Source organism: Lepus europaeus, chromosome 6 (assembly GCF_033115175.1).
Source record: "Lepus europaeus isolate LE1 chromosome 6, mLepTim1.pri, whole genome shotgun sequence".
In the NCBI taxonomy this organism is placed as follows: Eukaryota; Metazoa; Chordata; class Mammalia; order Lagomorpha; family Leporidae; genus Lepus; species Lepus europaeus.
Genome location: NC_084832.1, coordinates 5985936 through 6130114, shown reverse-complemented (window position 1 = coordinate 6130114; position 144179 = coordinate 5985936). Strand labels below are relative to the sequence as shown.

General features: G+C 45.0%; 2 protein-coding genes across 2 annotated transcripts; both read right to left on the bottom strand.

Moving 5' to 3' along the window:
- Positions 1-51816: 51816 nt before the first annotated feature.
- Positions 51817-94965, bottom strand: EFNB2 (ephrin B2). Its single transcript, XM_062193952.1, has 5 exons — positions 94778-94965; positions 73167-73450; positions 56986-57078; positions 56105-56218; positions 51817-54783 (listed from the first exon to the last, which is right to left on the bottom strand). Exons 1-5 carry the CDS (start codon positions 94897-94899, stop codon positions 54395-54397), a joined length of 1002 nt encoding a protein of 333 aa, XP_062049936.1. The 5' UTR covers positions 94900-94965; the 3' UTR covers positions 51817-54394.
- Positions 94966-101621: 6656 nt separating this feature from the next.
- ARGLU1 (arginine and glutamate rich 1) lies at positions 101622-133434 on the bottom strand. The gene is made up of 4 exons (XM_062193951.1): positions 132860-133434; positions 119146-119371; positions 116796-116879; positions 101622-102464 (listed from the first exon to the last, which is right to left on the bottom strand). The coding sequence occupies exons 1-4, from the start codon at positions 133204-133206 to the stop codon at positions 102300-102302; spliced, it is 822 nt and encodes a 273-aa protein (XP_062049935.1). The 5' UTR covers positions 133207-133434; the 3' UTR covers positions 101622-102299.
- Between the last annotated feature and the right edge of the window lie 10745 nt (positions 133435-144179).

Below are 144179 nucleotides of genomic sequence, written 5' to 3'. Positions count from 1 at the left end.
AGTGGCAAAGGGTGCAAGGATAAATTTGAGCACTCAGCAATGCCACTCTACAGGTGTGTCTGTCTTCTCTAGTGGGACACTGCTGGCACACTAGATGGCAAGAATTAGGTGGGGGGTGCTGTGGCGTAGCAGGTTAAAGCCCCAGCTTGCAGCACCAGCATCCCATATGGTTGCCGGTTTGAGTCCTCTTCAGATCCAGCTCTCTGCTATGGCCTGGGAAAGCAGTAGAAGATGGGCCCCTGCACCCGCATAGGAGACCCGGAGGAAGCTCCTGGCTCCTGGCTTCGGATCAGCTCAGCTCTGGCCGTTGTGGTCATCTGGGGAGTGAACTAATGGAATGGAAGACCTCTGTCTTTCTCTACCTCTCTCTGTAACTCTGTCTTTCAAATAAATAAAATAAATCTTAAAAAAAAAAAATTCAGGGAAGGTGATTCATTTATAGTCTTAATACAGTTTCCAGTTAAACACATGCTAATCTACCTTAATATTTAGTAAATTCATGAAATTGTGCTTTAAATAAAAACTGTTAGAAACAGCTTCCAATGATACCTATATTCCTTGGTGTTTTTTTATGCACTGTAAATTTAAAAAACAAGCTTAGATGAACAGTTTCTGAACTATAAGAAAGGGAGGCCAGCAGGTTTGATTGCCTCCCATCAAGTAACAGAGCCTTGTCCAGTAAAAGGGTTGAAAAGGTTACAATAGCAAGGGAGCTTTGGAGACAGAGTTACAAGAAAATTCTGAAGCAGACAGTGCTTCTACTTCATAATAACATAGCACTATATGTGCACTAATTTGTATCGACTCAAGAAGAGTGAGCTATAATTTTGGGAGGAACACATGAATAAAAGAGAATTTGGAGCTCTGCCCATGAAGTTTTAACCGGAATATATGTGTTTGCTTGTTTTCATAAAATATTTATTTAAACTGAAAGTTTGAACACTATCAATAATCTGTTTTCTAAAGATTACTTTTCTAGTGACTGCCACTTGTTCAGATGCACATCCGGGTAATTTTATTTCTAATGCTAAAAGCCAGTGTTTCAAGCAACCCACCAGTACTTGCCACTCTTAATGAAAAATGCCTTCTCTATGGTCCATGCTGTGGTGTAGCAGGTAAAGCCACCTCCTGCAGCACTGGCATCCCACATGGATGCAGGTTCGAGATCCAGCTGCTCACTTCTGATCCAGCTCCCTGCTAGTGCGCCTGGAAAAGCAGTGGAAGATGGTCCAAGTCCTTGCGCCCATGTGGGAGACCTGGAAGAGGTTCCTGGCTCCTGGCTTCAGCCTGGCCCAGCCCTGGCCATTGCAGCCAATTGGGGAGTGAACCTGAGAATGGAAGATCTCCTTCCCTCTCTCTCTCCCTCTCTGTGTAACTCTGCCTTCCAAATAAATAAAGTAATTCTTTAAAAAAGGAAAAGAAAAAAGAAAAATGCCTTCTCTGAATTTAAGTAACTTTAGAGTTTGAAATACCTTGATTTAAGATTTTCTGAAATTGGCTCATTTGCTGTGGGAAGGTGGGATGCCTATGAGATAATTGACTTTTATTCACAATGATCCCTGCAGATGAAAGAAGTGTAATTGACGCTCACCTAACTGCTTCTGAAGATAGCTGGAAATGAAGGGGTGACTGAAAGCCGGAGTGCCCAGAGCTGCCCCAGGCCTTGCCGCAGCCACAGCTGGCTCCTCTTAGAAGCAGGCCCACTCCTCAAGCTGTGGCTGGCAAGGCTGCAGCTCGCAGGGGGCACGGCGCTGGGAGGTCTGAGTGTGCTGCTCCCTCCGCAAGCTGGCCGAGGACCCAGGCTGAGCAAATCCGGGAACAATACCCCTGCCGGGAGGCCCAACTGATTTGAAACCGAGTTGGTAAAAAGGTGTGAATGAACGGTCTGGATGTTTTTATGTTGGCTGTCTTAGGACTCAGAGTGGGGGTAGAGGCCAGGACAATATATGGAGTAGGTAGAAAAGAGATAATTAAAACTATTCATTTTGTAAAAAAAAATCTGTTCTGACTTCCCAGCAGGTCTTGAGCTCTTTGTTCCGCTGTGTTTGGAAAGTTCTCTTGAAATGTCATTCAGGAAGGGCCTCTCCAGCAGCCTAGCAGAGGAAGAGAAAGGAGCCAGGGCGTTGGAGGTTTTTTGTTTGTTTTCCTTTTTTTAAAAGAGTGATATTTAATTAGAAGCATCTTCGTGCTTGCTCAATGCTAAGAACATTTACCTGAGTTACGAGTAAATTATCTCCTATAAACAAAAGAAGATTTTAAGAGAGTACTAATTATTTTTTAAAAATATTGGCTCTCTCCTTCTTCACGAACATGTCAAAAATGAGATTGCACCATATGGAAGGCTGATTTGTGCCTAAAATGAAGGCGGGGTAATAATAAAATTAAAGTGCCCACAATTAAAAAAGTACCAGCACTCGTTTGCTGGATACGTCGCTAGATTGAATAAATTGTTGCCGCACTCCACGATTTTGTTCTCAACTGATTGATGTGAACTCTTTTGGTTTGATTTTCTTCCTTTTTATGCCTCTAAATAATCTCCTTGTGCCCTCAAGGTCTCCCGTTGACATCAAAGGGAGGGGGTGTATGCGAGGGGCAGGGTCAGTCCTGCAAAGACCACATTTGTTGGAGCTAATTTCTGGAGAATGCACACGCGGTATGAATATGAGTTTCATGCAAATACCTGACTATCAAGGAGAAATATGACAACCTTTCTATCTCTCAACCGTGAAAGCTAACCCTGCAAGACCGGGCTATTCCAACAGTGTGGGAAGTAATATGAACATATAATCATTTACAATTGTGGGTCATTTTAATTCTCTGAAACCAAGCGAACGCAGAAAAAAGGAATCTTGACAATCCAAAATAATGAGTGGGGTCTTTAGGTGATTAATCAGAATATAGTCAATTTGTCTTCATTCACACTTGCTGAATAGAGAAAGGGGACAGCCGGGGGAGGGACGAGTGAGGAGATAATCTCTTAATAATGAAGTTGAGATGTATTTTTCCAAAGTTTATCTGTGTTCTACACTGTTGCTGAAATATGGATTCAAACTCAAAAGTTAGATAAATAACTCACTTTCAATGTTTTCATTTATGACCATAATTAGACACTGAAATAAATCAAATATCTTGCCTAGGGTTCCTCTGTCTCCCATAGAAAGAACAAAATTTCTATTTCTCAGAGAATGTCACATAATCCATGTATTAATAACGGAGTAAACTGGAATAATTTCCTTTCCTAACATCAATAAGGTTATTTGACTAAGGAATGTGGGATTGCATAAAATGTTATTGATTGCTAGACTCAAAGGTAGGTAAGAAATAGTACTTTCATCCTTTACTTCCTTTTAAGAAACAAATGTTGAAAGATTTTTGAACACAGCCTAAACTTTTGTAAGGCTTTTTTTATTAGAAAATAGTTGCATTGCTATATTTTAAATAACAAAAATTATCATCATTAATTCACATTATAAAATGACGAAATTCTAAACATGTTTGTAGAAATAATTCTACTGGAATTAATGTATATGAATGAAATAAACATATACACACAATTCCATATGCTTCAACTTTGTCTTTGATTATAAAAACAATTCACAATTCTTTGACCACTTTTTCAGATAACCTGACATCTTGAGAACATCGAATTCTTGTGTTAAAAGAACGAACGCTTTTGCGTTTGGCCATAATTTTACACTCCCAGTTTTACACAAGGGAAGCAACTACTCAGCAAGTTCTGCATTACTGTGCATGAGGCATGACAGTCATTCTAAAAAGTGAGCGAGGAGAAAGGAGCGAGGCACTCAGAAAAGAGCAGCCGCATCTCTGCCTCCAAGTCGGTCTTAATTCACAACCTCAATAATCAAATTGCAGAATTCCCACGCTGGAGTACCCAGGATGCACCAGTATATCTGTGATGCCAAAGACCGTGGCTTTGAGGAGAACTATTCTTTGGAGGAGAAATACCCTACACTTGCCTAAAAATAAATTTAGCAACAAGGCATCACCGTAGTTGTGAACGCTCCTAAAGGGAGGGAGTCTAGAATATTAACACCATCTCGCCTGTTCCCGAGATGCATGCAATTACCTCAGAGAGAAGCTGGAATTGCAAGGTCCCGGGGGCTTAGATAATGACATAAAACAAATTGCAACGATCACCTGTGCGCTTTTCCGGGCGACATACTCTCGAACACCTATGGAGGACTTCAAGAATGAAAGAGAGGAATGTTCACTTTATGAAATTGCCATGAGAGTGAGACCTAGAGTTGGAAGACAAGGTTAATTATTGGTTTTTAACCGAAGTATTATTCTAGTTTAATATCAGTGCCTAGCTCTTAAATATTGAAGCAAGTCACATTTTTCAGGGACAATTGCCTTTGAATGAAGAATGACAGGGCTCCAGTCTCTGCTGACCCCTACAACTCCTGCCATGGCAACTTGGTTACTACAGCAACCAAGGAGCACGCACAAACAACAGGATAAGACCGTGAAATCTGATGTCATACTTTCACGTGATATAAATTGCAAATGATATTCTAAAGTGGATTTGTTAAGTGTGATCTAAATTATAAATCGATTCAAGGGAGTACTGGGCTTTCCATGGGACTCAGTGTTTGGGTCCTGTGTTCATGCATTCAGCAATCTCTTGGTCACCTACCATGTGTGGCGCTCAAAGATGGACAAGACACAGTGCCTGAAGCTCTTTTCTCCTGCAAACTCTCACCCACGTCACTGCTTTTCTTAGAAGCTTTGTCACCACAAAAGTAAGGTCAATATTTTAAAATGATTCCGTCTGCTAATCAACAAAAAAATCCATAACCAGTTGTTCTTAAGTATAAAAACTGTACAGATATTTGCTACATCTCCAAGTTCCTTTCTGTGACGCAGGTTAGAGCTCAGTCTCACTTTGCCATCTTAAGAAATTGACTTTAGTATTTCCATGTCTTGGGCCTCATTCTAGAAAATCAGGCTCCTAATTAATTCTGTTGGTGTTTGGGTTCCTGAAGCCTCTGCAGTGACTTTTATCCACATCTCTCTAATATTTCATTGTCATCACACTTTTGAACAAGGAAGTAAGAAAGAAAACGGTCATGGCTTTAGCTCCTGAGTCCTGCCATTCGTCTATAAAATGTTTTTTAGTGTATGTGTTCCAGGGCAAAACATGGAACTTCATCAAGAGTCCTTTAGTAGAACTGGAATGAATGAAGCAATTGTCACCAGTTCTCTGGGTCAAATAATCTCTAGGTCAAAACCAGTACAAAACCAACAGCCCAACCTGGCGACAAATGTCATGGCCATTCTTTAAATTTGCAAACCTCACCAAGGGAAAGCTCTTGGGAAATGAAGAGAGAAACATGACCACATATTAACCACCACTTCTCTTTTTGCTTAGTCCCAGGGTAAACACAGGTAGTTCTAAGCATCACATTTCCCAGCCTGCTCCGCTCTGAGCCCCGCTGTGGACATGGTTATGATTTGATCCCCTTCCACACACCCTCTGAAAGATCTCTAGAGACCAACTGGTTGGCTCTGGCTGGTTTCCAAACCAGGTAACTGAGCAACTCTTGCTTTTCCTTTCAGAGTATGTTGCAAGGATAACCCCCGTGTCACATAGTCAAAGAATATAAAGGCAAGCATATTTGCACTTCATACGAGGTTGCATATAAGAAGCAATGCTACCGTCTGAGGGCTGAGGTCATCCCTTCATTCACTGAGAAAACACTTATTGAGCACTTTTGTCCAAACACTTAGATGCCTTGAGGAAATACAGTCCTTAAATAAGCTCAGTGTGTGGAGGAATCAAAGCCCAGACATGCTAAATAAGCCACAGTGATCAGCACTGCATGTGGAGATGCACAGCCCAATGAGAGGCAGATCTGAAGGCAGTTCAGGCCGGTGCCGTGGCTCAACAGGCTAACCCTCCGCCTAGCGGCGCCGGCACACCGGGTTCTAGTCCCGGTCCGGGCACCGGAGTCTGTCCTGGTTGCCCCTCTTCCAGGCCAGCTGCCTGCTGTGGCCCGGGAGTGCAGTGGAGGATGGCCTAAGTCCTTGGGCCCTGCACCCCATGGGAGACCAGGAGAAGCACCTGACTCCTGCCTTCGGAACAGCGCGGTGCGCCGGCCACAGCGCGCCAGCCGCGGCGGCCATTGGAGGGTGAACCAACAGCAAAAGGAAGACCTTTCTCTCTGTCTCTCTCTCTCACTGTCCACTCTGCCTGTCAAAAAAAAAAAAAAAAAAAAAAAGAAGGCAGTTCAGCTAAGGCCCAATTTCTCCTACAGAGAAAGCAAGAGAAAGTTCCATAGAGAAGGGAGGGCGTAGGCACAGGTGCAAAAGATGGCACAGCACTGTTCAGAGATGCAGGATGCAGCGTAGGATTGGAATTCGGGGTGGCTGCAGTTTGGACTACAGTAGGGAGAGCTACGCATAGTCAGTCTTCAGTCCCCTCAAAAACAAGCAAACAAAAAACAAGGAGCCCTTTGTAATACTCTTTCCGCTACCTCTGGGCAGTGCTGGCCAGGCCAGTAGCAACAGGCCCCAGGAGAGGTCATCTACAGGACTGTATCATTATCTCTTGCTGCAGTACAAACTACCCAGAACCTAGTGCCCTGAACATTAAACATTTACTTCAGGTTTCCATAGGTCAGGAATCTGGGGGAGGATTCCTGTTGATTGCCTCTGACCCAAGGTTGCCTTCAGTCCTGACTGCACTGAAGGGACCCCAGAAAGAAAGGGAAGAAGGAGCTGCCAACTCTCCCCCACGCTGGCCTCCCCAGATGAGTGCACTTGGCTCCCCCTCCCCCAGGTGACTGATCCCATGGGAACAAGACACCTACAAGCCGGAAGGCACCCAAGACAGAAACCACATATTTTTGTAACCTCATCCCAGAAGTGGCATCCCATAACCTGTTGTCTCTTTTATAGAAGTGAGTCTCTGGGCCCAGTCCACGATCAAGGCAAGAGGATTTGTTCCAAAGCTGTGAATGCCCAGAAGGCAGGTGTCGCTGGGGACCACTTCTCGGCTGCCTAGCACAGAAGAGACATGGCCAGCTACAGGAAGCTGCACGAACAAAAGCAGAGGATGGTGGTACTATCCTTCCATTGCATCAATCATTCCAGACACTTACCAGAGCCTAGGCATGCTGTGAAACTCATAGTTTACCTTAATTCCTACATCAGCTACATGTGGTAGAAGGTTTTGTCTCAGAATAAATAAATCTTTCAAAAAGAAAGAAAGAGAAATGTGCTACCTCAGGGCCAGCATTCTGTCGTCATGGGCTAAGTCGCTGCGTGCAACACCAGCATCCTATGTAAGAGTCCAGTAGGAGTCCTGGGTCCTCCACTTCTGATCCAGCTCCCTGTTAATGCAAATAGGAAGGCAGGAAAGCTGCCCCAAGTACTTGGACCCATACAACCCATGGAGTTCCTGGCTCCTGGCTTCTGTCCAGCCCAGTTCCAGTTGTTGAAGCCATTTGGGGAATCAACCAACAGATGGAGGATCTCTTCCCCTCTCTCTCTCTGTAACTCTGCCTTTCAAATAAATAAATAAATCTTTAGAAAAACGAGAGAGAGAAAAAAAGAGAGGGAGAGAGGGAGGAAGGGAGGGAGGAAGGGAGGGAGGAAGGGAGGGAGGGAGGAAGGGAGGGAAGGAGGGAGGGAGGGAGGGAGGGAGGGAGAGAGTTGTTTCCATTTTTCAGTGGAGGGAAGTGGCATTACTTTGCCGGAGGAGAGACAGCCAGAAACTGTTGCGAACACGGTTCAGGCCCTTCTGCAGGTTGCCCTTCCTCAAGGTCCCTTCAGCTAAACACTGCGGGCAGCCTGCAGAATCCTATCTGCTCCTGCTACTCTGGCCCTTCCGAGCCAGGTACAATACACACGATGCTCCAAGGGAGAAACAAAACACGACGAGGGAAAATGTCACCAGGATGTGTGGACAGCTGTGCCATGCTCTCAAGATAAGCGCCTGGTGTGCTGTCTCATTACTGCTGAGAGAGCGCCTGGAGGGGCCCGCGCCCCACTGGATCGCAGACTTGCAGCCTGAACCCCATAACACAGGACCTGGTCCTGACTCAGAACAGCATCCTGTTGACTTGTGCTTGCTCATCCACAACGTGAAGCCGTCCCAGACACCCCCCTTGTATACAGGCCAACTCCTTAAAGAGAGTGCACATAGACACAGAGTTTTCGGCCAAAATTCAACACAAAAACATAAATGTAACACAACACCAGGTAAACACATGGAGAGTCCTCAGAAGGCGGCCCTTGCTCATAAGCTTTAAAAGCAGATCTTAAACAAATTTCAAAAATAAATAAATAAAAGTAGACCTGAAAAAAAAAAGAAAAGAAAGTTGAGAAACCACGAAACCACCTAGGAAGAAAACAGCGCAGCATTAGCTCCACTTGATTGTATGGTTCAAAGACGAAACGTGTTTAAATACGTTCTGTAATAATAGCTTTTGTTTTTATTTATTCCAAGGAATTCAAAGTTCTTTTTGAAATTATTTCATGCCCAAGAGGGAGTGGGAGACGGGTATTATTATCCCTATTTTGGAGGAGGAAATCAACACTTCTCTCATTTTTTTCCCATGCCGGTCGTGCGGGCTCAGAGCAGCCAGGAATGGTGCAGCCCCTCTCGCCCAGGGCTTGTCTGGACAGCTTGGGAGCTGCCCGTGCGGTGGACACTGACCGTGGGAGGCTCGAATCCGTCTGCCGGAGCAGGGCAGCCCTGGTATGCAAGGGCAGGTGTTGCAACTGAGCACGGCAGGCCACGGCCCAGAGAGGCAGGAGTTCTTGCCAGGGCTATTCGCTAAGGTGCGCAAAGGAGAGGCAGTCTCAACGCGACCCTGATGGGTGAGCAGGAGGAACGGAGAGCAGCAAGAGGGAGCAGCCAGTGACATTTGAGGAGCTGCAGCTAAAGACAGGGTCCATGCACAGAGCGCGCGCACTGGCAGTCTCAGGTGCCATCTCGTTCCACTTCAGCACGGCATACAAAGCGCTGCGTTTGTCTCTGCTTCATGATACGCTCTGAATGTATGAGTCCCCCTGACATTCCTGTGCTAAAACTGAATCCCCAGTGTGGGAAGAAGCAGAGAGATCTTCCATCTGCAATGGCCAGGACTGGGACAGGCCGAAGCCAAGAACCCAGCAATCCATCTGGGTTTCACATGTGAGTCTGGGGGCCCAAGCACTTGAGCCATCTTCAGCTGCTGTCCCAGGCATATTTGCAGGGAACTGGATTGGAAATGGAGCAGCCGGGACTCAAACAAGCGCTCACGTGAGACACTGGCGTCACAGGTGGTGGCTTCACCTGCTGAGCCACCAATCCAGCCCCATGAGAGTCCTTATAAAAGGGACTCCAGGGGTGGGCACTGTGGCATAGTAGGTTAGGCTTCTGCCCGCAGCACTGGCATCACATATGAGTATGGGTTCAAGTCCCGGCTGCTCCTCTTCCCATCCAGCTCTCTGCTTATGGCCTAGAAAAGCAGTGGAAGACAGCCCAGGTGTTTGGGTCCCTGTACCCACGGGGGAGACCCTGAAGAAGTTCCTGGCTCCTGGCTTCAGATTGGCCCAGCTCTGGCCATTGCGGCCATTTAGGGAGTGAACTAGCAGATGGAAGACCCCGCTCTCTCTCTCTCCCTCTCTCTGTAATGCTGCCTCTCAAACAAATAAATAAATCTTTAAAAATAAATAAATAAATACATAGGACCCCAGGGACTTCCCTCAACCCTTCCATGGTGTTAGGATACAAGAAGGGACCACCCATAAACCAGGAAGCCCTCACCAGACCCCAAATCTGCTGGTGCGTTGAGCTACTGCCTGCACTCCAGGGCTGCAGACATAAACTTGCCTTGTTTAGCAGACACTGAGCTCACAGTGATTGTTGCCATAGCAGCCCGAGTGAACCATCTGATGGTTCCTGTTGTCTTCTTGTTGAGCTCTTGTGTCTGTAAAACGCTCGCCTATTGGAACTAGATGTTGAAGGTCCCATAACTGGCTGTCTCGGGCAGGCTGCTGGCCATAGAGAAAGTGGAGCCCTCCTCAGCCAGGGCAGTTGCTAGCATTGAAATCCATTGCTCATTTGGCTCCCTGGAGACAGGGGTGCTCCACGGCCTTCCCACCAAGACTTGATTGGCATGCTGTCATCTGTCCTTGTCACCTAGGGAAGCATCAGCAGGGGTCTGCACCTGGGCGGCTCAACCTTCCAACTAACTCTTCGTGTTATTGTTATTATTGGAGATAATCTAGGAGAAAGAACAAATCTGTGAAACATAAAAATTGCTTCTCAACAGAAAGTTGGAAATGAGCATAAACTCTTCTATCACCTGCCCATCTTCAAGTTTAAGTCAGTTTGCTGCATAGAACATCAATGATTGTCTTTTTGAAATTGATCCTTATCATAGACTTAATGAAAAAATTCCGAGTGATAAAATTAAATTTAGTGATATGCAGCTGTGGGGCTTTTTTCCAGTTACTGATCCACTGCATTAAAAAAATCAAATAAAACTAAAAGAACCTAGACAAGATAATAAGGTTTCTGGAAGAACTTAATGAGACTTTTGTACTGACATGTAAAGCTGTCCAAGGAATTTGGTTAATAAGGGGGAAAACACAGTTGAAAGATTCTTTATTGGTTCAAATAATAGTTTAATATTTATGTGTCAGGAAATTATTTTTTTACTTTGAAGAAAATACACCTATTAGGAATTTTATCTGAAGAGGAGGTGGTGCAAGAAAGCTTCCCGTTTTTATATTACAAATTTCTGTTTTAAATTTTCATAAGCATGTGCTTTTTTATATAACCAGAAAAAAGCAATAAAGAAGAAAGCAATTGTATTGTCAACCCTTACTACATAATGTGTGACTTTCTTACTTTTTTTTTAAGGATTGTACTTTGTTTTAATGTTTGTTTATTGCATATACTTGAAAGGCAGAGAAAGAGCGGAGCTTCCATCTGCTGATTCACTCCCCAAAAGCCTACAACAATCAGGGCAGGGCCAGGCTCAGGAACTCCATCTGGGTCTCCCACGTGGGTGGCAGGGACGCAGATACTTATGCCAACACCTGTTGCCTCCCAGGAAGCTAGATTGGAAGCAGAATAGCCTGGCCTGGACCTGGCACTCTGATAAGGGATGCTGGCCTCCCACGAAGGTGCTTAAGCCACTGCAGCACCACACCCACCCCTCTTTCTAGGTTGCTCAAGCACCATGTTCCCAGGTGTCTTGTTCCAAGACGGTTCTTCCTTCCCAGGTGAACATTAACACCCCCTTAGGAACCAAGCTGCCAGCTGGACTGAGGGAAGAGGAGACTGTGTTCTCACAGATGTCAGAAAGCTCTGAAACAGCAAACCAAAGGCATCGTCCTAAACTAGAGAGATATGATGGAGGAGCTGCACCTGCTGAGGTGGGCGGGGCCAGGCCTCTGCAGAGGATGCTCACCTAAGCTCCCTGTGGTTAAAACTCCAATCATTTCCCCTTCCCAGCTGGAAAAAAGCTTTTGCTTAGTAAATGACTCTTTTTTTTTTTTTTGACAGGCAGAGTGGACAGTGAGAGAGAGAGACAGAGAGAAAGGTCTTCCTTTTGCCGCTGGTTCACCCTCCAATGGCCGCCGAGGCGCACCGCGCTGATCCGAAGCCAGGAGACAGGTGCCTCTCCTGGTCTCCCATGGGGTACAGGGCCCAAGGACTTAGGCCATCCTCCACTGCACTCCCTGGCCACAGCAGAGAGCTGGCCTGGAAGTGGGGAACTGGGACAGAATCCGGCGCCCCAACCGGGACTAGAACCCAGTGTGCCGGCGCCGCAGGTGGAGGATTAGCCTATTGAGCCACAGCGCCAGCCAGTAAATGGCTCTTAAACCCTTGGGACCTGCTCCGACTTGTCTTTCTCAGAATTTTTCTAGAGAAAAACAGTATCTGCTTTAACATTAAATGATGTGTCTATTTTGAGATTAACATAGGTCCTTTACATGGGCTTACAACACACAGTGGGACTTTACCATTTCAGTGAGTCTGAGAATGCCAGTCTCAATCCTGGGCAGCTGGGTGGGGTGGGGTGCACAGTGCTTCCTGTTACACAGCTGGTTCCCACCCTCCACCTGCATCCCAGCTCCTTCCTCCTCTTCCTTCCTGACCTCCCTGCAGACTCAAACCCACCTTCACCTTCTTAGGGACCCTTCCCCTGTGCCAGGATCAGGCGCTTTGTCCACTCTACTCCCGACACACCTGCCCTGTGATTTTTTTTTTAAGTCAGCCACTCTACTAGCATTTTTACTTATTCCTCTCTCCAGTCAACAACACACACAACATTCTACTCACCTTTTCTTCCCCCTAACACGATGCTAGCCACAATGCACTTAACACAGAACAAGTGCTCACTAAAGCAATTTCTGGAAAAGCAGGGGGAGTTGGGGAGGGCGTTGTGCCTCAGTCAGTCAAACTGCTGCTTGCACTCCCATCCTAGTGCCACTTAGATTCCCGGCAGCTCCACTTCTGACCCAGCTCCCTGCTAATGCACCTGGGGAGGCAGCAGATGGTGACCCAAGTGTTTGGGCCCCTGCCACCCACTTGGGAGTCACAAATGAAGTTCCTGGCTCCTGGCTTTGTCCTGGTCCAGCCCTGGCTGTTGTGGCCAGGACTGTGTGTCTCTCTTTCTCTCTCCCTCTCTCTGGTGCTCCACCTTTCAAATAAATAAATCAATCTTTTTAAAAAAACCAGGGAGAATGTTTGCCAGGGTTTGGATGTCCATGTCCCCCAATATGTGAAGATCAAGCAAAAAGGCCCCGGAGAGACTGAACACTGAGGCCTTCATCTTGAACCTTCTCCCATCCACTTCCAGAACTGAAGGAGACGACATCTTCGTTTCTTCTAGATTCTCAGTCTCGGATTTTTGTTATAGCAGCCCTAACAGGCTCAGAGGGTTTCTAACGCTAACACTTGTCTCTATCCCCAACTCTGAATCATTCCAAGTCTACCCATCCCGACACAGAAGCAGAAGGAAGGAAGGAAGAGAGGGAGGGTAAGAGGGAAAATAACGCTGATTCCAGAGCATCTTCCTGTGCCTTTTTTAGCTTGCCCAGAGTAAGTGACCACTAGAGTCTAGTTAGTAGCTTGTATGGTGATGCTTCCCACCCTCAATGTATTAGGGTCTCCATCCACAAATTTTTCTTGAACACCCAACATGTTCCAAGAACCATGCTTAGAACAGTAACAATATACATGCTAAGCCCTAGCCTCATAGATCCCACAGTTGGACGGGTGAATAGGTGTGAATCTGTGGCCTCGTGAATATTTTAACGAGCCATGAGAATTGCCATAAATCATAATGTTTACAAAATGCACATAAGAAGAGCTCTTGACTTAGTCTTGGAGGATTAGGTGACCAAGCTAATGTGAAGAATGAAATGAGTTTGGCTGGCCTGACGGTGGGGCTGGGCAGCAGGACGGGGCTTGCAGCGCTCAGAGCAGGAGGAACACTGTGTCACGTGGCTCCTGTGGGCCCTGACACGCACCACAGGGCCAGGGTGTCTGGAGAGCAGGGGCAAGGGGAGGGAGATGAAGCCAGAGAGGAAGCCAGAGGCAGGTGATCAGCTTGGCTGCAGTTCTTAGGAGCCGCAGGGACCACAGAAGGATCTGAGCAGGAGAGATGCGAGCACACTGGTGTCACAACATGAAATGTTCACAAGATGCCCGGTGAGGGGCCTGTGGTAGTTTTCTAGGCAAGAGAGGATGGGACGTGAGTCTTTCAGAAATTAAAATCAGTAGGATTGGCCATGAGTTGGATACACAGAAGCAGAGGAAGAGGGCATGAGGATGGCTGAGGTTTGTGTGGCGTAGGACGAACAATTCATGAGGTTCTAAGTTGGTCTGGATATGTTGAGTGTGAAGGGCCCTCCAGAGCCCAGGCGAAACTGAAGCTCCTTACATCTTCAAGCCCAGGAAGATAGAGGGGCCGAGGCTGTCAACCTGGCTTGGGAAAGCAGACAGGGAAAGAGCTGGAAGGAGAAAAACGAAGCTTTTCCTGCCTCTCCCTGGAGCTGAAGCCCACTGGAGCCTTCTTAGTCTTTTTATTTTTTAAGATTTATTTTATTGATTTGAAAAGCAGAGTTATAAAGACAGAGAGAGAGAGAGATCTTCAATCTGCTGGGTCACTTTCCCAATGGCCACAATGGCAGGGGCTGGGCCAGGCTGAAGCCAAGAGCCAAGAGTTTCATCCAGGTCTTCTACATAGGTAGCAAGAGGCCCAAGCACTTGTGCCAACCTCCACTGCTTTCCCAGTCACATTAACAGAGAGCTGGATTAGAAGTGGAATGGCCAGGATTCAAACTAGCGTCCATATGGAATACTGACATTGCAGGTGACAGCTTCAATCTACTATGCCACAGAGCTGGCCCCCAAACTTTTCTTTATGGGATGAGTGACAAACAAGACTCTTATCAAGTGCGAGATCAAGCGGCTCTGAAAATACACAAAAAGTCACGGCCACAGGGTCTGGAAAAATCCAGCCATTCACTTAGTGAATCATTTGTTTATTTTCATATGCATTGGTCTTCCCGGGTCATTATGTCATATTTTACTTTTCCATGTATCCCTTGTGGTTTGCATGTATGTCTGCTCTCTGAAGGGCAGGGGCATTCGTTTTAATCTACTTACTCTTCACAAGGCCCCCAAAAACTCTTGGCTCATAGGCTCTATAGACCAGCTGAGCAAGCTGCAGTCACCTTAGCTAAGTCAGGAGGCACCCAGCAGTCCTGGGTACGTCGGTAACCTGCCCTAGTCCGCGGGTTTGAACGTGGCTTTTACAGTTCTCAAGGGGAAGCGCTCTCACAGGCTACCATTTATACAGCAACAAGCAGGGCACACCCACCATTGCAGGAGACCAGAGGCAAAGCCGAAATGCCTTCTCCTGGGAGGCTCCTGCACAGGCCAGTGGCTGCCGGAAAATCATGGTGGCCCATCTGTCTGGGTGCTGGCAAGGCGCGGTGAGTCTCTCTCCAAAGCAGACATAAGCCACTGTCTCAGTCTGTTTAGACCACTGTGAACTTAGAGCAGTGATTCCTAGAGGCTGGGCCAGGGATGGGGGAGGGAGGAAGGTTGGATAATGGGTAGCAAACACAGTCAGATTGAAGGACTGAGCTCTCATGTCCACAGCACAGTGGGGCCTGGCTAGTGCACACTAATGTTTCACAGTTTATGAGAGAAGCTCAGGGCAAACATGAAGAAATGAGAGGGAAACACTAATTACCCCAATTTGACCAGCACACACTGTATACATTTATTGAAAGATCATACTGTAGCCCATAAATACATAAAGTTATTAAGTATTATTCAGATGAATTTTGAACTGCTTAAAAAAAACAGAAATGCCAGCTAACCTGATTGGATCTTTATACATTGGATCTGTGTGTCAAATTATCATATTGTAGCTCTAAATATGTGTAATGAAAATAATAATAATAAGTAAATAAAGATAGCGGGGGTTGGGTGGCTTATATACAGCAGAAGTGTTCTTCCTCACAGTCCTGGAGACTGGCAAGTCCAAGCTCAAGGCACCAACAGATTCGTCAGCTGGTGAGGGCGGCCTCTTAGATGATGTCTTCTCACTCGGCCCCAAAGGCCCCACCTCCTGGTGCTGTCACTTGAGGGGCTGAGGTTGCAACACATGGATATGGGGGCACACGCACATGCAGATTGCAGTAGTCCCGCCTTCTGCTCAGACAGACGTCTTGAAGGAAGGTGTGTTTCTTCTGCCATCACAACCGCTGTGCTTGGGTGTTCTGTTTTCCAAAGCATGGAAGGCATGGCCCGTCTGTATCCCTGGATGCTCCTATGAGAAATACTGCAACTGTTTGAAATGATGGCTTTGAAGGAAAGCGTCAGCACAAACAGTGAATTGCACGGGAAGGCTCATGTCCAATGGCTGGTGAAACCAAGAAGAGGTATGTGGCACTCACTGAGAAGCAGGAGCTCTGAGATCCTGCCCACAGCTGTGTCGCCGTCCTCCCATGGCTGTTGGCCATCACACCTTCGCTACCCCCGGGGCTGGGAGGAAAACTCAGATCCCCTGGTGGGGAAGAAGGGGTCGGGAGCAGGGAGGCCATCCTGGGCTCTACAATGTGCTGCAGAGAGCTCTTTATGGCCAACGTGGTGACATCCTCCAATCCCCTAGATGGCTCTCTGCAGTGTGCACTTCCTGCCGGAAACCAGAGCCTGGTGCTACTGTAGACCCTGGGCCTTCTGTTGGCCCCAGACCCCGAGTCTATAGCTGACTCTCTTGTGTCCAGCTTCCTCCACTGTTCCACAGAGATGGGCTGGCTTCACCCAGTCTCCGAGGGTTCCTAGGGAGATAATAGAAGGCTATAAAATTCCTTCCAAGTGTAAAAGCGTTTTGTAGTGTATAATAATTTCAATGGCCATTAGTATTTGTTCAAAGGTGCTTAGGAAATAGTGGTCTACCAAAATTTCTGCACTCGGGATAATTAAGGAACACTTAAGCCGCCTTGCCCTAGGCATTGTTGCAACCCCTGTTAGACGTGCACTGAGCAAGGTTCAACTGACGTTGAGTTTGCTCTGGAAAATGACAGGCTTGTTTTTCAAGGTGTAATGATTTTGTTGCGACAGAGCTGAGTTTTGCAAGGACAACTGGCAGTTCACACCCTTCATCATGGCAATTTCTCTCTCAAGCTGCCTGGTGGTTACAGGCAAAGTCTGTAATGGCCCAGGAATGTTTAATTCTTCTCATATGTGTACTGTTAGTTTTATGCTTTGATTATTTTCTTAATCTACTTTCCAGGCCTACTTATTTTATCAGCTGAAAAGCTGGAAAATATCCTTATGACTAAATACTTTGCTGTTTATTATTTTACTTAGTTTTTTAACCAAACCCTATGATAACATTCTAATTTGATAATTTTCCATTAAACACATTACTAGGAGATGGGAAAATAGAACAATTAAGAAATGTTTTAGCAACTTTTAGTAAAACATCATCTCTGGGCTTGTGAGGCTTCGATAAATCTGTGACAAGTGATTTGTATTAATAAGCCGTAGGTATACATTTTGAGAACAAACCAGAAGTAATGTCACACACATAACGTTCTGGCCTGGTCATGTGAAAATAAAGAATCACAAGCCTGACTCCAGCACTTGTGTGACCATCAGCAAGTCATTTAATCGCCTTGTCTCTCCATAAAATGTATAAAGTGGAAATAACGTTCATCTGTCACAGGGAGGCTAAGAACAGCAAAAGGTACCCCGCGAATGCTGCGAAAAAAAGTATACAGCGAAAGCGTGGGTTTGAAACACGTTTTATGTACAGCAAAGATTGCAATAAAGAAGGAAAAAATTAAAATATTTACTAGTAAAATGTTTCCATTTAAAGAAATTGTATAAAGATAATCACACAAAGTGATATTTAGTAAGCCATTTTTTTCACTAAAGTCGATAGTTCTTTTGTAGATGTGTGTTTCCTTCACATTAAACTACTGTGGTACTCAAGTTTTCAGTTCAATTTGTAGCAAGTAGCTATGAAAGCAGTCGACATCTGTGTTGATATCTGAGAATAAATATTGAGCAGAAACCCAGAAAACAATAAGATTAAGTAATATTTACATAATGACTCTAAATTAACCACACGGACAAATGTCTTGAATTAAAGTAGCAAAAATTTGAAACTACATGTTCAGATGCTCTAGAAAGTTGAACATTTCTGTGTTGCAGATGGGACTTCAACAAACCAAGTTGTTTAAAATAATTAGGAAAGGAAGCAAGTCCTTATTAGCCATGTATATCTATATTTTAACTGTGGTCACAATCCATTTCTCAAGTGGAGTTACTATCCTCACCACAAACACTGATTGTAAGCAGCGTTGAAGCAATGTTATGGTTTAATATAATTGCAAGTGTTATCACGATTTTACATTGCTTTTAGGGGTTGGCATCGCTTCTCTTGCTGCCCTGTTTAAAGTATTCAAATGTATTACCCTGCAAAAGGTGAAACTATGGAGACAATGAGAAGATTGGGGTTTGGGGCAGGGAGCACATGACTCATCGGGGCACGGAAGAATTCCAGGGCAGGGAAACGGTTGTGCACAAAACTGTAATGGTGGACGCACATCGTTATACAACCGTCCAAAGCCTACAAAACAGGCCGAGAGTGAACCCTGGTGTAAACTGTGCACTCTGGATGAGATGACCAGTCACTGTCAGGTCCTCCATTGAAACAAATGTACCACACTGTGGAAGATGTTGGCAAGTGGAAGACTGAGCATCAGCAGGGGCAGGGGAGGGGGAGACCTCTGTTCCTTCTGCAGTTTCACTGTGAACTTGACACTGCCCTAGAAATAACTCTAATTTTAACAATAAGATACTGAGGTCGGGTGATTGGCACAGTATTTGGGACACCAGCACCTTGCACTGAAGTGCTTGGATTCCAGTCTTGGCCCTGCTCCTGATTCTGGCTTCCTGTTGATGGGCAACCTGGGAAGCAGCAGGTGATGGGGTCAAGTAGCTGGGTCCCTGACAGCCGTGTGGGAACCCGGACGGAGTTCCTGGTGCCTGACATGCAACTGGCCCATCCCTAGCCACTGTGGGCACTTGGGCAGTGAGTAGAATGTGGGCAATCTCTCTCTCTCCCTCTCTCTCTCTCTCTCTCTCCCTCTCTCTCTCTTCCTCTTTCTCTCTCTCTTTCTCTCTCTCTGTCTCTCTCTCTCTCTGCCTTCCAAATAAAACAAATGAACAAATTTTTGCAAAATATTGTAATATTGTACAAATATAAAAATCAAAACCTTTTCATCTATATTTGTATTTTATAAACATGAATGTGAATGGTCCGACTGGGAACAGCTGGAAATTTGTTTTTTCTTGTGTCTTTCTCTATTGAATGTTTCCAAGAAGTTCTCTCTTAAAGCCAAATGGCTTGAAACGCTGAGTTTTCCAAGGCTGCTTGTTGTGCTGACCAAACCCTTGGCTTGGTGGGTGTATTCTGCCACATTCCACTTCGGAAGGGTCCCGCAATGGTCCTGTTAATGGAGGGTTCTTTCTTAACCTGCTTCCTTCTTTCACTTCCTTCCGAGTTTCTGTGCACCCTAGCCTTGCATTCTCAGAGGAGAGGCGGGCACGGAGAAAGGACGGACAAAAATGGCTGCTGTGTGTTTGACCCCCACTGAGGGTATTTTTGTTGAAGGAAGGAAAATACAGCCATTTCTTATCTCTTCACACACCCAGCCTTCAACTTCCCATAGGCAAGATCATGGTGAGCAGAAATGAGCCTGTGTGCCCGCGGGCCACCTTGGTTCTCCCTGGGTCGGGGGGGATCACTGCCCTGTCGTCTTCAGCTGGCACGTGGCCTTCTCTCGGAGCCACAGTCTTCACGTGGCCTGTTTGTCTTCCCATAAAGGACACCAATCAGTCCGGAATGGGGCCCACCCTGGTGACCTCCTTCTGACTTGATCACAAAGACCCTCTTTTCAAGTAAGTCGCATTTATAGGCTCAGGTCGCGGACACGTCAGCCCAGGACACGGGCCTGCCCAGGTGATTCCCAGCCACTGGGACAAGTCGGGTGGGAGCAGCGGTGGCAACAAATGTGATGAAAACAAACAGAAACACTCCCCGATGGTGACGTAGATCCGCTCTAGGCTTGTTTATGCCAGAAGTGCTCGTTCTGAGCGAGTTTGGTACGAATCGTGGGAAAGGGAAATGCGTCTCTACATCTGTAATTTTTAAAGGCAAGGATTGATTCTGGTGTGAAGTTTCCCCAGCGTCAGCTACTGTTTGTAGAGGAACTAATCCACAGTCATTCACATTGAAATTTTGGAAAAGTAATGTCAGCCCAAGACACGAACCTTTGTGTGAAATGATGGGTGTTGCGGCTGAAGATGGGGACGTGTTCAGAGTGGACACCTGTCATTCTGCAGTCACGCCCCTTGGGCCGACGTTAATCTGCTGTAACAGAGGTCAGGTTCTCATCGCCCACTTGCCAGCAGTGCTCCGTTGCCTTCCCACAGGGCTCAGGAGCCCCAGGTTCACGAGCAAGTTCAATGAAGTAGGTGAGTGGCTTCAAGTGCGCTCTTTCTACTGCCTCGGGGTACACGTCCTTCCAAAGGCTCTCATCCACGGCATCCGTATTCATTGCTTACAGCTTTGGCTGTATGATTATTTTTAGGATAGGAACGCAGAAAGAAAAAAAGGAGTGCATGAGGCTTAAGATCTTGCCTGTACACCAGTTCGAGTCCTTGCAGCTCCACTTCCAGTCCCGCTCCCTGTTAATGTGCCTGGGAAAGCAGCAGAAGATGGACCAAGTCCGTGGGCCCCTGCATCCACATGGGAGACCCAGATGGAGTTCTAGGTTCCTTGTTTTGCAGCCACTTGGGCAGTAAAACAACAAATGAAAGACCTCTCTGTGTGTGTCTCACTCTCTCTCTCTGTAACACTGCCTTTCAAATAATTAAATAATTTAAAAAAAAAAAAAAAGAGGTTGCCTGCACTCTTTGCCCAGCCCAACAGTCACAGTGCACACACAGAGGCCACCAACACAGAGCCTTGATCTGATGCTCTGGTAGTGCCTTGAAAGTGAAATGTGTCCAATATCAGTTGACTTTTCAGCCCCAATTAACAGGACAATTTAAGGAGAAAACATTTTCTGTTCCTTTAAAAACATTATGTACAAAATTTAGCAGGTTTTAAAAAGGTATAAGAACCTAAAAACCTGAGAACATCGTAATTATCTCTAACGAGCTGGTTTAAGCCTCCATCTCCAAAGGCCCTTGAGCTTAGCAGCCCAATCAAAGTGTGTGGAAGACATTCCCCGGCTGTTATTAGCCGCAATTAAGTCAGCCTGAGTGAAGAACCTTGGCCCAGATCAGATTTTGAAGTTCTGGAATTCTGTGCTGTGTGAGGAGCTCAGGCACACAAGGACCCTCACAATCATGTGATAGCTGGGGGCATAGAAGACCCACACATGTCAGGTGCAAGAGGGTTTGGGGTGTGTGTTATAGGGGTGTAGATAGCAGACCACTGCTTCAAAATTGAAATAGCTCATTACCATAAACACAGGTTTTTTAAAAGATTTATTTATTTATTTGAAAGGCAGAGTTACAGAGAAGGGAGGGTATGTAGGCAGAAACAGAGAGAGACATTTTGCATCTGCTGGTTCACTCCCCAAATGGCTGCAACAGCCAGAGCTGGGTCAATCTGAATCTAGGAGCCAGGCACTTCCTCAGGGTCTCCCACATGGGTGCAGGGGCCTGAGTACTTGGGCCGTCTTCTACTGCTTTCCCAGGTGCATTAGAGGGAGCTGGATTGGAAACAGAACAGCCAGGACTTGAGCCAGCGCCCATACGGGGTGCTGGCACTGCAGGAGGCTTTACTGGCTATACCACAGTGCTGGGCCCCAGGTACGTTTTTAAAAGTTTGGCTTATTTTGTTGTTGTCAGATTTCTCCACCCATGGAGGACACAGGCCAATTAATATGTGAAAGAACAATGGTCCTGCAACAACTTCATTCATTCACTCATGCTTGTGGGTTGACTGATAGAGGGCAGGCTGCCACAACTCAAAGCAGAGAGAAAGGGACAGAAACAGGACCTGGTGTCCAGTGTCCTGGGGATAGCCCCAGGTGGGCACTTGCCTCTCCTGGCCACAGTGCATGCCACAGCCACCCCAGACATGATGGTGCCAGGTAAACCATGATACAGAGCAGAGGTCGGGAGGGCAGGGAGACCCGGATGACCAGCACTGCAGGTGTGCAGAAGGGGGTGCATGGCTTCAGGCAGGCTGTCTGAGACCCCAGGGGACAGCCAGTGCTATCTGTCAGGGTTCGCAGATACCCAGCAGACAGCCGGCCAGCTAAGCAGGCAGGTAGGTACGTACACAGATTCATACATTCTAGGGATCCCATATGTTAGCCAGATCAGCAGTCCTGAAAGCTAGAAGGATCCCTAAGGTATAATCTTGAGACAGAATTCATTTTGGTCCTGGAATCCTCAGCCTTTGCTCTCAGGGCCTTCAGCTGGTTGAGTGTGGCCAGCCCTCTTTATTGACAGTTAGTGAAGATGGTAACCATGCCTACAAAACACTTCACAGCATTGCATTATATTACTATTTGATTAAACCGCTGGGGACAGTAGTCTCGCCACATGGACTCACCGTCACACCAGCAGACGCCAAACAGAGAGCAGGTGCGTTGTGAGGGAACAGCTCAGACAGGGGTCTTGGCTGAAGATCCCAAATCTTTCATTTTAAAGCTAAGGGAGAAGTGAGATGTCCTAGAGAAAGGGAGTATAAATAGAGAATGGGATCTATGATCACATCGTGGGACGTTCTCCCACAGGCAATGTTTGAGCCAAGAATCAGGAGCCGGCTGGTGAGATCGGGACATATTGAAGCGAGAAGGAGGAAGAAAACCAAAGGAGGAGGAATTTTGTGAAGCACGTGTAGGAGTTGTTTCAAGAAGGAGGGAGCGAGCAAGCTTATTAAACAGTGGTGAGAATATAATATAAGGGAGAAATGGCCCCGACCATTGGATTTAGCGACATGGAAGATGGAAAACATTTGAGGAGTTTCAGTTTGAAGGGAAACAAAGAAAGGGAATGTAATTATGGGAGGATAAAAGAGAGAAAGAGAAGAAGAGAAAACAAAGGGGCAGCCGTGCCCTGCCCGGAAGGTTTGAGGGCACACTCTGAAGGAGGCGAGGTCTCAGAGAAAGTGGGAACCCACCGGGGGTTTCATGAGATGTTAACGACCACACACTCTCCCCTCCAAACAGTGGGGCCCCTGGGAAGAATGCTTGCTGTGGACAGATTTGAGTTTTAATTAAATCACTATGGTTACCAGAGGAGTATGATTGCAGGGAGGGTGGAAAGAGTCTGATGCTGGCGCCCTGGAGGACAGAGGGACAGAAACGTGCTGCAGGAAGTAAAATCACCCTGTGTCTGCTGGAATGTAGGAGGCGGGGCTTGTGAGACTGACCACAGAGAGAAGAGGAAAGGCAGAGCCAAGTCCCATCTGTTTATACTTTCCATCAGCTGGGCTGGAAAACAGAAAGAGTGGGTCTTTGGCCTCCTTGGTTGGGGGTGGCTATGGACAGTTGGATGATGGTACTTTGGGAAGCTCCACGCAGAAATCTGAGTTCCAGGAAGGGATCTTGGCTCAAGTCCTCTGCCTGGCCGTGGCGCTGCAATCTGGGCACAACGGCACAACTCACCAGAGCCCTGCGGTATAGACGCCTTTCAGGCCACTTCCAGAGTTGCTGTTTTTGATGGTTTGGTACGCAGACTGTGCGGATGCAAGGTTGGTTCCTGAGGACAGTTTGGCATTTGGTAGAAATGGAAGGGCAGGAAAAATGATTTCAACTGTGCCAACAGCTCACATTTCCAACTTCGCGTAGCTAGCCAAGATGTGACAAGAGCGTCTTTATTACATTGTGTTTCACTCCCTCCTCTGGCTTTCTTGCTGTGAGTCTTAAGTTACTACCTGCAGGGGTTTCAACGGCTACATCTAAGCCAAAAGCTTTGGACACTGCCTTTAATGTGTTGATGTACTGCTAAGCGTCTGCTGTCAGGCCAAGGAAAGTGGATCATCAGGTGACACACTTGTTCTGTGCTGGTCCACTAGGAGCCTTCGATCAGTGGACTAAAAACAAAAGCCCGCGATGTGTAAAGCGCAGTGCCGCTGACTAACCTCAACACAGGGGAAATGTTGGTTTCCAATATGAAAGTGGTGAACAATGCATGAGCTTTTGTTCTTATCCACCTACATCCCTTAGTCTACCCACAAAAGCATATTGAGGGAGCTACATGTGTCTAAGGCAAGCGGGTGTTTTCTTGGCGTGAATTCTAGAATCTTCCTGGCTCAGGTGCTTGGCAGGATGCTGGGAAAGAGACATCATTTACACGTTTGGAAAGATGATGGGTATCAAAGGAATGAATGACTTCTTCACATGGGCCACAGGTAAGTATATCTGACAATGCTTGATGCATTTCCCTCCAGGCCCTAAGAGCAGCATGGATTCGGAGGTGAGTGCTGCAATTTGAGAGCGAAATACTGGCAACCCCGAGTCTCCAGATGGGGTAAAGCTGAGAGTTTGCCAGCCCTAACCATGCACTGAAGGTAAAGTTTCAAGCAGAATGGAAAAAAGGCAGGAGATTCATTCTGGAGGATGAATATGGGTGAGTTCACGGATACTGCTTGGAGGAGAAGTTGAAATGGCAGAGAGAAATGTAACTGCCTGCTTTGAAAATCTTCAGGTGGAGGAGGCAACATGCAGGAGGGATATTTTTACCAAAACACAGAACATCTGCAAATGTAGAGCCTTGATTTATATGTTGGGAAAAAAAACTACAAGAAAGTTCAGAAAATAGCAAAACAAACACCTGTGAGCTACCAGCCAGAGTCAATAAATGCCAGCATTTGCTGATTTTGCATTTTTTTAAAGAAAACATTTTGGATGAAGCGAAACATCCCTTCCTTTTTCCATCTTAAGTCTCATTTCCTACCCTCCAGGGATAACTAGTATAGGAATTTGATGTATGTGCTTCCTGACCATGTTACACGCAAACACACACAAATTATACGCTCCTGCTTTTTGAAGTGTGTATGTATATCTGATTCAGGCCTTGCACTGTACCATATGACTCTGCATCTTATTGTTTGGGGTTCAGTAGTATGTTTTTGACATGTATTCATGATAGTACACATCCATCATTCATTTCAACGACTGTGTACCAAATTTCAACTTTACTACATGAATGTACAAGCTCTAGTTCTCTCATTTTATTTTATTCATTTAAATTCTGTGGTGTCAGTACATGACCACTTTTAAATCCATTCTGAGTGCTGCCATGAATACCTTGTTCATGCCGCCAGGATGCATTTCTCCAGGATATAGGCCTCATAGCAGAAATGTATATCTGCTATTTGACAATCATTGCCAATTTGATCCCTAAAGATATTGAACCAACATATAGTCCCAAAAAAGTACACAGGTATTTTGTTGAAGATTTCTAATAAGTGGAGAGAGTTGGCCCTTGGGTTAGCCAGGCCTCCGGAGTGCCTGATGACTTAGGCCAGCACTTTGAGGAATGATGGGAAAGAGAAGAAAAGCACCAGGGGCTTTGTGGCCGATTGTGGACTGATGACCCCTCCATGGAGCTCTGCTTGTGGTGCCTCACCCTCACCATGGGAGAATTTCCCATCACTGGCCCCCACCCACTTTTGCCATTGAAATATGAGTAGAAAGTGACATGTGTCATTTCTGGGCAGAAGTTTGAAGAGCCAGTCTGTGGCTCACCATGGCTCTCTGTCACTCTCTGTGCAGAAGAAGGACATTTGTCCAACACAGGTCCCCAAGTGAAGGCAGCAGAGGGCAGAGCTTCCGTCAACCCCAAGACAACGCAACGCAAACTGTGCTGTTGGAACCCACTTGTCGCTGTGCTCATTTGCCGTTGCAACAACCCTCACATTCTTGCTGGACTGTCGGACCCTCGCCTGCGAAGGTCCAACACAGTCACGACACGGTCACTGTTCATCGGTTCTCAAGGAACTTTTACTTGTGGGGGCAGAAGGAAAGTGGGGAGAGGAGAAAAGAGGGGAGGGGGCCGCGGCGGTGGCCGCCTGCAGCGGCGGCCGCGCCCCCCGCCCAGATCCGTCTCCTTATGCTGATATCGTCCAATCAGATGAAAGGGCGCATATAGCCTCAGGTCGAAAGTTCATCTGTTTCACCTGGTTCTTCCTAGTTGTTTATGCAGAGTCCGTCCTGCCTCAACTTCATCTGTTTCACCTGGTTCTTCCTAGTTTATGCAAAGTCCATTCTGTTTCATCTGTTTCACCTGGCTGTTTTCGTGGGCCTTGTGGTCGACCGATTGCTGCAAGCTATGTAGAGGAGGAGGTTCTCACAGGTGGCCAGCCTGCGGTGCCCCACACTGGACAGACATGTTCAGGATGAGGAAAAGCGGTATTGACGGCAGCTACCGTAAACCAAATGAACGAGTAAATAAATAACATTGTGCACTAAGGAAAACGTTTTCAGGGCTATGCTGATTGCTGTGGGAAGGCAATACTGAAGTGCTGTTTTGCGATATTTAGCTTCTTTGATCAGAAATTTATAATTTCCATGATTCCCCATATAATCACCATACATAAAAGAGGAATGCAAGAAACGTAACTTTCTAAATGAGGAGAAAAAGAAGAAGTAATTTGCAAACTTGGAAAATGTCTACTCTTACAATTCTTTGTCTTAAAATCTGGGGTCTCAGATCTAGAAAGATGTTTAATACCTCCATCATCCCTGAATGTCACGGCATGTTTTGGTGTGTCTACTTTGGGGAAAGGATTAAAAAAAATGGGATTTTACAATTTTGCATTTTATTTAATATAATTTTAAAAGGATCATGACACCTGGTGAGCTTCTTAAATGTATTGTCAAGGAGCTATGACTACGTGGACATTCTGATGTGTGCACAGGTCTTGGTACTTCTGAACGTGTATGTAGGTATAACATTTTCAGTGGCAACCCATGTTTTTGAAAAAGAATATTTTTAAGGCTAAGTCATTCTTACTTTTAGTTTTTAGTTTTAAAATATGTTGCTTAGTAGGTGTTTAGCATAGCTGTTAAGACACGTGCCCCACAACAAAGTAGCTGGGTTCGACTGCCAGCTCTGGCTCCCGACTCCAGCTTCCAACACAGACTTTAGAAGGCGGCTATTACGGTTCAAACACTTGGATTCCTGCCACCCATGTGAGACACCTGGATTGAGTTGCTGGCTCCAGGCTCCTGGGAGTCCTAGCTCAACCCAGCCTGTTCTGAATATTTTGGAAGTTAACTAGTGAATGGGGGCTCTCTGGCTCTTTGTGTCTGTCTCTGTCTCTTTGTCTCTCAAATCAATACATAAAACTTTCTTAATAACATGCATTTATGAGATGATGGGAATAGTAAATAGTACTAGTAAGAGTATTTTTATTGCCTCTTTTAAAAATTTCATACTTGGCAAAATAGAGTTGAAAAAACCGTAAGAAATGAAAGAGTAAAGAAAGATCAGGATGCGCAGCATGCTCAGAAAATAAGACATCCAAACTGACCAATAACTACTCCATTTGTTCCAACGGGTGAGTTCTGGGACTACAGAGTAGAAGATAAACGAGAGCAAACCTGAGGATGAACCGCTCAGTGCTTTCTGGGAGTTCAATCTGGTGTGCGTTAAGCAGCATGTGTTTGTTAGGCCCTAATAATATGTTAGTCATGGAATATGTGAAAGGAAGTCTCAAAGAAACTTAACCATTGTACCTGTCTTCTCAGACCTGCAAATTGAAGAAGCGCCCACTGGGCAGACGGGCAGGACTGAGAAGAGGCAGGTGGTCCCAGGTGGCCGGACCCCCACTGCCCTCACCTGACAGCCGCAGTGGCCGAGGACAGCCTAGAACTCTGTGGTCTCCAGGTTACACCCGGGTGGCCCAGGGGCTGTACACACTATGCACACCTGCTGTTTTTGGTACTGTTGTGGTTTGCACAGCTTCGAGAATTCAAGGCCATAGGTAATCATTTGAACGTTCCCAGGAGAATGCATATTTCTGGCAGCTTTGTGCTGCCTTTCCCATGGGGCACCGGCAGGCTGGAGTTAGCTGGTGACTCCGGCAGATGGAGGCTGGGCTGCCCCATCCACCACCCGTCCCACTCACACGGTGAACAATGCCTGGGCAGCCGCTCCAGCCCCAGCTGACCCCTCTAGTCGGCCCCAGGGGCCCCCATCTCTGACCATCGGCAGCAGGATATTAGGCAGATGTTATCTGGCGTGGATTGGCTCATCTAAGAAGCAGCAATCTCCTGCCCCCATGACACAAACTGTGGGCTACATGAAAGAGACGCCCACTGGGTGCCTCACATTGGAAGATTTAGTGTCCCAACTGTCAAATGTCACCTCCCCTGCACCTGGTTCCTCCTTCCATTTCTCCCACCTCTGCGCTACAGCCCTCCTGCACTAATCTCTGTTTATGCCTTTCCTTGTCATCCCAAGTTGATGCATGAACTGGCTTCTCTGAGACTGTGACCCTGGCTCCCTGCCTGCCTCTGGCTTTCATCTCTCTGATAAAACAAGCAACCTGCCCGACAGCACCCACCCTGATGTGCCGGCCCCGGCCCTGGGGACCTGCCTGCCATCAGCAGCCTCCTGGCTGCAACCTCATGGGCAGAACCTGGCACAGTCTGCCTTGTGGCTCATTTCATTTCCATCAGCTTATCACAATTTCTTTAGTTATTTACTGGTTTAACTTGTCTATTTTCATTATTTTCAGAACAAGTGCACAAACACTTTTCAAAAGTGATTGAAACCAGAAAAACAGTAACCAACCAGCGAAAGGGGTGGGGATAATGTACCCCTCTCCTGCAAAAGATCTAAGAGGATGCCATAGCAGTTCCAGCCGTGCTTCCAACAGTTCCAGATTCACAGCGACTATGGCAAAAATCAAAAACCAGAAGGTGGAATTGCTGTGAGTTAATTCAAGGTCTATGACTGAATTCTCAAATAAAGGAAGCACATATGCTACCATTTGGAGAAATAAAAATCCTGGTCTTAAATTCTGAGAAAAGACTTAACAAGGAAATAACTTTTACAACAGCGATCTATTTCTAAACCAAGTAGCTTCTTCTTCGACGGGAGACTCTCAGCCAGCAAAACAGAGCCTTTGGATTAAATTTTGAAAGTGCGTTCCCTGTCTGAGACCGAAGGTGCTCTCCAGTGCTACAAACATCAGCATGGCAGCAGTGCCCCCGTGCATGGGAATGGACTCTAATCCCGACCCTGCTCTTGGCTCTGCCGAGATCTGATTTCACTGAGCGAGACTCGTAACTCGCTAACTTTAATTACCACTTAGCACCTGAAAATTGATACTGCAAAGGCCACTGGGGAGAGCTTCCCAAGACTCCTCGAAGGTGACACCATTTTTCTTGACAGGGCTATTGTGTGAAATAAACTCATCATTTCATTACTCCTGGACATCAGATTGTGGGGAGTGCGACTCATTCCCCTCTCGGCTTGTCGGGGCCTGACAGCTCCTTTACATGTTTGCAGAATTCCATTACCTCCAGGAAGCCCTCTGACCTGCCCTTTGCCTGGCTGGCATCTTCCCTCTGGGGGGTAGGGTGGGGAGGGCGCTCACCTTAAACCTCTCCCTTTTAGGGGCCTTTCAAAGCTGTTCTTTTAGAAGTCAAATAAGAGTTGGAGGCCAAGACGTGATGCACGGAGAACTTCTTTTAACTTTCTCCTAAATTATCCAAGCAGAGGCAGTGGGCTGCCTCCAGAAGGGAGCTCGCAATCACAGCTCTGAGCATTTTCCTTGACCCAGGAAGTTAGCAAAATTGGATCGTAAGCAAAAATGCCAGATTTTCACTGGCCTCAAGCACGTGCCGACTTCCTGGCGATGCAAGAAGCACCAGGGCAGGCCCCCCTTAGCAAAGCCAAGACGGGAGCCTGCATTTCCCTGTTCACCGATCTGGGCCCACAGCCTCAGCTGATAACATTGTGAGCACAGTCAGTCACCCCAGGAAGGCAATGCAGGGCCCTGGGTGGCGAGGGCCCCCTTCAATTAGCGCAGAGCTCTGCCGTTTGGCCAGCCTGCCAGTTGGCACACAGGTCGCCCTCAGCTGCCTCCAATGGGTGCCACAGCCAAACACGAGAGACAGAGACAGTAGTTAACACGGGCAAGGAACAAAGGCAAATCAGAGACGGGGGCTGGGAGCTAGGTGGGCTGGTGGCTCCGCTGAGGGACACGTGGAGTATGGTAGGGAGGCTCCGAGGAAGCTTCTGGACCCCATTTTCCTGCAAAGGAAAATGTGTCCCCATCTTGTCTGAAACTCTCACGTTGACACTTTTTTTGTAGTCTGAGATCCAAGACAAGATGCGCCGCAGAGGAAAACGTGCGGGTGAATTGTTAGAAGAGAAATTATCCTAACAACCGCTGCCATGCCTCTTCTCAGCTTCCCTTTTGTGTGTTGCCTGGGAGACACTGCCTCACTCGGCTCCAGTTCCCCATCTTTAGGAAACCACAGCCTGTGCGGCATCGCTTCTGCCGCTTTTTCTTAAGGCGGGTAATCCTCACGACTCCATCAAGAAAAGCGCCGCCTTCCTGCAGGTGTGTGGGCACCGTCCACAGGAGCTCCGGGAAATCCAATCTGGATGCACAGATTTGTCCTTGTCGGTACATGAAAGGCTGCAACTCCTTCACTGAAACCCACCTGCAAGAAGCAGTTCGGTCCCTGGCACCGGCTGGACAGGGCACAGCTGCAACATGAGACACTGTGGCTGCAGAGCCAGTGACCCTGTGGGAGCCAGTGCTGGAAGCCCAGAGAAGCTCACGCACCTGTCACGGCACAGGTAGAGTTCCTGGAACCCTCGGCTCCACCTCTCTCCCCATGACCGTTCTGGGAGGCTGCCGGGGACACGCAAGCCCCTGGGAGAGCGGGGGATGACTGATTAATCATGGGGTGGGGGGGGTTGGCCTGCACTGACTTTGACACCGACCAAAATGACTGCGTGACTGTGGGCCTGCGTCTTGCTCACAGAATTCTAAACTGAGAAACAAAAATTGTAAGAGCGGCGTTGCTTCTCAGGTGAGGGCCAGCTCTTGTGAAGTGGAGGCAAGAGCTCCGGATTCCAGAAACCAAGACAGGTTACTCTTTCTTCTTAACGATTCATTTACTTGTTTAAAAGCAGAGTGATAGGGAGAGAAAGAGATCTTCCACCTTGTGGTTCACTCCCCAAATGGCAGCAGCAGCCAGGGCTGGACCAGGATGAAGTCAGGAACGTGGAACTCCATCCGGGTCTCCTATGTGGGTGGCAGGGGCCCAAGCACGTGGGCCATCTGCTGCTGCTCTCCCGGGCGTATTAGCAGGAAGCTGGCTCGGAAGTGAAGCAGTGGGGACACACACAGGTGTTCTGATCCTGGATGGCAGCGGCGCAAGTCAGGGCTTCACCTGCTGGGCCCCTAGGTTTCTTTTCTCTGTTAGAAACCTTGGATACGTATGAAATAAGCTCCTGCTTGTTTGGTTGAATTTTAGTTTTGTTCTCATTCTTCTGAAGGGAAGAATGACAAGATCTTGCTAGGCCTTGGCAGGAGCCGGGAATTCCCAACGTTCCAGCAGAAAGTAGGATCCTTTTTGAAAAGTGCTTTTTACACCACATCTCCAGGATTAGGAGCTGGTGGTACTGATCGACAATCCTAAAATAAACACCACAAGCCCCCAGGGCTCACCCTGCCCGTGCTAACGCTGTTTATGCCTTCAGGTGATTCAGCCTTGTAAGCCTCATAAGGCAAAAGCCCCGGATTGAGGCAGGGGCAGGACCCTCAGTTTACTCCCTCTGTCTGTGCCCTGCTCATCTTGCTCTAAGTTTTTTGAAGAAGCACAATGAAAACTCATCTCGCTTTGAATATACCAAGACAAAGAACTGGTTAAATGCATTATCTTTTCAAGCATCCTATTTCCATATAAAATATTTTCATGGAAAAAATTCTCACTTCCAGTTATGCCAACTCCTGCTGCAATGTCTCCTGTCCTAATTTGCTGTGCTCTAGCCCCAAATCCTTCACGCATCTCCCAGGCTCCTGGAGACTCTGGTGCTTAGTGAGGACCCACTGCCACTGCCCCACTCCTCCTCCATGTGAGTGCTCTCTCTCTGTGTGGGAGAGACCCTGTTCACCCTTGCTGATATTGCTGCCGTGAGCATTGTAGCAGAGTTTGGTCAACTCCACTTATATCTGAGGGTGTTTCACAAAGTTCATGGAAACTGGAATTTTTTTAAAGATTTATTTATTTACTTGAAAGGCATGGAGAGAGAGGGAGGGAGGGAGAGAGGGAAGGAGGAATGGAGGTGGGGAAAGAGAGAGATTCTGATACTGATTCACTCTCGAAATGGCTCAACAACCAGGGCTGGGCCAGGCCAAAGCCAGGAGACAGGAACCCCACCTTGGTCTCTCACAAGGGTGACAGGGGCCCAAGTACTTGGGCCATCATCTGCTGCCTCCCCCAGGGTGGACCAGGGAGCTGGAGCCGGGAGCTGGACCATGTAATGCTAACATAAGAGTTCATAGGAAAATCAAAACCCTCTTAAAGTTTTCTTGCTTATTTAATCTTGCAGACTTCTTTTTAAAAATGAATTATGAAATAACAAACAGGATGAATTTGCATACAGCACAAACTCAGAAGCGTGCAAAGAATCTCAGAGCATGAGGTCTCACATGGTCCTCACAGCTGCTCCATCAGGGATGCCTCTCATGACAGGAAAAGGAGACAGAGGCGATGGGGGCACAGGAACCTGACTCTGGTCCCCAGGGAGCACACGGCCAGGAGGGGTGACAGCAGACACTCTGACTCCAAATCCCCACTCTGAACCAAACGGTGTTGCAGCCATTTAAAAACTCTGGTACAGGCCAGCGCCACGGCTCAATAGGCTAATCCTCCGCCTTGCAGCACCGGCACACCGGGTTCTAGTCCCAGACGGGGCACCGGATTCTGTCCCGGTTGCTCCTCTTCCAGTCCAGCTCTCTGCTATGGCCCGGGAGTGCAGTGGAGGATGGCCCAAGTGCTTGGGCCCTGCACCGGCATGGGAGACCAGGAGAAGCACCTGGCTCCTGGCTTCGGATCAGCGCGGTGCACCGGCCGCAGCGGCCATTGGAGGGTGAACCAACGGCAAAGGAAGACCTTTCTCTCTGTCTCTCTCTCTCTCTCTCACTATCCACTCTGCCTGTCACAAAAAAAAAAAAAAAAAGAAAAGAAAGGAAAAGAAAAGAAAAACAACAACCTCTGGTACAGCAACAGTCCCCTTGTTGTTCTTGAGAAATAAAATGATGGAGCCTTTGATGCAGCATTTCGACGCCACTGGGGATCCCACAGCCCATACCAGAGGGCCTGCGTTTGAGTTCTGGCTCCACTTCTTTTTTTTTTTTTTTTTTTAATTTTTTTTTTAATTTGACAGAGATATAGACAGTGAGAGAGAGACAGAGAGAAAGGTCTTCCTTTCTTTGGTTCACCCTCCAAATGGCTGCTACGGCCGGTGCTGCGCCGATCCGAAGCCAGAAGCCAGGTGCTTTCTCCTGGTGTCCCATGTGGGTGCAGGAGCCCAAGCACTTGGGCCATCCTCCACTGCCTTCCCGGGCCACAGCAGAGAGCTGGCCTGGAAGAGGGGCAACCAGGACTAGAATCCGGCGCCCAAATGGGATGCCGGCACCGCAAGCGGAGGATTAGCCAAGTGAGCCACGGTGCCGGCCCCCTGGCTCCACTTCTGGTTCCAGCTTCCTGCTAATGTGGACCCTGATGGGCAGCAGGGGATGGCCCGCCTGGAAGACACTGACATCATAATGTTGAGTTCTGGGCTCCTGACTCCCACCCTTGGCTGTTGGGAACATTTGAGGAGTGAACCAGCAAACAGGAGTTCACTCTCTGTCTCTGTCTCTCTTCCTTTCAAAAAACTTAACAAATGAATATTTAAAAAAGAGAAACATAATGTTTTACTCTAGTAAGAGCAGTAGTATATCAACGAATGCTGGTTTTTAGTGAAATCACCCTGTAGAGATCATATCATCCCACGAGAAACCAGGAAATGCCTGTCTTTCTCCAGAAGAACATATAGCATAAAATGTCATTTGGTCACCACTGGAAAATGCAGATGTTTCCAAAACACTTGGCAGTTTTGGCAAAATTGTGTGATGTCATTGTCCTTATCACTGCTTCTAAATAGATCTAGTTACTTAATAAGTTAAGTTAGATGTGTATTACTCAATATGATTATTTTAATATTCTGCTAACTATATTTCAATACATTTAGTTTCCTTTGATAATCATTTCAATGATACCTGGGTGTCAGATATATTTTATATTATGGATTTTAAAACACTTTTCTTAGTGCAGCAGGTGAAGCCACTGTTCATAATGCCAGTGGCCCATATCGGAGCACTGGTTTGAGTCCTGGCTGTTCTGCTTCCAATCCAGCTCCCTGCCAATGCACTTGTGGAAACCAGCAGAGGATGTCCCAAGTAGCTGGACCCTTAGCACCTTGTGGGACCCCTGGATGGAGTTCCAGGTTCCTGACGTCAGCCTAGTCTAGCCCTAGCTGTTATGGCCATTTGGGAAGTGAACCAGCAGATGGAAGATCTCTTTGTTTGAGTCTGTCTCTGTGTCATTCTGGCTCACAAGTAAGTAAATCTTTAAAAAGAAAATAAAATGTTGTTCTTAGAAGGGGTCTTGAGGAAGAAGTCCTCTCATAACCTCTGATGCACACAGAAGCCACTCCCCTCTCAACTTTGATGCAATGTTCTTAAAAATGGATGACTTCCATAAGCTTACCCCAAAAAGTCTGTGAAAGATGGAACTCAAAAGTAAGTCTATTTCAGTGCCGAAAAATGAAATCCATGCATAACTTTTTCATCAGATGCATTTTCCTTGAGTCTTTTGAAGACCCTGAAACTTCTTGAAGGGAAGTTGGCTTGCCACAGGTGAGGCCCACCTTGAGGCCAGGAGGGATGGGCCAGCAGGACCCACATGCCCAGCTGCCTCCACTTGGCCTGGTTTCACCGAGCAGGGCAGCGGCCAGCCTCACTGTTTTACATCCCAGGCTCCTGTCCAACTCCAGACTGTGCCTGTCTCCTTATCTAGTTCTGACTTCTGGTTGCCCCGCCTCTGTCTGACCTCTCTCCCTGGAGGTGCCCTGCCTTGGCACCCAGCTGCCTCCTGCTGTGCATGGCTCCTGACCGAGCCCATCTGTGTCTGCTCCCCCAGTCCCGATCATCAGGGAAACCGTGTCACTCTGCAGAGGAGGGCGTGAGAAGAGGTAGCAACTGGCAAGGAAAGTGCTCACATCCCGTAAGCAATGCCAGATCCCGCTTAGAAGTTGGTGAGAATAAAGATGGAGCTTTTCAGTCCTGTTTTTTCCTTTTTTTCCCCTGTCTGGGTTCAGGAGTTCTTCAATGTCATCCACAAAAACAGCCACAAGTCCCAGGCCCCAAACGCCTGCCATGAGCAGTCATTTCTGAATTACTCAGACTCCTGGAATTTCTAGCTGTAGGCTGGGCTCCTGGGGATGGTTTTCTCCAGCAGCTCTGCCTCCCCTGAAAGCGTCTTTGGCTTCCCCTGGGTCTACAGGAGGGTCCTAGCTGGCTCACAAGGAGGACCCCGTGTTCCTGCTCCCTGACTGTGGCTCCCCTCTTGTTCCTCCCCGAGGCACCCGTGCCCACCCAATGCTCTTCCCAAGGACAGTGTCCCTGGAGCTGCCGCCAATACGCTCGTCCCCGGCACAGTGCAGAGAAGTGCAGTCATTTGTAAACTGGTGAGGATCCCTAAGGCAAACCCCAGGAGGCTGTGGATTCGCTCCTTTGCACTGTGAACACAGTGTTTAGTGGCTGCCTAGGAATGAGAATGGAGAGAGCAAATGTTTCCAGCCTCCGTTATGCTTTTAAAAATAAATACTCATTAACTCTATTCTCTGGAGGCGGTGCCGTGGCTTAACAGGCTAATCCTCCACCTTGCAGCGCCGGCACACCGGGTTCTAGTCCCGGTCGGAGCGCCGGATTCTGTCCCGGTTGCCCCTCTTCCAGGCCAGCTCTCTGCTATGGCCCAGGAAGGCAGTGGAGGATGGCCCAAGTGCTTGGGCTCCTGCACCCGCATGGGAGACCAGGAGAAGCACCTGGCTCCTGGCTTCGAAACAGCGAGATGCGCTGGCCGCAGCGGCCATTGGAGGGTGAACCAACGGCAAAAAGGAAGACCTTTCTCTCTGTCTCTCTCTCTGTCCACTCTGCCTGTCAAAAATTAAAAAAAAACAAAAACAAAAACAAAAAACTCTATACTCACCCATTCGCTCAATGTGCTCTCTGCAAATGCAGCACCAGACTGCATGGCCTGCACGGTTCTCCTGATTCTCCTTTATCAACCGTGTAGCCATCACAGCAGCCTGGGAAAGAGCTGTCAGTTTCCTCACTTTATAGAGGAGGAAACTGAGGCATAGACTCGGAAATCAGAACTCATTTCCGATAAGATTTTAAGAAATAGCACCAGGTGGGTGCCACAATATTTTCTCACTTGTTAACTGCTTTAAGGGCCTTAACCTAATGCCCATGGACATCGGACTCCTTCCGAGAATCAAACAAAATTTCTGCACCAGTGTTTTCCAAACTGAGTTTTGACCCATGTGAAGGTGGAGAAAGCTGTGAAATAAATGTAAGGAAACAGATTGTTGTGTTTTAAAACTGGAATAAAATGAAAAATGGGTGCAAAATATCAAATTTCATAACAGATATAATGATGTCTCATGGAGTTTCCTGTTGTACTCTGTGTGTGTGTGTGTTTGTGCATGTGGCATATGTGTGTGATATGAGTGTATGTGTGTGGTGTGTATGTGCATTGGGGGTGTGGATGTGTAGATGTGTGTGGCATGTGTATGTATGTGTATGCAGTGTGAGTATGTGTGTTGTATGTATATGTCATGTATTTATGCGTGTGTGTGTATACAGGCAGCCGTACAACATGTAGCTGGGTGATGGAACAACTTAGCAAACAACATGCCCAGCCTGCACTGCTCTGGGGCCAGGGCTCAAGGCTCCGGCTCTTGTTGAGTTGATTGGAGTCTGTCTGAGGGTGCTGACATGTTCCCTGTGCTTATCTGAGCACAGCTGTCCCATGGCTTTGGCTCTGCAGCACAGTGACAAGGTCTCCCGTCTCCTTCACAGTGAGCGTAGGGGAGCACACCATTTTGATGGCGTGAGCTAAGTATGGAACCCCAAGAAATGGAGCCCCCCACACAGCACAAGACACTTGGGACACAAATCAGGAAGGAGTTACGGCGTCCTGGTCCTTGGATCACTCCTCCTCCCCTCCGCAGGGGTCGACCCTTGACCCAGAGTAACCCCCTCACTACCTGTGGAGCAGGTGGGGTCCCTGGAAGCAAGGGACCCTCGCCTGCCTTCCCTGAGATGGGAAATCTCTTGGTGACTAAGCCGTCTTCGTCCTTGTATTTTTCATGCTCCTGGATTCAGTTACAGATCACTGAATATTTGCTGAATTTGAGGGCATTTGCTTTGGGGGTGCACAAACATCTTGAAACAAATTGAACAGAAACTTTAATAGTTTCTTCAAGGAGAGATGTATTTGAAATATGTGCATTCGGGATTTGATGAGTGCATCACTGGCCTGGATGGGATGTGAACAAATACAAAGCAGCGCTCAGGAAGACGGGGCGTCTGGCTGTGAACACACATCCCTTCAACATGGTGCTGCAGCCAGCTCTGTGCCCATTGGCACTGCTGTGCTGGGCCCAGCGGCGGCTCGGCCTGCCTCCACCCTTAGCCGTTCTGTGCGAGAGCTTTGGCACTATGTGTTTTTGTTACCTGCATACCAGAACATTTGAAAGTGTGACTCACTGGCAGAAAATGTCCCAGGAGATGGCTGGCTATTGTCGGGTTGGGAGATAGGAAAGTGAGCTCCTTGGCCGCCGGGCTTCTTACTGTTCACAGTTCTCTCTGTAATGCTGCACCCAAACACAATTAGGAACAGGGCAAAATGCTTTCCTTTGCCACATCCCATGTCCACCGAGAAGGTGTGTCTTTACTGATGCCTTTATAATAATAATTGCCAATTAAAAAGATGTTAATTAGTCAACGCATTGTTTGTCATGCTCTTAGAATGAGTCGCACACTGTGACAAATGTTTCATGCCATTGTCTCATTGTATTCCTGGAACACCTTGTGAGGTAGGTCCTACCACCATCCCCATTTTATAGTGAAAAAAATTAAGATTGCAGGGTTTATGAGATGTGCCCATGGTCACAAACAATGAAGCTATGGGTCTGGAATGCAAATCAGGAGCTGTTTAATCCCAAGTCTTTTCTTTTAACCTCTGCAGTGCACCCCTCGGCTGCCAAGTTCCCAGGAGGAACCCATGCACCCAGGACAAAGGCAGAGTCTGGGACATCGAACCCCCACTATTCACGACCTCAGCTCAGGTTTTAACCTGCCTGGACAACAGCCCCTTCGCCCAGTGGTAAGGACGGTTTTCCCCGTGTTGGGAGAATCATGGCCCTTGTGTGGATATAAAAGGGAGAGTCCGCTGAACTCATTAATGAGGGACCTGGTGAGAGGCAGCCACCAGCTTCAAGGAGAATGCAAAGGGAAAGGACACACAAGGTTCTGGACCAGGGGGGTCGGAGCAGGTGCGTAAATGGAAGAAACACAACTTTGTCCGCCCTGGGCATCCACCTCCACTGCACTGAATGCTTTTCATGTCTTTACACAACATTTTGTTTCACTAGCAGTTCTCCGTGAATCATGAAGTTACAAAAGAGTTCAAGGGCATGGAAAAGCAGGAGCCAGGGAGCCTGCCAGGGTGCCTTCTAGATTAGGCCCCTATCTGTCGCTGTGGGTAAAACTGTGTTGGAGCACACCCTGTCCTGTCTGTGCACTGACGGCCTATGGCTGCTCTCCCAACACAACAGGACTGGGGCGTCCTGCCAAGCTGGGGTGGCCAGGAGCCTCCTGTCTGCCCCTTGAAAGTTTGCCACCCCCTCCTCTAGCCAATGCCTCACCTTCCACTGAAGCACAAATTTCCCCATTGCAGCTACAATGCAGCACTTGGTCTGACCCATAAAGCAGGTGACAAGGATTCTGGGAATTTCTTTCAGCGCAATCACCAACTGAGGGAGCTCTGGGTGATTCGTTTGCTAGGACTGACCTGACACAGCAGCAGGTGCCTTAAACAGATTCTTTTTCTCACCATTCCAGAGGCCAGAAGGTGTTAGCAGGTTGATTCCTTCCGCTGTGCGGGGGAGGATCTGTCCCAGGCCTCTCTCCGTGGCTGGCCAGTAGCCAGCTTCTCCCTGTGCACTCGCACTGTCTTCTGTGCAAGCCCACATCCTCATCCCCTCGTCTTGCAGGAACGCTGAGCACACTGGATTAGCTTTCCCTCCATGACTTGTATTTTAATTCCTCTCTGGAAAGATGGAAAGCCATGGGGTGGGGGCACTCGTCCGCCAACATTGGGTCAGGGGAAATTCATGAACCCATTGGATATCCTGTTCAGATGGCCAGACTCTCTTCCAGCCTGTGAGGATGTCGCTACCAGAAGCAGACCTGCCCATCGCCATCCCACTATTTCTGGATCGCAGGGACTCTCTGTGCCGTTACCTGCACTTGCCTACGCCCTGGTCTCCAGCAGCAGTTAGCCTGCACAGAATACAGACACAGGGACAGGCAGCTCCAGGGGGACACCTTCTGTGGATTTGTTTATATTATTGTAACTACCACATATTTCAGTTTATTGTATAAACCAGGAAAAACAAGAGCTTCCCTTTGGTCTGAGTGAGTAGCACTTCAGGGTGAAGTATATATGGGCACTGATTTAACCGAGAAAGGCAGAGCCAACAGGTGCAAAGATTTTTCCTTCTCTACTCTCGAGAAAACTACAAATGGCTTCCCCTTCATTTAGAGACATCTTAAGACGCTGTGTGGATACTGAATGCTGTTAACACATGCAAACATGCCCAGTGGTAAAGGATCGTCTTCCCCCAATGGAAAGAACCATAGCCCTTCTGTAGCTATAAAAGGGAAGACGTGTTTGCATGTCCCCTGAAGAGGTACAGACTAAAAAATTTCAGCAGCATGCAATTGTTTGTGGTAGAGACTAAATCCATCACAAAGTCCCTGGATCAGCTGTCTCCAGTATAGAGACACAGCTTCAAGCTCCTTACTGAGTGCCTGTTACTTCTCAGGGTATTTCCACGGCTCCTCAAGGTAGGGTAAGGGACCTGTTCTTCATTGAAGAAACCAAGGTTCCAGAAGGTTCAGTAGTTTTCTCAAGAACTTGTAGCAGGATGAGGCTTCATGTTGAATTCCTCTCCATGGGAGAAGCCCATCCCGCGTCTCTCATGAGCACCGTGCTAGGATGACGCTATGTACTGAACAGCGCCCCTTTTCCGTATCAGACACCTCACTGCTTGGCAGGAACCGGAAGGCCACCCCTCGCAGATTCTGCACAGCGTGGCGTGCAGGACCGAGGTGGTGGTGAGCCATGCTGCCCTGCCTTCATCCTCTGGATTCCTACGCAGGGGGAGATGCCATTGGCTGGCCCAGCCTGCTCTTCTTGGCAACGTGATCTTTGCTAATGTGTTTTCACAATGTGCTGTAGAAGCCGCCTGTAGCTCAGATCCACAGAGTGCACACCCTGCGTGCTGCTTTCCTGCCTGTGGAAATTGGCACAAAGAAAGGGAGAGAGCCTAAAAGAAAACACACGCTCTCCATTTTCTCTCTTCTTGGTCATCACCACCAGCTATTGATTGCATACATTTGCTGAAATAATTAAAAGCCTCACCCAGTTTCTCAATGCCTTTAAGAAAAAATTGAGAATGTTCATGCTGAGAAAAAAAGAGGAAGGAAGGAAAAGAAAAACAAATTTTGCTTACCCTCGCTGCTCTCGGAACCAGAGCCAGTGCCAAGTTTACATCTGGACAGCAAAGGCATAGTCTGAATGCTACAGGGAAGCTTTCGTTGCCAAAACAAATTTCTGTATTGACTTGCTATGAGCTGACATTTCACTGGGAGTAACAAGAAAAAACAGGGGCTTTGTCTTCAGAAGACCCAAGTTAAGCAAGCCATGTGTTTCCCGAGCAAGATCTTCCAACCTTTAGAAAGAGTCCATTCGATTAGACAGTGGAGAGTTGGGGCGGAGGGACCGAGATACTCAACAGGGAGATTGCAGTGGGTGTGGGTGTGGCTCAGGCCAGTGCACACTTGGCAGCATGGTTGTGGGATGAAGGGCAGTGCAGGGTGGCACCTGGGAAGGAGGAAGAAGGAAGCGGAAGTGCAGAGCAGCCTCACCGTATCTCCAAGGGCTGATCTTTTGCCAGTGTCTTGTTTCAAGTTCTGAACTCTCGGCTCCATCTCTTTTTTCAAACCATCTGTATTATGTGCAGACAAGCAAGGCCCAGACGGGCGCTGGAGAGGCAGAGAGAGAGCGCGCGCAGCTATTTATCTGTAAAGGGAGCTGTCTGAGGAGTAGGCGAGTTGTACACTGGACAAAGTAGACAACCACCTGTGTTGTCTGATCTCAGGAGCTAGAGAGCCAAGCTCCAGACTGAAACTGAAATGCTTGCCCAGGGGGAAAAACACACGTATATGCAAACACCCATCTCCTTATCCTCACTCCTCCTTCGTAGCTGGTAAAGGAAATTATGCTACAGATTCAATTCTTCTACTTGGAGAGACTGAACCCCATTTTTAAGGCATTTTCCCATGAAGAGAGAAAGCTGCAAGTATCTCTTGGTCATTTACATGCCAGCAATCTCCCGTGCTTGCTGCAGAAAGATTCTCAGGTCACGTGCAGCCCTGATGAAGCCAAACCTTTACTCTGGCTTTATTCAGAGAGAGAGAGAGAGAGAAGAGCACTCCCATTCACTGGATCATTCCCCAAATGCCTTCACTAGCCAGGACTGGGCCAAGCCAATGGCGATTGCTGGGAGTTCCATCCAGGTCTCCAACCTGGGTGGCAGACACCCAACCACTTGAGTCAACACCTGCTGCCTCCCAGAGTATGCATTAGTAGATTGCTGAAGTCAGGAGCCAGAGCCAGGTAGTCTGCTGTGGGACGTGGGCATCTCATCCGCTAAACCAAATGCCTACCCCATTAGATGGCATTTCTGTTAGCTCAAGCACCCGCTTATCCTCAAGCACCCGCTGCACTGGAAGCAGAAACATGGGTCTCTGCGTTGGGAGTCCAGACTTTGGACTCAGCCAGCAGACACTAAGTGATGCCGTTAGTGGCGAAAACACCAGTGAAGGAGCTCTTCTGTGCCCAGAGCTATGAGAGCAAAGGCACAAACCCCGGGACAAGTGGGGGTTTCTGGATGTTTATGGCTAGGACTTAGTTCCACCCCCTGAAGGTGGCACCACAGTGTCCACAACTCAACATCTGAGAGCTGGTGCTTCAGCACCAGGGACTCACAGACAGAAAGCTCTCCATGTTCATCCTTTTCATCCTTGTAGGGTTTTTTTTTTTTTAAAGATTTATTTTATTTATTTGAAAGACAGAGTTACAGAGAGAGAGGTTTTCCATCTGCTGGTTCACTCCCTAGATGACCACAATGGCTGGAGCTATGCCGATCCGAAGCCAGGAGCTTTTCCTGGGTCTCCCATGAGGGTGCAGGGGCCCAAGGACTTGGGCCATCTTCCACTGCTTTCCCAGGCCATAACAGAGAGCTGGATCAGAAGAGGAACAGCTGGGACTAGAACCGGTGCCCATATGGGATGCCAGCGCTTCAGGTTAGGGCTTTAACCCATTGAGCCATAGCACCAGCCCTACTCTTGTAGGTTTTTTTTTTTTTTTTTTTTTTGACAGGAAGAGTTATAGACAGTGAGAGAGAGAGACAGAGAGAAAGATCTTCCTTCTGTTGGTTCACTCCCCAAATGGCCACTATGGCTGGAACTGTGCCAACCCGAAGCCAGGAGCCAGGTGTCTCTTCCTGGTCTCCCATGCAGGTGCAGGGCCCCAAGCACCTGGGCCATCCTCCACTGCCCTCCTAGGCCACAGCAGAGAGCTGGACTGGAAGAGGAGCAGCCGGGACTAGAACCAGCGCCCATATGGGATGCTGGCACCGCAGGCAGAGGATTAACCAAGTGAGCCCCAGTGCCGGCCCTTTTGTAGGTTGTAAAGCCCATCACAAAGGGAAACACATAAGCACATTGGAGAAGAGAAGCAATGGAATAGAGCAGAAAGTATCTATTTAAACCATACAAGAAAGAGCAGGGAAGTTGGAAGGCAGTCCAGCTGTAGCTATCAGAATTCTGAACAGCATTCCCTTTCCTGCTAGGGATTTACGTAAGGACCTGCTGGGGAGAGCACCTGGTGATGTGAGGTGTGGGTGAGACAGGTGACCGAGAGCTGGGGTCACCGACAATCCCACAGGCGTGGAGCACAGCAGCCTAGGTGAGCGCCACAGTTACCCTGGGACCCCGGCCACCCAAGTCACCATCACCTTTGGGCTGTGACATCCTCAGCCACCTTTGCTTTCATGCTCCCTCACAGCACTCCCATTAAGGCCGATGCCCTCGCCTCATGGCGAAGGAGGCTGGGAAAAAGAAGGGATCACCTGGTGAGCCCCACTGCCTCTGCCACAAACCACAGATGTTCCTGAGGTGTTGTGTGTGGGAGTTGACAACCCAAATTCTGCTAGTAGGTGATGATTTAAATACCGGTGACTCAGTACATGGCTTAAAAAAGTACCTGAGGGGCCAGCACTGTGGTGTAGTGAGTTAACCTCCACTTGCGAGGCCAGCATCCCAGATGCAGGCACCAGTTCTTGTCCTGGCTGCTCCACTTCTTCTTCTTCTTCTTTTTTTTTTTTGACAGGCAGAGTGGACAGTGAGAGAGAGAGAGACAGAGAGAAAGGTCTTCCTTTACTGTTGGTTCAACCCCCAATGGCCTCTGCGGCCGGCGCACTGCGCTGATCCAAAGCCAGGAGCCAGGTGCTTCCTCCTGGTCTCCCATGCGGGTGCAGGGCCCAGGGACTTGGGCCATCCTTCACTGCATTCCCAGGCCACAGCAGAGAGCTGGACTGGAAGAGGGGCAACTGGGGCAGAATCTGGCACCCTGACCGGGACTAGAACCTGGTGTGCCGGCGCTGCAGGCGGAGGATTAGCCTAGTGAGCTGCAGCGCCGGCCTGCTCCACTTCTGATCCAGCCCTCTACTGGTAGCCTAGGAAGGAGATGGAGGATGGCCTAAGTGCTTGGGCCCCTGCCATTCACATCAGAGACCCAGATGAAACTCCTGGCTTTGGACTGGCCCAGCCCTGGCCATTGTGGCCATTTGGGAAGTGAATCAGGAGATGGAAGATTTTTCTCTCTGTCTCTCCCACTCTCTCTGTAATCCTGACTTTATATATAAGTAAATCTTTTTTAAAGATTTATTTGAAAAGCAGCATTATAGAGAGGCAGAGGCAGAGAGAGAGAGAGAGGTCTTCTATACACTGGTTCACTCTCCAAATGGCTGCAACAGCTGGAGCTGGGCCAGTTTGAAGCTAGGAGCCAGAAGATTCTTCTGGGCCTCCCATGGTGGGTGCAGGGGCCCAGGCACTTGGGCCATCCTCCACTGCTTTCCCAGGCCATAGCAGAGAGCTGGATCAGAAGTGGAGCAGGCAGGTTTTGAACTCGTGCCCATATGGGATAATGGCACTGTTGATAGCAGCTTTACTGGCTACACCACAAAGCCAGCCCCCAAATAAATAAATCCTTAAAAAAAGTAAATCTGAATGTACTGATGAAGAAAGAAGGAAAGCGCTCCAGTATGTATAAGTGGCCAAAAAATGAGAATAAAACTGTATCTGTAATGAGTGATCTCCGTAGCAATCATTTACAAATCCATGCATTTATATGCAAGTGTGTGCATGTAATATGGACAACCTGTTTATGACAGTTGTTTTGAGGTTTGGAGAAAGAGATAGGAACCAGACAGCAGTACAATATCATTATACAATTCACATCCAAGATGAGTTTCATGGAGTAGCTGTTTGAGTCTATCAAGAAATGCTTGATGTTCTCATGATTGATCATTGCCCTGAGGCCACATGGGCAGATTCCTTTTGAGATGCTGAGGTTTTAGGAGTATATGTCCTGAGGTCTGCACGTGCTTCTGCCTAAACCTGTATTTACATAAAACATACAGGCATCTACATCCACACACACACACACCATTATACACACATATGTGCCCATATGCATCTATTTACACACATGCATGCCCATAAACACACATAGCTATACACTCTGTCACACAATATTTACATATATACATTCATAAACACACCAACTTACACAGATTTGTTCATACACACCTACGTTCATGGATACACAGTCATACCCTCTAGCCACCCACATATTTACAGATATAACATACATACACACAAAAATTTACACATATCTGTGGCCACGCACACACTAATTTACACTTATCCACGTCCATACAGTCTGTCCACACCCTATTCGCAAACATCCGTACAACCCAGACACACGCCGCAGGCCCGCGTGTGTGAGACGCTGACTGTTGAGTCTGCACAGGATGTGTGCGGGGGCTCGTTGTTCCTCTTTCACATTTTCTACCTGTGGAGAACTTTTCAAAGCAGGGGCTAGGAAAACAAAACACAGGAAAGGCCAGAAAGGACGCACGCTGCAGACAGAGAGCGTCCCCAGCTTTCTGCCATGGGGCTGATGCACATCGCAGTGTGGGAGAATCAGACACCGACGTCTGAAACCAAGAAACCCTGCAGAAGCTGCTGGTCGCCAGGGCCGGCAGAGTTCTCCTAAAGGGCGTCTGAGGGGCGGTGAAAAGCTGGCCAGCCTCTCCAGGCTGCTGACACGCTGTCGTCATCAGGTACCTGCGTGGCCCGTGACGCTGCCTGCAGAATCCCAATGCTGTATTTCAAACACTTTTCTGGAATCTGTGCTGGAAGTTAGCATAAAGGAGACACTTAACACAATGCACAGGGGATGAGCAGCCGTATGGCTTTAATCCCTTCTCTCCCGAGCCCTGGAGGTGGTGGTGACTCAAGGAGAAAATATGTTCCTCCCGCCTGGCCGGCTGGTCTGTGGGCGGCCAGGGAGGTGTGCCGCCACTGCGGCTGACGCTGGCTGCTGCCCGCGTGGTTCATGGTCAGGATGTGTGGTTTGAGCCTCGCGCTCCTGGTGTTATACACAAGCACTGGTGCTTCCCCCTTCTCAGAAATCCTCTGCCACACAAAGCCCTGTCCCTGTGTGGGAGGGAGCTCGGGAGGCTGTTCTCCCAATGTCTGTCTTCCACTGGTTGACACGATAGCCCCAACTTCCTCTTTGGACACAGTGGGCAGTGCTTCGGCCAGCGGTGGAGGCTTTGTGACAACCCCCAGTGCTAATCCTGCACGCAGTGTGGCTGTCTGACATCAGGGCTCCTGGAAAATGGCTGTTTGCGTCCAGTGCTGACACACAGCCAGCAGCGTGGAGGAATAAGCTTGTCTAAGTACAAGTGCGATTAGCGCCGTCATCGTTTTTATCTGAAATATTTAAGGGCTGCTAGAAGACCCTTATCTTCCCTCCCCATTAACGAGGAAGGAGCTGGGCAGCAGGGGCTGGGTTTCCACAGGAGGAGCCCTCTGCCCGCTCCTGGGGACGCTGGTGCTGCTCCCGGCGAGGAGGTCGCCTTGGCAAAGTTCCCAGATGCTCGCACTTCATTTTTTCCCCTGCTGTTTTCGAGCCCAGTGCTAACTGCTCTTAGCAGACATAAAGCTCTCTGCAATCCCTTGCTCAGAACTAGCTACAGGAAAACTACCAATTATAGCCAAGAAACAGTCTTTCAAATACACACACACATTGTAATGTGGGCTGCAAACCAATTGGAAACGTTCACATTCGCCCTTTAAGGACAGAGGCAGGCACTGAAGGCAAAGTCCTAAGACGCTTGGAAGAACAGGAGAGTTAGACTAAATTTAGCTGTGCAGCCAGCCAGTTGGCATGGATGTAATGAAAGATTGCAAAGGAAAGAAATGCAACCCACGGGAACAGAACACACAGGTGGACGAAAAGAAGGCGGTTGATACACAGAGACATTTTTCAAAGATGCTCAAGGAACACAAACAAAGACTGGTGACTTCTTTCATACACGCATCTGAGACGCCCATTCATCACTCCTGAGAGTGTTTGAGTTGCTGACAGCACCGTGAATTCCCTGATAGGAGGAACCTTGCCTTCATGACATTTAGCAACTGCTGGGCATACAATAAGCATGTAGATGCATGTTGTTTAAGTGAATAAGTCAATGTGCATGTGGCCGTATGCACCCACATGTGGAAATCACCCTATGCTTCTAGACTTGTGGATAAACAGGAGTCTGCTTGGAAGGGCTCATTTTGAGCGTCTTGGACCAGTCTGATGAAAGGTGTGGCTGAGCCTGGCTCTAACCAGCGCTGTTTCTGCCTCTGTTGTCGCTCTCAGCTCACCGGCAGGTGCTCTCTGCCCGTAGTTGCAGATGTGTTGGGATTTAGAAGCTGCACTTCAAAGTGAGTCCCACCTAGTTGGTCTCCGCGGGTCTCTAGAAGAATCCACGTTCCCGAGGCAGCCACAGCGGATGGGCAGCCACACACTTTGCCTTGGGTGCCCTCGGAGCCAGTCGGTCCCGACAGAGGGTGTCAGATTTGGGAAGTCTGTGCTTTCTCTCCGTCAGATTGTACTCACTGACAGAGGGTAAAGGATTCCGAACCACATGGAATGATTCCTCTAAAACATAGGAATCGAAACCAATCCCTCCAGAAATCTCTCACACCTTTCTCAGCATCTTCAGCCCAATGCACATGGCTCAGTTGATGAGGAACTAAGAGACCCAAATGGAAGACACAGCAAGTTGGGAGCTCTTGATCTTCTTCTTTTCAAAAGATTTATTTATTTTATTTCAAAGGCAGAGCAATGTTGGGGGGGCGGGAGACATCTTCATTTGCTAATTGACTCCCCAAATGCTTGTAAAGTCAGGACTAGGTCAGGCCAAAGCCAGGAGCCCGGAACTCCATCCAGGTCTCCCACCTGGGTGGCAGGGACTCAAGTACTTGGGCCATCCTCCACTGCTTTCCCAGGTGCATTAGCCAGAAGCTGTAGAAGAAGCGGAGCAGCCAGGATGAGAATCAGGCACTCCGGTATGGGATGAAGACGTCCCCAGCGGCAGCTTAACCTGGGGCCCTCCTCAGGGAGATTCCTGCACCATTTTTCTTCTTCCCCAGAGCGAGACAGTGATCTCTACAACTGTTTTTGTCTCCTTTTTGACTGCATTAATGGGGCCGCTGTGCAGAGCTGACTACCTGAAGAGGAATCTTGTCATGTTCAGCAAGATTCCAATTGATTTTAAGAAATTTTCTTTGATGATATTTATCTCTCTCACTCTTCTTGGACTTTTTGGGATAAAGAGTCATTATGCCTTTAAACACAGCACACACAAAATTCCCCTTCATTAAGCATGAGTGGCACTTAGGAAACAGCTGTATTATCAGCTAAGAGATGTTTTTCAGTTACACAGTTCTCTGCTACAGATGTTGGAATCGGAGGTCTAAATGCTGAAGGAGTGAGAAGAACGCGTTCCAGATACCAGCCTGAAAGAATCAGACACTAGGTGAACTAATCTCAGGTCTACATGGAGGACAAGGTGAGGCTGGGCTAAGTTAACAGGTGAAAGAGGACACCACACCTACCATGTGGCGGGCAGGGGGTGGCCCGGATGAAATATCTCAGGCAAAGTGTTGGATGTGTCAGGGCTCTGCTTGCGGGGACGCGCAAGGCAGATGGACAGGGGTCACGGCTATAAGCGCAGCAGTCCCACTCCTCAATTGATTCTTTTTTTTTTTTTTAAAGGATTTATTTTATTTATTTGAAAGAGTTACAGAGAGAGGGAGAGAGAGAGAGAGAGAAAGGTCTTCCATCCACTGGTTCACTCCCCAAACAGCTGGTTTACTCCCCAAACAGCCGGAGCTGAGCTAATCCAAAGCCAGGAGTTAGGAAGTTACTTTGTGTCTCCCATGTGGGTGCAGGGGCCCAAGGACTTGGGCCATCCTCTGCTGCTTTCCCTGGAACATCAGCAGTGAGATGGATTAGAAGTAGAGCAGTGGGGACTTGAACCGGAGCCCATATGGGATGCTGGCACTGCAGGCCAGGGCTTTAACCTGCTGTGCCACATCACTGGTCCCCCCCACACCCAATCAATTCTTGCCTACTAAATCTTTTGGGATCTTGGTTCAAGAAAGGAGAGGAGAGGGACAGAATTGGGGGCACCAGGTGGGTTCTCGATGAGCACAGCGGGTGGCCAGATGTAGCAAAACAGGTCATGGGAGGGGGAGAAGGCAGGGAGTCACCCCGGCCGGCTTCCGTCCGAGCTTTGCCTCTGGGACACACCAGCGCACTCTGAGGATTGCGGAGCAATCCTTCTGCACACCTGAGAATGCTGCTGACGTTGCTTCGTGTCCTGCAGAAAGCCCAAGCTGACCTTCAACGTCTTGAAGTCCATCCCTCCCTCTTTCCCAGGGAGACCGCTGAGACCCAGAACATAAAGGAACTGCTGCGAGGCCACAGGGCGTCTCGCGGGCTGCAAGCCCTCTTTCACGCGTTTGACACATTTATCGTCTACAATTGGCGCTAAACTGCTGATATCCTGGGAATTATTTCCCTTCTGGCAGCTGTTTTAAAAAGCATAACTGACTTCGCACAAAGAATTATATATTTTAATTTATTTATTGGAGAGGCAGAGAGAGAGGAAAAGAGACAGAGAAAGCAAGTTCACGCCCCAGTGACAAAGCCAGGAGCTGGGAATACAAGCCAGGTCTCCCACGTTGGCGGCAGGAACCATCACCACTGCCTCCAAGGATCTGCACCGGCAGTAAGCTGGAGTCAGGAGCGAGCTGGGTATTGAATCCAGGTACTCCAGGCCGGGATATAGACCTCTAAACAAGCATCTTAACCACCAGGCCAAGCCCCTGCTGCAAGAAATGTTCTTAAGAGATTCTCTTAATCAATTGTCAAAGTACAAGAATCTTGAGCCAATGCATCTTTATTTTGGAGGCACAGTTTAATCACTGAAAAATAGAAATCATTTGTCTGGTTTGCCATATTTTCTTACATATACATATAGTATTTGAATAATCACTGTTGAGTGATTTCTTTCCTAACAATGAGGAGGAATAAGAGATAGGTTTTGCATTACAACACTGCAATTTTGCCTTCAAGTAAATGTAAGGTGTAAATATCACAAACAAAACCCCAAATCCATTGAAAACAAAATGAAAAGCCGGGGAACACCCAGGGGAGTGTCTTGGTGTTACAGCAGCAACTGTGTCTCCTTTTGAGTCACCTGAAGACCTATTTGTTCCCAGCTAAAAAGTAGGGCAATTCTCCTCTACATGTTACTAAAGTAGTTTTGGGGGCTGGCACTGTGGCATAGTGGGCTCAGCCTCTGACTGTGGCACCAGCATCTCCTATGGGCTCCTCTTCCTATCCAGGTCTTTGCTTTGTCCTGGGAAAGCAGTAGAGGATGGCCCAAGCGCTTGGACCCCTACACCTGCGTGGGTGCACCCAGGAGAGCTCCTGGCTGCTGGTTTCAGATTGGCCCAGCTCTGGCCATTGTGGCCATCTGGTGAGTGAACCAGTGGATGGAAGATCTTTCTTCCTCTCCTTCTGTCTGTAACTCTACCTCTCAAATAAATAAATCAATTTTTTTTTAAGTTTTTTTTTTCTTGCCCTGAAATTTAAATTTTTTTCCTTTACTGATTCTCTTCTGGGTTGGGTCCAGAGGCAGGCAGTGAGCTGGCTGCAGTAAGGGACATTTTATTCATTTATTTCTCTGCTCCCTGTGAACCTTTGTCAGCATGTGAGCAACTGGTTTGCCCAGAAGGGAGCAGACAGCGTGAGAGCTGGAGCACACCTGCTGACGGGTGCGGTGCTGAGCACCTGCCATGCAGCCGTGGCGCAGAACTTCCTAGGAGAATTCTCCCACTTGAGAGGACTAACCCCTGGGCACATCTCCCTCTCTCTTGGCAGAGCTTGGCTTGCTTATTGCGGAAAATGTGGTCTCAAAAACCAGGCAGAGATGGTGACTTTGTGTATTTGGTAGCCTACCTACCTGTCAACAATGGTCACAAAGTGAAAGTTGAAAATGCAAGACTTCGCTGTGTTTGTTCATTTTACCCAGACTAACCACGAGTGCTCCTGATCTGGGTGGGCGGGATCCAGGGTTTGGTTTGGTGATGTGACTGAGAATCCTGCGACTGAGGGGCTGCAGGGTGCAGCAGATACAACCCTGGAGTGGAGGAAATGATTCTAGCAGCAACTTAAACTCTGGGACTCTGGGGAACTTTTTTTTGTATGAAGGCGAGCGTTTACTCAACAAACATCTCCTTAGTACCAGGACTGTGTAAAAGCAAAGCTGCCTAGATCCTTAGTTCCCACACAGTCTTTGATCAAAATCTCCTGAGGAGCTTTTGCAACATGTGGCGCCTTCCTCCTACTGGGAGTGCGATCTTGGGCACGTCAGGAAGGCCTGGAAATTGCAGCTTGCTCCGGCTGCTTCCAGGGCCTTTTCCAACCACATCTCGCCCCTTCTGGTAAGGGAGGGAGAGATCTCTGCACTCAGAGCCCAGGGGGCAGGTGAAGGGCTTCCCCGTGCACAGGATGGAGACCGCCCTTCTTAAAAGGCTCCCAAGATGGGAAAAGGCTTCTTGACCCTCAGGGCACAGCCACCTTCCCCAGGAAGGTGAGCGGTGCAAAGGAAGCTCTGGCTCACCTTAACCTACACTCAAACTGTTCTTTCATCAATGCTGAATTTTTATTAAGCACATTTTTTTCCTCCCCCATGAGATTCCTCTGTGAAGAAAAGTGAAGCAGTTGCTGGATCACTGCTCCGCTCAAAACTCAATCAATCTGGAACTAAGTGTAACGTAAGAGCATGCTGGCCCCGTTCGGCTCTCACGGCTAACTTATAACCGTCTGCACCCGGTGATGCAACTGGATGATTAGGACTTTCCAAACCTATGGTAAAATGTTATTTGGCTAGTGTGAGTTCAGGAGTTTCACTGAGAAACCAAAGGACTCCCGGCTCTTAGCAAAACTGATACTTGATTACCCAGAATGGGAGAATGGGCGCAGAAAGGACCATGGACAGAAGTCTTTGAATCACTGCAGTCTGGAGAATTAAGTGTAGAAGCAAGCAAATCAAAATAAGAAACAAAAAAGAAAGGAAAAGAAAAAAGAAAAAAGAAAAAACCTTGAAAAGGAAAATACTTTGAAGGCGCTTTTTCCATAGGAAAAAAATATTTTATTTTTTTAAGAACAAATTCAATTTGAAACAGACGGGGAATGTGACCTCACGGATGTCGGATTTCATCTTCTGGGGGCTAACTGTGATGTGGAACTAAAGCAGGTTTAAAAACCTAGGACAGGCTATTAAAACAAAACAAAGAAAGGAAAAAAATATTTATAACTCAAGCATAATACTGTGTTACTTACAAATTGGACAACGAAATTTTAAATAAATATTCATGGTACATAATTACGGCACAAATATGCAGCAATTTGGCAACCTTTTATACCATTTTTTTTCCTCATTACAGTGCAAAGGGGAATGACACTGCCGTTAAACAAGCTGTAGCTAAATACATTGCAAAATTCAGATTTTATACAAAACATCTTGCTTAGACTTTATAAAAAACCAACATTGCTCTATGTACACAATCTGGGTAAGAAAAGCCATTTCTGTCTTGTTTTCATGTGTATTTTTTATTAAAAAGGTGAATAAGGCTACTGTAACACCCCAAATTCATATACAGTAAAATCTGAACCTATTTACAGCATCTTCACTTAAACAGGATGGTGCAAATTCCAAAGTCAGGTGACTAGGGATGAAACTACAAGCAAGGCATTTACAGTAACTTTCCAAAGCCGAACCAACTTCAAAGAAGGGACAGTTGGTAGATTGTCATATTCTGCACCAGACACAAAAACAGACGCACAGAACACTTTTCGATTGGTTGCAGGTAACTCTTCATCAACTCATCTGACTTTTCACAGTTTAGCACATGACCAAAACGTAGCCAACCGATGACATGTACGTTTGATTTCATTAAAATCAGACTATTTCCCATGTCCTCCCTCTGGGCCCTCTCCCGCGTCCTAAGAGTAACTTTTGATGGCTTCCAAGGAAATCTTGGTAGGAGTGCAGGGGAAGCAGAGGTGGGGGTGCTGCAAGGACTCACATATGCACTGTGGCTGGTCACCATGGCAACCCTCCGCAGAAACAGGAGATTTTTATATATATAATATATACTGTGGATATATATTATACATATACGTACACACGTATGCCACACACCCACACATACACACACGCACACACTTTGGACCAACATCATTTTCAGGTTCAGGAAATAGAGGGGATAATCATCTCTGCGACGGCTGGAGGTCTGAGAACCTCAAAATGCTGTTGCTACATCTCCACCCCCACCCCCACCCCAGTTCAGAAAGCAAAGCGTTACCATAGTAACAGGACTACGTGAACGATGTCTATTTTGCATAGCACATAAAAAAGTAGGTTTCTTGTTTCCTCTTCCTGTTTCCCAGGAGGGAGCCAGAGCTGAACTTGCGACCAGACCCCGAGCACACGAGCCCCTAAGGCGAGGGCCGGCCCACACCGGGGCCTGCATTTTCTAGTCTAGGTGATGTGAGATGCCTTCTGAGGACTCTTGCTATTTTCGTGTTTGCTCTCGATATTGTTATTTTTGGAGTGATGTTGTTGTTCCCAGAAGTGACTGCCCAATTTTATTATTACCTTTATTTGTTTTCTAAAAGCACTGAGCATTGGGAATCGCCTCATCGCCACAAGCGAATTTCACATCTTCTGGTGTGTACTGTGTGCAATCTTAAAATATATATTAGTAGAAATCTCTCCTCTTCTATCCCTCGTGTTCTGTACACCTACTATAAATACGCCCTGCCCTCCTCCAGGCCTCCTGCGTCCCACCTGGCCAGCGGCACCTGCACAGACCTCACCCGGGCAGCCTCACCTGGACAGCACCCCTGGGCCAGCGAGCGGTGGGGAGGGCGCGGGCCAGGAGGCTCTGACCTGCCTGTGCCACACGAGGCGTCTGTCCTCGAGCCCAGGGGGACGGACTCACGGCCTGGTTGCCCTCCGGCTTCTCCACTTCTAGGTCAGATTTGGCTCTCTGCTGCTCTCCTAAACGCTTTCCCTGTGTTTCATGAAACGTGGTAAGTATAGCAGCTGGGTGTGCTCCGGACAGCTCCGGGGCTGCTTATTGCCAGTACCACAAGGTCCTGCCCGGCCGCCCCGGGGCCCCGCTCCCCTTGGCTCCACGGAGCGCCCAGGGCCCATCTCCCTGCCACGTGGCTCCTTGATAACAGTGAATCCCCCCATGCACCGCGATCCGCTGTGTTAGCCTGACTCCTGCCTGCCTCTTCAAAGACCAAAGTGCTGTGCTACCTAAGTGTGTTTAGCTTCCGAGGCAGCAGCCCTGAGCCGCGGAGCTGGTGGAGGGCGGTGTCGCGGGCGTGGAGTGAGGGCCCCCGCGCTGGCCCGGGCTGGGTGGGGGACAGGATTGCGGGGACAGCCGGGCAGCCTAGCAGCCCGGCCCGTGGGGCCAGTCCTGGGCACGCGCCAACCCCGCAGAGGCCTGAGGGTGTGGAGGTGGCGGGCGGCCCAGCGCTCCGAGGGGCCGCCCCGCACGGCCTCCAGTTTCCAGCCAATGTCTGTGTCCGCTGAGGCCGAAACGCGACTGGGCTCGGTCCGCTGTCCGGCTGGGCAGGCCCCAGCCCCGGGGCGGGGGCCGCAGTCAGTCCCCCAGCGAAGGGGCGCGCTCCGGTGAGGCGCAGGTGCGGCCCGAGGCGCTCAGACCTTGTAGTAAATGTTGGCGGGGCTCTGCGGCGGCATCTCCTGTACGATGTACACCGGGTGCCCGTAGTCCCCGCTGACCTTCTCGTAGTGCGGGCAGAAGACGCTGTCCGCAGTCCTCAGCGGGATGATGATGTCGCTGGGCTCCGAGCCGTTGTTGTTGGCGCCGCGCTTGGGCGTGGCCAGCGTGCTGAGCGACAGCGTGGTCGTGTGCTGCGGCGAGTGCTTGCGGTGTCTCCGCCGGTATTTGAGCAGCAGCACCACCAGGGTGATGATGATGACGATGAAGATGATGCATCCTGACGCGATCCCTGCGAATAAGGCCACTTCGGAACCCAGGATGTTGTTCCCCGAATGTCCGGCGCTGTTGCCGTCTGTGCTAGACCCTGCGTGGGCGGGGAGAAGAGGACAGGGGTGGTCACCACCGGCCCAGGACCCCTGCGAATGCGCGGCCAACGAACACGGCCCAAGACTCAAGCCGGGGTAGGGCAGCTCCATGCACACGTCCGCACTCTGCAGGGACCGGGTTCTGGGTTGGCTGCGCCCCCGCCGCCCCAAACCGCTCCCTTCCCAGCGGTCAAGAGCCCAGGCGGGGGCAGCAGCAGGGTGGGCGGGGGCCAGGCTCACACCATCTCCGGGGGCGCCCAGGGGACCGGGGTCCTGTCCTTCGGCCGTGGGCTCCCAGCAGCGCCGTGGGAAGCAGCGCCCAGCACGCCAGAGAGGCGATGGGCCTGGGGGGATGTTCAGCTCGTAACTCGCGTGTGTTATTTGATTTGCACTTAGAGTATATTTGGAAGGCAGCAGACACTCGCGTGCTGAACAGACTGCCAGCCCAAATGTTAAGCACTAAAAAATTGCCTGGCATCATTATATTACCCATTTATCAGTTTGTCACAGGGATTTGACACATCTTGTCATTGAAAGTTAGAAATAACAACTTCCCTTCTCCACTCTGGGAAAGAGACGGGTGTGGGTGCGGGTGCGAGGCTCACAACTACAACCCAGCACACAGATCCTAGCACAATGCTGACTCCTGTGCGACAGCTACTGCGTAAAAAATTCATTAGCATGGGAACAGATACGCAGCCACTAGGCTCAAGACTGTTAAGAACACGAACTTCCATGACAGCCAATTTTATTGGGCATTCTAAACTTTTGTCAGGGATCCATTTGATATTTTAGTTTGCACAGAGAATTTGAAAAAAAAAAATGTTTGCCACCTGCAAAACATACTGTTCTACAATATTTTACAATGTTACCCTCTAAAATTCAGAAGAGGATCAGTTAGGCTCTTTGTGGATTAGATGTAATTAGATGCGGGATTACAACATTAATTATATATACATTAACATCAGCTCTAAGCTGGTGTTGACAACCAGCCTGATCAAGTGTCGACCAATAAGAACTTGGGTCTGAAGAAGCAGATCTACAAATGGCACTTGTAGCTGATGAATTCTACTCTTTGGAACATAAGACATTCGCAGGAATGAATTACTTTGTTCTCATTGAGTGCAATTAGTAAAAACTCACTGAGAGCAAGGATTACTGGCATCTGTAACAACTAGTTAATCCGACCAGTGCAGAAGTTCTTTGTTCTACCTCTTGAGAAATAACTGGAATGCAATACATGGCAGTGTCTCTTTCTCCTCTCACACATGCACGTGAACGTGTGCACACACACACACACACGAGATCATGTGGCTATACCTGGATTTGGTTTTACAAAGGGACTTGTTGTTGAACTTCTTCCATTTGTACCAGCTTCTAGTTCTGGTCGTCTTGTTGGATCATTATTCCGGGTTGATCCAGCAGAACTCGCATCTATATGGAAAAGCAACGGTTACTACAGCACCGACATCTGATGCTATCTAGCTTTAGGAGCTGTGTATACATCTCAACAAGCATGAATAGCAATGAGCATGAGCTTCTTTATGCAAAGCACTGTGAAATACAAGAATATAATTTTCCTTCTAAGACAAAATGGTTGTACTAGTTATTTCAGAGGTTTAGATTGTGAGGCCATCTGTGGAAACTATAGGGATTCTTGCATTTGGCAGGCAAAGCATTGCAGATGACATTTCAATTTAACTGAGCAAGTTGACTGACTGCTACACCAATTTCTAATTAGAAGAATAACTCCTTCTGCACAATAGGCTATCTACATGTGAAAGGTACAATGAACAAAACTCTTCTGTAGACAAGCTTCAGATAGGAGCAAAACTGCAAAAAATACAGCTTTCAATGTGGCTATTTTGGTTTTGAATCAAAGAAGGGGTTTGCTTTTCAAAAAGCAATATATATACATATATATTATATATATATATACACACATATATATATATATATATATCACATACATGACAGTAGACACTCTACCTGGCTGCCCTCATCTTTTAGAGATCTCCAATAGGAGAAACTTGTTATATAGACTGGAGATGTGTCTGTGGCTGAGGTGCAGACATGGGTTGCTTTCATAAAAACTTAAAAAGAGGAGGGATGAGGGTGGGTGTCATCAACATTGGTGCCACACGAGCTGGGGGGGCTCGGCCAGCTCACAGTGGCTTCACGAAGCAGCAGGTGGTCTTTACCTTGTCCAACTTTCATGAGGATCTTCATGGCTCTTGTCTGGCACACCCCTCCCTCCTGGTTATCCAGGCCCTCCAAAGACCCATTTGATGTAGCTGATTAAAAATAAAATGGACAAAACAAAAAAATAAAGAAAAATCAGGAAATCAATAAGCCAAGTTTACATGAACATGAAATGTCTGAAAACAATTTGAAAAATAAGAATTCACTCTTAGTCACAAGTTTTCTGAAAGTATGGGATGCTAAAAGCCGAAAAGAAAAAGAAAAACAAATAAAGAAAAATGGATACTGGTGGCACTGCTGCCATGTAGGCTCTCTGGGTCTAGATTTAATGAAGCACTCTCTCCTTGCCTTAAAACACTTGACTTTAGTATTTGTGTATAGATAAAAAGGACAGCATTTTCCCAAAAGCCTACTGATTCTCTCAGGTCAAACTTGGAAGAGCCACAGAGTTAGTACAGTAATTTGAAAACGTAGTAATCATCGCGCGGCACCTGCTTCCTCCACTACAGATTTCCTGCTTCAAGAACAATTAGCTCGGTGCTCTGCTTGACAAGCTTCCAAGTTCTGTAAACACTGGAAGAGGAGCCTTCCCACACCCCTTCTGTGCTTTCGCCAGCCTTACAGATACGTAAGGTGCCCATGGCATTCCACGTCATCACACCAGGACTTTCCTTCCCACCATTTCGTGAAACAGAAACAACGCATGTGCTACTGTCGCCAGGGTCAACCTTGGCCACCCCTTCAAGCCGGCTCATGGCTGTAGACAACATGGCTGGAGGGAGGGCTCCCGCGCATGCCCTGCTCTGTCAGGACATGTGGCCGTCCCAGCTGTGAGGTGAGGACTTGTAACCACCACGAGCCCGTGGCCTCGTCGCCACAGCAGTGTGGGGCAAGAGTGGGACAGAACCATTTGACCATCGTCAGTGTTTTTTCACAGCTGCCTCTGCTTTTCCCTAGTTAACCACGTTACCATTCTCTCTCGGAATGGCTTTGTCCCTAAAGCTGCAAGGCATAGGCACGTTAATGAGGAACAGGCTCTAAATTACAATTCAAGTTCCAGGAGAGAAAAGGCGCAGGGAGTGTTAGACATTCTTACTCCTCTAAGGTTCAGGGGGCAAGGAGCAGAAGTGTTTCATATACATTTCTGCAACCTAAATCATTTTCTACTTTGCTTATCAAGGTCGTGTCTACTGACCCTGTTCTCTGGCAGGGCCTGAAAAAGGGACAGACGCTGTGGCAAAAATAAATCCCCAAAACATTCTTTCTACCAAGTTGCTTACCAAACAGTAGGTCAGCAAACAAATTCTGAGAAATACATTAACAAGGAAAAAAGCACTCGATGCACCTATTTACTTATTTCGTGAGTTATCAACTTTTGCTTCTGCTGTCTTTCTTGAAAAACAAAGGCTGTTCTTTGGAGCCTCTCTGCTTACTTGAGCGCTTGGTTCAACGTTCCAGTCCCACAACTGCAGCTCATTGTTCTGCGGTTGCTGACATTCAGTTTTTCCTGGGAATCTGGGCAATAGTTGCCCTAACAATACTTTTTTTGAGGGGTGTGGCAAGAAGTTGACAGGATGTGCTTGTAGATTATTGAGAACATGCTTGCAGTTAAGTAGTAACAAATAAAATCTCTTGTGTGTTTCTGGGACTCTAAAAAAATCTAATTTTGGAAAAAAATTTTTGTTTATTCAAAACGCAGAGTGACAGAGAGGGAGATATACAGAGAGAAAGAGATCTGTCTTCCACTGATTCACTCGCTAAATGGCTACCGTGGCCTGGGCTGGGCCAGGCAGAAGCCAGGAGCCAGGAACTCCATCTGTGTCTCCCATGTGAGTGGCAGGAGATCACGGACTTGGGCCAGCTGCTGCTGCTTTCCCAGGAGCATTAACAAGAAGCTGGATTGAAAGTGGAACAGCCAGGGCTCAAACCAGTGCTCCAGTATGGGGTGGTGGTCTCACAGGCCGGGTCTTCACCCAGCGCTCCCCAACGCCTCCTCCTCCAGAACACATGCCCGAGTCTCAGCGCCCGTTCTTCCCAAGGCTGCAGACAGCGTGGGCTTCCGGGAGCAGATGCTGCTTCTGGACAGTCTCACAGCAGCACTTGGATTTTCAACGAACGTTCAGAGCCTGCGCATTTTCCCTGAGATTGAGATATGACTTCATGTGGCAAAAAGGGGAAACCTGATAGTGTTATTTGGCTGATGGTTTCCAATGTTTAGCTTACTGAATTCAAATGAACTCTGGTGTTTTAAAACTCACACACATATAAGTGCACCTCCATGCAAAAGTGGCCCCAAACCAAAGTTAAATGATAAAACGTTTTCTTACTAAAAATTTCACCACTGATTTGATAAATGGGAAAAAATCTAGAGGCCAGTGTATCAAATGGAAAAAAAAAAAAAAAGAGGAATACAGATTAGTTTATTTTAATCTTAAGGGGGAAAATAAATAAAAATTTCAGACAGGAAAACAAATCCAAAAACATTCCATGAAAACCAGCAAGGCTAAAGCAAGCATGGAGGTGCTGTCTCTTACAAACACAACCTCGACCGCATGTGCAGAGGCAGAAACCACCTGACTTCCTCTTCGTCAAACTGGAAGCACATGAGGTGCATGCAAGTTGAGTGACTTCATCTGGAGGCCAGTGACTTTCCTGAAGACCAATGCTTCTGTGCTGAGCTCCCTAGGCTGACCCCAAACGATGTCCCAACAACTCCAAGATGCAGAGAACTCTAGAAATAGTCGTAATAAATTGCAATCTAAAATTTAACACTCAGAGACCCCGAGGCAGTAGGGAGGAAATTGGGTTGCATAGCAGTGAATCTACTTTGCAACTTCTAAGAGTTGAAACTTTTTTATTCCTTCAGTAACTTCAACACATACTTAAAACGAAGTGCAGAGTGGAGCCGAGGGGGACATCTACAGATCGGAAACACAGGCCCTGGCCTGTCGGGGGAGGGTGTAGGGGCAAGGCAGGGGCTTTGATGGCAGAAGATTCTGAGTTAGTGAGGGAGGTTCTCCTGTCACATCTTGGCTTGGTTGTTTTAAAAAGGGGCTCAAACTTTAACATACTGTTACGTGTCCTGCCATGGGAGGTCCTTGCGAGGAGTTAAGAATGATCTAGGTTGTCACAGAGAGCCCTGTTTGAAGATGATAGCACCGACTGAAACTCCCGAAGGCAGACTCGACAGCAAGCTTAACAACCCGGAAGGACAGACTTCAATGTCCTTTGTGTTTGACAGAAATACGATTTCCTACGGTGAAGACGCACTTCCCTCTTCTCTACCACATCCTCCTCAGGGACTGCAGCTCCAATCCAGAAGTCTCCACACCCCACCTTGAACAATGACACTGCCCAAAATGTCCTATCCTGACCGTGCCTCTTTACTGGCAGTCAACTCTGAAATAAAACCACAAGATTAATATTCCAATTTCTCCTGCAACAGCCCTTCACCCAGAAGCTTTAAAAGGCTTAGCATCTGATTTTGAAAAATAACAAGAAGTTGCTAATGCTTGAGAGTAAAATCTATTTCCTTTTCAGGAGAAAATTTTGCAATTATTTTTATTGTTCATCTGAATGTACTGGGAATTTTTAACTTAGAGAAAGAGTAAAAATAAATTGTTACCTCATTATACTTAGTTTTTCTTTGCATCTCTCCACCAGCATTATCTAATGCAGCCACAATCATAGTATTACTAAATGGATGAAATTGCATTTAATCATTGGGAGACAGAAAAAAACATGGTTATACCTAAGCTTTTAGTGCCCAGACTCTTTTTTTTTTTAAGCCCAGGGAAAAACCAGATTTTATAAAATTAAAAATCATTAGAAAAGTTCCTGCAAGCAGCTGGAAAATAGGTTTAATAAAGATACATGGGCATTTTACGGACTTGCTTTTAAAAGCTTTTGCTTCAGGGGTCTAATTGCATGCAGTGAGTATACAGAAATCACTTTACTGTTCCCCCAGGACCTGATTCCCAGTGGACAGAGGTTGCTGCTCAGCAACAAAAGTACCTGGAGTTGGCACTGGGTGAGGAAGGTTCTGCAGCACGTCGGCAAGGTGCACAGCCAGCACGGGGCTTCCCATTTGCTTGCACCTGCGCATGTCTGCAGCTCTTACCGGGAGCAGAAAAGAGAGAGGAACTGTGATGAGGAGTAGAACGGACTAAAGGGGCCAGAGTATTTCTGGCTGGGTGTTCCAGTGCACCCCCAAGGAGAGGAAGTTAGATTTTAACCTGTCTCCGCTGACTGCTGCTGCTCTGCCCCCCGGGGGCTGGATGCAGACCAGAAGGGGCTGTTTTTCACTTCTGCACTTCGGTGAGACTGCGCTCATCCGACTGAGAAGCAAACTGCTGGATTTGTGCCTACACATGTCTCATTTACCAAGGAATGAGGAATGAAGGTAGCGCCCAAATCCTACAGAATAATAATGTTAGCTATGCAGGGAAAATTTTAGGTTCTTACGGGAAGAGTGAAACACCAGTAATACTATGGAGAACATTTCAAATTATTTTAAAATGGGGCTTACAGGGCGAGGGCCAGGATGGGCCAGGGAACTGACGAAGACTTGAAAACAAATACTTATATCAATTTCACCAAAGCAGCTCACTAAACAGACTGAGGATAAGCAGAGCGGGTCAGGAAAACCACAGACTTGTGAGGATGAAAACTTTGTCCTTATGTGAAGCTCCACCCGAAATAATTCCCTGTCATTTGATCATGTAACCAACAGCGCTTTCTGAAAGCTCTCTGTCACACCACGCTTGCTTTGGGCAGAACCTTCTCACCAGGCCAGCATGTGCCAGCCTGGCTGACACTGGTCAGACTTCGGAAGCTCAAAAAGCACTTCTGAGATGCCTGTCGTCTGGTAACAGAGGAACTAGATACGTACAATCCAGTGAGAAATAGGGAAGGCAGGACCACGACTTAAAGTCAACATGACCCACAAAACTAGATTAAGCTTTCTTCTACCAGGGCGACCAAATCTTGGAATGTCAAAAAACAAAACAAAACAAACAAACAAAAACTCCATCACCACAACCAACAAAAGGAATATATGTAAGTAACAAGGAGGCTGAAAAAAATACAATTACTTAATGTGAACAGGCAACCCAGGAAGGGGTTACTCAACATTCTGACATCAACTTAAATTCAAATGATGCCAGGTCCCAACATGTTCTACAGAAACAGTTCAATTTCTAGAAATCAGTTGCTTAGTGCCTCGACCACCATGGTTGTTCTTTAAGAAATTATCTTAGAAGCAGAAAAGTTCTACATGTGGAAATGGTAATGTTCACTAGATGCCAAAAATAGATGTCTGCTTCTTTAGAGTTATTTAATGAAACTTCTGAAATAGAAACTATAATATGCCAAAAGTTAGAAGAAAACAATTATCTAACTTCTTGTGTGTGTGTGTATTTCCTGTAGTTCTGTATTAGAATGCTACTTCTTTTTTTTCAAAAATCTTAAAATTTATTTTTCAATTTATTTGAAAGGCTGAGGGAGGGAGAGGACACAGACAGGTGAAGAGAGATCATCCATCCATCTACTGGTTCCCTGCCCAAATTCTCGTAATGGCCACGGCTGGCCACCAAATTTGTCTTTTTATGGCCTCGCTGACAGGAAGGAAAATATATGTCACACACACTGATATATTCACCCAAAACTTTTAAGAAGTTTAAAAAAAAAAAAAAACAAAACTCGAAGTAAAAAACCTTCTTCTCTGAGATAGCTCTCACTGACATCTGTTTAGTTTTTATTTTGCATGCAGGGAACAGCTCAAGTACTGTAAAACTATCAGTGCTGTCGGATGTGTGAATTTCTCACTCAAGGAGACAATGTTCCAGTATGATAGGAAGAATCACTTGAATTAAAACCACATTGCTATGGCTGTGTTTTGAAAAATTAAAGCAGCAAGTCATGCATGAAGAAGTAATGACTAGCTTAGCCTGGGTGACTCTACAACGTAGTCAGTTTCTCCCCTCAACAGAACGAGTTGGAAAATGTGAAGTCCAGAACGGGGTCACAATTTAGATCACCCTTCTTGTTTCCAGCATTGAAGTATGAGGAGAGATACCATGATCCAGCATAAACGAATGCCCCTGAGTAAGATGCTATCGCTTTAGTTACTCAGTTTCAAAGGTTTCTCAAGAACAATGATGGGATATTCAGAAACAAGCAGTTTTCCAACCTGAACAGCCTTGTAAGCTGTAGCCGTTTATAGCTTATTTTGTTTGTATGTGCACTTGAAGGATTTTAATAACAAAGATTCCATAGCCGCTTTCACTTAGGAAGTGGGAAATATGAGGATACCATGTAACAGGGCATGCGCAGGAGCCAGCAATTATATGTAACACGGATGTTGAGAGAACAGTCACAATACAAAGCAATCATCATCATATCTGGAACATAAAAATTCTATCACAGCTTATTCATAAACCTTTCTAGCCATTAAACGATCGGTGAAGATGCTAAGGACTATAGATAACCTTCACAACACAGTCCTGAAAAGTTACTGCTATTGAACAAGTGGCAGAGGAAAGGTCACAAAGCCATCTATACATGCATGCCGATGTGTATGTACAAATGCGTGCGACATGTCAAATCGGACAATGCAGTCTTGAAAAGCTACTGGCTACATACACCCAGAGTGAGAAAGTAAGGAGAAAGTAGTGAAGGCGTGTGTACATGTTCCCGTATGTGTGCAAAGGTGTTTGAGCATGTGTGGTGGGGAAGAGCTGAGATGCACTCCGGGCTCAATCCACTGGCAATGAACTACCTGCCCCAACCTACCTTTCTTTCTTTACTAGAGACATGCTTAAACAAACAAGATTACTTATAAATACCCCCCACTCCTGCCCAAATATTGCTTGCAACATCTTGCTGTCTTGAATTTTTAATGAATTCTGTTGAGGAAAAACATCGCTTTCCTAGCTTCAGATTTTACTGCTAAAAGTTATGATTTGTGGAGGTGGCATCCCTCATTACTAAAAACAAATTCAACATGATTTCATGGAAAAAAAAAAAAAGCTTTTCATCTCATAGGCTTCCAGGGAGTTTTCTCATATTGTCACAGTGACTCTGACACAGTTAATATGGTGAGGACCTGATAGGCAATGGTGAAAGAATAATCATTTTATGTAGGGGAGTCAGCCTTAAGATGGGTTAGACTTACTCAGAGAGAGGAATTGTATTTTAAAAATAGGTGGCCAGATGACCACTTTGATAGTACTGAAGTAATGACTAAACTCACATGTTATTTTTTTTTTTTAAAAAAAGAATGATGTAAGAGTTCTAAAGATAAAACATAATTCCCTATTGTCTACATTCGTTTTATTTAAGCATACAGATTTTTAAAAATGAAACTTCACAGTCAAGGGACAGTGATAATATCTAATGAAAATATTCTGACCATGAAAAAGCATGTGTTTTGGTGAACTGTTTATTTCTAGAACATAATCCAGTTGGCCCGTTTAAACCAGAGAAGTCTGAACAATCTTAATCATCAAAATATCCTTGGGAAGGTAACAGGAATGTCTTGCTAATGAAGGGCCAGACTAAAAAGTTCACGGGGGAAGGGCGCATGTCCCACAAAGCTCCAGCTCATCCTGCTGCCACTAATCACAGGCAATGATATTAATGACCCAGTAATTAGGAGAGGAACAGCACTGAAGTGGAAGACATCCATCTGAGGCGGGGCTTCACCAGTGACTGAATTAGTGTCTGCTCACAGTTTGGAATCCAATACTGCACAGGAGAGAATGGCACTCTCCCGGCATTCGAGTTTAGATGGACATGATGTTTACCTGCTTTGACCACTGAGAGACCAGCAGTAACCCCAATGAAGTGCCACTGTCTAAAATTGCCCTACACGGGAACCTTCTCCTGTTCAGGGCACATGTTCTATATACTCTAAGAATCCAGAGCAATTTTCCACATGTTTGCTTCAATAAAAGAATACTTTCATCTACTGATTTAATATCAGGAAAAAACAAAACTAGGCTACTTCAATGCAAAGAGCCACATGTAAAGCACAAACTATCTTTTAGGAACACAGCTTGGATTCTCTATAATGAGATCAGTTACATTTCTGCCCAAGGTTTTGAACATCCATCAGTCCACTGACCCAACCACCCAAGCATTCACCCAACCAAACTGCAGCACTTGTACTTGGTTAAGGAAATCTGAAGTCTCTTCTTGCCTCTATTTGTATATATTTCTGTTTTTGTTTTTTTTTCTTTTTTCTGTATTTTTAATAACTTTCCTACTTAGCAACTTCTTACTGAGAATCTTGAGGTATTTGCTGATGTTATACAAACTCAAAACAGCATAGTCTTACTGAAGAAATGGAAGTGATAAACAGTAGATGTAACAAGAAAAAGAAAACTCAGATCATCTAACAAATTGCTATTACTGACCACCTTCTGCCAATGGGCCTTCTTCCTTTCTATACCCTGTAGTACTTTCTGGTTCAACTTTGAGGTCATGTGATTGCAAGCTAGTTATATGTCACACAATGTATGACAGCTGATGACTTATACTGCATAAGCTTCTTACTCTTTGCTATGAATGCTATTCTCAAAATGTAGATGCTGTAGATGTTGGTAGACTGTCTTTACTATTGCTAAGTATATAATATGCATTTATGTATTCTCTTAACTTTTGCAATGCAGGTGCCATGTATGTTGGGTATATTAGCTTTACTGTTGCTATGTATGCAGTATATATGTAGGCAATCTATCTTTAAAAATAGTAATATGCAATATATATGTGTGTATTCTCTTTACTATCACAATGCAGGTGTGATGTATGTTTGTAGACTATCTTAACTGTTGTTATGCATGCATGACCCAGGAGGAACTGTCATGTACCGACAATGTTGTCTAAAGGGTCTAAAAGCCATGGACCGAGTTTTACCTCTTACATTTCATGGTTATGTGTACTGTATTAACCACTCATGCTAACTTTTGTTTTTTTCACAGCAGTAAAAATTGCTCTCTCACCTGTGTTTCTAGACTTGAAAGTGAGATAAGAGTATGTGAAGGCCATAACACTTTCCTAAGTGATCAAACACCCAGCTTGAGATGCTGGAATTTAGGGGAAAATGTGTGACTCTTAAGAACTATATAAATAAATTTTCTCAAAGTAATCTTTTTTATGCCTGTCTATGCCTCTGGGCTATTTTTTTAAGTGTTTTATTTGGCTTTAAATTTTTATCTTAGTGATGAATATTTAAAGGCTGTTAAGAAAGAACTTGTCCTCTTTTATGCTTGTACTAGGTCTCCAGGATTGTTCAATTATTTATAAATCTAAGTGAACCTTTAAAAAGCTATAAATATAGGGGTTAGAGATATTAAGATGCATTTTATGAAATAATAAAGGCAATTTTATTCTGGGCAATTCCTAAATCATCCTTTTTTTCCTAAGTAATCTCCTTCATTTCTCATCTGCTCTTACATCTACTTTGCGTAGATGGCTTTTCAGCTTTCTCCGTCTTCGGCAATTCCTCCTTAAGAACCAGAGTCATCCTGTTCTTTCCTTGGGTTTTTGGTGAGTAAGGAATGGCACTCCCAGGATTATCTGTCTAGCGTTAGATGGGATAAGCTGTCAGCATTGCCCAAGATGACACTGTTCAATGTGAACAGAGTCTCCATCCTCAATAACCTTATCCTCTTCCAGGCCCCAATGGCCTGGGACAGATATCTCTGTGGTCCTAACTCCATTAGACCCGAGAGCCGTTAAGAAGCTTCTCAGCGTAACCTCAAGTCAGGTGTAAGCTGAGGCTTTATTCCTATCAAATTCAGCAAGGAGCCTTACTGTTACACTCTGGGAAAGCTTCCTAGATAGCCAGGAAAGAGTCCACATTATGTTAAAACAACAGAAACAATGCTTAGAATGATCAATTAATGGACTGATGTACTTTCCCAGCCAGTCTTGGTGACAGGAAAACTCTGACACATTTTCTTCCTTGGGAAGAATATTTATGCTATGTTAGGCTGCTGCTGAAGGTACCAATAAAAACACAGTATTCTGTTGGTATAAAAGGGAACTGAGAAAACGTCCTGGCAAGGCTGGGGAAGTGGGAAAAATGTTTGTATGCATCTGAAAATTCCTCCCCTGTCTCTCTTGGGTCTTATAGAGGATCAGCTAAAACAAGTATGGGCGATTCTAAGAACAAAAAGATCCATAAATGCATGTTTCTTGGTAAAAGCAGCCCAGGGACAAAGGAACCTTTATAACACTCAAAGATGACCAAGAAGGCCGATCTTATAATTAAGTTATGCAGCATCACTGAAACTTGTAAACTCTGGAATTTCATTAAATGACAGGACTTCGAATCAAGGACGGTTGTTGGCCATCTTCTCATTGCCTCCAGCTTACAGCACAGCACAGGTACGTCCCATCTTCCATCTCACAGCCCTCTGTGCTCCAAAGTTAACTTTTAGTGGTCCAGTCTGGTGCAAAGCACGGAAGTGAAGCATGTTATATGCCTCACTCCATTTAAACACCAATCAACTCCATGGCCAGGTGCAATCATCATCCCACAGAGGTTAAGTTACTGCTGATGGAGACTCAGGAGCTCAGAACTGGAGTGCGTGTTTGGCACAGTTAAGACAGGGTTAGGGATGACTCCATCCCGTATTAGAGTCCCTGGGTTTTAGTCTGGCTCTGCTTTTGATTCTTGTAGATTCTATTACAAAAATGACCATGGTGGATAAAAAATAAAAATTTGTGTTTAAATGCTTGAACTTAGCAATTATGTGCAAGGTATCAAACATAAGCTCCCACCTCCAAGTGAAAAAGACAGAAGTAACATGTCCATGTTGTTATATTGCTAAACTTGATCATTTTTAGTGATGGAAATTTGGCTTTTGCTATATTTAGCATATATGAACAGTTCATCTAATAAAGCCTATCATCCATCTGTAGAGGTTATACATTCTTAGATATTCTAAAACTTAACTACACAGAAAGACACGTAAAAAAACCCATAACAATTTTGCTAGGAAAGAGATTCTAATACATTCCATGTATTTTAGTATCATTTGCCATACCTACTCTCCAGAAATAAGTAAATCAAAAAACAGAAAAGAAAAACAGAACAAAAACACATATGCTCAACAAAAATGTAGAATCTATTGTTTTGTTTTGCTTCTTAAAGAATATTGTTTTGTTATATATATGCGAGTATTTTACTTTGTGGTTTTGCTCAGTAGAATTATACGCCCCCAAAAATAGCAAAGCTGTCTGTAAAGTCTTCCAGTTTTACAGGTTCTTATTAAAAAAAACAAAACAAAACAAAAAAAAAACATTTAGACAACTAAATCAACAGGGGAGCCTAAGATATGGTAACTCCTCTAGATTCATGGCTTCTCAAGAGTTTGCTAAGGCATGGAAAGTGAGGGATGCCTCCAAAAATGATCACTATGACCCCACAGGCTGTGCACTGTATAGAACAACTTTAATCAAACAATATTCAGAAATACTATGCCACAAGATCACGTCCTGGCTACAAACCTGGAACAAAATAATGCAAAACCCATAGAATGAAACTGGAAGATGCTCTGTGAATGTAGCTTTCTTCGTTTAATAGCTCTGCTGCGGCCACTAAACTCAAAAAGTATTAATACAACAGCATTCATTTTCCATCTATTCCTAACTCATAGATCTTGGTGGTGTCACTGACGCTAATGTTTGGTAATCAATGCAATGGAGCCTTCAGCACAGAAGCTAAGTGCCAGTGCACCACCTGTTGACCCACCCAGCTCTAGGTTGTCACCACCAAAATGAAACTGTAAATCAAGCACAGAAAGAGCCTCAAAGACAACACTGTGGATGGATGCTGGAGACACAGGGGTGCTTTCCCAACGTTAATTGGAATATCTACCACGTCTAGGACAGGTTTGCCTGGGTCAAATCCTGGCTGCTCCACTTCCAATCCAGCTCTCTGCTACGGCTTGGAAAATCAGTGGAAGATGGCCCAAGACCTTGGGCCCCTGCACCCATGTGGGAGACCCAGAAGAAACTCCAGGCTCTTGGCTTCAGATTGGTTAAGCTCCAGCTGTTGTGGCCATTTGGGGAGTGAACCAGAGGATAACAGACTCCTCTCTCTCTCTCTCTCTCTCATTCTGCCTCTCTGTAACTCTGCCTTTCAAATGAATATAAATCTTAAAAAAAAAAAAAAATTGACAACTTGCCTTGGAGATGGGCAATCTCAGAACAAACAGGTGCTTCATAGACATTTAAGCATTTTTGAAGACATAATAACAATGACCATCAGGTATGCAAAACATTGTCCATGGATTTAAGAGGATCAATGATCTGAATAAAATGCAGAACAGGAGGCTTTCCGACCAAATGATCATTAACATCCTTACCTTCGTTCATGTCAAGATTGGGAGATTTTATTATGCAAATTAGGCCCAAGGCTAATTACTGAAATAGGTCACTTGAAAAAGTCAATTCTAAACATGAAGAAAACCCATTTGTATCATTTTGCCACATGTCAAAGCAAATAATCATCTATGAGAAGGATTAATGAGGTTGCCTATCGTCGTGTCATGTTATTTCCTAAGGGATTTTACTAGCTTCTTGGTAGGTTTAAAAATACACTTGCAATTAAAAATTAATATTTACTTCTAAAACTCAAAAGTATGAAGACCACCTTTCAAGTCAGGTAGCACTGCAAACCAGAATTCACAGCAGACTCTGTCCATTTCTGCTGGAGAAGAACCACACAACACGTGGTCCTTCATTGGATGTGCACGTACAGCCACAACCCGGCTGCAACCAGGAGACTGCGTCATGAGCCAGAACACCACCAACAATGAAATATTCTGGAGATGGAAATCAAAGCTCTGAGAAATGCTGACTTTTTCAATAGCAGTAGAATTAGAAACTAGGACAGGCTTCTGGCCTGATATGTCTGAAACACTGCTCATCTAGGGAATTACCCAACACCATGTGCAGTCTGCTTGGAAGACTCCCCACTGGAGTAGATAGAGAACTACTCCAAACCATCATTCCTCTTCTTCCTTCTCTTGGAAATGAACCAGCACAGAGTAGCAATTAACTTAATAATCAGTTCAGTGGTAAAGGTGCTTATCAACTAGACACTAAGATTCGGAGGTAAGTATTTGTAGTGTACCTCACAGCAACTCAATGTCAATACGATGTACTGTATACAGTAAATCAATGCTTTGAAGTGTCAGAAATACACCTGTGAATCTGAGCGCTTCCCACTATGCTACCTCACACTATTTTGTGAATGTACTGCCTTCCAACATTGTCCTCTCCTCACAATAAGACAGGATAGAGTGTGACACTGTGTATGGGTGTGTGTTTGACTTGGAAATCCGTGACTTTTACAAATCCCTTAATTGTTTTGGTGCCTTGGGATTCGTGAAGAAGTAATGCAAAATCAACATTAATCTTTAAAACTCTTCAAAAATTTGCTCATCTCATTTCCCATTTGCTTTCAAGGGAAATTTGTATGGCTATGAGCTTTGCCACAGGCAGGGTTAAGAATCTGGCTTCTAGAGGTTTCCAATATCTTAAACGCCTTCCTATGCCCATGGTGCGGTGGATTCCCTTCAACTCCCTGGACTTCCTGGCAAACAGCTGAGCCCTGAGCACTTGACCCAGCCCTGGGACAGCCTCCCACCCAGCAGCACTCAAACAGGTCCTTGTTGTTTCAAGCATGAAATCCTCAACTCTATTTGAAGATTCCTTCATCCAGGTTACCATGAGCTTCTGCAGGCAAATCCTAACTCTACACTTGATCTTAGCCAAAAGGCCAAGAAGCGATATGTAAATCCTAAGTCTGAGTTTTGGAGGACAGAGCAGCTCAGTTACCTTCAGTGAGCCCAGTTAATGCTGTACAATAAGCTTCCAAAAAAATAAGGAGAAATGCCATTATGGTATGGATTAATATAGTAATTATAAGTTAAACTGTACTGCTAAACACAGGTCTCTTGTGCAATGACAAAGAGTAGTAATTAAATGCTGACTACATTAGGCAAAGAGATGTTGGTAAATCATTCATTAACCTGAATTTCTTTCATATTATTTCAGAATTAAGGCTAACCCTTCATGTTTGCTGAAATCTCACTTGGATTCCATGGGACTGCAGAATTTACAGTCATCTGGATGAGGTCACCAGTGAAAGAGAGAGCAGACAAGCTGTTTGGGTCTCTTGGCTTCCCTGCGTGCGAGGGCCAACCTGTGGACTGGGGCTGCGCTGCGGCCACAGTTTGGGGAACAACCATTCACCAGCCCCAGACATTCCAACTTCAGTGCACCCACTCTTCAGGCACCCCAGCTTTCTCCTCCTATCCCACCCAGCGGCAATAGCTGTTGTAATTCAGCAGAGGTCACGTTTGGGTCCTATAAATGTCAAACTAATCCTAAGTGTGCATCGAAAAAAATCTTAGTTAAAAAGGCTTTAAAAAGAAAACACTGTTAGGTTTCCAAAAGCTTAAAGTCTTCATTTGTCTTACTTCATAACTTTTATATTTTCAAAGATTGCCGTATTATTTTGTACACTTTACCACCCCATCTGCTGCGTTTCATCTTAGAATGTTTTCATTTTTGTTTTATGATAATTATTCCCTTAAATACATAAGCTACCACTTCTTTCTTATTCTTAGGAAGCTACTCCATAAGTATTAAGTTGGCTTTAAAAGTCAGTTTTCAGGGGCCAGCATTGTGGCACGGTGGGTTACGCTGCTACTTGTGATGCTGGCGTCCCCTATCAGAGCGCCAGTTCAAGTCTGGGCTGCTCTGCCTCCGACGCAGCTCCCTGCTAATGCACCTGGAAAAGCAGCAGAGCATGGCCCAGGTACTCAGGTCCCGGCACCCATGTGGGAAACCTGCATGGAGTTCTGGGTCCCTGGCTTTGGCCTGGACCAGCCCTGATCACTGTGGTCACTTGGGGAGTGAACCAGTGGATGGAAGATTTCTCTCTCCATTTCTCCCTTTTTCTGTCACCCTGCCTTTCAAAATAAATGAAATATTTAATAAAAATAAGTTTTCAGACTCTCTGCTGTTTTACATCAACTGACAATATAGCTAGGTGTCCACAACCACCTTTGTTTTTATTATTAATGTATTTTAAAGTGTTATTACAGAGAACTAGGTAAGTATTCAGTGAATTATTGACTCTGCTTAAAAAAAAGCAGACTGAAAAGGCCAGACTTGCAATCTGATCACTTAGAGGTAGGGGAGCCAGGCCAGCAGACAGCAGTTCCCTAATGAGCTGAAGTCTATGGAAATAAATGGAGAACTCAGGTATGAGTAAAACTGGAAACCAAAGAAATTAAGAAGCAGCTTTCACTACTTGGATGATGCCAACAGCTCTCTCAGTCTCCCAGCCTTCACTCTAACACGGCCCAGGGCCCTGGGAATGATCCTAGCTTGGCACCAACATGTGATTACCACTAGTCGGTATCTATGCTGGGCCTGAGTACCACTGGCCTTCACTGCCCTAACAGTTAGCTTTAAATACTACCCAATGGCTATAGATCATCTGGTCCTGAAACAATGTACCAAATTATTACATGGCTTGGTTGAGGGGAATTCATTGAACAAACCCAAGTTTTATCTTCTTCTAACTCTGGTTTTAACTGATCGCATACAGTGGTGCTTTGCCTGGAACCCCCATCCCTCCAACCCATGGGCTCCGTCTTCTCTGGATTGGTAACTTTACGAGGCAAATGCACCATTACCATCTTACTCATTGTTGAACCCCTGCCACTGAAGCACAGCTTCTGACATAGAATCCACACTCGGTGGGTGGAAGGATGGATGGATGGATGGATGGACGGACGGACAGATGAATGGATGGAGAGAAAAGGCATTGCTCAAGATTCACCTGTCAAAATCTCACCAATGGTCCTTAAAAATGGTTTTGTTGGCAGAGATGCTAAGCATATTCATATAATCCATTAATTTCAATACTATAAGAATTCTAAGAGTTTTTTTTTCCCCCTTTGGGTATTTATATTTAATTAACTGTTAGTACAGGGTCCCCAAATCAACCAAGGTTTCTTTGAACTAAAAAAAAAAAAAAAGGGCAACTGTTCAGCAAAGATTCTTTCCACAATAATTTAAAATAAACAAAAAACATACAAACCTATTTAGCTTTAATGTCTATAAAATAAACAAACAGACTGATACTTACATATAATGTAGTAATCCTTGTTCTTCTGAAATTCTAGACCCCAGAGGTTAGGGCTGAACTCCTGGAACTTGATAGTGAACTTTACATCTTGATCTGGTCTGGCACAGTTGAGGAGAGGGGTGTTTTCCTTCTTAATAGTGCATCTGTCTGCTTGGTCTTTATCAACCATATAAACTTTATAATATTCATACTGGCCAACAGTTTTAGAGTCCACTTTGGGGCATATAATATCCAATTTGTCTCCTATCTGTGGATATAGTACCAGTCCTTGTCCAGGTAGAAATCTAAAAGCATAAAAAGAAAATGCCATTGAGTTGATAAAAATTCACGGTGCCAATGATAGTCACAACTCAAACAGCACCAACATTCCCAACTACAACTGTTCAAGTCCACGCTGCTTTTATTTACCAAAAGTCTCTTGGTTCATGAATGTATTCAGGAATTAGGCTTTTAAGAAAGAAAGAAGCCGCTCTCCTCCCTCTAGGCAATAGGATCAGGCAACCTGCTGACATTTCTTTTCCGCCCCCTCACTTGTAATATTTCAGTACTCCTTTGTGTAACTTTACAATGACTTTTCCTCCATGGTGAGTCAGACCTTCCCACCTGTTTGTTATTTTTTAACCATTGGCAGCTTTAGTTTATTGGGCATGCCACAGAGAGATCTTGTCAATTCCAGGGAACAGGGGATGCACTAATAATATGTTGTTGTCCTGTTAGTTTCCATTTGCTGTGGATGTTAATTAACAGACAAGTTTCATCAAGAATGTTTCGAATTACTTATCATAATTAGTCAGTCACTGATCAAACAATGGGTTTTTTATTACGATGAACAAAAGAAATGTCTTACAAACCCATAAAGGATAACCAGAAATAATTAGTCGTTAATATTGATTCAGCTGCAAACGAAGAGTCCTCTACTTGCAGGGACAACAGCTACTGTCCTTGCTCTACAAGTCTTCCTCTTCCCCCTCCCCTGAGATGTATTTGCTCCAATTAATTCTTAGAAGCAAATCTTTGGAACTGAAGACTACTGATACAATATCCCCTTAAAGCTTACAGCCCAAAGCTTCCCTTCTCCTTTTCTTCCTTGCTGGCCATGCTGCTGAAAGATCTATCTTAATGGGGAGTTTCTCTGAAAAACTGAAACAAGAGCTTCCTAATGAACATCCTTGTAGGAGTGCTAACACTAAGGACACACTCAGAAATCCCAGCTCCTCCGTAAGCAGCCAAGCCTGCAGACTCATTAAAATATTAAAGCCCTAGAACAAAGCACCCCCTCTGAATACTTCCAACCCAAGGCTTTATTTCACCAGGGAAGCCCACCAGCCGTGAGGCCTGCAGGCTCCTAATTCACTCACAGAGAGAAAGACAGGGGGACGGGCACCCCCAATTTCGAATCCATACTGAGGTAAGAGCTTATGGCTTATGCTAATGAATGGGATTAATTTTCTGAAAAGTGCACGAGAGTGGTTATGAAGCAGCACAAAGCATAACAGAAATTATATCATAGATTCATGTTGAAAGCCAATATTCGCTGTGGCTTTGCCACTCTCTGGGGAATGTTATCCAACAACTCCACAGAAAGGGTGTCTCTCCCCAACCCCTTTTTCAAGCAAGATACAACATTCATTCAAAAAGAAGTGGTGAACAGGGGGAATCATCCAGCATAAAATCTTTCTTTGAAGCAGAACTCAAAATGTGTATTTTAAAATAACGACAAACTTGAAACATTCATGTGTGTCCTGTTGATTTCTCTAGAACTTCCGATAAGTGCCAGTCATGGCTTATTCAATGGCAGCTTCTCTGTGACTTTCTGGCCACAGTTTTCTGGAGAGAGACTCCCAAAGTTCACCTGCAGGGATCAGTGACCCTGGTAAGTCCCTGTGGTCGAACACCAGTGGTGAGATGCATGGCACGCACTAACAGCCTGGAGCATCAAGCCGCTCTACTTCCTGACACTTCTGTTTTCTTGTGTCTTATTCCTTGGCCTTTTTAGGAAATCAGTGCATAGACGATCCAGGGGCCAATTCCTGCCCAAACATTTTCCATCCTGCATCTGCTTTACAAGCTGGCACAGAGCAACATGGTAGCACCCATATTGCAAAAAGTGCTCCCAAATTACACCACAAGGCGGGGGCCCGGATGTTTGCACCTCCCTCATCTGTTGGCTCTTTTGGCAAGGCAGCTTTTACTGTCCATCAACCTCCTTGGGGGCTTCCCAGGCTTCAGACTTCAGGATCCTGACCAAGCCAGATGTACCCATTTCCTTGCCCATCCGTCGGGCTCCTCAGAGAAGATGCATCCTAGCCTTTCCCGAGCTGTGTACTTTCTCTTCAGGGCTTACACCCCTCCACAGCACCCACTATGCCTACAAAGCAGCTAACAAAGCTTGCTCTTCCTTTAAAATGCTTCTAAGATCCTATTTCCTTCATAAAGATATTTAAAAGCTTTTAATTTGTTTGAGAGACAGACAAAAAGAAAGATAGGGAGGGAAAAAGAGAGAAAGAGATAGCTCTCCCATCACTGGTTCACTTTCTAAATGCCTGCAATACCCACAGCTGCTTCTATCCAAAGTCTGCTTCTTTATAAAAATCAATACAAATGGATCTAATCCAATCAATACAAATGGGTGATTTACAGGTTTACTTTATATATACATACACACACACACACATATGTGTGCTACATAGTTAGCACACAAGTCACTTTAACTGACGAGATCACCGTTTCCCTGTGGACAGAATGTGGCTGAGCCCAGAGCCACAGTCGCCTGTCTCTCGTCCAGGCCAACAGTGCATGCAGCCTTCACTAAACTGACCACCAGTAATTTGCAACGTATCTCCCTGAGGGCAGAGGGGTTTCCTGTGCGTCTGAGTCAAACCTAAATGCCCAAGGGACTGACACATGATAGATGCTCAATAAATAACGCATTTGTTGGGGGAAAAAAAAAAAAAACTACGAATGAAGCTAACATTTGCACAAATATAAGTCACATTAAGGGTCACCAACTCGGTGACAGGAATTCTGAGAACTACTTAGGGTTGGAGGCCAGGGTGTGTTGGGAGAGCAGAGATGAGGTTTCCAGAGGATACCACCCAGCTTCTGCAGACCAAGCAGCTAAGCAGAGGGAGTGTCTGACTCCTTTGTTTTTAAAGATTTACTTATTTAATTGAAAGGCACAGTTACAGAGAGAAAGAGGGAGGGAGAGAGGAAAGATTGATCTTCCATCCGCAGGTGCACTCCCCAGATGGTTGCAATGGCCAAGGAAGGGCCAGGCTAAAGCCAGGAGTTTCATCAGGGTCTCCCACGTGCATGGTAGGGGCCCAAGAACTTGGGCCAACACCTGCTGCTTTTCCCAGGTCATTAGCAGGGAGATGGGTCAAGAGTGGAGCAGCCAGGCTTCGAACCAATGTACATTTGGAATGCTGGCGTTACAGACCATGACTTTACCCTCCATACCACAACGCTGGCCCCTGACTCTTTCCTTTTTAATGAACTTCTTAGTATCAACAGCCTTCTACGATCTTACCCTGCTTAACATGCAAGGCAATTAAGCACTTGCAGAACCACTAATCACAACACTGCTGCTCTTGAGCAGTCACTGGCTAAGCCCTGATCAAAGCACCTTCCATCACGTTATCTTCATTTAAGCACAACACGCGCACCTCACATGCAAAAAAAAGCTACACTGGGGCCCGATGTCAACAACAGGAAAAGCCCCCTTCCCTGCACACTTTCAGTTCTCACTGCATCACATTAAAGTATAAACCTGGCTTTGTGCAACACATGTTTCTCTAAATCAAGCTTTACATAGATACGGCATGAACTGAAGGAAAATCGAGAAAGCCAATACACAGGCAGGCTGGTGAGTGCCACAGGGAAGCCAGCTGCTTCTGACATGGTCGTCTGAGACCACAGCCCATGGCAGGGCTACCTGGTATCCGTGCCTTGCCCCAGGAGGCCAAGAACCCAAAAGATGGGGAGGAAACAGGCCAACTACACTTTAAGCTGTGTTTTACAAGGAGAGCTACAGATGGTCTCCACACAATTTAGGCAAATAGAAGGTGGTATATGAAAAGTCAATAATACCATTTTTTAAACGAAACACAATGAGTCCCATATGTTATAAACAAGTCAGTAAACAGAGTTCTGTTTTTGAAACCCGGGAGTATATACTTATATTACTACTTTGAGATTGCTTAGAGACTGTAAGTCAGACGGCATAGCATATACATGTCCTGAATATTTTGTAATACTCAATACAGTTACCCTATGTTGACTTTGAAAGTGTTTTAAAAGCACAATAATGATGATAACTGGCTCCTGGTGGATGTCAAACAGATTTCTGGGTGTTGAAGTGATGTTCATCTTGCAACCCAAAAGAGCACAGGACCAGCCTCTGTGCTTACAACCCACATCACACCTGGGAGGTGTTCTTGGTAAACCTCACCCCAACAAAAAACAGAAGTGTTCTTTGGTGAAGTCTGCTGATCTGTAACCCAAAATGAAAAGCAAAGACAAGGCTTCAGGTCCTAGAGAGGAGGGAGAACATAGCCAGCCAGCCATGTCGCTCTCCGGATGGGCTTTTCCAGGTCAGAACCAACACGCTCTGCAGTCTTCTGGGAGGGGGGAGCTCAGCATCCATGACGGCCTCCCGGGCAACGGTGCCTATCCCTGGGAGCCTGGGAAGATGTTATGGAGGGAGAGGGCCACACTGAATAGAAACCGGCAACTCCAGTGGTTTTTCCCAATTAATCATTCTGAAGCAAGACAATAGATGTCATGACTGTGAATCAGATATGCAGACAATAGAATGTGGAAAAAACCAGGCACTCTGCAGCAGGGTTGCCAAAGCTAACATGCCTGCTGTGAAATGATTTGATATTATGATCTATTTTTTACTCTTGGACTACCTATCAAATTTTGTCCATGACTCCAATACTTTCATGTGGAACACTGTGTATAATTCAAATAATCTAAATGAGACATTAGGATTTAGTAATCTAAATTAAATCTCTAATAAATTCGACATTTCGACTTCACAATCCTAACTGTAAAAACCTTTACAGTTATTATGCGAGAAAACATTCTTAATGTTAATAGACTAGAACACAGCAGAGTTAGTGAAGAATTGAGCAGAAAGTTCTCATCCCCACTGGGAGTTCAGGGGCCACACTGTAACGTCAAATCTGTATTATTCCGCCAGTAGGGTGCTACCACTGCTTGCCCGTGCCTGGGAATCTGATGGAGACAGTGGTTGCTGTATCCGTTTCTAAACTTTGCCCAGCATAATAGTAAGACTAGTGGGCAGCCAATCCTGGATATGTTTCGTGATAACTGTTTAGTGACCCCCAAAAGTGCACCCTCCTCTCTCGCCAACAGATGCTGCCCTTTCCTGGCTCCTCTTTTCTGCTTTGCCCACTCCTGTATGCTCCTGACCAACCACATGTGCCCCGGGACACACCCTCCACGACTTCAAGCAGGTTCCTTCAGCTTGGCCAAAACAGGCAGGTTAACACAGAACACCCAAACCCCAGAATACCACTCCCTGCTGCAGTCTGCAAAATACATGGTGAAAGGAAGTGACCTGCTACTTTTCCCAAGGGAAGCAACGGGGGTGGAGGGGGACACAACCAAGAATGTGCCCAAGTCACCACACAAACACGGGCAAGTGAAAATGTCAGTAATCGAATGCAAACGTCAAGCTGATACAGACAGATCAGAACGAAAAGATACAGACCACTGTCTGTATCAACAACCAGTGTCTGTGTCCGAACAAAGACCAGGGTCAGGCAAAGCCCCTCCAGACAGACCCGACGAAGGCGCGTCTCGGAAATGCTGTGTAAGAGCTTCTATTGACAAAGTGTCAGCTCAGGCAGAGCCACTGCTACCCAATACCGCGCAAACAAAACCTGCGTGAGTTAAATATTTACTATTGCTGCATCAGTTGGGCAGGTATCCTGTGCCCGAGACACAGGGCCAGGTTACTCATGGGACAGCACAAGGTGAATTCTGCCATTTGCACTGGCGCACGGGACATGACACTGGGGTGGGGTAGGAGCTGAGTGCGAGACCTGTGCAGGAAGTTCTCTCTCTCTCTCTGCAGCAAACTGCCAAGCAAAGGAAGAACTGAGTGAATACACATTACTTTTCCACAGAGAATTAATTTGCTTTTGCCTTTCATTTCAGAATTAATCCTCAGAGCACAGTCATGCAACACATAATGACGTTTCAGTTCATGATGGGCTGCACGTTTGACAGCGGTCCCACAAGGTCTGATCACATCACTCTGACATTGTAGGCAGCTCAGTGTGTGTGCGTCCACTCTGATGGTCGCACAATGATGAAATCACTGACACATCTCCCAGAATGTGTCCCTGTTGCTGAGTGATGCATGACTGTATACAATAACTAAATAGATGGCTAATCTTAATTGAAAACAGACACATGTAAAAAAATACACGGTGGTATGTCACCCTGCTCGTGTTACTGACAGCAGCAACAGGCCTGTATAGCTTGGTCTCCAACTACAACTGCTTTGGGCTACTAGACGGAGGTCTAGGATAATTTTTTTATTTTTTACCTTTCTTTCAAAATTCTCTGCAATAAGCATTCAAAGCTTGTGAGCAGACTGGAATTTTTTTTAAAAAATGTATAGCTTTAGAAAAAAACTGTACCATTTTCTTGAAGTAGCTCTCATAAGTCAGACTTTAAAAAGAAGCATTTAGGGGCCGGAGCTGTGGCATAGTGGGTTAATCCTCTGCCTGCAGTGCCACTATCCCATATGGGTGCTGGTTCGAGTCCTGGCTGCTCCTCTTCTGATCCAGCTCTCTGCTAAGGCCTGGGAAAGTAACAGAAGATGGCCCAAGTCCTTGGGCCCCTGCACCTGCATGAGAGACCTAGAAGAAGCTCCTGGCTTTTGATCAGCTCAGCTCTGGTTGTTGTGATCATTTGGGGAGTGAACCAGTTGGAGGGAATACCTCTGTCTCTCCCTCTCTCTACCTGTCTCTACCTCTCTCTGTAACTCTGTCTTTCAAATAAATAAAAATAAACTTTTTTTTAACCAAAAAAAGCATTTAAAGTAGTTCAGGACTGTAGACTTTTAAACTTCTTGATGCAATTCCTTAGGAAACAAATAAATGAAATCAGCACAGTCCGACTGGTGGCCTATTTAAGAAATCAATTTCTGCGTATCCCAAAAGCTCTAGTGACATGCAAGTTATTTACTCAAATAATAAAAAAAAAGGGATAAATGTGTTTTTGCTTCACCTCTGAACTACACAAATCTGAGAGCTAATATTTCAAGGAACCTCTATTTCACCTTTGCAGCAGACTCTCCCTAGCAGTTAGCAAACCAAAAGTCATATGAGAATTCCCAAACCAGTATTCTAAGAGCAATTTGAGTTTATAACGTATTGGGAAACATGTACTTTTTCTAGAAAATGCTTATTCTTATTTTAATTAAACACCCCCAGGCATAGGGAAGAAGAGAAGTCAGTGTGAGAGCTGGATACTCCGAGATTCTGCATGAGGACAAGCACTCTGAAAAAAGCAGTCTTGTAATCCGGGTCTTCCCAACCACCACCAGAGTGCTGGCCTGGATAAGCCCAACCCCTGACCCATAGCTCCACTGTGCCCTTCTGACCTTGCCCATCTACATGGAGCCAGAACAGCATTAACAGAGAAACCAAGGTTCCTTCCTGCAGTGTTCTGTGCACTTGGGAGCACAAATACTCCCAAAGACTGACTTTGCATCATGTGAATTTGATGGCACATGTCATAAACAGGCAGAATAGTCAGTGCTACATTGCTACCATTTTAAGGATGGGCTGCTGCTACAGCTTAATAAGGTACTCTTGAAATGCCCCAAACAGAAGAGTTTTGTTTTAATAAGAATAAATAAATAAGCGTAGGGCCCATGAAAGACAGGAGCAATAGCTACCATAAGAAATAATGGGTAAATTTATTTTCCTTTTTTGTGGATAGCACTTTACTGCCCCCTTTTGCACTTTAACATCAGAACAAGTTTCTACACAGGTCTTACTCTGAAACCAGAGAAATCCTGGGGTGTAGCAAGAGGGTGTCAGGTTCATAGAGAATTAGGTTACCAGACACCACTGCTTAGAGTAACAAGTAATTACCATAAAACTTGCAGCAAGTGCACTACCATCTTCTCTGTGGCTTTAGCTGCTCCAAGAAATAAGGCAGTAATTGGAGGCCGACATGGACATTCCCTGCTTTAATTTGAATATATAGGTGTGTTGGAACAATTGCCTGTTTTCACAGGTGCCCCTTTTTCCACACTTTTTCTAAAACAAATACCATCAGCAACATGAACCCCATTTATTCAAGGACAAGCAGAGGGGCCTAAAAGCCAGCCACACAATTGGGGCCCATTATAGTGTTCTAAGTCCAAAAGCCAGGGAGTGGGGGTGTGGGTCTCAAACTTCACACCAATGACAAGCAAAATCTTTTCAAGAAGAAGAAAGATGAGAAGCACAGAAATTCAAAGGCCTGGTGAACCCATGGGTGCACAAACCAGTTTAGCAACTCTTCAAGGTGAGGCCATTGTGTCTCTTCATCTATGCGTGCACACATGTGGGGGGGAAAATGCAATTAACCTAAAGTTTAAAATACGTTTTATTTATCAAATTCTAATCTGCAATGACAGAGCTCTAGGACCCAATTCTTGGCCCAATGACCTCAACTTGCATTGACAGAGTCTGTGTGTGCTGTTGTGTACACTTTCATTTAAACTTAATCCGTTTTCCTCTGTCACTCTACAATTACTGTACCAGTCAAAATAATATTAAATTTCACAGCCTACAGTGCTGCACAATTGAATGAAAACTGACTCCTTTTGATGTTAATCTTGTTTTTTATTTGTGATATAATGCTCAAAACATTGGTAGTCGCTAAAGTAAATTTTATTTTAAAACACTCCAAGATAGTATTTCGTAGTTTACACATTTTTTTCCAGGAAAATAACACAAGTGTTCACTTCATTTTTATCCATGATGATTTTTGCTGTCATAAAAACCTTCCATTCACACAAGGGCATGCCTGTAACAAGCTGAGGATGAAAACATACCTTCTACTTACACGTTAATTATCTACAAGTCAGACTTCAGTGATGCACAGATATCACTGTTTCCTGTTCTTTTTTACAGGTTAACAGAGACTAGTTAAATCTCTGCTGTGAAACTAAGAACATTATCAACAACCTATCACAAAATAAAAGATCTTCATTTGTATAGCATCGATCACACTTCCTCATCCCCCCACCCCCAACAAAAGCCCTCTCAGCAGTGTTGAAGCTGGGCAAGGGGGAATTTGGGGGCTTGAAGAGCAAGGCTGGGACATGCAGTGGGAAAGCGAAGACAGGGAGTGCCCTCACGAATGCTAAGCTCTGTCCTGCTGGTTTGGTGATCAGGCCGGCTCCACTCTGGAAATGAGGATTTCATAACCCCGGAGACGAGAGACACTGACGGCTTCTTTCCCAACAGTAATCTGTCCGCACCTGTACAGTCTTGTTCCAAACCATGCTTTTTGCAAGAGTCTATAAAGGAAGGTGGCACCCATGTTATTTATAGGTGAGGCACCAGAGAGAAAAATGGCTTTCATGGAGAAGGGAGCTCATAGGCCACTGCTAGCTGCTTTTCTGTTGTTTTATACACAAGCGTTTTGTGCATTTAGGCAAGTGGGGAAAATCAGAGATGAAAGGCATATGTAAATCACCTGGGGAATGCTGTGGCATTTTAAAAACCTGAAAAAATGCAAAGAAGCTCTCCTTTAGTGCACAGCTACATCACAACCCAGAGTCAGGGGGCGTGCATCTTGTAGATCAACTCTCCCTGGGCCCTTCATTCCCACCAACACTCCTGTGTTTTTCAATCTTAAAGAATTTTACCCATTCAGAACAAGAGTTCACTCACATTTCATGAAAAGGAGCCGCTCCCCTCTGATGGGGAAAAGAACACTGAGAGCTTGCAGGCAGTAGACTCCACGCCTGCTCTCCTGCTGCTGACCTCTGCTCCCTGGGCCCCCGACTCCCTCTGAAGACGGGGTGCTCACTAGCTGTTTGTGTAATGAAAGAATGAATAAACTGGCAAGTAAAGTATGAGAAGAGATAAAATCTCAGTCCTTGATGTAAGAAGGCCTCTCCCCGCCAGGTAAGCATTGTAAGGCAACACAGTTTAGGAGGTTGGGTGCAACCGCTTCCCCAATGGCTGCCTCCTGGACACTTCCTCCTTGCTGGGCTCAGAGAAGGGTCAGTGCCAGGTCTAACATAGGCAAATGACAGAAGACAAATTCCTGCGCATCTTATGGCTTTGCCACAGACCGAGAAGACACGGGAGAGACAGAGACAAAGTAGGCTACAAAACAGCTTTCTTATGGTTTTCTTATGGTAGCCAACACTCCAACACTAGGCATCTTATAAAAATGTGAACCACATTCCATTGTAACCTTGTGGGCAATATGTTTATTTCCTGCTCGGTCACCACACAGAGCCTGGAATCACTTTGACCAGAACCCTGAAATACCCGGTAGTTGAATGCTCCAAGTTATTCCAGCAGGGGTACAGCTGAACTAAAGACAAGTACCAAGTAGAAGGATGCAGTGGGGCCCCTGTGTTCTCAGAGGAATGACGAGGTGGCAGCTGTGGACTCTGGCCTGAATGTTCTACAGGTGAGCAGCTGATGAGTGTGGTGAGAATGCAAAGAGGTGCCACTCAGTCAGAGAGCCCCAGGCCCACCGGTACTCAGGGACGGGCTTCCTTACACAAACTGCTCCAAACTTGCAGAACATCAAAAGCCAGATGGGCTGTACTGAATGAATCCGCAGGCAAGGAGCCAGAATCCCAGTTTGCTGTAGAAATAGGCCTGGACTTGATTTGAGTCTTCTCAGTTCTGACAAGCTGGAAGCTGGCACAGATCCCAAAATCCAAAATAAAATGGCATTTAATTGTGACTAGACTCTGAAAAAGATGTCATACTCTCTCCTTAGCTCAACATACTCAGCATCTAACCAAATGCAAGTCTCCTCAAAAATCTGACCTCTTTTTCTCCCAGCAAGAAACAATCCAATATTTAAATTCTTAAAAGGAAAATATTAACCGTCAAAGGAATAATACAGCAAATCTGTGAATATTACATGCTGTAATAACTGTCTTCTAAATGGGCGGATCGTTATTCTGCTTCCATTGGATATAACCTTGTTATTTCAAAGATTCAAAGATCCACTTAGAATTTCATGCCCATTGTAAAAAAGTGACTATAAATCAACATGGCAAAGAGAAGAATTATACCCAAACCTTTCTCTTCATCCACCTTGTACACAGTAGTGATTTGAGCAAGCACATGCTTAATTTAGTTATATCATAACTTCATTACTCAGCAGCATAAAAAGGAGAAGTATGGAATTAAGAAGAGGGATCCAGCACCCAGATGTCTGGGTTCAGATCCACTCATTAGCTACATAGGGTTAAGTTCATTAACCAGTTTGTCCTCCATCTCTTCAGTGGTATCACGGGATAGATAAAAGGACCTTCTGGTTACCATGAAACTTCAAGGAGCATTTGTCAAGCAGTTAGAATGGCAGCTGGTACCTAGTGAATGTCATGCGCAATGGCTGTTAGAATGAATGATGTGCACTAGGTAAGCAGATTTCTAAACAAGAAATATCATGTAATATTAATGCAAAAATTCCCTACAGGTGGAATTCATGTATTCCTTCCACTGTACCCTTTATAAGAATACTCAAAATGGACTCCAAGCTCTCAGTGTATTGTTAAATAGCTGAATGGGTACATACAGGAGAGACTGTCTGACTTTGTAGTACACAGGAAATAAAAAGGCACTTAAATAGTGAATATTTGGCACATTAAAAAAAAAGCCTTGAAACAGTGAATATTAATTCAGCAGGTAAACGACATAAAACATAACATCAGAGTTGAAAAGGTGAAAGTGTCATGTTAATGTCTTTATTAACAGGGTATTTTCATTTTTTTTTTCCTTTGGACATGGAAGGCAAATTGAACCAAAGCCAGGTATGCAGTAGATACTCAGTTAATTTTTATTAATAATATCTGACATTTATTAGTTCATTGTGTCAAACACAGAACTAAACTCGTTAAGTACATTTAAGCAATAGCACAATTCTATGGCTATTTTATTCAGTTTTGTTTATTACCACCCCTATATTAGAGATGGAACAATGGAGAGACAGAGGTAATACCACCACAAAGGTGCACAGCCAACAAAAGGCTAACCTGGGATTGGACTCCCACAACCAAATTCCAAAGCATGTGCTCCCGATTAAACTAAAGTAGCTCTTGCCCCACTGTCTTTGCTAAACTGAATTACTCAATCTATCCATTATCACACTCATCTTTAAAAGTAATAGGTACTGATAATCCCCACATTAAAACAGTGGCTGAACTCAGTAGGTCAGTGATCTCACAGGTCTACTTGTTCTGTCTGCCAGATAGATGAAGTAAAGGAGTCTGTTCACAGGTGGGAACTTCAGGGACACATGCTGCCCTGAGCTGAAACAGTATCAGCTTGACTGGCTCACTAGTCATTATTTCAGTTATTTTCTGTGCTTTGCTCAGAGATGTCCTGTCTTTCAAGACTCAGCCTTCTCCTCCCCTGGATGCTCGTCTGAGCCTCTTCAAGATGAGTGCCAGTCTCTCCTGCCCTGCTCCCCAGCACACCAGGCCACAGCCCCCCGGCCAGGCTCCTGAGTATGGAAGGTACCCAAGTTCTGCTTGGGTTTCTGCTCTCCACTAGCCTTAGAGTTCAACTATCTGGAGATAGTGATTGTTGGGCTTTGTACAAGGGTACTTTAAAAAGTGTGCAGAAAAACCAAATTCAAACTTAAGTGTTTTGGAGCAAAAAATATTTGCAATCCATGCACAGCTTTTTCAAAATATACAATCTCCAATGAACCCTTTGAAGATCCCATGTATTATCAAAGCCTACTATCAGGCCTAACAGTAAGTATTATAGAATTAATGAGTGAATGATCCACCATTAGTGGCCTAGATACTTTATTCCTGGCTCCCAAACCAAGAAAAGGACAGGGAGCAGCAAGGCAAGAGGTCCCAAAACAGCTTTTAAAAGTGGGATGATCTTACAGTGTGTTGTTCCAGCACCTGCACTACCTAGGAGCTGTTAGAAATGTAAATTCCCCATCCCTGCCACGGACTTCAGAAATCCCAGAAATTCCTAACTGCACAAGCCCAGCAGGCAATTCTGTGCCCTAAAGTTCAACAGAAGGATAAATCTCTAATGGTAGAGGAGAGGCAGCCGCCAACATGGACTGGGTTGTGTCCCTCGGACTACTGAAATGAAGCAATGTTTGCCCAGGCTTTTCAGGTAGGTCAGCTGGGGGAGACTTGCATAGGCATCAGGTGTCCCACCAGCCCTTTCGAAGGCTGCTTACCTGCCATGTGCCTTCCCAACACAGAAGTAAGACGTGCAATTACATTTCATCCATGTCATAAAGACGGGGCAAGCGCTGTGGCCAAGCAGGCACGGGTAAAGCTGCCGCCCACAGTGCTGGCATCCCTTATGGGCGCTGGTTTGAGTCCAGATGGTTCTACTTCTGATCCAGCTCTCTGCTATGGCCTGGTAAAGCAGTAGACTACGGCCCAAGTCCTTGGGCCCCTGCACCCGCGTGGGAGACCTGGAAGAAGCTCCTGGCTCCTGGCTTTGGATCGCCACAGCTCCGGCCACTGAGGCCATTTGGGGAATGAACCAGCGGATGGAAGACCTCTCTCCCTCCCTCTGACCCTGCCTCTCTGTAGCTCTGCCTTTCAAATAAAAAAAAATTTTTTTAAAAAGACACAACTAGGAGAAATAGGGAACTTCTACTTGAGAGTCCATTATAAGGATGACTCATTATCCCATAGAAAGGGGGAAGGATTCAAGGCCTATGGGAGTTGTTTGTTCTTAACCTAAAATGCATCCAAATATAGTACTGGCAGTTAAGTGAAAAACGACATTTTCTAACTCCATCCTCAGTTAGCCAGATTTTTGAACTTGACTTGACCGTGACTCGTCCCTGCAACCCTCACTCACTGGCGGTTCCAATTCAGGAGGCCAGAGGAAAGGGCAAGGACTGGAATCTGGAAGTTTTTTCAGGTCACAAAACCACATTGTGCCTCAGTTTCATCAGCACTAACAGGAGAGGCTGGAAGAGATAATCTGAAAGACACTCTGTGCTTTGAAGGCCAGCAATCCTGTGATACGCATGTGGGTTAGGTGCCTGCAGAGGGCGTGGACTGGAAACATCAGAGTAGGCAGACATCAGGGAGCTGTGTCCCACACAGCTGCTGTAATCACCTACTTCCCCACAACACAAACACGTTGACCCTACTGGTTTCAAAAATCCAGTAACGCTCACAACTGCTCATACCCTGAGTGACTTGGGAGTGGTGTACGTGAAAGGCACCAATTAAGTCCTCAGTGGCTGTGGGGACTTCACTAGCAAGTACTGAAAGAATGACACAGATATGAGCCACATACTGTAATTAAAACTGGATGCAATTGAATGTAAATCATAATTTAAAGAAACTGCATTCTTTAATCACTTCCTACAGAAAACACAGTCTATCTGTAGCATGGGAGGAAACGATTGTTTCACGTGTGACAGAACCACCAGAGCTCTGAACGTGTGCTCCTCGCTGAGGAGTTAGAATCTACCCATGCTCTCAGAGAATGCACAGAGCAAACTATTAATACTTCTTGACTGCCAATTTCTCCCTCATATTTTGTATAGAGAATTATCAAGGGCAGAAACAGTCTGTTTTGTTTTAATGGAGTTTTGTTTTGTGTTTTGCAATCAGCAAGGATGCACTCACTCATTCACCAGCCACAAAGTGCCTTGGACTAGAATTACATATTTGAATTTATACATGAAAAGGATAATATTTTAATAGTTTAGAGGCACTGCTGATTCTCTGCTGGAACCACAGAAACAGGCTGCCCTGGCATTTTGTGTGCCTGGAAACACATTTCACAATCGATTCCCCACTCTTTGACTAGTTTTCTTATCTATCATACCTCTCAAATACGCTCGTGCAGGTAGCAGGCAAAACTAAATGTTGGATGAGGGTTAGTAAACAAATAGCAGGCCTTTCTTGCATCATTTCTTTAATCACTTTAACCCTGTTCCTAATAGAAAGCTGGAGGCCAGGGCAATTCAGCTTCTTCTTTTGTCACTTGCCTGCCATAAATATGCACCAGTCTCCATCTGAAAAGCTGAAGGGGGCCCGCAAGCTTGCTGGACATTTATCATGTTCTGTTCCCTGTTAACAAGCAAATACTTTAGTTGAATGGGCCATTAGCAATCATTGTCAAATGCAGAATGCAAGGTGCTAGGATGTGACCAGCTTGTAAATTAGGAGATGTCCCTTCTCTTTGATGAATCTGGACAAATGAAATAGATCTTTTGATATAAGTTACTGAGTTATATTAGAAAAGAAGGGGAAACAAGCAGGCACGGGATACCGCAGGTCCCTGTGCAATAATTTCAACATGTTTTAGCCGATAAAAGCTACACAGTAATGACTCCAGTAATTCTCATAGCAATGAGAAAACCAGGCAGCAAATGCAATGTATCTAAAGCCCAAAACAGATGGTCAAGTCGGCTGAGAATTAGGAACACAATCAATGAAATGGGTTTAAAACAGTATATTTAGGATTTAATGGGAATCTTCATCATTCACTTATGGAAGCAGAAGTCTAAAGCCCTCATGTTGTTAAGACAAAAACAGCATTGAAGTCTCCTTTGAAAAACACACCCAAGATCCACTCCATCAAGAGAGACACTTGGGGTGTTTGCAGGCTTCGCTATTTTCCATGTCTGAAGAGTTCAGGCTCTTAAAGAAACGCTAAGGCCTTTCTGTAATTTGCCAAAAAGGAGGCAATAGCGCACATCTTTCCTCTCAGGCTCGACCCAATTGCGGATGTCGCCCTGCGTGTAAGCCAATCATGGGTTCAATGGCTGACTTTGTTTAATGACTAGAATGGGAAGTGTGGAAAGCAAAAAACTAGATTCCGGCTTATTTACAGGGCTGTTGAAGACAGAGAGCAGTAAGACTCAACAGCTTGGAGATGTTTTCAACTTTAGAGCTCGGCAGCACTAACATCTTTATAACCTTCCCATCCACCTCAAAGGCTAAGACTCACATGTAAGGGTAAAATATCTTCTAGATAGAGCTTAGTGGTTTTGGCATATGAGATAGCTACTAATTTGAATCAAAGCTAACTTTCCACCCCCCCTTTTATTTTTCTTTAAACTTTATTATCTATTTTTTCCAGGGTGGGAAGGACAAAACAGTAGATCTCTGTGGCGGAGGGAGAGGGACCCTGAGCAATGTTTACTTTTGCTTCTTGTGATGCAGCAGGGTCTGAAGGATGCTGAAATCAAAGGGTCTCTGTTTTCTTTTCAGATAACCCCAGCGCTACCTATCCCCTCTGGTCTCTGTTCCTTCCCAGCATGTCCCTGCCTGAAGCCCAAATAGATTAAGGCAGGCATCGCGAAGGGCGGTTAATCCTGCAGAAATGGCAGCCGCTGTTAGGCCAGGAGTTAAAAAGGAAAAATCTTCCAGGCCCTGACAACTGCAGTGATCTGAAGTTTTAATCAGCCCCAATCTCAATCTGTGAAAAGGCAGCCAATGAAATCCACCTTTGCCATATTATCCACCACCAATGAGCAAGAACTGAGCAGCTTTTCTTCGCTGCTTTCACCCTCCCAGACCACAAGTGGAGCTTTCAGACTTTCTAATCCCAGTTTCCAAGTCTGCGTGGTTCTCACATAATACCCAACAGCCTGGAGCGAGCGCCTTCGCCTCGACACCCTTTTCAGAGACGTGTCATTTCTAACATCAAGCTAATCTATATGTTGCCATGGCTTCCCCCTTTATCTGCCTTTACATCTTATGAACTGCATGGATTTACCACATTATTTTTATCTGAAAGACAGAAAATGGTGGTTTTATTGCCATACAATCAGATTACTGCTGCTAGTTTCTCTATGCCTTTTTACCATACTTCAATCAAAAGGGATCAGTTTCTTTATGCTCTGCCGTTGATTTACATTACATCTGTAAAGACCTCGTCTGGGTTGTAATCCCCTTATTAACTATGACCAGGGTTGATTTGCCTAAAAATAAAAGCAAATTGTGTCAGACCCTTTCACTTTGTTTTTGATTCGGAACTACAAAATGGATTACTAAAGAAATCTTCAGAGTTCACACGGCTGGTATAGTGCTGAATTTAAAATGAGAATTAAACAAGTTAAACAGGGGAGCCATGTCAACGGTTTACGTTTTCCATCGCGGGAGAAGGGCTGAATTGCTTATGTCTTTGTATTCTTTGGCTTTAGAGAGACAATGAAGCCACAGGAGTTTTTCCAAGCTGTTCGGAACCCGTCCCATTCGCTACCCTGCCTTCTTTGCTCTTCTTATATTCCTTCCCCAGCCCCATTCTAATTCCCCCCTTCTAGGGAAGAGGGGGGCGCTCTTTCCTGAAAGAGCTAATTCCTGAACCCTATAGCTCTGTGGGTCCTGCATATTTTAATCAAAATATTTTAAAGAGTCCAACATTCCTCTCTAAGGTTCTGCTCCGCTACACAAAGGCTGAGCTCATAAGCAAATTATGTAGATGTATAAATAGGTGACCTGAAAAACAGGTTCTTTATGTTGGCAGCAAAGGCAGGCAGAGATGAGGGCCACCACCACCATCATCATCGTCTTTCTTTGAACAGCACTTCTATTTTCCAATTAAATATTTTCAGAGTTTTCATAAGAGTTGAAATATCTTTCCTAAGACATTTTTCTTAAAAAAAAAAAAAAAACACTAGGGTCTACAGTCTGCATTTTCCTGTTCCCTGCCACTCCCATTCCTTTGACGCATGGCTGAAGTCATGCTGGGATCTCAAACCATCTCCCATCAGGTGCACGCGCTCTGAAGCATCGTTCAAAGTTGGGTGCCAAGCTGAAGTTCCTGGGTGCCACCCGAAGTAGCACAGGGGAAGACAAAGCAGCAAGGGTTCAGTTGCTCCGACTGCAACGCCTGTCTGGAGGCAATTACCACGCGGCCCACCAACCCAGGGATTTACCCAGTAAGTGTACAGACAAGAGGTTTTAGGATAATTAATATAAATACACCAATCACTCTTCAGCTGACTCCGTATGGAGGAGCTATTCCCACAGGCAGTTTTTACGTGGTCTCCTGGCGATGGCTAATTCACCTGTCCTCAGACTGTAGCTTAGAGTCAGAAAAGCTTAGGAATGCTGGAGTCATTTGCATTTCTTTGCATCGGGAGGACAAGTGTCAACAGCTACGCTTTGTGAAAGATTTAGAACCAAGTGCTTAACCAATCATCTTAACCTCCAGCTCCAGTTCCTGAGGCTTCAAGCCGTAATTGTGAAGGTTAAGAAGTGCTGTCCTGAGACACATGATTCCCAAATAAATTCTCATCTGAAAAGAAGGCTACCAAGCATGTTGGGAGGTGTTGCTCTGGCCTCGTCTTTGTGCTCCGCCTGGCGCGGCTGTCCTGTGGAACAAGGACAGTCTATTACCTACAGTTTATCATCCTGACAAAATGTGAGGAATGTGGATGCGAAAGCACTAACAATTCCACCCCTGGTGCTTTGTGCTTTTTTCTCTCTATATTAAAAACGACAAGATTAACCCAAACGCAAACTGCGGAGCATAGTTCAAGGGGCTATTCAATCAGTGCTGAATGTGCATTTGTTTACTTACAAAAATAAGAATTTCGGACACAATGGAAGGCAGGCTGGCTTATATATGTTATTGAATGCACTGTTTAAACAGCACTACCCATTGTAGTTTATTTTATCAATCTCTGACAGGTCTGTATTTATTCAGAGCTTGACTGTGGGGAAGCCCCTGCATTGGAGGTTATCTGGATATTATCCAGCCATTCTTTTGCATCAAGCCAATCAATACCAGGAACGCAGTATTATGTAGGGAAAAAATTACATGGGGCAAGCAAAATGCTTTGATAACTAACTAGCATGTGATGCCCAGGGAAGCAGCAGCAACCCTAGATATAGAAATTCATGCGCGACTGCCATTTTCATCGAAGTCAGTGTTAATTCTTTCCAGAATATCACACCACTACAGATTTGCTCACTCTAAAGTGAAGTAATTTTTTTTAAAGAAAGAGTGAACTATTTTATTTTGGCAAAATATGATGCTTGGAAAAATTTGTTCTACTAAAATGTTAATTAGAAATGGAAGCTAGGCTTTGCTGTTCTCTCCTGATTTAAAAAAAAAAAAAATCGTAACTTAACTGATCCAAATGGCTACAACTGACCCAACTGTACCAAAACCTATGAGTGATCTAACAGAGCGGCTGCTCGCGTTTCAGTGCACAGAACTCCTCCGGATTATTCCATAAACTCTTGGGGACGGGGGCAGCAGACGATGTGATTAAAGTAGTTAAGGAGATGCTGAGTTTACAGAGGATTTCTGGACCTTGTATTCAAACAGCTGCTGCATGCTCCCCGTGTGGACCACCTGCTAAAAAAGCTGACCTCCGAATGAAACAAATCTAATTACTGACGGTGGCTTCACTATAAACGAATTGTTCCACAGTTCATATGAACTGATGGAAAAACTTCACTGCATTTGATTACCTTCCTGTCACATCGTGTGTACTGACTGAAACTTTCCCCTGGAAATACACATGCAACTTCCCCAAGTAAAGCCACCCCCTGGCACCAGGGCTTTTTAGTGTGTGGTTCTGTTTTGTTCTGTTTTGCTTCATTCTCAAACCTGGCAAAGGCTCTTTGGTCTCATTCTCCAGGAAGAAATCTTTCTGGTCTCTCAGGCTAGCATTCACTACTCTGCGAAGCAGACCCTCGTCCAGGGCCATGCCGTCCAGGCCTGCAGGCCAGCCATTATGTTACAATGCTAAGGGAAGTTTCACCGTGGAGATCCGGGAGCAATCACACGGTGAGCAGTGAGGGGAGGCGGCCTGCTCCGAAATGCAGGCCCCTAGCAGGTCTCTAATTCGTGGCCTGGCCCGGGAGGAACCTTAATCCTCCGTCCTGGGGAAGTGTCCGTCAGCCCCGCTCCTCCCAGCACCGGACAGAAGGTCTTCCCGTTCACAGCCTGGGTTACAATCTCCATCGTCTACTCTCTCCCCCTCCACGCTCCTCCTGGATACACACGGATCAAGCAGAACGCAGAGATTCCGGCGTCGACCTGGACGCCGCAGGGGTTAACGGGAAGGTCTCCCGAGCAAACTTGAGCTCGGATACTGAGTCCCGACGGCGCAGGGGCGGGGGATCGGCCGCAGGAGCGCGGACGAGTGAAAGTGCGAGGCGGCGGCGGGCGGCCCGGAGGCGGGGCGCGGCCGGCGCGCGTTCCGCGTGGAAGAGTGACCTCTGCAGGCGCCCGCGCTCCGCCGCCCCACCGGGTGCCTCCCGGCCCGGGGGCCGGGGCTTGGTCGGCAGCCACCCCACCTGGCATTACCAAACCCACACCGCCACAGACAGTCGGCTGCCCCTCGAGGCTTCTGGTTCCGAGCAGGGTCTGTCGGCCGGTGCCACCCGCGCCCCGCGAGCGTCCCCGCGGAAAGCCCTCCGCGGCCGGGATGCTTTTGTTCTTTTGCTGGAGGAATCGGAGTTCACAGGTGGACAGGAGGTGCCCATTTGTAGGAGTGGGTGCGGTGTTTGGACTCCGAGGTGATCTCTAAACCAACGCGCCATCTCTGCCCTCCCAAACCCACTCGCAACGCGCTCAACTTCAATCAGGCCACGGACTCGGCCTCGCGGGGGCCAGCCCTCGCTCCGGGAGGCGGCCGCCGCCTGCACACTTTCCCCAGGCGTCTCCGGGCTGGCGGGGAGCGCGAGGTCGTACGCAGCACCGAAGGCGCAGACCAGGGCCACATTATTTAGGCACGCGCTCCGTTTCCTACATTCTGAATGCGCTCCGGCAGCCCGCATAGACGGCACAACGCCCGGCCTGCTCCCGAACGCAGCAAATCGGCTCCCGAGAACCCCTCTCCTTCTCCCACCCAGGCCCCCCACCCCCAAGGCGAAGGCGCGGCGCCCGGCGGGCAGGGCCCCGCGCGTTGGCAGAAGCCGTCCTCGGAATCCAGTGGAGCCCGCAGAGTCCCGGGCGCGGCTTCCGAGGCCGAGGGAGCGAAAGGCCGACACGCCGGGCGCAGGCTCCCTCGCCGCCAGGAACGGGGGCGGCGGGCGGCGACGCCGGGCTCCCTCGCGAGGTGCGCCGCACCGCCCCGGCCGCCCGCCGCGGGGCCCTGCCCGCCGCCCGCGCCTCCGGAGCCCGCGGTGCCCGCGCGGCTGCAGCCCCGGGTCCCCGCACAGCGGCCAGGGTCAGCGATCGCCACCGGACACCGCCCCGGGACGCGACACCCGAGCCCCCGGGGCTGCCTGCGGCCCGGCGCGCTGCGGGGCGAGGGGGAAACCGCAGCGGAGAGGGCGCCCCTTCGAGCCGAGCGAGGGCCACGCGCGGCGGGCGGGCGCCCGGGGACCGAGGCTCCGAGCCGGCGGCCCGACCCCTCCTCCTCCCGCTCGGACGGCGCGGGGCGCGGAGGCCACTTACTTGGAGTTCGAGGAATTCCAATAGATAGGCTCCAAAACTATCGACCTGGAGACCGCAGTTCTGCACAAAACCATCAAAACTCCCCAGCAGTACTTCCACACGCAGTCCCTCCGGACGGCCATGGCCAAGCCGCTGCCGGTCTGCGCGCTCCGGCGGGGGCAGCGCGCAGGCCGGGACCCGCTGCCCAGTCCTCGGGGGCGCACACGCCGCGCGGCCCAGGCCAGGTGCGCTCGCCCTGCGGGGCCCTCAGGGCGCGGGGCGGGAGCGCACGCGCGGGGCGCGGCGGCGCGGCGGGCTCGGGGCTCCGGGGCGCCGCGCCGGACGCAGCTCGGACGGCCGGCTCTCGTGCGGCTCCAGCGTGCCGGGCCAGCCGCGGCGGGTGACGAGGGAGGACGCGGGGCGGCCGCCTCAGACTATAGATCCAGGGGCGCGGGCAGCGGCCCGAGCGCGCGTCGGCGCCTCTCCATGTCCCGTGGCGCGGAGCGGAGAAGGGCGCCTCCTCAGTCCTCGCGGCGCCCGGCCCGCGGAGCAGGTAGGAGCGCGCCGGACCCGCGCGGGCCTTTGTGTGCGGGGAGGGCGCCGGGACCGGCTGCGCGAGCGGCTCCTCGTTCCGGCGGGCGCCGCCGTCCCCGCCGAGGAGAGTCAGCGCGGCCGGCGCGCTGTCAGAGCGCTATAAACGCGGGGCCCCGCCCCGAGCGGCGCCGCCCATTGGCCCGCCGCGCGGCAGCCGCGCGCTGGTTGGGCGCGCGGCCCGTCCGTCCGCCGCCCCCGCCCGACATTGGGCGCCGCGAGGCGGGGCGCCGGCTGACAGGTGAGCCCCGCCCCCGGCCCCGAGCGGGCGGCGTGAGGCGAGCGGCGCGGCGCGGACGCCCGGCGGCGAGGGACGGCGCCGCGGGAGCGCCGAGTGCTGGGCGGGCGGCCGCACTGCGCGGCGCACCTTCCACTCGGGAGAGCGAGGCGCCCGCGGGTGGAGGCGGAGGCTGCGGGTCCTCCGCGGGCCCCCGTCGAGCGGCGCCTCCGCTCCGTGGGTTCAGGTCGCGGTGCCGGAGTCAGCGGCTCCCGCGCTCCCCGCCGCCGGCACGCGCCCTCCCGCGGGGCCGCTTCTCCGGCCGTGGGAGCCCACGCCCGTGCGTGTCGGCGCGCGGAGGGGCCGGCGTTCGTCTCGCCTGAGCCTGGGCGAGCGCGGACGGGCGGCGCGCTCAGCTTCCACGGACCCACAGCGCCCACTAGCGGCCGCCCGCGCCCAGCGAGCGCAGCGCCGCCGGACCCCGCGGGCACCGGCCGAGGCCCGCGGTCAGCGCGCCTCTCCGGCCGGCCCCGCGGAGCTCTGCCGACGCGCGTGTTCCGGCCTCTCGGATGGCGCTGCGCACCGGCGCCGTGCGCTCGCCCCGGGCTCTCCTCGGACTGCCTGCAGTGGCCGCGGAGTGGCCGCGCGCTCGTCGCCGGGACCCGTGCGGTCCGCTCCCGCCGCAGGACGAGCCGCACTCCGCTCCGGGCCTCTGGTTTTTGTTTTTATTAAGCGCAGTGGACGTGCGTTTCGGTCGCAGGTCGGGGTGTGTGACCGAGACGGAGCGGCTGAAGCTGGAAATCGCGCTGCGCAGCGCTGGGCGCGGTGGACACAGCTGCTGGGGAGCCCGCAGCCGGGACGTCGATCCGAGTTCCCGGCGAGGCCGCCGGAAGGGGCCGGCGCCGTCGTTTCTGACTTCGCGGGAGTGGAGCTCTGGTTCCCGGCCTGCTGCCGGCTACTTCAACACACTGGGGCGGCCGGACTGGCAGACAACGTGTATGGCAGCTTTGAATCCGTGCATGTGGGGAACTTTTAAAACGGTCATGAACTTGTGTATTATCAAAAATAAACGATCGTCTTAAAATTTAGCAGCTAAATATGCACCTTTCAATCTCATTTTATGCGCTTTCTGTGGTGCCCCTGTATAGTTAGCCGAATGTTTTCTTAAAAAGAGCTAACATCTTTCAGTGGGGAGGACTTTTCGTATTTTGGCAAGCTTGTTATTGTGGGATTTGTGACCTCTTAACTCACTACATCCTCTCTGCAAGTAAACTAGAGGAAATAAAGGAAATTGGCATTGTCTGAAAATAACCCAGCTTCCAAAAAGACTGTTTACAGAAAATCAGTCTCTCACCCAAAGCGTTTTACCCTGGGAAAAATGTAAATCTACTCTTTAAAATCACAGATTACTAAAGTCTTTAAAACCAGATTACTACTGAATAAAGTGTGAATGTTTATCAACTTTTAGTAACTAGACTCGCTAAGACTAAAAACTGCAATAGCACACAATTTTGAGTTGTAAAATTTCAGTAACTGTCACCGCAAGCCACTTTTATCTACTACTGTGCATGCACCGTGCCAGGCAAAACGGTTTCGTGTTAGCATGTACCAAAGGCCAGGCAGAAATTGTACATCTGCCTAATACTTCCTTGCACTTGCACTTCATTTTACAATTCTTAGTGAAATCTGGTGACTGTGTGATTACCAGGATGTAGAGGGAGCGGAGAAAATTCCAGCACAATGTTTTCGAAGTTGAGGAAGTTCCAAAGTCAAATGAACAAACAATTGGAAATTTCTCTGTTATGAGACAGAGTGAGGCAGCAAGTGTGAAACCCAGTTGGATACTTTCAGTTTTCTAACAGGGCAATCAGTTTTGCCCAAGAAAACGTACCTAGTAATTCTGTCTCTGCCTTTGAATTCATAGCACTTTTTGGTCTGTAGGACTTACAGTGTTTCTTGTAAAGTCTTCCATCAATTGTAAAGACATGCTTCAAGACACATGTACCATACCCTTCATGAAAACAAGCTTCCCTAAATCACAGAAAATGAAGTTCGTGGTAAGTGTTGTCCAAGCTGTGCATGTTCTTGTAATCCTCTCCTGAACCTGTACCCTCTGTACAAGAACTCTGGCAAATCACGTTTTTGGCCCAATGTACCTCCACGAGGATGACTTTCCTGAACGGGAGCAAAATAACAACCCTTTCTGAAAACAACTCTACCATACCCTGCCCCCTGTCCCCCCAATCACAGTCTGCTTCTAAAACTCTGCTTATTCCACACTGACACACCTTCACTTTGAGCCTACTTGTCTCAGGAAAGTACTAAGCTTGGTTAAGACAATCATTTAAGTTCAGTCAACTTACCTTCCGAATCACAAGGCATATTCCTTATGAAAGCAAGACGCCCTATGCAAGGGTCTTTAAAAGAGTTCACAGAAAGTGACTGAAAAATGGCGTGGATCTCAAAACTTTTGCACCAAAATAGATTAATTCCATTTTCCAGGGAACATTTGGAAGTGTTCTTGTATTCTCCCACTACCAGTCAGAACTCAATACCTTTTCTTCTATGGCATCACTAAGGCCACACAGCACAGACGACAAGAACACAAGAAAGGCTTCTAACAGCTAGAGCACCTGGGATGAAACGTCATTTCTATTTGCAGAGGTGTGTTAGACCAGCCAGCATTCCACATCACTCCCAAATGCACTGGGTAGTGTGGTAGACAAAGGAACAGGTGACAGCAAGCTGTGCATTTGGGTCCTATCATTTATTCTAATATTTGAACCTCTCCTAAGAAGAATTCCACTTTTGCACTCATACTATGAAAATAAAGCTAAATTATTCTGGGAAGTCACTGTTGGTAGCCAAAAGGTGATATCATCACCTATTCTGGATCCACAAAACCACTTTTTGCTCCCTCTTTTTCCCACTTTACAAGAAGAGGTTCAAAAGCACTTAGAACCAACTGGAATTACATAATCCTTTAATTCCTTATTTTACCTTTCATGTAACCCATAGCCAAAGCCTGGAGAATGAGAAGGAAGCAATCATCCGAATGTGTAAGAGTAACTTTTTATTCTAACAATCCAGGAAGTGTACCAATCTCAGAAAACAATGATGCAATTAAAAACACACAACTCTGTGTCACAGTGAAACTGCTGGATCACTGTAAAACTTTTATTTTTAGCTTTAGACACAGTATTTTAAAGTATAAACAACTGAACTATTCCAACAGCCTTTGATAACCACTGGGGGGCTCAGGGAAGAGCAACCTTTTCAAATGACCTCCAATGAAGTATTTAACTTATAAACCCAATAATGATTTAGGTTTAAAAGCACCTATCATTCAATGTGCAGGGCATGAATACGGAAGCCTAACAGATATACAAGCAAACATGTTAATACATATTACTTTGTAAAATCTGAGCAAAGTTCCAAAGAAATAGTTTGTGGGGTAGGAGACTGGGTCACCCTCACGCACACACTGTATTTACATTTGAGTCCTCTGTATCCCTTTCCATTATTTCCCAGCTCCACGTACTAAGTGCAGCCACCACAAATGGCAGGAGACATGATCTAACCATCTCGAGCAAGTAACAGCGGATCCAACACAAGTATACTGCAGAGTACTGGCAAATGCAAACTTCCCATATTACTGCACTCTCCACCATGAAACACTAGGTGTTGAAGTAACTTTACATCAAATAAAAATAATGAATTTAAAAGGTGATAGTGAAGGAATCAAGACCACTGTTCAAGGGTAATTCACACTTTAAACATAGGAGCCTACTGCTGGGCTTCTAACCCCATTCTAGACTTCTAGATTGAGGCCCCCGCCCCCCTTTTTTTTTTACCTTACGTACTTTTAATAATTAATACATTTCTAGCATTTGAGTGTTCACAAGGTTCCTGGAGGGAATCAGGGGTCTCAAACTGTTAAGATAACTGTCTTCAGCATTGTTCATAGCCAGTAACGCCAAACGATGGATGGTTTGAGGTGTAAAGCAGAAAACTGACAAAACTGAAACTCTAATAGTAATTAGCTCTAGAGAAATTTTACTTAAGTGGAAAACTAAGGTTATTTAATGTGGGATCTTCAAAAAAATTTATTGAAAAAAAGGCCATGTACTTGAGGATCCCTCAAGTAAATGAGGCACCAGAAATGATACGCAGAGGTCAACTAGTCAGAATTCTGTGCTTTGTGTACATTAGAAAATAAAAAAATACAAAACCACTGAAAATTCTTAAGGTATTGCTTTATCTTGGAAAGATGGCAATACAAAAGCTATGGACACATACTAGCACAATTAAATGACTAGATTGTCAGGACAGTCTAATTTGCTACATCTTCATAAGGGAAACTGAAGTAGTATTCCTTAAACTACAAATCTCTTCTATTTAAAGCACTGAAGAGTTCTCACATCAAGCTAATTTAAAGGTTTAGAGTTTATACAATTGATAATTCTGCAAACTCCACACAATATTAATGGCAATAACTACATTTTAAATACTGTAATAAAAATAAGCAGTTAAGTCTGTAATGCATTAATAGCCTAAAAAACAAATTGTGAATAAAGGCATATTTAATAAATTAGGGAACATCTAAACTGCTACTAGATTGGGTGAAAATTTTAACTTATAATATGTACACAAAGGCAGCAGAAACAAATGAAAAACAAATTACTACATTGTTGCAGCACACAAAAGACTGAGTGTAGATTTTTAACAATTACATCCTCTTTCCAGGAGCCTGGCTGAGAACAGTCAATACCAAGCAGAGGAACAATTTCACTGTCTCCTGTGAGTCTCCAACACCACGCAGATACTGCAGTATGTCATTAAGCAACTTACTGTAATTTCATACCACATGTGGCAGTAAGAAACTTAAAAAAAATTAAAAGGCACGCATAAGCTTATTTCAAATACTTTAAGTCCAGGATTCTTTAGATACAATGTTTAGAATACTTGTATAGCAGAACAATTTTTAAATAAACATTTCCAAAAATCTGAATACAGAACTTAGGAACAATAATCTGTACCAAAAAAATTACAGTAAAAAAGAAATAAAGTGTAAGAATCATGAATTAGAGCTAATCTATATTGAGATAAAAATCCGTAGGCAACCTGTATTCCTTAGGAAAATAAACTGATTTTAGAGTAATAGGTATCATGTTCACTAAAAGTTCTCACTACAGTTCATGCCTATTTAAAAATTTATTTTTAAAGATTAAACTGATCTTATTGTTCCTCACAATTACTCATTGAAGACCTCAAAACTAAAGAAATATTTTTCTTAGCATGCACACACAAAATACTCTACCATTTAGTCATCTCAGTAACTAACATTTTCAGCTTAGAGAACAATCAAACGGTCTCAACATACTGGGGAGTATTTACTCTGATGACATGCTTATGCATCTCAGGCAGCATTTTTATATCCATATCCCTTTTGTGAATAAATGTTTTAACACCAGCAGAATTAAACCTTATGTAAGAATGAGGCAGATTCTAGTGTATAAAATGAAACATTTTCTATAAGATTTCACATGCAAAAAAAAAAAATTCTTATAAAAAAGTTTAAGCATGTTTGCTCCAAAAAATAAATGTATAAGTACACTACACTGAAGATGATTTGATTACCTAAGTCTTTTTTTGAAAGTACAAAGCTATGTTCTTTCTGATGGCCCACTTTGAAAATGATTTAAGATTCTGTAAACTTTAAAAGTATTTTTTCTAGTCTTTAATTTGTGGTGATAAATCCTATATCCTAAAACAGAGGCACAGAGTTTGCAAATTCAAATCTTTCTGGGTGTTAGTCTTTCTTAAAAGTCATACTGATGTCATAACTGCTCTATCAGCAAAAAGCAGATTATCTGTAAAAATAGCCATTAAATATTAATTCATAAGTATATTTAATGTACATATAAACCCTATGTTAAAAGTATAAACGAGAGGAAATATCGCATCATTTTAAGACTTCTAAACTGTTGACCATCAAAAAGTAAACCACCCTCTTTAAGACTTAACAGAACTTTTAAAAAAAATTGCTTGAACATATGAATTTAAGACTTTACTTTATTCAGCAAAATCATTTATTTACACAATGGGGAATGCTGGTTTGATTTTGTCAATGAAATAAAAACAAATTGAACAGAGACAATACTGAAATGTATATATATTTTGTATCAGGGTTGACCAACTATTTCCTTACCTGTATCAGGAACATCAAGAGCAACAGTATCACAAGGACACTGGTTTAACAATACACCACACAGGTCCAGAAATACCCTGGGAATTTTCCAATGCAATTACCAACTTTTTCTTTTTTTATAAATATATAAAAAAACAAAAAGTCAGCAAAACCAGCATTATGATGTAATAAACAGAGTATAACTCTGAAGTCAGAGGGTCAGTAAAAACCTTATCAGACCATCCATAGTACACAAAGTGATCTGCTGTTCTTCAGACCACTAGTAGAATCCAAACTGGTGAAAAATATATCACTTTTTAGAAGATAACAATGATCTGATAAGGATTTGACTTAATGGAAGGAAAAGGGGGGAAAAAAAGGAATTGCAGAGCATAGCCCCTATTAGAACAAGCTAACTTTCCAGATTTTCCAAATTAAAAAAAAAAAAAAAAAAAAAAAAGGAAAAAAAAAAAAAAACCACTTCAACATGAAGCTACCATACAAAGTTTTTCCATTTTCTTCGTAAAAAGTTCAGAGTTTGCAATTTAATCCTGGGTTTTTAATGAGAAGGACAGTTTTGGCCTGGACTTCCCCTTGCCCAGGATAATTTTTTGTTCTTCTTTTTGCTGACGCTGTCGCTCTTGTTCTAGTTTCATCCTTTCCTCATGAATCTTTCTTTGTTCTTCAACAATTCTCAACTGTTCTTCAGCCTGAAAGTTAAAAGTAAAAATTAGAACTTCCTGTGAATTGTTTTAAATTAATATTTCTGGTGTCTGGTGACAACTTAAAATTAATATGAACATATAAGAGTATACTTCATAAGGTGTGGTAGAGGGAAAAGAAATGAAGAAACTAGAAAAGATTTCAATTATTACTACACATTTTGTATTTCATTTTCTCATAAAAATTAAATGAACTGTAGGGAATGAAAATGGGGAACAATTCCTACACATTACCTATCATGATCTATACCTCTAGTATGATTAACAGACTGTCAATCAGAAACCAAGGCACAGATTTACTCACAGTGCATCATCTACCAAACGCTATATAATTAGAAAGACATACCAAGAAACCCTGTAAACCTAATTCTTCAGAGGGAAAAGATGAGGAAACCTTGTGACTGGTGACTATAAAATGCTACTGAATTTCATATACATGTGATTAAGTTCCTAAAGTGCCTTAAACTTCTTCATCTCAAGCAATGAACTCTCTACCCACATTTAGCTACAAAGGATTTTCTCTCTTGTACTAATACAGGCCATTCTCATGAACTCTTGCTTTATCAAATCTTTCCCCGTTCCCAGTGTCCCACGGATACCACATCCTCTTTCTTATTTTCCAACCAGGTATAATTTTATTTCCTCTCCCGGGGATCATTGGACAGTGTGTCCTGACTGTCACATCTGAGGATGGCTCCTATCTAGAAGGTAGGACATCCTACAATGCAAAAGACCCACAACAAAGACTCAGCCCACTTCAAACATTAACAGCCTCCAGGGTTCATAGATCTTGTCATAACCCTAGGATTTTAATTTCAGTTATCATCAAACTGTTTTTCCTCCAATCTTGATTACTGCCATCCTTTTAATGCCTTTGCCTTCCTATTCATATTCAAAGCCCAATTTTAAGCTAGTGCCTTCATCTCCATTTTTCTACTGAAATTTTTTCTAGATGGATACAAATTCAGGAATCTTTCTCCATACGCAAATTCTGTTCAAATGTCTTTTTAGAATTCTTTCTTCCCATATATTCTCTAATATAAAAGTAAACTTCACCTAATCACTCTTTTATTGTTTAAAAAATGACTTATTTACTTGAAAGGTACAATTACATAGAGATAAAGAGGGAGAGAGGCAGAGAGAGATCTTTCAACTACTGATTCACTCCCAAATGGCAGCAATGGCCAGGGCTGTGCTATTCCGAAGCCAGGAGCTTTTTTCTGGGTCCCCACATGGGTGCAGGAGCCTAAAGACTTAGGCCAGCCATTGCTGCTTTCCCAGGCACAGTAGCGAGAGCTGGATCACAGGTGGAGTTGTCAGGGACCCAAATAAGTGCCCATATGGGATGACGGTTGGCCTCACCTGCTATACCACAGCACTGGCCCCTTCTTTTTGTCTGTTAATTTTTAAGTAAAATGCAACACTGGACTATAGTCTTTATAGCAGAGGATGGCAAAGGGAATGAAATCTGGTACGTAACATGTTTAAAATTCACCTTATACGAAGGTGAAGGGGACCTTCAAAAAAACATTTGAAGTGCGTAAGAGAAAAAGGTTAAAAGACAGCAGTGTTGGCCGGCGCCGTGGCTTAACAGGCTAATCCTCCGCCTTGCGGTGCAGGCACACCGGGTTCTAGTCCCGGTTGGGGCGCCGGATTCTATCCCAGTTGCCCCTCTTCCAGGCCAGCTCTCTGCTATGGCCCGGGAAGGCAGTGGAGGATGGCCCAAATCCTTGGGCCCTGCACCCGCATGGGAGACCAGGAGAAGCACCTGGCTCCTGGCTTCAGATCAGCGAGATGCGCCGGCCGCAGCGGCCATTGGAGGGTGAACCAACGGCAAAAAGGAAGACCTTTCTGTCTCTCTCTCACTATCCACTCTGTCAAAAAGGAAAAAAAAAAAGGCCGCAGTGTTGGGTACACTGGAAAGGTGGAAGATGGATGACCAAGCAATTTCACTGTAGTCAGAGATAATGAAGATCAGAATTAAAAGCAGTGGGAACCTAGTGAATAAGCAAGGTAGAAAATCCAACAACTGAAATACAGCCTTGCCCCACCTACAGAACACTGTGGCCAAGGATGTAGTATACATATAACAACGGTCCCATAAAATTACAGGACAAAGTCCTATCACCAAGTGACATCACAGCCTTCATAAAATTGTGCCACAATGCACAGTGTGTGTCTGTGGTGAATGTGGTGCAGAGTTACTGTGTTGTGTCATATAAAAGTATAGCACAAAGAATTATGTACAGTGAATATTACTCGGTAATAATAAATTATGATTTATGTACAATGGCCTTCAGAAAGTTCATAGAAAATGTGTATTATGAAAAATATGCAGGAATTTCAAAATGTTTTGCACCAAAAATAAACAACTTTTAAACCCATTTTTCCCCCATAACTCATCCCTTATTTTTTAAAGATTTATTTGAATGTCAAAGTTGCGGGGAGGGGTGGGGTGGGGGGGAGAGGGGTCCTCCATCCGATGGTTTACTCCCCAACTGGCCACAATGGCCAGAGTTGCACTTATCGGGAGCCAGGAGCCAGGAGCCTCCTCCGGGTTTCCCATGTGGGTGCAGGGGCCCAAGGACTCTGGCCATCCTCCACTGCCTTCCCAGGCCACAGCAGAGAGCTGGATTGGAAGTGGAGCAGCTGGGACTCAAACCAGCACCCACATGGGATGCCGGCACCGCAGGCGGTGGCTTTACCTGCCAAGCCACAGCTCCGGCCCCCCCATAACCTTCTAGAGTACCCTTATCTTTACTGTATTTTTTGGTCACTGTACTTGAGTGAACTCCTTCTAATTTTAAGTAAATATAAAACAGCCTAAGCAAGTCCTTCAAGAAGTATTATAGAAGGAGATATTGTGGTCACTGGAAATGAATGTCCCATGCATGTGATGGACCTGGAAACCTCTGGGGGCAGACACAATGTGGAGGTGGAAGACAAAGACACTGATGATTCTACCCTGTGTTGTTTCTACCTCAATTTTTAACAAAAAAAGTTTAAGGAGTAAAATCTTAATTTTAAAACTAGAAAAAAATTTATGGAATAAGGATTTTAAAAAATCTTTTTGTACAGCTCTATAATGTCTGTGTTTTAAAACTGAATGTTCTTAATAAGAGCCAAAAAAGTTCATAAAATTTTTAAGTTTATAATGTGAAAAAGTTACAGCAAGCAAGGGTTAATTTTATTAATGAAGAAAGTTTTATACATTTAGTATAGTGTAAGTATACGGTGTTTATGAAGTCAACAGTAGAATTCAGTAATGTCCAAGGCCTTGACATTCACTGAATGATTTACTCATAGACCCACAGCAAGGTCCATGCATCTAAGCGCTCTATAAAGGAATACCATTTAAACATCATGTATAGCATATTCTTATCTGTACTTTTTCTGTAGTTAGATACAGAAAAGCCTACCATTGTGTTACAATTGCCTTATCAGCGCAGCATCACAGTGTGCAGGTTTGCAGCCTACCCACCACAGGCCAGCGCTGCGGCACAGCATGTAATACTGCCACCTGCAGTGCCAGCATTCCTTATAAGGGCGCCAGTTCAAATCCCGGCTGCTCCTCTTCCAATCCAGCTCTCTGCTGTGGCATGGGAAAGCAGTGAAAGATGGCCCCAAGTCCTTGGGCCCCTGCACCCACATGGAAGACCCAGAAGCTGCTCCTGGCTCTGAATCAGCTCAGCTCTGGCCATTGGGCCTTTTGGGGGAGTGAACTAGCGGATGGAAGATGTTTCTCTCTCTCCTTCTCTGCCTCTGTAACTCTGCCTTTCAAATAAAATAAAATCTTAGAAAAAAAGTTGTTCATGAAAGATTAAAAAAAAAAAAAAAGGCTATCCCATACGATTGCTCAACAACCAACATCACCTAATGACGCAGTCCTCACAAGGTACCCCCACTGTGATGTGATGCACAACTGTATACCTTATTTGTCTCAAAACTTTTTTCTACACTACATTTACAGCTGACTACTAGATACCCAACTAGGAGACCTAGTGGTTCCTTTACAATGTGACATGTTTAATGCTTACATTTTGACCAAATCCTTAAAATACATAAACACTTTCCACCTCCTCCACTGCCAGCCAAACTCTATACTTTGCCTTCTCTTCTTCTGTCCCATCATAACCAATCACAAAGTTTAATTCTTCTACATTCTCTCCATCTGAAGTCCATTTCTATTATCACACCAGTGCAGAGCCACATATCTCGGGCACAATTAAAATAGCATCCCTGCTTCCAGAGTGTCCTGCAATTTTTACATCATACTGCTGGACCTGACTCCTGATCATGGCTCGCTTGCCTTCAAATATCCAATGATTCCACTGGCAACAGAATACAACTTAAATTCCTGTATTAGCATGCTTCCGTAAGACTTCATACTTTGCTCTGCTCTGGCTCCACTTGTGTTCCTACTACGTATTAAATTACCCTTTCTTTTCTATCTCCATCACTTCTCCTTTGCTCGTTCCATTCTCCTCCTACATAATCCTATCTGTACTTTGGAAACCATCTCAAATAGTCTCTCTTTCTTATACTTTTAGTGGTATCACCAAAAAAATTATCTGCCTTTGATTATCTTCAGATACTTTATTTATACTAACACTTTGGAGTGTTGGGTGCATGCAAGTGAATCAAGCCACAGTAAAGTTTTTTTGCTTGTGTGCATACATGGGGACCTTTGCCAATAGAATCAATACCAAGACTCAGTTTTCCCTAGGGCTCTCACTCAGCTCTGGGAAAGCGTATTAGAACCTTCAAAAATCTTAAAAAGCCAGCGCCGCGGCTCAATAGGCTAATCCTCCGCCTTGCGGTGCCAGCACACCAGGTTCTAGTCCCCATCGGGGCGCCAGATTCTGTCCCGGTTGCCCCTCTTCCAGGCCAGCTCTCTGCTGTGGCCAGGGAGTGCAGTGGAGGATGGCCCAAGTGCTTGGGCCTTGCACCCCATGGGAGACCAGGATAGGCACCTAGCTCCTGCCTTCGGATCAGCGCGAAGCACCGGCTGCAGCGTGGCGGCCATTGGAGAGTGAACCAACAGCAAAGGAAGACCTTTCTCTCTGTCTCTCTCTCTCTCACTGTCCACTCTGCTTGTCAAAAAAAAAAAAAAAAAATTAAAACCTCAACCTTAAATAGAGATCTAATTAAAATCAGACATAATAATATATAACTCTGTTATACTGACAAATTCAAAAGTGTGACAGTATTGCCATTGTATAAAAGCACTTTGATAATATCTAAATGTTAGCTTTACCATACTTATAACCCAGCAATTTTATTTTCTAGAATTTATCTTACAAGTATACCTGCACTGAGGCAAAACTGATATATTCATGCAGTTATTCATTGCAACACAGTTTGTGGAAAAAAAAAAAAACAGGGATAAATAGATTATTTACCAATATGGGACTAATTAAATAATGGAAGATGTACATAAGAAAATACCATTCAGCTGGTAAAGAAAACAAAAAGGAAATTATACAAAGGAAATGTAAAAAATTTTCCAAGTTGTATTGTTCAGTGAGAAAAACCAAAATGCTAGGGCTGGCATTGTGGCATGGCAGATTAAGCCACTGCTTAGATGCCAATTCAAGCCCTGGCTGCTCCACTTCCAATCCAACTCCTTGCTAATATGCCTTGGAAAGTAGCAGAAGATGGTACCAAGTGCTTGGGCCTCTGTCACCCATGTGGGAGACCAAGATGGGAGTTGTTGGCTCCTGACTTCAGCCTGTGGATATTTGGGAAATGAACCAGCAAATGAAAGATATTTTTCTCTCAAAATATGGGGAAAGAATGTATACTTTTGTGCAAAAAAGGGACAATATTAAACATACCTCCTTAAATATGCCTTTTCAAAACTCTAGAAAAATTAAAAACATAACTACAATTTCTGGAAATGGGGATGAAGTGGGTGGGTGCAAGAAAACTGAGGGATTTCACTATTGTTCTAAAATACAATTATATGATTACATCACCTAGTTAAAAGCTAAAAACAAAATTTTTACAGTAAAGCAACTTTTCTTCATAGAAATTTAATTATACTATTACAATGAAATTAACCGTAGTTTGGGTAAACAATCAACTTTAATTAAAACTTTTTTTTTAAGACTTATTTATTAGAAGGAGAGAGTGACAATGGGAAGTTATCTTCTAGCTGCTGGTTCACTCCCCCAAATGACTGATAGCCAGTGCTAGTCCAAATCACAAGCCAGGAGCCTGGTGCTCCATCTAGGTCTCCCTTGTGGATGGCAGGGACCAAGTACCTGGGCCACCATCCATGGCTGCTTTCCCACGCACATCACCAAGGAGCTGGATCTAAAGCAGAGCAGCCAGTACTTACTTGAAATAGCAATCTGAAATGGGACTGGTGTGCTAGAATGCTCCCCCCATTTGTTTTAAGTCTACAAATGTAGGCAAGGATTAACCCTCAGAGCTAAGATACCAACTAGTAGGTTTTTTTTTTTTTTTTTTTTTGACAGGCAGAGTGGACAGTGAGAGAGAGAGACAGAGAGAAAGGTCTTCCTTTGCTGTTGGTTCACCCTCCAATGGCCGCCATGGCCCGTGCGCTGCGGCCGGCGCACCGTGCTGATCCAAAGGCAGGAGCCAGGTGCTTCTCCTGGTCTCCCATGGGGTGCAGGGCCCAAGCACTTGGGCCATCCTCCACTGCCTTCCCGGGCCATAGCAGAGAGCTGGCCTGGAAGAGGGGCAACCGGGACAGAATCTGGTGCCCCGACCGGGACTAGAACCCGGTGTGCTGGCGCCGCAAGGCGGAGGATTAGCCTACTGAGCCACGGCGCTGGCCCAACTAGTAGTTCTTAATAATGCAATTATTTGGGGAAAAAATTGAGCAAATGTGCTACCTTTAATACAATTTTTTGTATTTTGTTATATCTTTTAAGCGTAAATGTTACTCAATTGGACTTGACGTCCCCCCCAAATTTAAAATCAAAAGTCATGTCTCATTTTTATATATTTCAAAACAATAAAAAAGTTGTTTCCTGCTCTTCCTCCTTTCAGTGTGGCAGGACCCTGTATTTTGCCAGGTGTTTTTCTAAACCCTAGCCTCCCTCTGTAGTTAACTTTTTCCTTCCTGAGGATTCCACCCCTATTGTTTCACACTTATGCAGAAGACTATTTGCACTGAGGAGTGGGGTAGTTCATCTATGTACCTGCACTCATAAGGACTGTGTGATGTACATCCTGGAGACCAAGCAGAAAGCTAACACCTACAATAGTTAAGTCATTACAACAGGGTTAGCCTTCCTAACGACTACGCTCAGGACTCTGCTCCCTAACCCAATGAGTGACTACTGAGAAGGAATACACAAAATTATAGTGCACCATGACAGCTGAAGGGCTGCTTTACCTCTGTCCCCTTCTCTACCCACAGGGTTTGCTGACTTTGTAAATATCATTTTGCTCAGCATTTTCCTTCCTATGTTGTCTATAGACTTAATCAATGTGTCCTTGGCAATCATTTCTATAGCAGATAGGAATACCAACATCTACTCTCTATTGGAAGTGTGTGTCTGTGAAATTTTATAAAATGAAAAGATAGAAAGCAGCAATTAGGAACCACGACTCCGCTCAGAAATGTGATTTTCTGCAACTTCCAGGACACAAATCCTATCCACGGTCACTTGTAATTTTAAACCCTTATCTTTTCCACTATAACCTACATTTAAAGTAACTAATAAGAAAATATTTTAAAAACCAGGCCTGGCGTTGTGGCGTAGTAGGTAAGGCCACCATCTGCAACACTGATACCCTAACTGGGTGCCAGTTTAAGTCATGGCTGCGTCACTTCTGGATCCAGCTCCCTGCTAATGTGCCCGGAAAAGCAGCAGCAAGTACCTGGGCCCTGCCATGCATATGAGAGACCTAGATGGAGTTTCGCACTGCTGACTTTGCCTGGGTCCGGTCCTTGCCATTGTGGCCATTTGGGAGGTGAACCAGATAATGGAAGATCTCAGTCTATCTCCCTCTCTCTCTGTCACTCTGCCTTACAAATAAATAATTTTTTTAAAAATTTGATCCAATTAGTTCTGACCCTTAAAGGTTACAATGTATTAGTAAAAAGTCTTCATGTACAAGGTTAAAAAAGAGCACAAAAAGGTAAGACACAAAGATCCCCTTTATTCTAATAGGGTTACCTCCTTGAGGTATACAATTTGCCAAATCTATCCTTATGCGGTATCAGCAACCATTAAAAAAATGTGTACTACTGCCCACTCTACATCCTTTTCTTTTCTGTTAATCAGGAACAAGCTTCTCACACTGACTAAAAATCTTTAACTGACTTACCCATCACTTCAATCAAATTAAAAATATATGACATTGACATTTAGCGTCATCTATTTCCACTTCTTAAAATAGGTACATGCAATACTCTGAGCCACGTTAAGAACTATGCTGTTTCGACTTATAAACTCTACCATAAGGGGATTAAGTCCCAAATCACTATCCACTGAACAAAACTAAGGCTCTTTAGGTGGGAAAAAATATGTTCCTTGCTTCTTCCTGCTTTTGGTGGTCACCAGGGCTTTTTGGCCTATGAACACATCACTTTTATCCTTAAAATTCTTTTTGTCTGTCTTCATATCACCCCATGTGTTTGTGTGTGTGGATTCTATAGCAGTTTTTTTTTTTTTTTTTAAACAGGCAGAGTGGACAGTAAGAAAGAGAGAGAGAGAGAGAGAAAGGTCTTCCTTTGCCGTTGGTTCACTCTCCAATGGCCGCCCTGGCCGGCGCGCTGCAGCCGGCACATCGCGCTGATCCGAAGGCAGGAGCTGGCCTGGAAGAAGGGCAACCGGGACAGAATCCGGCGCCCCGATGGGGACTAGAACCTGGTGTGCTGGCGCCGCAAGGCGGAGGATTAGCCTATTGAGCTGCGGCGCCGGCCTATAGCAGTTTGACAGCCTTTCTTCATCACGTCCCCTTTCTATCCCTTTCAGTCCTATCTGGTATTGTTTCTGCAATCTTGTGGGTCTCTGTCCATTTCCTGATGCTGTAACAGAGCACAGACTAGGTAAACTATAAGGTTCTGGAGGCTGGGAAGTGCAACATTAGGGGGTTAGCATCCTCAGAAGGCATGATTACAGGACAACAGTGTATGCGAGGTGGGAGCAAGAGCAGATGAAACTCCAGTATAACTGACATTCATCCATTCATGAGCTCAAACCTCACAACACCATCACAGTGCAAATAAAGTTTACACCTGGGTTTTTAGAGGGGCCAGGCATTCAAACCATTAAGTCTCCCCCATGTCACACCATTCAGATGACACCCCTCGCAGGTTCCCCCACTTCAATCATCTCATCAACTCCTGGATTTTGCTGAGATGCCTCAATCTAGGAATCACTTGCACTCTTTTCCAATCATGAACACTTTATAATCCGAATCAACTGAAATTTCCCCCCAAAACATCAAGAGTTGATTCCTTTTATTTTTAGTTTATTCTTCACTATCTCCAGTTGCTCTATAGCTGTACAGAGTCCTCTTTGGCTAAATATGAAAGTATACTATTTCTAAGTTTTGCCTTCCATACAGTGTAACTGTAACTCACAAGTGAGCTAGGTTTTCTACAATGTTAATAACCACTCCCCATACTTTTAGCTCAAAACAGACATTCTGAAGTCAGAGCCTGAAATTAGCATCACCAGGCCGAAATCTGGGTGTTAGCAGAGCCATACTCTTCTTTGGAGACTTTTTACAAGAGGACAGCAACTTGCCTCTTCCAGCTTCTAGAGGCTTCAAGCGGTTCCTTGTTTTCTAATTACATCACTTCCATCTTCCAACCTGCTGTTTTTACTTCAGTTTCTCCTATCTGTTCTATGTGGTGAATCTCCCGCTATTTCTCTCTTAACAGGATACACATGATGGCATTTAAGATCACCAGATAACCCTGAATAAACTTAGCATTTCAAGATACTTAATCACATCTGCAGCCTCCTCCCCCCTCTGGCTATTTAAGCTAGCATTCAGATTTTAGGAATTACAACACATATAGCCTTGGGGGAAAGGGCCATTTTTCAGCCTACCATGTAGATGTATTAAAAAACAAATTCTGCTTACATTTTTGAAACAGTTTTGTACATAACCAACTTTAAAATATGGTATTTATTTTCTTATCAAACTAGCAAGCTAGGCAAGGGGGAAGGATACAACTACGTAAATATTAGAGAAATACATACATCTAAAATGTGTAATTTACATGTATTTTAAAACCCCAAAGAACCCTCACCACCAAAATTGTTGTCCTTCCTCTGACTAGCATGTTGCTTATTTATAATTTTATTAAAAACTGTTTTCATGACTCGTAGTTTACATGGAGATTAATGAAGCAGATGCTATTCTTTTGTGTTTTTTATCATCTCCAGGAGAGTTTGAGAGTAATTCTTCCTACTGACTCAACCTCCTGCAAGAACGTTTTATTTCACAGCAACATCTATCACCTTTTATTTAGTCTGCTTCCCTTGCCAAATTATAAGATTCATATACACTTCAGATTAACATCTGGGATTTTTCCAGGCACATAATTTAAACTTCTCTATTTATTAACAATCATCTTTCAAATATTCAAAGATAATCGCACATGATACGATATGAACTCAAGAACTGGGAACCAATCTGCCGAAAAGCCAAGTCTAGCTACATCTGGGTTTGTTTTTATTTGATTTTACAAATCAAGTATGTTTGTTACTGATTCATAACTTTCTGTATCCTTATGGACAAACCAAGTAACTTGGTAACACAATTTGAAACTGAAATGAGCAAAAACTTATGGACCAGAGCTGATTTTCTTATTTTAGTGAAAACATGCAGCCAAACTAACATTTTTTACAGTCGTAACTCAGTTCAACCTCTGAATTGGGTGCTTGGTGTCATGGTTAAGACACCGGCCAGGATGACTGCATCCCATTTTGGAGTGCCTGGGTTCAGTCCCGGCTCTGTCCCGAATTCCAGCTCACTGCTGATGTGCAGGCTGGGAGACTTGAGTGACAGCTCAGGTAGCTGCATCCCTGCCACCTTTGTGAGACATCTGGATTGTTCCCAGCTTTGGCTTGGCCCAGCCCTAGCCATGGCAGGCATTTTGGAAGTTAACCAGCAGATGGGGTCTGTCTCTCAAATAAAATAAATTTGAAAAACTTAAAATTAGGGAGTTGGTCTTTAACCATTTTTCAAAGATATCATTGTGTTATTTTTTAATAGTTACAATGTTTTAAGAATCTACCACTCAGTTTCACAGCACTTTCTTTTTCAACCTTTCTTCAAACTTTCAAAATCATACCTCACAATATTCCTCACAAATTTCTTACTATACCCAATGGCTTATTATTATTTTCACCACTTCCTAGTACAATTACTATCATTTTCCCACTATCAAGAGCTTAGATACTCTTTCCTTCGTTCTATTTTCCAAAAGGTCTTTCTGTGCCATGCTTAATTAATTCTACCACATTCCCGTTTATTTCCTATTTAAAATTTCCTATCAAGGCCCACTTTAAGGGGTATCTCTTAGGAAGATTTCCCAGGGTACCCAGGGCAATTATGTCAATTATCGCATATTATCCATATCACTCAGCAAATTTTCCGTGTTATTAGTTAACTTGGGAGTTGAGTTGTTATACCAACAATTATTAAGAAACAAATATATAGATTTTAGTGAATAGTTTGGCCATTCTCTTCCCTTATTATCTGGACACTGGAATTTTTTCTTTTATTCTTGTTTTATATAATGTATAGAACAATAAATTGAACACATTTATAGCATATTTATGATGTCACAAAGCAACTGCTGGATCAACAAGATAAATTACCACTATTGATACACCTAGGAGAGTTCCATGTGGTCTACAATATTCTCTTCCTACATGCAAAGGATCCTACTGTACCTTCCTAATAGAACCAACTTTAAAATTTTTTCTCCAACATGAAAAATAATTTCTTATGTACCCAATTATACTGAACACAGCAAATGCTTTAAATATGTCCAAATTCTTACTCAACTTTCTTAAAATGCAACTCCTGTTCCCCCAGATATCTTCACTGCAGTGTATCAACAACTCACCATCACAATAGTGTCACACCCTTGTGTATCAAATTTAAATGTGTGTGTTCTTGAACATGCTACTTTGAAGCATGACCACAGACCAGTGACAGTCTGCAAAAACTCAAATGAACAAGCAGAAACCAAGAACACGTGTCTTAAAAGCTTTGATATGTGACCTCATTTTTCCAGTATCCCATCATATTATATTTTGCAAAAACAGAAGTTTGAGATAATCTAGGACTAAAAAGCAAAAACGGGCCATTTTATTACTATTTGAGAAGTACTCCTCTAGGGGAAACTTATCTTCTCCCAGAAAGTAACCCAAGGAAGTTATATTTTTATGGTTCATTAGCATAAACAAACAAGGCTGTTCAAGAGAGATGAGGTGGCACACTGTTCCTAGCTATCTCAAGGTCAAAAGAGCTGAGAAGTTTCCAGGAAGTACACAGAACAAAACCACCACAGCTATCCCATCTCTTTATCATGTCCTCAGAGGAATTCTCATTTCATCTGCCAATCATGTTTTTATTCTCTTCTGCAATGGCCATGCCCCACAAAACAGACTATTTTCACCCTTCAAAGCTCAACCTTCAAAACTCAAATTAAAATTCACACTTTCTCTCCCTGTAACTTCCTATGACCTGCAATGAGATTCTCTCTTCACATGCAACCACTAAAAAGGCATTATTGTATACAATATTCAGAAGCAAGGAATGGTACCTTAAAATGATTCATCCATTTCACTCACATCGCTTTTTTCTACTAAGCAGTTTTAAGGTCTTTCACTGAGAAATCAGGAATAAGGCCTTTTAATGCAGATTCTACTATGGCCTTCACAAAAGCCAGGACATGATTATTTATGAAGAATTCATTGTGTCATGCTCATTAAGTTTCCAGTACTGTCTCTTATTTGGGACACCCACTCTTTTAAAACATCATATTCTAGAAACAATTGCCTTAATCTTTCACATTCTTATCTACTATAAGATAGTAGTCTTATAGTCTTCCATAGTAGTCCATAGTCTTCCTTCATCCAGAGTCTCACAATGGGATCTAATGTCAACTCATCAGACTCTCTGGGCTCTTCTGTGCATTTATAAGCAAGCAATAGAATTGCATTTTTACATTACCAAAGCTTGTAACTTGCTTTTGTTTTCCCAGTTAACATGATGACATTAGCAGCAAGTATATTTCTTTGATAGTATTATCCTCATCGCTTTTCCAGATATTTCTCTAAAACCACAAGTCTCCATCCCTGGGCACTGAATAACAAGTACCCGCCTCTGCCATCATAACTAAATTTTCTTCTATCTCTGATCTGTATTCTCACTATGAAGCAGTCTTCCTGAATATCACCCTAATAAGAGTTTCAAAATACCCAACTACCCTCTTATGTTTTGGATTATGTATATTCATGTATTGAATATATTCATGTATTATGTATATTCATTTATGTATATTCATGTCCTTTAAGTCTAGCTTTTTTCTTCCTCAGACTATCAAAATATATTCATTCTTAAATCAAAAAAAGCTTAGGACACCAAAAACGTATTCTACGTTAAATATGCTAGTATGGAGGCTAGGGTTGTATACAGCTGGTTACACAGCCACTTGTGATGCTGTGTCCCATATCTTATATTAGAATTCCGGTTTGTGTCCTGGCTGCTCTGCTTCTGACCCAAGTTTCCTGCTAATGTCTGTGGGAGGGCAGCAGAAGAAGGCCCACATGCTACTCATGTGAGACCAGGATGGAGTTCCCAGGTCCTGGCTTTGGTCTGACCCAGACTTGGCTGTTGCAGCTATTTGGGGAGTGAATCTGCAAGTGGAATATTCCTTTGGCTCTACCTCTCTCTCCTTCTCTGCCCTTCAAATAAATAAATAAATAGTATGTGCTTTAAAAACAACACAAAATTAAATGAAAAATGTAAATGATAGTTTTCTATTAAAGAAAAAAATTCCCCTCAATGTTTGCATTTTGGTTTATTAGTTTTAAAATTGCTCTGAATCAACTTTTACATATATCTTTAGCATTCAATTACTGAAGTTAATTCGTAAACCAGGCACAGGAAACAATCTACTATATACGCTGGCTACTGATTAAGTAACAGGGCAACTACTTCAAAATGAAATGCTGAGTAATAGTTGGTTTAATTCTCTGCCAGATTTGGTTATTAGTTTTTAAAAGACTTAGGAAAATTAGGAAAGAGGTTAGGATAAGAAAAAATGGGGGTGGGGGTACAGGATAAGTACTCCTTTATGCTTACCAGTTTGGCTTGTGCTTCTGCAATTTTTCGGTTATTCTCTTCCAGTATTCGCTCTAGCTCCTCACGTTTTGCACGTTCTTCCTCCTAAAGGGGAGGACATGTTAAGATGTTAGAAAAATGAAATGTTTATTTGTACTGATAAATATTTACTAATCTTCCTCTGAACTTTTTTGATCTGACTTACGGGGCAGCTTTATAGCTACCTTCTGTCTGACAATGATAAACTGCAGCCACTAAAATTGGTTGCTAGCACTAAATTTAAATCATCCCTCCCAGTCCAAACAGCAACCGACTAAACCCTCCCTAAGGATAGTTTCCTGGCAATTATTACTAATACTTTAATATCACACAAATCAACAAGGACAACTACAAAACTGGATAGTATTTACCAAATTAAAAAAATAATATATAAAATATAAATAAAGTGAATATTTGTCTCACCAATTATGTATACCTACGTATTCTTTACCTATACTCCTTTAATCAGCATTAAAAGTTGAATATTTACTGTCTTGTCCAGTGTCCTGCAGAGTGTGCTCCTCGGCTGCCATACGCGCCAGCTTCCTCTTTAAAATGATTTGTACTGTTAGCTTGGCAATACCTGCATCAGCAGCTCAACCATTTATAAAGAAACAACATACAAGGAAGGCTGAGCTGAGGAATGCAGATGTTTATGGTAAGAAGGAACAAAAAATGTAATTCATCATTCCTAAGGCAAACAATTAATAAGAAAAATACATTTACTGTTAGTGAAAAATACAAATGGTAATCCATACTTCATGGAACTAAGGGCTTCTTCCATGGGGAAAATGGACTTAACATTCAGATGTTGACAATTTCTAAAGGCAGCTTATATTGTCATCTACAGTCTGAACTGAAATTCAGGAATCCAGGGGATGCATGGTCAGGAAATAAAATTCTGTAATTTATTTTCTCTTGGAGAATTTAATGATTTTATAATGCAAACTATATGAAGATTGCTTGATGGATTGGGCAGTGTTCAGATCACAGCATACATATTCAAATGATTTTAATATTTGGAAAGATTGTCAGAGGGTTGTGTCCGTGTAAAAAAAAATTGTTAATATGAAACAAAAAGGAAATGAAGAGAAAAAAATCTTACTATGATTAATAACTCGCTACAAGACAGCACCATTACTCCAAAAATATCTTAATTTTTAAAAGCATGCATATAAATAAAAATTTATACATTCAATTTCATAGTCTATGAAATCCACAATAGACATGTATATCTAGTTAACAGGACAAGGGAAAATGCGTTTTAAAAGCTAAGCTTACTGGAAAGATTTAATATGATGTCAACTTGTCCACAATAACACTGACGAAAAACGACAATGAGTCATATTTTGAGTCAAATATTTCAGTTCAAGAAAATAGAACTACAGAATTTTCTGTATCACACACCAGAGGGATCCATATTCATTATGCAAACTATATTGACGGACACTCAGGGCTGCACAATAATTTGCCTTGAGTATTTCAGTGACTTTGACCAAGTTTTAGGATCCTGGAGTAATCAGTGCAAACAAGCCATAAAGCTTCAGTAGCAAATTACTGTCTCACAGAAAGACATTTTCAACTTCTGCTCCAGCTGCTGATAAAACAAATCATGTGTTTAGCTTGACTCCAGACAAGGACAACCTGTTCCTTCATAACTCTCTAGAGAAAAAAAGGAGTTGTTAGTAGATACTAAAAAAGTGGATGAATAATCTGGACATTTTTCCTAAAAAGATTCCTTGAAACACATTAGGAAATGGAGGGCCTTATGATCAGAATGCTAGAATTAGTCCATTGTGTTGAAGCAGGATTTGGGGAAGGAGTAAAGAATAAAAGGAGGAAAAAAAGGGTGAGAAAACCTATTTATCAAAAGCAGGTACTGTCACTCAACGTTAGGCCCTGCTCTTTTTAATCTGACTGAAGGCAAAAAGCCTCTCACAGTCTAGGTAACAGAGTGTTAACAGAAAAGAATATACAACCACAGGTGGAATTTTAACCTTTTCCCTTTACCGCTCCCGGTCTTCCCCAACCCTCCCAAAAAAGAATATAGTCCTGCAGCCATGGCAAAAGTTTCAAACACTTCTCAAATAGTAAGTCAGTTCCATTAAATCAAAAAGTATCCTTGAGTAAGTTTAATGAAAAAGTAAACTTTTATGTATCAGTCAGCAGTTCTGAATAGGCTAAAAAATTAACTTTGCAGCAATGTAAGTTTAGATGAGAAAGGAATTAGATAGTCTGTATTCCATCTCTTTCTGAACTGAGCAGGAGACACAACCCAACACTGAAAGTTTTGCCATGGACTGTCTCTACTTTCCAAACGACCGAGCGTTACCTCTCTAGCTTTTTGTGCTGCAAGCTCAGCTTGTCTCTGTCGCTCGAGTTCTTCGAGCAACTGCTTTTCCATGATGCGCTTGGCTTCCTCCACCCTTCGGAGAACTTCTCGCTCAATTTCATCCTTCCTTTTCTCCAATTCTTCCTCTACTCTTTTTGCCACCAATTCTTCCACTCTTCGCGCCGTTTCTTCCTCAATGAGTTTTTCTTCTATTTCCTGCTGCCGACTAGCAAACAAAGTAGAAAAATGATTTTTAAAAAGTAGGAATTTAAGGGACAGCACTGTGGCGTAGCAGGTAAAGCTGCCACCTGTGCTAGTTCTAGTCCTGGCTGCTCCACTTCCAATCCAGCTCTCTGCTATGGCCTGGGAAAGCAGAACATGGCCCAAGTGCTTGGGCCCCTGTACCCATGTGGGAGACACATAATAAGCTCTTGAGCTCCTGTTTTCGCATCAACCAGCTCTGGCCATTTGGGGAAGGAAACAGTGGATATAGGATTTCTCTCTCTCTGCCTTTCTGGAACACTGCCTTTCAAATAATAAATAAATCTTTAAACAAAAAAAAAGTAGGAATTAAAACAAGTTAAGTCTATCAAACCACAGAGCCCGATTATATGTATTGTTAAGCGATTTTAGATTCATTTTCATGTTACATTGAAGGAAACGGTAACCAGATTTTAAATGATAAAAGTGTAAATTTAGTTTTTTCTCTGTTGTTATCTAAATACATGCACTAGCTTATATGAACAGCCTAATTCATTACTTTAAAAGAACTGGAGACTAAATCCGAAACAGGAAATACACTTTTGTTACCAACTTTTTGTTTGTTTGTTTGGTTTTTTTTTGTTACCAACTTTTTAATGAGAGGATACACTATTAAACTGTTATCTGCTCATTTGCTGACTCTCAGCCTAAGGACTGAGCTAGAAAAGTCCGAAAAAATTATAAAGGAGGCATTTTAGACCACTGGATTCATTTTCCTCTTCTTCCTAATCAAAGTCAGAATAAACACAAGCTTAGAGAGATTCAGACTGCTTCAGCAACAGTAAAAAGCAACTTTTAGTGAAATATAAACCGACTGAGACAGGTTCTGAACTTTTTTTTTTCCCTTTTGTTAATTAATTTTCAATTAAAACCTTCTCTAAAGTATAATGATAAAAATATATTATTATTGGTTAAAGGTCAGTGAAGCCTGATCGTACCATTTCAATTATTTTATTCATTTATTTTCATTTTATTTCAAAGGCAAAAAGGACAGATGGATAAAGACCTTCTACCTGCTGGTTCACTTGCCAAATGCCCACAATGGCCAGGATCTGAAGCGCCAAAGTTAGGGGTTTTGAACTCAATCTGGGTCTTCTACCTGACTAGCAGGGACACAAATACTGAGCCAGAGTGCATGTTAAAAGAAGCTAGATTGGAAGCAAACTGGGACTGGAACAAGTAATCCTACATGGAACACAAATGATTTATGCCACACCAAATGCCCATCCCATCTACCTTAATTATTCTAATTCCATGTTTATTATAAGCTAATTTATTCAAAATAAAGTTGTGGAAAAATTAACATTGGTCAGAGTAATGTCATGGAAATCTTGCAGATTTTACATCAGTGAGAGCAGTAGTCATGCGTGTCTAGTCTGAATTGAAGATTACCAAGAAAAATATGACAGATCTTATACACATATTAGGTGATCAACTGGTAATATTTTGGGTAGATGGAGAATATATTAATATTTCACTGGTTTCTTTTCTTTTTTTAAAAATTTTTGACAAAGTGGAAAGTGAGAGAGAGAGAGAGAGAAAGCTCTTCCTTTGCCGTTGGTTCACCCTCCAATGGCCACCGCGCTGCTCCGAAGGCAGGAGCCAGGTGCTTCTCCTGGTCTCCCATGCGGGTGCAGGGCCCAAGGACTTGGGCCATCCTCCACTGCACTCCCTGGCCATAGCAGAGAGTTGGCCTGGAAGAGGGGCAACCGGGACAGAATCCGGCGCCCCGACCGGGACTAGAACCCGGTGTGCCGGCGCCGCAAGGCAGAGGATTAGCCTAGTGAGCCGCGGCACCGGCCCACTGGTTTCTTTTTAATACAACCACTAGAAGTTTTTGAATTGTGTATTTTGGTCACATTGTACTTCTGTAATATACTGAGACAATAGTTAGTGCTCAATGAATTCAGAGATCTCCATGCATCTAAATCCCAACAGGCTAATTTACTAATGCTTCAATTTCCTTACAACTCAGAAAATTAAGCAAATCTGTGTAATCTTCATTTCTTTACTCATTCGACAAATATTTGCATAAGACAATCATTCAACTGATGTTTAGGAAAGCCTTTATACTTTTAAAAAAGATTTACTCATTTTTTAAAGTTAGCTACAGGCAGAGAGGGAGACAAAGGGGGAGGGGGAGGGGACAGAGAGGGGCAGAGGGGGAGAGGGGAGGGAGAAGGAGAGAGGGAGGGGGAGAGAGAGAGAGAGAGAGAGAGAGAAAGAGAAAAAGAGAAAGACAAAGAGATCTTCCATCCTCTGGTTCACTCCTCAGATGGCTTCAACAGCCAGAGTTGGGCCAAGAGAAAGCCAGGAGTGTCTTCTAAGTCTCCCATATGGGTGACAGAGGCCCAAGCTCTTGGGCCATCTTCCACTGTTTTCCCCAGGCCATCAGCAGGGAGCTGGATTGGAAGTGCGGCCAACATAAAACTGGCACCAATATGGGTGGCATGCTGCTATCACAGGTGGCAGTTTCACCTGCTGTGCCATCAACACTGGGCCCCTACACTTTCTTTAAAAAAAAAAAAAAAAAAAAAGATTTATTTTATTTGAAAGGCAGAGTTAGAGAGCAAAGAGGGAAAGACAGAGAGACAGAGAGAGCGTAATATTCCATCTTCCATCCAGGGATTCACTCCACAAATGGCTGGGGCAGTTAAGGCGGGGCCAGGCCAAAGCTACGCCAATCTGAAGCCAGGAGCTAGGAGCTCCTTCCAGGTCTGCCATGCAGGTGCAGGGGCCCAAGGACTTGGGCCATCTTCTACTGCTTTCCTAGGCTATAGCAGAGAGCTGGATGAGAAGTAGAGCAGCCATGACTTGAAACATTGTCCACAGGAGATGCCTGCACCATAGGTGGCAGCTTTACCCATTACGACACAGCACCAGGACCAACTATACTTTTAAAGGGACTATTAAACACCCCAATTCACTCTAACTCAACTCCATGGTGTGTGTGTGTGTGTGTGTGTGTGAGAGAGAGATACAATTCCCACCCAAGGGCTTTCACTGAATTCCTGTTACTTTAAGTATATTCTGATTTGTTTATCCTCCACATTTAGCTGTCAAGGATACATTGGACACTTGACAGCAGGGATTTTCTCTTAAGGTCTTGGATTATCTTCGACCTCCATTCCAAGGACTCTGTTGTTTGTTTCTTAAATGTCTCCTTCCTGGGGCTAGTGCTGTGGCACAGCAGGTTAACCCACTGCCTGCAGCACTGGCATCCCACATGGGCGCTGGTTTGAGTCCCAGGTGCTCTACTTGCAATCCAGCTCCTTGCTAATGCACCCGGGAAAGCAGTGTGAAGTCGGCCTCAGTGCTTGGGCCCCTGTGCCCACATAGGCTCCTTGTTTCAGTCTGGCCCAGCCCTGGCCATGTGGCCATTTGGGGAATGAACCAACGGACTCAAGAATTCTTTTTGCCTCTGCCACTCTGTAACTCCCCCCTTTCAAATAAATAAATATACCTTTAAAAAGTCTCCTTCCCAAAATGAAATCTAAAAAAAAATTTATCAAAGTCTAGAACTTGTCTGCTTTTTTCCCCTAATCAACTTTTAATTAAGGTAGTTACAATAAGCCTGTAACTACAGCAACTGCACAAAAATATTAGCAAATACCCCCCAAAGCTAAAAATGAATCATCCAAAGGAAATCAGTGACTTCAATGGAATTAAATCACATTTCAATAGAAAATGTTCCTCTACTTCATCCAAAAGGAGACAAGTAATAGATCAAACAAGTATGGCAACTGCTTAAAGCCAGATGATGGGTATATAAAGATAATAATATTCTACCTTTGTATATGTACTTTTCCTCATAATTCTAAAAGTATATACCTCCTTAACATACTTTGGCTAGTTAGTTCATATGAGTCAGTAACTTTAAAAAAAGACTGAAAAAATACTTAAAATTTCACAAGTAGTAGAGTAAAACTCTTAATTATCAATGCTACGTGGACCATAGCACTACTTTAAAAGAATAATGTAAAGCAGATCCAATTACAACTTTCCACAGAAAGGAAATAGAAATAATAGGCTATATGTTAGCTCATCACTAGAAAAGTTTCTAACTTAGGAATTTGGTAAGGTAGAAGAGACCTGATATATATTCAAGGTTTTTGTCAGGCATTCATGCCATCCTTAAGCAACAGCACAATAGCTAACAGGGCCACAACCCCAAAGATTTGGTAAGGAAAAATAAGCCAAATTAAGTCACTTTATTACAGCAAAAACTAAATTAGCATGGAGTGTCTTTACTACCAACATCACCAAACCAGAGGGGTTAAGAACAGGCAGAATATACAGTGGGTTGCCTACTGCTCTGTGGGTTTTATATCACACAGGAGAAGTGAGCCAAGTGGGAAGTCTCACGCTCAGCTCAAACCAGTGGAGGATGAGAAATGGCTCACGAGTTTGCTTTTCTCCTTTAGTTCCTAGAGCAAATTACAAGGCATCTCACCATGACTGCAATTAAGCCTTGCACATGAGTCCTACGTGCTGAAGAAAGGCAAGGCCAGAGCACCACAGAATTGTTTCCTACAAATATGAATAAAGTTAATTAAACAGGGTTATTAAACTGCTTCTTCAGTAATCAGAAAAAAATTTACATCAATTTTTAGAACAACACTGGAAAAGTTAATGCGTAATATCACTTTATCTCCCCTCTATACTTTATTTAATTCAGAAAAATCAATGAGCACATACACTACTGAAGTAAGCATGAGTTCATCTTTATGTATGACAAATTTATAATCATAATCAATGATAATGCCACTGTTAGGTTAATTCCCATGAAAGGCACTGAAAATTTCTAGAGAAGGAAAATAAACCCCAAGACTTTTGGTCACCAGCGTCTTACAAACATTTCAGCGCAGCACGTTAGGCTGCTGCTTGGGACACTGGCATCCCCTAACAGAGTGCCAGTACAAGTCCTGGCTTCTCTGCTCTCAACCCAGTTTCCTGATAATGTACTTGGGAAAGCAGTGGATGATGATGGCGGAAGTACCTGGGTCCCTGCCATCCATATGGGAGACCTGGATAAAGTTTCCAGCTCTTGGCTTTTACCTGGCCCGACCATGGTACTGCAAGCATTGGGGGAGTCAATCAACAGATGAAAAATCTCTCTCTTCCATCCTATCACTCTGCCTTTCAAATAATATTTAAAAAAATCATCTAGGGGCCGGTGCTGTGGTATATAGTGGGTACAGCTGCCGCCTGCAGTGCCAGCATCCCATATGAGCGCCGGCTCGAGTCCTGGCTGCTCCATTTCCTATCCAGCTCTCTGCTATGGCCTGGGAAAGCAGTAAAAGATGACCCAAAGCCTTTGGGCCCCTGCACCTGCATGGGAGACCCGGAAAGAAGCTCATGACTCCTGGCTTCAGATCAGCGCAGCTCTAGGCGTTGTGGCCAACTAGGGAGTGAACCAGCAGATGGAAGACCTCTCTCTCTCACCTTCTTTCTCTGTGTAACTCTCACTTTCAAGTAAAATAAATAAATCTTTTATAAAAAAAAAATCATCTAATATGTATTCTTTAAAATAATCATCACAGGAGTTGTCACCTTCTTGATGTTTTCTCTATAATCTTGTTTTCATGTTTTCTTTACATATAATCAATCTGTAGTACCAATGAAAGGGTAAAATAAAAATTTTCAAGTTTTCAATGGAAATGGTTTAATACTGCGTCCCCATTTTATCTCCATGCTCTCAGGTAAAAACACTAGTCACAACTTTAAAATGCTGTTAACACGGCCGGCGCTGCGGCTCACTTGGCTAATCCTCCACCTGCGGCGCCAGTACCCCGGTTCTAGTCCCAGTTGGGGTGCCGGATTCTGTCCCAGTTGCTCCTCTTCCAGTCCAGCTCTCTGCTGTGGCCCGGGAGTGCAGTGGAGGATGGCCCAACTGTTTGGGCCCTGCACCCACATTGGAGACCAGGAGGAAGCTCCTGGCTTCGGATTGGCGCAGTGCGCCGGCCATAGCAGCATTTGGCGGATGAACCAACGGGAGAAAGACCTTTCTCTCTCTCTCTCTCTAACTCAGCCTGTCAAAAAAAAAAAAAAAAAAAAATGCTGTTGACACAGACCAGCAACTATATAGCACTTTAACTCTGTTAAACCAGAGCAACTGAGATCACTATTTCTTTTTTTTTCCCTAATTTTTTTCTGATTGCTACAGAATTTTTTTTAATAAAGATTTATTTATTTACTTGAAAGTCAGAGTTAGAGAGAGAGGGAGAGAGAGAGAGAGAGAGAGAGAATCTTCCATCCGCTGGTTTACTCTCCAGTCGGCCACAATGGCCAGAGCGGATCCGAAGCCAGGAGCTTCTTCCAGGTCTTCCATGTGGGTGCAGGGGCCCAAGGACTTCGGCCATCTTCTACTGCTTTCTCAGGCCATAGCAGAGAGCTGGATCGGAAGTGGAGTAGCTGGGACTCGAATAGGCGCCCATATGGGATGCCGGCACTGCAAGTGGTGGCTTTACCCACTATGCCACAGCACTGGCCCCAACACCATTATTTCAAAACTTTTTTAAACTGAGCAAACTTAAGCATGGGGGTTTACTTCTAGGATTTAATTAACAAACAGCAATTATTTAGCATTCAATAGATACCAAATACTGTGCTAAAGGCGCTATTTACCAGGTCTTCATTTATATCTAACAATTGTTCCTAAAAGTTGGTACTTATATCCTCATTTTCAGTAAGGAAACTAAGGCTAAGGAATTTAAGTTTCTGGATTCAAACTCACAGATGTTGCTGAGCTGTGACTTCTCAATCTTCATATACTTGAAAGCTAATGATGTTAAGTACTATGCAGGTACTACCCTATACTGTTTAAACAGGTAAATATCAGGGAGAATTTGCATACCCTACATTGTCTCAAAGCCCTAACCTCCAAAACGATACTAGTTCCATGTACTGAAATTACTCATAAAAGCTCTCTGCTTTCACCATGAACTCTTCGAGTATTTTTCCTTTTCTAAGAATCACCCATACAGATCCCATTCAGCTTAATATTCTTTAATTTAGAAGACTTAATCTGTCACACAGTTCAACACTAAGGCTATCTATACCCAGATATCAAAGGTTAGAGTAAGTTACTATGTCATTAACTTCCTCTGATTGCTCTAAATCATTTTCAGCCATTTATTTTTCCAAGCATTAATACATGTATACAACATATGAAAAAGCATATATGAATATGCTAATATAGGCGTTACAGGAGGGTAGTGAGAGGCATTTCAATTACTGAGACACAGAAATGAGAGGGAGAATTTTGAATCATATGAACTAGCTATTCAAAAGTTAAGAAAAATAAAGGGGCCTGCACTGTGGTATAGTGGGTAAAGCCACCACCTTTGGTGCTGGCATTCCCATATAGATACTGTTTCCAGTCCTGGCTGCTCCACTTTCAATTCAGCTCTCTTCCATGGCCTGGGAAAACAGAAAAGGGCTCAAGCCTTTGGGTCCCTGCACCCGTGTGGGAGATCTGGGAGAGGCCCCTGGCTTCTGATCGGCCCAGCTCTGGCCGATGCGGCCACTTGGGGAGTGAACCAGCAGATGGAAGACTTCTCTCTCTGCAACTCTGCCTTTCAAATAAATAAACCAATCTTTAAAAAAAAAAAGAAAAATAAAGACTTTTTACTGCAGTAAGATTGTAACTCCTAAGAGTACATCTTTTTTTTTTCTTTCCTTTTTTAAAAAAATTTTTTTTTAATATATTTATTTGAGAGGTAGAGTTACAGACAGAGGGAGAGACAGAGAGAAAGGTCTGCCTTCTGTTGGTTCACTCCCCAAATGGCTGCAACGGCCAGAGCTGCACTGATCCGAAGCCAGGAGCCAGGTACTTCTTCCTGGTCTCCTATGCAGGTGCAGGGGCCCAAGCACTTGGGCCATCCTCCACTGCACTCCCAGGCCACAGCAGAGAGCTGGACTGGAAGAGGAGCAGCCGGGACTAGAACTGGCACCCATATGGGATGTCAGCGCCACAGGTGGAGGATTAACCTACTGCGCCAGGGAACTGGCCCTTTCTTTTTTATTTTTTTTAGTTTTATTTTTGACAGGCAGAGTGGATAGTGAGAGTGAGAGTGAGAGTGAGAGTGAGAGTGAGAGAGAGAGAAAGGTCTTCCTTTTTGCCCTTGGTTCACCCTCCAATGGCCGCTGCGGCCGGCGTATCTCGCTAATCCGAAGCCAGGAGCCAGGTGCTTCTCCTGGTCTCACATGCGGGTGCAGGGCCCAAGGATTTGGGCCATCCTCCACTGCCTTCCTGGGCCATAGCAGAGAGCTGGCCTGGAAGAGGGGCAACCGGGATAGAATCCGGCGCCCCAACCGGGACTAGAACCCGGTGTGCTGGAGGATTAGCCTGTTAAGCCACAGCACTGGCCCTTTCTTTTTTATTTTAAAAGGTCTATCCAGTTATTTGAAAGCCAAAGTTACATAGAAGCAGAGGCAGAGTGAATGAGAGCATGCGAGATCTTCCAGCTGCTGGTGCACCGATCTGAAGAGCTTCTTCTGGGTCTCCCCCGTTGGTGCTGGGGCCCAAGTGCTTGGCCCATCTTCTACTGCTTTTCCAGGCCATAGTGGAGAGCTGGATCAGAAGAGGGGCAGTCACCTGGCATCCATATGGGATGCCGGCGCCACAGGCAGAGGCTGTGTGCCACGGCACCAGCCCCAAATATCTAGCAGGCTCAGCTTGGCTGTCGGGAAATTATGTTAACCTGTGATCCATTATATGCCAAGCACTATCTAGGTACTTTATATATACCCACTTCCTCCAGTCTTCACAGTAAGCCAGAAATATATCTCCATTTAAGATAGGAAAACAAACTCAGAGGTCGATTTAGTCAAGACCTCAAAATTATGGATGATGGGGTAGGTATTTGGTATCATGGTTAAATGTTGCTTTGGCTAAAATATTGCTTGGGACACTGGTACTACCCCATCAGAATGCCTGGGTTTCAGTTTTGGCTTAGTTCCAAATTACAGCTTCCAGCTAAATGTACACTCTGAGAGGCAGCAAGTGATATCTCAAGTATTTGGTTCCCTGCCACTCATGGTGGGAGAATTGAGTTCTTCACCCTAGCTTTGGAATGGCCCAGATCCAGCTGTCACAGACATTTAGGGAGTGAACCAGCAGGTGGGAGATCTTCTCTGCCTTTCAAATTAAAACAAAACAAAACAAAACAAAACAAAAAAAACACAAAACTACTGAGTGACAAACTAACTTCCTTACTTGCTTTCCATTCTTAGCACGGACTTCCTAACTGGTTAAACTCAAAATATGTTCTTATTTTTTTGTCTACATATTTTCAAAGTACACTTGACCCTACCACAGGGGTAGGGAACCTTTTTCTGCCAAGGGCCATTTGGGTATTTGTAATATCATTCGCAGTCCACACAAAATTATCAACTTAAAAAATTAGGCTGCTAAGGCTGGCACTGTGGCATAGAGGGTTAAGCTGCAATGCTCAAATGGCAGCATCCCATATGGGCATGAGTTCAAGTTCCAGCTGCTCCACTTCCAATCCAGCTCACTGCTTGTGGCCTGGGAGATCAGAGGAAGATGGCCCAAGTACTTGGGTTCCTGCATCCACCTGGGAGACCTGTAAGATGTTATATGCTCCTGGCTTTGGCCTGGCCCAGCCCTGGTCATTGTGGCCATTTGGGGAGTGAACCAGTGGATGGAAGATCTCTGTTTCTTTCTCTGTAACTCTGCCTTTCAAACGAATGACTAAATCTTTACCAAAAAAATTAGACTGCTATAGATTCACTGAATTTCAAGTCCCACCTGCAGTTGCTTTAGGGAGGACCAGGCCACAGATTCTTTTTTTTTTTTTTTTTTTTTTTGACAGGCAGAGTTAGCAAGCGAGAGAGAGAGAGAAAGGTCTTCCTTCCATTGGTTCACCCCCCAAATGGCTGCTATGGCCGGCGCACTGCGCCGATCCAAAACCAGGAGCCAGGTGCTTCCTCCTGGTCTCCCATGTGGGTGCAGGGCCCAAGCAGTTGGGCCATCATCCATTTCTTCTTGGGCCACAGCAGAGCCAGACCACAAGATTCTGCAGGTCTGACCTTCTGCATTCCTGTTCTAGCATTTCTACTGCTTCCACCATGGGCTCTTCTTTCACTGCCCAAATGCAAATACAGACATTCATTCCCTAGGTTCTTGTACTTCCTTGAACCAAGCGCTCTTCTCTTTGGGTCATTCCATTCCCTCTCAAGGTTTCACGGAAAGCAGTGAAGGCCCCTAACCTAGACTTCAGTACTCCACTATGAACTCTGGATAAACCCAGTACAACCCAAACTAGAACACCACAGTTTCTAAGTCCCAAATGGAAACTCCTTTGGGATTTTCCCTCTCCCTTATCCACAATTCAAGTTCCTGACATTTTAACCAGTACCTTACACGCAGTACTTACTTCCCTTTCGACTTTTGTGTGAACCTACTCTAAATGCTTAAGAACTAGTTTCCATCCTATATAAGTCAGTGTATTTAAACAAAAAAAGGTGTAAAGCCATTTGCCTGCTTAAAATCCTTCTAAGATGAGCGGGTTAAAGCCCTGGCCTGCAGCACAGGCATCCTATATGGATGCCAGTTCAAGCCCCAGATGTTCCACTTCTGATCCTGCTCCCTGCTAATGCGCCTGGGAAAGCAGCAGAGGATGGCTCAAATCCTTGGGTCCCTGCACCTGTGTGGGAGACTTGGAAGAAACTCCTGGCTCTGGGTAGTGTGTTGTGGACATTTGGGGAAGTGAATCAGCGGACCGGAAGACTCTCCCTGCCACCCTACCCCTGTCTCTACCTCTCTCTGTAACTCTTTCAAATAAATAAAATAAACCTTTAAAAAAAACCTTTCAAGGATGAAATTCAAACTCCTTACTATGGTAAACTTACAACCCTTCCACAACTGAAGCTACTTAGTTCTCCAGTCACTCCACAACTTTACTGTTCTAGTACTTATGTCCTAGCTTTCAGTCACCAGATTATTCTATTTTAAGACCATTTCCAGGCCCAGAGCTGTGGCATAGCAAGCAAAGCTGCCACTTGCAGGGCTGGCAACCCATACGGGCGTGGGTTCGAGTCCTGGCTGCACCATTTACCATCCAGCTCCCTGCTAACAGCCTGGGAAAGCAGTGGAAGATGGCTCAAGTACTTGGGCCCCTACATCCACATGGAAGACTGGGAAGCAGCTCCTGGCTCCGGATCGTCTCAGCTCTGGCTGTTTTGACCATCCGGGGAGTGAACCAGCAGATGGAAGATCTTCTCTGTCTCTCCTTTTCTTTCTAACTCTGCCTTTTAAATAAATAAACTTAAAAAAAAAAAAAAAGACCACTTCCCCTCATTTTCTTCATTCTAGCAGGAATGGGAGGAAAAAGCTCTCTCTACTGATCCACATGTATCCTATGCCTCACCAGACAGTCTCATTTTCTTATACTCTCCACTCATTGTTTAGGACAACTAAGGTATTTACCCACTTAGGATGCTTCCTTTATACTGTCACAATATCATCACTGAATTTACTATACTGTATTATTACCCATTTAACTGTGTGTCCTCTAACAGATCAAGATCTTGGTGGGGAGGGAGTCCAGACTTGTGGTGCAGCAGTTAAGCTACTCCTTGCAGGAGGTCCAACTCCTTGGCTTTCCAATACAGATACTCACTAAAACACTTAGGAAGGCGCTGGAAGACTACTGAAGTGGCTCCTGCTAACTCATGTGAGAGACCAGGATGGAGTTCCTGGTTCCTGGCTCTGACCTAACCCAGACCGGGCTGTCGCAGCCATCTGGGAGTGAACCTGTGGATGGAAGATCTCTCTCTGTTGTTCAGATCTAGGAAGGGAGGCAGGGAGAGGGAGGACAGGACAGGACAGGACAGGGAGAAAGAAAAAAAAAAAAAAACTACCCAGCAAGGACTGTAGACAGACCACTACTTCCTCTACCTCACCATTCCTAAGGGCACAAACATCCACATTTTTTCCTTGGCACTATGAAGCATTAAGACATACAGAAAGTAATGACAACTGCATGGCACACAGGACTTTAACGTACAGGTGGCTGCAAGCCCTTTCTCTTCCCTCTCCTACATGCCAATGGCAGTTTGCTTCTGCCTTCAAGCTAGAACCATATAGGTGCTCTACTTCCATCATATTTCATCTCTGGATTTCTTCTCCACTGACCATGTATGTGCACCTTGCTAAATGCTTCTAATGACTCTTAGCATACCAGGTACACTTTGCACTTTTCCTGTAAGTTTCAGCTTTCTTGTAAAACGCAGGTTATAACTCTTTGGAAATCTCCTTTCCTTTCATCTGGAAAAGTTAACTCAGTGATGTCTTAGGTAGTATGTTCATCTATTTAGAGTTATATGGGGCATTTTTACAGCTAACTCCTTGTTCCAAAGCAAAAAGCTGGACTCTACACAAAGTTTACTGTGAAATAGTTAAACTTTGTTTTTACACATATTACTAAGCTCAAAGAATGCAAAAAAGTTTAAGAGTTGCATGTTTTAAAAGTATATTGGCTGCAAAATAGCTCCAGGTTCTGCTTCCCGATCATTGCTGTTCCAGTCCCCATCTCTTAATAACTGTTTTTAGAAACGAATCAGCTATCACATACATATGGCAGCAATCCAACTGCAGAAAAACGTAATAAAACACCCAATTCAGTTCACACACACAAAAAAATCTCAGAAAAATCATAAATTCAGTCAACACATGAGCACTTTCTAAACATTCGCTAGAGCAATGAACAAGGATGGCAATGGCTGAACAGAGTTAGCACATCTGAGTAACTACTTTTCAATGCGACATCTGGGAATCCAAGGACAGTAATCTTAGGGTTAAAAAAAATACAACAAAACCCTTAACTTTTAAAACTACAAGTTCATTTAGTGTGGGATTATCCACATCTATACTCAGCGCCAAGGACTCTTGAAAGGAGACTGCTTGCACCTTACTCTGATTCTCTCCCCAAGAAAATCCTACATACGTGCAACGCAAAAACAGAAGCAACTCTTCAGGTGTCTTTTAACAAATACACTGCAGAGGAAACGAGGGAACTGAACCTGCTTACTAAAGGATCAACAGCAAAAGCTAAAAAAAAAAAAAAAAAAAAAAAGCACGCGTTCTGTATTTTTCTTCCTAGTGTGCAAGGCTGGTGGGGAGCAGGTAGGCTCCAGGCAAGAAAGAGCAACCTTTAACAACAGGAACGCACGGAATTAAAAACGCGTGGGTTTTTCTGTTTGTTTTTGATGCACGCCCTGAAAGGCCTTGGCCCGCAAAGTCCTGGCCCGCTTTAAGCTCCAGCAGGGAAGCCCCGCTCCGGGCAGCCGCCACCTGCACCCACCGGCCCGACCCCGGGTGCGGCTGCGCTCCCCACGCGCCCAACGCCGCCCCGACTTCCGGGAACGCTCCTCTCGCGCCAAAATCGCCCGGCCCCGCAGGGCCCCCACCCCCGCGGGCGCTCACATCTTCCGCTGCCGCTCGAACTCGGCTTTCTTCTCCTCCTCCTCGCGCTTCTGCTTCTCGTCCAGGCTGCTGCGCTTGCTCACCGTGCGCCCGAAGATGTCGATGCGGTCCGGCGGGGACGAGGCGCGCTCCCGCTCGCGCTCGCGCCGGGACACGGCCGTGTTGGTGGAGCGCGAGCGCGAGCGGGACTCCCGCCGCCGCGTCCGCTTACTCTCCCGGGACTTGGAGCGCTTCCGCACGCGCTCCTTGTCCCGCGACCGCGACCGGGAGCGGCTGCGCTTCTTGTTGTGCTTGCTGCTCTTGGTGTGCTTGGAGCGCGACGAGCTCCGGCTGCGGGACCGGCCCATCTTCCCGGGCTAACCGCCGGCCTCGGGCCCCCTCACGCGCCCGGCGCCCTTCGCCTCCGCGCGCGGACGCCGGCTTCCCGCTCCCGACGAGGCCGGAGGAAGGAAAGCCGTCGGCCAGCGCGCTTTCTGCCTGTCCTCGAGGTCTTGAGCTGCCACGGAGGCCGCCTCAACGTGAAGGCCGCAACGAGAGGCGTCCCTAAGATGGCAGCTATGGCTGCACCGGCCGCCCTTCCCACAATGCCCTGCGCGGAACGAGCCGAAGCGCGGGCCCCGCCCCTTGACGATCGCTGCCGAAGGCAGGCGAGCGGTTTCCGAGCGCCCTCGGCTCTTTCCGCCAGCGCGGGCGGAAGCCTGAGGCGCAGTCGCCGGAGACTTCGGCTTTGCCTGAGTGCACGTTTGGTTTCTGGTGAAGCGCCTACGTGTCTGCAAGGACTGAGACCCGTTTTAGGTAGAGCCACAGCGCTCCTCCACGGGAGTTGATCGCGTGATTCCCAGGAGCTGGTTCTGTCAGGCAGCCATAGATGGCATCGGGGTGACCCTGGGCGGAGCACTCGATGTGTTTTGGAGCTGTGGATTCGTTTGCAGTATGGAGAGTGCCACGCGAGGCGGCTGCGGGACTAACAGGAAAGGCAGTGTGCAGCAGGTTTTGCCTAGTGTAAGCTGGTGCTCAGTATACAGTTGTATGTGCTTTCTAAATGCCTTCATTTATTACCCAGTGCTCAGTTTTTAGAGCAGTCCTGGATTAAGTACTACAGTCATCCCCAGTTTAGAGACGGGGACCCCGCAGCCAGGGAGACGTTGCCCAGGATGACACACCTGGAAGGTGGCAGAGCGGGGACATGTACGTTGTTGCTCTGTTGACATGGGTTAAGCCCCAAGAAGCCCTGGCCAGGAAAAGCTGTGTTCTCACCTGTCACGGTTATGACCCCCAACATGCTGGGGAGTGGGTCTCCAGCTGTATTTATACCGAGCTCTTGGCTCCGGGTGGGAGAGCAATGCAAAGTAGAGGCCTAAAGTGCAGGAATGGGAGCCGGCTGTATTAAAAGAGATGGAAGAGAGTACACACTGGGAGGTCAGTGGAGACTGGACCGCCAGGAGGGAAATCACTCCCACCCCAGTTCAGTAGCCCCCATTAGCTGGGGAAGGAAGTGTGGTGCTCTCATTGGAGGTATAAACAGGGTGGGGTTCGGGAAGCTTGCCTGTGAGGAGCGCTGAGAAAGTTTTGTGGCCTCTAAGGGAGCTCTTAAATATACATTCATCATGGGGTCTTCTTCAGGGTGGAGGAGGCTCAGGTGCATCATGGGAAAATGGGTGTTGTGCTGAACTGGGGGTGCAGAGACTGCTGGAAGCCTCCTAGCTCTTCTGTCCCTCACTGACTCCCTGCTGGCCCATATCAGAAGGAGAGTGGACGTTGTTTGCAGATGGTAGGGAAGCTTGAAAGTCTGGGTGCACCAATGTTAAAACTGTCAATTTGGCCAGCGCCGTGGCTCAACAGGCTAATCCTCCGCCTTGCGGCCCCAGCACACCGGGTTCTAGTCCCAGTCGGGGCGCCGGATTCTGTCCCGGTTGCCCCTCTTCCAGGCCAGCTCTCTGCTATGGCCCAGGAAGGCAATGGAGGATGGCCCAAGTCCTTGGGCCCTGCACCCCATGGGAGACCAGGAGAAGCACCTGGCTCCTGCCTTCGGATCAGCGTGGTGTACAGGCTGCAGCAGCCATTGGGGGGTGAACCAACGGCAAAGGTAGACCTTTCTCTCTGTCTCTCTCTCTCTCACTGTCCACTCTGCCTGTCAAAAAATAAATAAATAAATAATTAAAAAATTAAAAAAAAGAAAAAAGAAAAAGAAAACATGAATGTGTATAGGCTTAAAAAAAAAAACTAAAAGGCTTAAGATGGGTAAGCAGAAGAAAACCTGTAAATTTTCCTTTGAATAAGCAACAATCTACTAAAAAATGAAATAAGATTTTCTTCAAGAAAGCATAAAATACTTAGGAATAGACTTTTAATGCATTGCAAAGCCTTTATGACAAACCTTTGCTAAAAGGTGTAGTAAGACCTGAGTTAGTAGAAAACTTTTTCTTGGATGAGTAGTCGGTATCAAAAATAAGCCAGTTCTTCCCCAAGTCAGTTTTATTGTAAATTTGTGCAATTCCTGTGAGAGTCCCAAATTCTCTTCGGGCCATGTGTGTGTCAGAACTAATGACATAATTTTAAGTTTTCTGTGGATGATCATGTACTTGTAAATATCTAGAAAACTTTGAAAATAGAAGAGTTGTATCTTAATGTGTCTGGGCTGCTTTAGCAAAATACCAGAGGCTGGGTGGCTTGTTATGGATTGAGTAGGGTTCATCTTCCCAAAACCTCATGCAGCTGTTTAAACTCTGATGTTTTAATGATTGAGTGACTAAGTATGGAGACTTGATGTGATGATGGCGTCTGGGTGGCCAGTGGGAGGTCCCAGGTCATTAGGGGTGACCCTCAGTAGGGGTGACCCTCAGAGGATGGTTCTCATGAGAGGTTTCAGTGTTTCAGTGCAAGTTCAGCCTAGGTTCTGTCTCCTGACTGGCTCACATGTGATCCCTGCCACCACACTTGCCATAACTAGCCTCCACAAGACATGGAACTAGGGGCCACCCATTCCTGTCACCTCAGACAGTAAGTTCAACCTTTTCTTTCCCAAAGAAACTCCTCTCAGGTATTCCAAAGTATTGAAAAGCCTACGAAGACACTGGCAAACAGTAGAATCTTCTCGCTCGTGCTTCTGGAGGTTGGAAAGGCCACAGTCAAGGTGTTTGCTGATGGGATCTCTGCCAGGGCCAGCTTTCTGATTTGTAGATGAGGATTTCTTGCAATGTCCTCATTTAACAGAAGGGGCCAGGGCTCTCATTTTAAGGGCACTACTATGGTATGAGTGTTTGTAACCTCCCCCCCCCCCCCATTAATATGTTGAGACTTAATCACTAATGTGATGTTATTGCTTTTGAACATTTATCTATTGATTTGAAAGGCAGGGTTACAGGTAGAGGTTGAAAGACAGAGAGGGAGAGAGCGAGCGAGCTTGCATCCTCTAATTCACTCTCCACTAGAGTGGCTAGAATGACTGGGGCTGGGCCAGGCCAAAGCCAAGAGGCTGGAATTCCATCCAGATCTCCCTCAGGGGTGGCAGAGGGCCAAGCACTTGGGCCATCTTTTGATGCTTTCTCAGGCACATTAGCAGGGGGCTGGATTGGAAGTGGAGCAGCCGGGACTCCTATGCTTATATGGGGTGCCAGCATTGCAGGTGGCTGCTTAACCCGCTCTGCCACAATGCCGGCCCCCAGTGTGATAGTATTTAAGAGTAGGGTCCTTAAGAGGTGATGAGGCTGCAGGAGCTGAGTCCCCGTGAATGAGATCAATGTCTGTCTTTGTCTTTTCTAGCTATGGTAACAAAGTATTTTAGATAATGTTCAAACAAGACAAATTTATTGTTCATGGTTCTGGAGATTGGGAGTCCAGGAGAAAGGAGCCTGCCCACTCAGTGTCTAGCAGGGGCTCATTCTCTGCTTCATCAATGGTGCCTTCTTACTCTGCTCTCTTACAGTGGAGAGGATCAACAAGATCCCTTTGGGCCCTCTATAAAAGGGCACTGCCATGATTTGAATTATGTTTCTCAGATTCAATTCATCCAAGAATGGTTATAATCCAACCCTCCAAAGTTAAAGAGGAAATACTAAAAACTACAACAACAACAAAATAAATAACACACAAAGGGGTCCCTGTTTGCCTGACTGCAGATTTCTCCCCAGAAACCTTACAGGCCAGGAGGAAGTGAGATGAGATTTTGACAGTATTGAAGGGAAAAACAAAAACAAAAACTGCCAGCGAAGAATACTGAACCTACTGAGAAAGGTTTCCTTTAGATATGAAGGAGTTATACAGACATTCCCAAACAGAATTTATCACCACCAGACCTGTGTTACAAATACTGCTGAAGGGGGCCGGTGTGCTGTGGTGTAGTAAGCTAAGCATCCCATGTGGGTGCTGGTTCAAGTCCTGGCAGCTCCTCTTCCGATCCAACTCTCTGCTATGGCCTGGAAAAGCAGTGGAAGATGGCTAGAGTGCTTGGGCCCCTGCACCCACGTAGGAGACCTGGAAGAAGCGCCTGGCTCCTGGCTTCAGATTGGCCCAGCTCTAGCCATTTGTAGCCATTTAGGGAGTGAACCAGGGAATGGAAGACTTTTCTCTCTCCCTCTCTCTGTCTGCAACTCTACCTGTCAAATAAAAATAAATATGATCTTTAAAAAATGCTGAAGGATGTTCTACAAACTAAAAGAAAGCGACATTGACAAATGAAAACAAAATATAAAATAATAGAAAAACTCACTGGTAAGAGCAGCTAAATACACAATTTCAGAATGTTCTAATATAGTAATCACAGTGCATAAAACATTCATATCTTTAGTATGAAGACTAAAAAGCAAAATAATTAAAAATATTAACTACATTAATATGTTCAGAGACAGGCATAGTAAGATGTAAAATAGGCCATTAAAAACTCAAAATGTGGAAAAGAATGGAGGGTGAGGGTAGAGTTCTTGGGGCCAGTGGGGTGGTACAGTGGGTTAAGCTGCTGCCTGCAATGATGGCATCCCATATGAGCACTTGTTTGAATCTCAGCTGCTCCACTTCCAATCCAGCTCCCTAATAATGCACCTAGGATAGCAGCAGAGGATGACCCAGTGCTTGGGCTCATGTTACCCATGTGGGAGACACAGATGGAGTTCCAGGCTCCTGGCTTCCCATTGTGGCCATTGGGGAATGAGCCAGTAGATGGAAGATACTTCTCTCTCTCTCTCTCTCTCTCTCTCTCTCTGATTCTGCCTTTCAAATAAATAAATAAATCTTTTTTTAAAAAAGTAAAATTCTTTACTTGTATTTCTCATCTCTTATTTCTTTTCCTATCTATATAATGAATGTCAAGTTGCTGTCATTCCACAATAGCTTATTATAGCCAAAATATATTTTTGTAAGCCTCATAGTAACCACAGAGCAACAATCTATAAGTGAGTCACCAAAAATAATAAGCAAGAAATCAAAGCACACTACTAGAGAAATCACTTAACCATAAAGGAAGATTGTAAGAGAGCCAAAGAAAGGAACTGTAGAGAAACAAGAAGTATCAAAGTGATAGTAATTAGACCTTACTTATCAATAGTTAATCCTAAATGTAAATGGATTAGGTTCCCCAGTTAAGTGACTGAATAGATTATTTAAAAATCCAACCAAACACTGTTCACAGGAAATTTACTCTACATCTAAGAACACAAATAGAAGTGAAAGGATGAGATAAGATATTCCATGCAAGTGGAACCCAAAAGGAAGAGGGGTAGCCATGCTTCTACCAGATTGCATAGGTTTTAAATCAAAATCGGTAAAAAGAGACAAGGGAATCTTTATATGATTATAAAAGTTTCAATTCAGCAACATGAAATAACACTCTTAAATATATTTACACCCAATAGCAGATCACCCAAGTACAATAAGCAAATGTGAATAGTCTTAAAGCAATAGACAGACTCTAACACTCTACCTTCAAAAACAGACAGATCGGCCCTGGCACTATAGCAGAGCAGGTTAAGCTGCTGTCTGCAGTGCTGGCATCCCATATGGACATTGGTTCGAGTCTCAGCTGCTCCATTTCCGATCCAGCTCCCTGCTAACGCACCTGGAAAAACGACCCCTTGGGCTGCTGCACCCATGTGGGAGACTTGGGGGAACCTCATGGCTCCTGGTCTCAGCTTGGCCCAGCCCTGGCTCCTGTGTCCATTTGGGGAGCAAACCAGAGGATGGAAGATCTCTTTCTGCCTCTCCTCTCTCAGTAACTCTGCCTTTCAAATAAAATAAATAAATCTTTTTTTTAAAAAAGGGCAAATCATCATTCAGACTGAAAAATCAGCAAAGAAACAACAGAATTAAATTGGACTGGACCTGCCAGACGTCTACAGGATGTAGTAGCTGTAGAATACACATTCTTCTCAATAGTGTGTGGAACATCCTCCAGGGTGGATCATATGATAGGGCACAAGACAAATCTCAACAAACTTCAGAGATGGTATCAAGTATCTTTTCTGGCCATGATGCAATGAAAGCAGAAATTGTTACCAAGAAAAACTGTGGAGATTTCGTAAATACAAGGAAGTCAAATGACTCACTCTTAAGAACATCCAGTAGATCAAGAAAGAAACTTAAACATTTTTTGAAATGAATGAAGATGGAAACAAGCATACCAAAACCTATGGGATACTGGAAAAGGAGTACCAAGAAGGAAGTTTATAGCAATCATGATTACATCAAAAAAGCAAAAATATATCAAATGAAAAACACATTGCTATATTTATTTTGAGTGATTAGTAAAACAAGACCAAATCAAACCCCAAATTAGTAGAAGGAAGTAATTAATAAAACTCAGAGCATAAACTAGTAAAATAGACAAAAAAATAAAAAATCAATGAAATGAAAAGCTAATTCTTTGTAAAAATGAGCAGAACTGACACACCCTTACCAAATAACTAAGTGAAAAAGAAAATTCGATTAAATAAAATCAGTGCTGAGAAACGAAGACATTACCAGACATCACAGAAATACAAAGGGTTATGGGAGATTATGAACAATACTGATTTGATAATCTAGAAGAAATGAATGAATTTCTGGACACATATACCTAGCCAAGAGTGAGTCATGAGGGGCCAGTACTGTGGCATAGTACGTAAAGCCACTGCCTGCAATGCTGGCATTCCATTTGGGCACAGGTTCATGTCTTGCCTGCTCCATTTCTGATCCAACTCTCTGTTATGGCCTGAGAAGTCAGTAGAAGATGGCCGGAGTCCTTGGGCCCCTGTACCCATGTGAGAGAACTGGGTGAAGCTCCTAGCTCCTGGCTTTGGATCTTCACGGCTCCAGCTAATTGTGACCATCTGGGGAATGAACCAGTGGATGGAAGACTTCTTTCTCTCTGACTCTGCCTCTCTGTAACTCTGTCTTTCAAATAAATAAATAAAAATCTTTAAAAAAATTTTAAAAGGAGTGAGTCTTGAAGAAATCGTATACCTAAATAGACTAATAACAAGCAGTGAGATTTAATCAGTCATATAAACCTCCCATCAAAGAAAAGCCCAAGACCAGATGGTTTCACTGCTTAATTCTACCAAATATTTGGAAAATTGGAAAATTAACACAGATTCTTCCTAAAGTATTTAAAAGAATAGAAGAGGGATTTCTCCCAAAGTCATTTTACAAGACCAGCATCACCTTGATACCAAAACCAGATAAGGACACAAGTAAAGAAAGTTATAGGCCAATACCTTTCGTGTACATAGGTGAAAAGTCCTCAACAAAATAGTAACAAACTAAATCTAATAACACATCCAAAAGATTACTCACCATGATCAAGTGGGATGCAAAAATGTTTCAATATATACAAACTAACGTGACACACCACATTAACAACATGAGGGATAAAAATTATGTAAACTTTTCAGTAGATGCCGGAAGGGCATTTCATAAAGCTCAATGTCTTTTAATGATAACAAAAATCTGAACAAATTAGATATGGAAGGAATGCATCTCAACAAATAAAGGCCATATATAACAAAACAACAGTTAACATCATCCTAAATGGGATCAAGCTGGAAACTTTCTGTTTAAGATCTGGAAGAGGAAAAGGACACCCGCTTTCAACCTTTTATTCCAATTAGCACTGGAAGTTCTAACCAGAGAAATTAGACAAAAGAAAGAATAAAGAGGACCCAAATTGTATGGAGGAAATCAAATTGTCACTATATGCAGCTGCTATGGTCTTATATACAGAAAACCCCAAAGATTGCACCAAATAAAAGTATTAGAACTAATGAACTAATTCAGCAAAGTTGCAGGATACAAAGTCAACATATAAAAACCAGTAGTGTTGTTATATAGTGGAGAGAATTATCTCAGAAAAAATTCAAGAAAGCAATCCCATTTCCAATAACTACAAAATAAATAATAGATAAAATATCTCAGAAAAAACTGAAGAGTTGAAAGATCTCTATAATAAAAACTATAAAACACTGACAAAAGTAATTACAGGGACACAAAACAGTGGAAAGACATCCCACTTTCAGGAGTTCAAAGAATTGATATTGTTAACATATCATCAAACAGACCAATGGGACAGAATAGAGTCTCTAGAAGTAAATCCACGCATCTATACCCAACTGATCCTTGACAAATGTGCTTAGAATACACAGTGGAAAAAACTCTTAATAAAAAATAAATATATAATAAATAAACAATAAAAAAAAATAAAAATAAAATAAATGGCACTGGAGAAATTGTATATCCATATGCAGAAGAATGAAATATTTGTCACTGTACAAAAAAATCAACTCACAATGACTTAAAGACCTGAATTTAAGATCCGAAACTTTGCAACTACAAGAAGAAAACAGAGGAGACACTTCAAGACGTTGGAATGGGCAGGGATATTTTTGGTTAGAACCCAAAAGCACAAGAAGCAAAAACAAAAGTAGAGAAGTGGAGTTTCACCAAACTGAAGAGCTTCTGCACAGGAAAGGAAACAGTCAGCAGAGTGGAAAGACGACCCACGGACTGAAAGAAAATATTTGAAAGTTATGCGTCTGACAAGGGATTAATAACCAAAACTTGTAAATAACTCAATAACCAAAACATATGAAGATTTAATGCTATAACTAGTACTCCAACGGTATTTTTCACTTTGTGTTGGTATGTGGGGGCAAACTGTTGAAATCTTTACCTAATATATACTAAACTGATCTTCTGTATATAAAGAGAATTGAAAATGAATCTTGATGTGAATGGAAGGGGAGAGGGAGCGGGAAAGGGGAGGGTTGCGGGTGGGAGGGAAGTTATGGGGGGGGAAGCCATTGTAATCCATAAGCTGTACTTCGGAAATTTATATTCATTAAATAAAAGTTTTAAAAAAAGATTAATAACCAAAACATATAAAGAACTCAAACAGCTCATTGGCAAAATATTAATAACAACAAAAATCCAATTGAAAATGACAGAGTTAAACACATTTCTTAAAGGAAGACGTCCAAAGGCCAGCAGGTACATGAGAAGCTGCTCACCATCACTAAGCTTCAGGGACGTGCAAACCGGACTTACGGTGGATGACACCTCACTTCAGGTAGATTGGCTGTAATCAGAAAGATGGCAGGTCTCAGGTTGGGCTGGCGTCATGGCTCAGCAGGTACGGGAGTACAGGTTTAAGTCCCCTCATTCCTGCTGATGGTGGAGGTCCCTCATAATGCTACTAGGAAGCCAAAGATGATGGCTCCAGTACTTGAGTCCCGGGGCCAGTGCTGTGGCTCACTTGGTTAATCCTCCGTCTGCGGCACCGGCATCCCATATGGGTGCCGGGCTCTAGTCCCAGTTGCTCCTCTTCCAGTCCAGCTCTCTGCTGTGGCCCGGGAGGGCAGTGGAGGATGGCCCAAGTGCTTGGGCCCTTGTACCCGTGTGGGAGACCAGGAGGAAGCACCTGGCTCCTGGCTTTGTATCAGTGTGGTGTGCCAGCCGTGGCAGCCATTTGGGGGGTGAACCAACCGAAGGAAGACCTTTCTCTCTGTCTCTCCCTGTCTAACTCTGCCTGTCCAAAAAAAAAAAAAAAAAAAAGTACTTGAGTCCCTCCTACTATGTGGGAGTCCCTGATGGAGATCCTAGCTCCTGGCTTTAACCTGGCCCAGCTGGAACACTTGCAGCCATTTGGGGAGTAAATCAGTGAATAGAAAATGTCTCTGTTCTCCTCTCCCTCTCTCCCTGTTACTCTGCCTTTCAAGTAAATAAACAAATCTCTTAAAAAAGATAACAAGGCTGGCAAAGGAAGTGAACTCTGTCTGTTGAAGAGGCATCTGCACTCTCATATTTGTTGCGGTGCCATTCACAATAGCCAAGAAAGGGAACTGGCCAGCCGATGAATGTATAGAGAAAATGCAGTGCACCTACACAATGGAATACTACTCAGTCATGAAAAGGATGAACTCTTGTTACTGGTAGCAACATGGGTGGAACTGAAGGTCATTGTGTTTAGTGAAATAAGCCAATTTCATAAAAGTAGGTATCATATGATCACACTCATGTGCTGAATAAAAAAGCATTAATGTCATAGGAGTTAGGAGTATAATGGTGGTTCCCAGAATCCATGGAGAGTAAGGGAGATGAAGGTTTGGGCAATGGTTAAGTGACAGGTATTAAGTTATAGTTAGAAGTAAGAAGGCATGGTATTCTATTGCACAGTAGAAGTACTATACAGAAACTAATAATGTACTGTGTATTTCTCTAAACAAGATTTTTGAATGTTTTTGCCATAAATAAATGTTAAATGTTTTGAGAAGCCAGATATGTTTATCCTGGTTGGATGTTATACAGTGCATACATGTATAGAAATATCACATGGTACCCCTTAAATATATATAATTTTTAATATGCCAGTGAAACTAAAAGAAAAAAATGTGAAATACAGAACTGTAGATCTTTGTGTTATAGCAGGAACCAAAACAAAGATTGAAACCTTAATATGTTCAAAGTTTAAAATATCAAAATTTGTATGGTCATGTAGGATACAAAAATAGACACTTAAAGTAATGATTCTGCCATCTAGAGATTTATTTAAACATGAAGTCCTGTGTCCTTCAGATATTCCATACAGCTCTTTTTTTAAAAAAAAAAAAGATTTATTTATTTATTTGAGAGGCAGAGTTATGGACAGAGAGAGGGAGAGACAGAGAGAGAGAGAGAGAGATCTTCCATCTGCGGGTTTACTCCCCAAATGGCTGCAATGGCCGGAGCTGGGCCAATCTGAAGCCAGGAGCCAGGAGCTTCTTCCAGGTCTCCCGTGTGGGTGCAGGGGCCCAAGGATTTGGGCCATCTTCCATTGCTTTCCCAGGCCATAGCAGAGAGCTGGTTCGGGAGTGGATCA

What these genes read in the sequence shown, in the direction of transcription:
- EFNB2 (XM_062193952.1), bottom strand. Translation starts at nt 94,899, where the DNA reads ATGGCCGTCCGGAGGGACTGCGTGTGGAAGTACTGCTGGGGAGTTTTG. An exon ending in TGGAATTCCTCGAACTCCAA is followed by an intron (nt 73,451 to 94,777) that starts GTAAGTGGCCTC and finishes TTATGCTTTTAG; the next exon opens with ATTTCTACCTGGACAAGGAC. An exon ending in CAAGGATTACTACATTATAT is followed by an intron (nt 57,079 to 73,166) that starts GTAAGTATCAGT and finishes ATTTTTAATCAG; the next exon opens with CTACATCAAATGGGTCTTTG.
- ARGLU1 (XM_062193951.1), bottom strand. Translation starts at nt 133,206, where the DNA reads ATGGGCCGGTCCCGCAGCCGGAGCTCGTCGCGCTCCAAGCACACCAAG. An exon ending in TTCGAGCGGCAGCGGAAGAT is followed by an intron (nt 119,372 to 132,859) that starts GTGAGCGCCCGC and finishes TTTGTTTGCTAG; the next exon opens with TCGGCAGCAGGAAATAGAAG. An exon ending in CAGAAGCACAAGCCAAACTG is followed by an intron (nt 102,465 to 116,795) that starts GTAAGCATAAAG and finishes TTTAACTTTCAG; the next exon opens with GCTGAAGAACAGTTGAGAAT.